Below are 142,878 nucleotides of genomic sequence, written 5' to 3'. Positions count from 1 at the left end.
TGGGGATGGAGGTGGAGATGGAGGTAAAGGTGGAGATGGGGAAGGAGGCGGGGATGGGGGTGGGGAAGGAGGTGGAGATGGAGGTGGGGATGGAGGTGGGGATGGGGGTGGGGAAGGAGGTGGGGATGGGGGTGGGGAAGGAGGTGAGGATGGAGATGGGGGGATGGAGGTAAAGGTGGAGGTGGGGAAGGAGGTTGGGATGGAGGTGGAGAATGAGGAAGGAATGCCGCTGTCGGCAAATGACACACTTTTAAATGGAAGTCTGTGCCCTCACCGTACCTTGTGGCCAGTCCACTCACCTGAATTTCCCACCCAGTGCAAATAAAGACAAAAGACAGTAACAAGGTCCTGGGTCCACCTGACACGACGCAACTCTCCCAAGTGCAACTGAAAGCACCCGAATCCCTCCCCAGACGCAGCTTTCAGGATTTCAGCCTTTGGGATTCTACTCTTTTGAGATTTAGGATTGTGGGCTTGGGATATGAGTCCCTGGGGCAAAACCACATCACAGGGGGCAGCTAGAACACCCTTTAAACTTAGCAGTGTTTCTCTGAGGACTCTCCTTTGTGCCATCCATGGTGGGGATTCTCTCTATGTTCCCTGGAGGGACCCTGGGACTGACCTGTCCTCAGAGAAGACACACCTGTGTTCCCAAGCCTACTCCCTGGGGTCCTCTATCATCACTGGAGCGGCATCCCTGTGAGCCCCTCCCTCATGACATGCACCCCCCAAAGCCACACAGAGTGTCCCTGTCTCCTGAGATGTGGGAGTAGGCAAGACATTGGAGATGGTCAGATGCTTCCCTCATGTTTCCTTAGAAGCCTCCCATGACTTTTGTCCTTGGTGGAATGGCAGATCAGATGCCCTGAATAAGAAGAACACTGCTGTCTGGGGGGAATATTGGGCAAACTGCATATGTGATTCTGAAGTTTTTAGTAGCCACATAAAAAGTAAAAAAAATTTGGTGGATTAATTTTAATAATATATTTCATTTAATGCAATGTATCCAAAACATGATTACTTCAACATGTAATCAATAGAGAATTATTGTGATGCTTGAATGCTGTTTTCATAGTGAGTTGAAATTGGGTGTGTATTTTAGTCTTCTGGCATCTCAATCAGATCGACCTCGTTTGAAGTGCTCAGTCATCACACGTGGCCCATGGCTGCTGTGTTGACAGTGTCAATGTTACAGAACCAGAATATTACAGAAAGAAGATATTATTGAACTGGGTCCAAAGGAAGGGGTCACTTCTACTCATTTTATGACAACTGCAACCAAAAATAAGATTCTAAGCCCTCAACAATCTGAACGGACCCCCTCCTCTCAGTCAAGGGCATTCCAAAGTTAACCTGAAAACCCAGTTCAGGCCGTGATGGGAAGACGGGGGCATCGGACATGCCTCATTCTACCGTCCTCTCTTTTGGAATTCGGAAAAAGCTGACAAGCATTAACATCAGCACAGATCTTAAGTCTGATAAAAAATGTTTCCCATCTATTCTCTCTGAAGCCTGCTACCTGGAGGCTTCATCTACATGATAAATCTATGGTCTTCACCACCCATTATCTTAACCCATTTCTATCGATTCTAGGTCTCTAGATAATAACTTTATTCTTTAAACCAATTGCTCATCAGAAAACCTTTGAATCGGCTGGGTGTGGTGGCTCATGCCTATAATCCCAGCACTTTGGGAGTGTGAGGTGGGTGGGTCACTTGAGGTCAGGAGTTTGAGACCAGCCTGGCCAAAGATGTTAAAGCCCTGTCTCTACTAAAAATACAAAAATTAGCTGGGCGTGGTGGCACATGCCTGTAATCCCAGCTATTCTGAGGCTGAGGCAGGAGAATCACTTGAACCCAGGAGGCGCAGTTTGCAGTAAGCCAAGACCATGCCACTGCACTCCAGCCTGGGTGACAGAGTGAGACTCCATCACACACACACACCACACACACACACACACACACACACACACGAAAACCTTTGAATCACCCTAGAACCTGGAAGCCCCCTCCCTGCTTTGAGTTGTCCCGCCTTTCCCAATAAACCAATGTTCATCTTACATATATTGATTGATGTCTCATGTCTCCCCAAAATGTACAAAAGCAAGCTACACCGTGACCACCTTGGGCACAGTGCCATCAGGACCTCCTGAGGCTGTGTCGTGGAACACCCTTAACTTTGGCAAAATAAACTTTCTAAATGGAGACCTCTCTGAGATACTTTTGGGTTTACACCACTCAGTCTTCTCCAGCATCCTAAATGCAAGTAATTTTAATAGTTTGTTCCATATCCTGCTTATGTAAATTTAAGAAAATGCAGAAGTTCTTTTTGCATTTTCTGTATTTTGTATTATCTGAAATTAAGAGCATTCAATGTAGTTTTCTTTTGGATTTCTGTTATTACAATGGAATAAATGCTTATTTGTTTATTTAACAGCTGTTTTCTTCCTGAGTGTTTCTGCTTGTATTCTTCCCCCATTTTTCTATTGAGTCATCTTTTCTCTCTTGCTTTCTAGGAGAACTTTCTATGTTAGAGAAAGCAGCCCATTGTGTCTGACATGAGTGGCCAATGCTTTTCTCTTTAGTTGGTTTATTATTTGACTTTCCTGATTGTATGTATTTTAAAATAATACTAAAGTTTTAAATTTTTTATGTAGTCTAATTTATCAACTCCTTTTTCTTGCACTTGGATTTTAGGCCATAATTAGAAAAGTCTTCCTTACTCCAAGGTTATAGGGGAATTGACCCATTTTTTTTTTTAACATAAAATCTGTGGTGTTTTGAAACTAACCTGGTGTGAGCCGAGCTGTGGGCGGAGTTGTATCTTTAGATGGCTACAGTAGCTTCATTTATTCAATAAGATCTTTATGAAAACATCCATCATTCCCTCCTGATTTAAGAGGCTTCCTTTACTGTATAGAAAATTCCCACATGCGTTCTTGACCACCCTTGGGGTGGTCTCTGTTCTCACAAAAGTACCACTCACTGAAGCAAGAGTGCTGAATTATCAGTCACGGGCAGTTTCCCTCCTGGCTTTTCTGGAATTTTTTGAGGACTTCTTGCTTGTTTGTTTCTTAAATATGAACTTTAGATTCTCTCGTTCTTGCTCAGCATTATACTGGAGTTGTGTTAAAATGATACATTAACCTGAAGAGAGCTGATGTCTTTATGACCTTGAGACCTTCTGTCTATGGATGTGTGTGGCCTTTCCACATTTTGCCCGAGGCCCCAGGAGGAGGACAGGGAGGACCTCTGATCCGGAACACGCCGCCCACATCCCTGCCCCACACGTGCTCCCGTGGTTGAGATGTGCTCCACATGTAGGAGACCCGCCAGAGTCCAAGGGCCTTGGTGTGAAAAATAGCACAGAATTCCCACCTTCTGATGTTGCTTCCAGTGTGAAGCGATTGCCCTTGGGATATACTGGGCGACGTTCCATTTACTGTCGTAGGTGATGGCACCTGGGATTTTTCTGTGACGACAAGTGGTCATGATGTGTGTCTACCTGGATGGGGTGCCCACAAGTCCCTGGAGGCCTTCAGCAGGTTCATGGTTCCAGCCAGAGGGGAGTGCAGAGCAGTCAGCGGGAGGGGAGCTGCTCCAGCCTGAGGCCAGCTTTGGAGGAAAGTCCTCCAGAAGGTTCTATTTTAATGGCAGCCACGGTGGCTCTTATGGTAGCCTTGCCACTCCCCCTAAACCAAGCGACTTTCTCCTCCCGGATGTGCAGACTCTAAATCTGGCCAAACTTTCTAGGGATTGTGACCATTCATTTCATCTTCCAGGGTAAGAACTATTGTTTCGTTCCTCTGAAAAATCTCCCTTTGTTCACTGGATTTTTCTTAGCTGTTATTGGGATGTTGTGGCTTCAGTTTCCTTGACCTGAAAACTGTTGGTTAGGGTAAAGTTTACAACAACCTGGTGCCTACCTGGTTGTATCCAGCACTGGCTGTGCCCCACGTGGAAACGTCCCTGACCTGCCATCTGCCCACTGTCTGCTCACACCCGCGAGGGCTCTTGGTGGCAGGACACAGCACGGCCCCCACTCCTGCACTGGTTCCTCTGTGTGGCAGGTGGCTGGGTGTGTGTTGACTCTGATGAACCAGCCTCCCCAGGTGGACTCACCCCTGGCTCCCTGAGGGAGCATGCCCACGACCAGGATCAGGCTTGATCAGAGCTGGGAGAAGTAGCTCAGCACCGACTTTTCCTGGAGCAGGGGTACCGCTGAGGCTCTGTTAGCATGTCCCAGGAGGCCTCCTCGGACTGCTGTTGAGGGGCACTGGGCCCTGCGGATGGATGGTTGGGTGTGGAGATGTGGCCCCAGCTGCCACGTGTCACATCCTGGGTGGACAAATGGTCGTGTCCCTGAGCAACTGGGCCACTGCTTGCCACGTCTGGTCCCTTCTAACCCTCCCTGCCAGCATTCTGTGGCTTCTCTGAGTCCCTCCTACTTAATGGACTCTCACCCCCATCATATCTGCACTGCGCTGCCTCATGGCCATGTCCCAGGGGTCAGGAGACAGATGTGTCCTGAGGCACCAGACACACTCATGCCTCCTTGGCTCAGCCCTTCCCATGGCCTCTGGCCGCCATGCGCCCTTGTGATGATGCCCACATATTTCTGTGCCAACCAAGTCTACATACACTAGGATACCCACCTAGAGGTTTTACAAGCCAGATGGAGCAGTAGGCTTCTGTGGAGCTGGGAGCCCAGACCCACGTGCCAAGGGTCTGGCCTCTCTCCCCACAGCCTGACGATGGCCTCCTGGAGGTGGAGAAGGGAGGATGGGGACTGGGTCCTGCTTGTCTCACCCATGTGCTCCTGGGGAGGGCACCTTCGCCACCCTAGCAGCTTGTGCCTCACCACAGGGGACTCTGCCTGCAAACTACATTCCCTAGCACTTACTTGCTCTGATTGGGGAAAAGTAAATTCATGTGAATTTGCTTGATTAACTAATAAAAATTATCTACGTTGAATATAAATTTTCTCCTGATTAGGGGAGGGCAATCCTGGGAATAGAAAGGGCTGAGAAACACAGCTTGGCTCTCCCTGCAGCCACCCAGGGCTCCCCCAGGCTGGAGGGCAGGCAGAGGCAATGGGCCCATGAGGACGCCTTTCCAGGACAGTTGGTCACTTTCAGCCTCTCCCTTGCCCGCCCCTTTCAGATCGAGGATGGCGCCCACCTGCCTTCTCTGAGCCAGAGGAGCCAATTTCATAGAGAGAGGTAGATGATGATGTTGGAGAACAAACCTTTCTTCAGGGCCTTGGAGCCCCCATAGTCCCCAGGAGGGCAGCCCATCCACATGGCCCAAGCCCACCCAACTCCTGCGAGGGCCCCACGGCGAACCCACGAGTGACTGGCCCAGCCCGCACCTGCCTCCTGGGCATCACAAGGGCTCACACTCTGGGGGCACTGACACAGGATAAGGTGAGGGCTGCCTGGTCTGGCACTGACACCAAGTCCACCCCAGCCCACCCGGCACCTCCACCTGCCCCTTCCCACCCCACACTGCTCCTGAGACCCCACCGCCCTGTAGGGCATGGCTTCCAGAGCCGGGACCCTCGTGGGTGTCTGTGGTTTGCTTGTCTCTGTATCTTCCAAGGGAAGGAGACAGAGTCTTGTGCTTAGATGTGTTTTGCAGGAGTGAAGGGAAATTCTGTTTTTTCTTTAATCAGTTCATCAGAGAAACATTCCAGACTCTTCCCTTGATGCTGTGGAGAAAAGACGGCCCCACTTATATCTCATTTCTCCACCATTGCTCAGTTGCTGGGTCTCTCATTTCTCTACCACTTGCTCAGATGTGGTGTGGACGTGTCCTGAGCCACACATGGGCGTGTTCTGACCCCCTGATCCACGCAGAGCTTGGCAGAGCATTTGAGTCATGCTGGGGCTGTCACTGTCCGGGTGTCTGGGCCTGGTGCGGACTGAGGGATGCACCAGTGCCCCCCCTCCCCGGGCATTTGGGGAAGGCCGTTTATCATTCCCCAATCAAATGTCCAATCTTTTTTTTTTTTTTTTTTTGAGATGGAGTCTTTCTCTGTAGCCGAGGCTGGAGTGCCATGGCATGATCTTGGCTCACTGCTACTTCCACCTCCCAGGTTCAAGCAATTCTCCTGCCTCAGCCTCCTGAGTAGCTGGGATTACAGGCACATGCCACCATGTCCAGTTAATTTTTGTATTTTTAGTAGAGATGAGGTTTCACCATGTTGGCCAGACTGGTCTCAAACTCCTGACCTCAGGTAATCCGCCCGCTTTGGCTTCCCAAATGCTGGGATTATAGGCGTGAGCCACTGTGCCCGGCCTGTCAAGTCTAGTTAATGACCCTGGATGTGCAGGACACCACTGTTCTGTCCCTGGAAATGAGGAGGTGGCATGAGGCCTGGTGGGTCAGTAGGGGAGGCTCTGTCCATGTGGGAGCCTGGTGAGGGAGGGTGGGGATCTAGTCCTGGGAGGTCATCGTCTGGTTGTTCCGGGGACATGGACCTGGTAAGGTCAACACTGGTCTCAGGTGCCCACTGACCCAGAAGTAGGCCCGGGGCACCTGAGGGGCCACCAAGGCTGGCCAGGTCATGATGCCCTCGGGAAGGGATGGGAAGAGTCACCAGGGACTCTGGGAGTTGCTCTGAGGTGCTGGGTGGGGCCTGCGACTGAGTGGTTCTCTGTGGCCTGTGGGGTCCTGGTTGGCCCCCACAGCCAAGTTCCTCCAGCTCCATCTCCATCATACTTCGGAGGAGACCATTTGATCCTAGTTTCTTTCTGTCACTGAAGAAGCATGGGCTGTGACGTTTTCTTGGTCAATATGCTTGGATTGAAAATGTCTGGGATGAATAGATGGGAATTTGGTGTATAATCAATAAGAAATTTTGAATGAGGAGACAGACTGGACTGTTTGATAAATAGTTTGGGTCCACTGTTAAAAATTAAAGTTATGGTTAAAAATTAAAGTGAAGTTACGGCTCTTAGACCACAGCATTCTGAAAAAAATGTATGAAAGAGCAGCCATGACACAAATCTCTAACACTATTAGAAGAAAGGAGATTTGTATAACGTCTACCTGAGCCTGGAAGCCTGTAAGGAAAAAAACAGATATTCAGTGTTAAGATAAGGAAATAAAAAAGTCTGTAGAATAGTAGTATCGTAACAAAAAAGAAAAGAAACAGTGGGGGAGAGTATTTACAAAATACATAAGAAGAGTTTAAACTCCGGGGCGTAGGGAGCTTTCATTCCAGTTTAACGCAGACAGACTTCAGGGGCTGGTTACGCTGCAGGCTGGGAGGACACGCAGAGTGGATGTGGCTCCCAGCGGCGGGGTGGAGGTCGGGTGGCTGCACACACTCACTCCAGCGGGGTCCAAGGTGGGCTGCATTGCTTCCTGTCTGCTTCCCAGCCCAGCTCCCTGCCCTCAGGCCCATTCTCTGAATTCAGGGGTGACTCAGTTTGTGGAGCTGCTTGGCAACGGGAGGTGAAGATGCAGAGCTTAGTTTTTCTTCGTTTTTTTATTTGGTAAAATTCCTCGAAGCTCCCTCGATCCAGTCCTCTGCTGTGTTTGGAAGGTGATCCGAGTTCTCAGTTCCACGCTGGATGAGAGCGTACACCTGGCTGGCAGGCGCTGCTGGACTCACCCCCTACAGCCACATGGCTGCAGTGTGAGGGTGTGGGGCCGGTCCCATCTGTGCATATGGGACGGAGACACCGCCAGGAGGGGACAGAGCAGCTAGAAATGGGCCTCACAAACACAGCGTGGGCACCATGCCCAGGCACGGGACCTGGGGCCTGCGGGGCTGGGGAAGGGCAGGGGGTTCAGAGTCCATGGACTTGGATTCAACCCTCATCCGGGATGGGAGCCTCTGGGCGTGGCTTTGACTTGGGACCTGGGACAACAGCAAGGGCGTCCCCAGGCCCATGGGAGGCACTTATGGGTTCTGTACGGTGCTGGGGTGGCGTGGGGCTCCTGCACTTCTCATCAAGCTTTGCCAGCTCCAATGAGCTCAATGGACCTGGCCATCAGCCCCACGTTGCTAACTCTTCTCCTGCCACTGGGGTCCTGGGGGCCAGGCTCTCATGCTGCCTCCACCCGTGGTTGAAACAGACCGAATGGATTGCCCCAGAAATGCTGTTATTCCAAACACGTATTTATTTCACGCATTAGGTTTGGTCTGTGCTTGCTTCATCCATCTGACAATAAATATTGGTAATGTATTCCTCCCCGACACTTGAGCAGGTGCGGAGCGGGCTGCTCGGGGTTCATTACCACCATGTCCCTTCCAGCGTCCCTCACTGTGAATCTCAGCGCCGCTGGTTTATTTCCTGTGCACCCATTACCAGGGCCTGATTCACGGCGCTGCAGATGGGGGCCATCTGCTCTTTCCACGGGGCCCTGGTGGGGCTGTCTACAGAGGGTGGCGCTGCAGGTTTGAACAATAACCAGGAGGATATTGGGCTGCCCTCTCTCTCTCTAGCACATTTTTAAAGCACTCTCATGCTCTCCTTTTCTTTAGGGAGAAGAGATTTTAGGCACCAAGGCTAAGTGTTTCTCTGCTCTAGAAATTCCTTGATCTTCTAGGTTAATGGAGAGGGTCTGACAGCAATATCAGAGGCTGGCTGCCCTCGGGTAGCTCCTCTGCCACACACTGCTCTCTGTGTTTATAAGCAGTATGTCACTTCATCTTCTATCAGCCCTGATAGCATCACATCCCCCAAATGCCCTCCATCCCTCACTGCCCTATCCACTCTTCACTATCCACCTGTCATTCTATCTACCCATCCACCATCCACCCATCATTCCATCTACCTATTCATTCATCCACCCATCATTCCATCCACCCACCCACAATCCACCATCCACCCATCATTCCATCCACCCATCTACCATCCACCCATTATTCCATCTACCCATCCCCTGATCCACCCATCATTCCCTCCACCCACCCACTCATCCACCCAACATTCCATCCACCTATCCACCTGTCCACCATCCACCCATCCACCCATCATTCCATCCACGCATCTACTCATCCACCTGTCATTCAATCTACCCTTTCACCACTCACCATCCATCCACCCATCCATCACTACCCATCCACCATTTACCCATCATTCCAACTACCCACCCATCCACAATTGACCATCCACTTAACCACCTGTCACTCAATTTTTACACCCGCCTATCCATCCTTCCATCTATCTATCCACCCACTTACTCATTCATCCACCCATCCATTATCCATCGACCCACCCACTCATCTAGCCACTCATTCATCCATTTATCCATCCATCCATCCCCCTCACTGAGCCACCCCCCACTCATCCATTCACTCATCCCTCTGTCTACTCCCCAACTCCACAACAGTTATTTGGTGAGCTCCTCTGTTCTGGGTACCAGGCTCCGTTCCAGGCACTGGGACAGACTGAGTCTCAGTCCTCTCTCAAGTAGCTTTTAGTCTATTGAGGGCAAGGAATATGAGACTATCAGACAAGGCAAAGAAATAGAACCATTTCCAGCTGCTAGCACCTGTTTCACTGATGATACATGGGGCAAAGTGGTGCCAGGCAGCTCTGCAGGGCCATGCACTGAGGGTGCTGGAGCCGGTGCTTGCAGCCAGCCATCCATCTCCAAAACTGCCCCTTGTCCCTTTTGTTAGTAACGCCGGCTGCTTCTTAGGACCTTGTTCTATGCGGGCCTTTCAGCTGGGCGAATCCTCCTCCCTCCACTGTGAATCCTCCTCCTCCCTCCTCTGTGAATCCTCTTCCCTCCATTGTGAATCCTCCTCCTCCCTCCACTGTGATTCCTCCTCCTCCCTCCACTGTGAATCCTCCTCCCTCCATTGTGAATCCTTCTCCTCACTCCACTGTGAATCCTCCTCCTCCCTCCACTGTGAATCCTCCTCCTCCCTCCACTACGAATCCTCCTCCTCCCTCCACTGTGAATCCTCCTCCTCCCTCCACTGCGAATCCTCTCCCTCTTCCACTGTGAATCCTCCTCCTCCCTCCACTGAGAATCCTCCTCCTCCCTCCACTGCGAATCCTCCTCCTCCCTCCACTGCAAATCCTCCTCCCTCTTCCACTGTGAATCCTCCTCCTCCCTCCACTGAGAATCCTCCTCCTCCCTCCACTGTGAATCCTCCTCCTCCCTCCACTGTGAATCTCCCTCCTCCCTCCACTGTGAATCCTCCTCCTCCCTCCACTGTGAATCTTCCTCCCTCCACTGTGGATCCTCCTCCCTCCACTGCAAATCCTCCTCCCTCCATTAGGTGCAACTGACAGCTGGTGACCTACTCATGCCGTGCACCCTGTCCTGTCCCTGTGCTCTGTAGACTTGTCTGATGACCCTCCATGACCCCGTGAGGTGGGGTCAGGGGTGAACAGAGAGAGAAAGAGGCTTTTCCAAGGTCTCTGGTGAGGCAGAGTGGAGTGGGGAAGGTGGGCTCCTGCGCAGCCTGCCACCTGCCACCTGTGTGCATTTTCATCTCAGAACTGGCGGAATCTGTGGGCGGATTTGGAGCCTGGAGCCATTTGACCCTCAGCAGTGGCTTGTGGCCCCGTTGATGGCTGCTCATCTGCTTCCATCCAGCAAGGACCTCCCGTGCCAGGGCAGCCAGTGCTAGGAGACCTTTAGAAGTTCAGAAGGCTGGCTTCTGTCAGGGTCTGGCAGGAAGGAGTGGGGGTCAGCCAGGGAGGCATCTGCTGGGTTTCGGGGACCATGTTCTGAGACAGGTGCTCCTTGGCTGGTGCTCCTGCCCCTGGAGAGCTGGACAAACTCCACCTTCTGTGGACTCAGACTTCTGTTCCCATCATGGCCTGGCCCAGGTGGGAACGTGGAATTACTTTATAAAGTCAGAGCCACCTTTCATTCCTGGGTAGCAAATCTATTGTGTCACCAGCAGCTCATGTTGAGTGCCTATAGCACCCGTCTGAAGCCACCCTAGAAAAACGAGGGCCTCCGTTGCAAATGCAGTGACAATGGGAAGCCGCTGTGGAGAGCAGGAGCTGTGAAGCACCAGCGTCTACCAATTGCGATGAGTGGGGACGCATTCTTGAAAGACAGATGTGTACTTGTGACAGACGGAGTGCTTGCTTCTGAGGGTTCCAAGCACGGCTGCTTTCCCTCACTCTATCACAGAACAGTTTGTTTTTATGGTGAGTTCCTCCTAGAGAAAACTCAGCATTTCTGGCAGATGGGAACAGCAAGAGGGGGCAGCGTGTGGGGGGCTTGTCTCCATCCTGAGGCACCCGCTTGCTCTTCTCCTGGTCCATGGCCCCTGCTCCTCTGGCGGCCACCCTGTCTGCAGCCCCCACAGGCTCCTCTGTCCAGTTGCTGGTCTCCACTCTGCTTGGTGGTTCAGATTCAGGGGCCTGGCACTGCAGGGGGAGGCGTGTGTGGCAAGTTCTCAGCTGGGGGCTGGCGCTGCCCCGAGTGGGACCCTGGTGCCCCCAACCAGCTGTGTGTAAAGGGAGCCTTCATGCTTCTGGAGAGGGTGGGTCCCCACTGTCCCCGAAGCAGAGCTCAGATGCCCCCCAGGCCCTGAGCTGCTCTGGTTCCAGGTTGAATTAAACACATTGGAGGATGGCTGTGGCCCACGGTCCCACCCCTCCATGAAAAGTGAGGTTGGGGAACAAAGCCGGACTCCGGCTCGTCACAGAGGACGGGGCTGTTGGGACAGGAGGACTCTGGTCTGCAGGCCTCAGCCGCATCGTCCAGCGTTCGCTTCACCCCCGGGCTGGTTTCTCCAAGGGGGCTTCCAGGTTCTCTGCACACGTCCAGCCTGGCCCTGGAGTGTTCCTGGGCCGAGCCCCAGTCCCTGCTGGGGCAGAGCAGCCTGGCTGTCCTCGTGAGCACCAGGCCCTGCCCAAGTGCTCAGGCAGCCAAAGGCAGGGGTGGGCCCATGGCAGAGCCGGGCAGGGAGAGACGTGCCAGCCTTGCTGCTTACGACGTGCCGCTTACCTGCTGGGCCCTCCCTGTCTAGGGGGCTTTTGCCTCCCCACCTCTTAACCGAGGGGCCTGGCCAGGGCATCTGCACTGCCCCTTCCTGTTCTGAGGGGCTCTGAGCCGACGATGCCCTGCTGATTGGATGGGATCCTGCTTTACCATCAGTCAGGGCAGTGACACGATTGCCTGAGATGGGCAATGAGGGCAGAGTGGGCTTACAGGCTTTGGTCAGCCAGACTTCAGCCCCACCCTGCCCCGTCCAGCTGTCCTGACAGTGGCCATCTGCCCTCCCATGAGGCCCAACTGTGGACTCACACCTGAGTCAGACTGTGTGTCCAGGGGTGACGTCTTCTTCCTGCAGAGCTCCAGAACCTGGGAACTGAGGTGGGACCACTGTGGGCCACCCCTCTGCTGTTCAGGTGGGGAAAACGAGGCCCTGGGAGATGGTGGCCTGCTCCTAGCTGGTGTCCACTCAGGCTCTCTGGTACCCTGGAAGGCTGCCTGGAGCCATTTGACCCTCAGCAGTGGCTTATGTCCCCTGCCCTTCATGGCCTGAGCTTTTAGGAGGTTTGGGGGCCTCTCAGGGAGGCCTGGATCTGAAGGCAGGAGGGCCCACTGCCCGTGGGAGGCAGGACCCAGGGCTCTCTGTCCAGGCTCAGCCACGGGGTTTGCTGACCTCTCCGGAGGACACCGTCCCTGTGGGAGCGGCACGGCCAGCCTGGGTCAGAACCACAGCTGGGGGTGGGGGCAGCTGCTTCAACCTTCCGCAGGGTAAGCGTTGGTGATACTTGGATGAGGACTGGAGGCCCAGCAGCTCTGGCCCTTGGGCCAGGTACTCAAGCTCTTTGTGCCTCAGTTTCAGCTCCTGATGGCCTGGGACCTGGAGTCCCTGGTCATGGGTGCAGAGGGACTGATGGAGACAGGGAGCTGAGGAGCCAGTGCTGGGGGTGATGGAGGAGTTTGCAGACAGGACCCTCCGTTCAGCCCCGGCACTGGGTGCAAATGCGGAGCCCGGGCTCTGGGGGGCCGCCGCCTGCCAGCACTTCTGTAAATGCTCTGAGTCGGTCTCTCACACTTGGCTCAGGGCAGGCAGCACATCCCACATACTGTCAGCCCTGCACGGGAACTCAAGCACTGCGCCCTGGAAGCAAGTTCCGCATTCCACTAGGTGCTCCTTCCCGGAGCTCAGGTTCCAGACGCCAGCTGAGGGGCTGCTGAGATCCATCTGGGCTGGCCCTACAGGAGGCTGGAGGGCAGCAAGTCTCACACTCCACACCCGGTGTTCCCACCACTGGGCAAATCTACCGAAACCACCAACTGCCTGTTAAGAACCAAGTCCTGTTTGCTCCCCTGGCCCTTCTCTCCTGCCCCTGCCTCTCATGCAGGTGACGCTCCCACCTCCACACAGGGCCACCCGTGCTGTCGAGGGGCCTCCCTGAGGGGAACGTGCTGGGCGGCTCTCGAGGCCGGACCTCAGGCCTGAGTCCAGTCGGCCATCCTGGGATGAAGGCTGAGAGCTGGCCCTGGAGCCCCTCTGGATTCCCGGACAGCGTGGTGGGCTGCCCAACCCCTCCTGGAGCCCCTGAGCCTATATGCCTGGGCTGAGTGTCAGCCGGGCCCAGGAAAGCTGGATCCTACTTGCCTAGGGGAGGTTTCCAGGCGGCCAGTGGACACCCTGCCAGGTAACATAGTCACACCAATGGAGTGGGAGTGCAAGGTGCTGGCCTTGAGTGTGTATGAGCTTAAAACGCCACCATCCTCACGTATGAGCCAAAAATGCTGCTATCCCCATACATGTGTTTCAAATGCGATCTTCTCATGCTTGTCACGTCTGATTGTGTCCCTTCCCCAGCACGCGAGGTCATGTCAAGAAACTGCATTTGAGGCCCACATTCCGGGCATGCGCCATTGCCCGGGGTGAGGGTGAGCCCGGGAGGGAAGAGCGAGTTCTCCCTGAGACATCTGCACTGATTATTTTACCTGACTGGATTCCCGGGCCTGTGACTGGGCTTCTCGTGGTAGTGTAGTCGCCTGGGGACCCTGTGTGGATGGATCAGACATGGAGCAGAATACATTTTCACAATTAGGGTAATAAGGCCTTCCAGGCTCACTCAGCAGAGAGAGGAGAGGAGGGGAAGAGAGGCCCCGTCTGGCTTTGACTGTCGCCACCCAGTGCTGCATGTAGGGGAGTCACAGAGGGAGAGTGGGGGTGCGCCTTTTCTGATCACTGACTGCAGGGCCAGGCCCCTCTGGGGGCCCGGGGAGGTCCCTACTGGAACCCCTGGCCACGATGGGGTCTGGTTGCTCCTCTCGGGGCAGATGGGCTCTCTTCTGAAGGGGGTTGTTTGCATTTCAGGTAGGTTTCCTGTGGACCCTGGAGTAGACCAATGACAGTGCCCTCGTCCCTGGGGCGTCTGTGGGCAGGCCCCGGCTGCAGCACCCACACACATCTGCACCGACTGTTCCTGAGCACAGGGCCAAGGAACAGGAGCGGGGTCTGTCCTGGATCAGTAGGTGCTGACGGGGGCTTCTGGGCAGGCGCCTTGCAGGCTCCTTGCAGGTGCAGTCGCCGATGCCCTTCAATTGACCAGTCCAATGCATCTTCCTCTGGCCAAGATACAGGCTGGGCAGGGAGGTGCTGGCCGTGGAGGCTGGGGGTGGGCGTGGTGCGTTTGGCTCCTGCAACTTGCATCCTGGCCTTGGCTCTCTCCTCCAGCCCGGAGTGGTCCTCAGCTGGGGCGGGGTGAGGCGGGGCAGGGCAGGAGGGACTTGTGCTGCTGCTTGGGCACCACGTGCATGTTGGGACAGCTCTGGGTCGTGCCAGGTCGAGAGCGGGTGCCTTTCTGCTCCCAGCTCTGCATGGCAGGGGCTCCACACCTACTGGCTGGAGTTGGCAGAACTGGAGGCCTTGGCTGGCCCATCCCCTGCCAGGCTCCTGACGCTGCTATTGGACCCTGGCGGCCTGAAGCTGTGGAGAACTCTCTTCCTAAACACGGTGTGACCGAGCGTCCGTTCGTGGCCTGTGGTATCAGCCGGTGAGCAGCTCCAGTGTGCTCAGCACTGGGGAGATGTGGGCTCTGGAGGGGGCCCTGACCCCTGTGCTGTGGCCATGGGGCTCTTGTGTTGGCTCGGTGGCAGTCTCCATGCCGTGTCCTAGAGGATGTGGCCGGAGGGGTGGCATCCCAGTGGTGACACACAGGCCTGAGGGAGCCCCCTGCTGAGACCTGCACCCTCCGAGGGCCTCGGTGGCATGGGGGCTTCCTGTGCCTCTTCCACGGCGTCCCAGCCACAGCCAGGCTCATATACATCGGCTCCGGTTCTTATTACACGACACCGACACCCGCCAAGGTGCCTCTGCAGAATCTGAGGATCTGAGGACAGAGGGACCCGCCCGGGAAAGGCTGGGAGGCGGGCGGGGTTCCAGGGATCCTGAGGTCGGTATCCTAGGGGGTGGGTGGAGTCGGAAGTGACAAGGGTGGAGGGGAGCATGAGGGCAGGGGGATGGACACATCTGTATTGGGGTCCCTGCCCCTCCCTCCCTTGCTCCCTCCCTCCATCTCTCCCTCCCTCCTTAGGAGTCCTGGCCAGTCCTTGATGGCAGAGGCTTAGCTTGATTTAATAAGCTCTTCTCTTTGTCTTTAAACCCTATCAAAAGAATTGATTGCTTATTCTGCGATCTGTGGAGAGAGCGGGTTTGAATCATCTCAGTGTGACTGCCCGGGTCAGGGGCGTTCCAGGCAAGGCCGGACTGCAGATGAAGCGGGCGCTGCCAGCCCGTGGCCTGAGCTGGTGCTGAGTGATTCATTCTTTGCCAGGACCAAAGGGCTTGATCTGCCTTTCCAAGCCTGTCGTTGAAGAATTCGAATCAATGGCTGGGATTACCGGCTGATGGAAACGGGGGCTCTCCACGCTCGGAGCATGACAATTGCGGGGCTGCTGGGGCCCATCCTCCTGAAGAGTCGTGCTTGGGAGACACAGAGGGGAGGAAGCCAGGCATCCTCACGTCATCGGGCTCTGTTACGCTCATGGACATTTTGAAATAGAATGCATTATTTCAGAATAACATTCTTATTTTAATTAACTTTTGATGTTTCTGAGCTTTGAATTAACCTCAGAATGGAGGGAACCACTCCCCCGACTGGAGCAGGCCCTGTTGTCTGTGTGGACCTGTGTCCACTGTGGACGGGCAGGTGGGAGAGACAGCGGTCACTGAGGGCAGGATTCTGGAAGCTTCTGGGCAGCGTCGGAGGTGCCTGTGACCACCACCTGCTTGGTTTCCATCACGGCCGCTGCCAGGACACACTCAGCAGTAGGCCTGGGAGTTCATATGGGCGGGGACCTGGGCTGGTTCTGGTGGGCGCACCCCTCCCCTGGCACACAAGCTCTCCTCAACGCCTTAACTTTCGCCTGAGGACCTTCTCAGGCCTTTAGGTCATGAATGTGAGTCTGACTCCAAGTAGGGAGAAGCACCGTCTGGATTTTCTGACTACCCTTCCCAAGGATGGGACCTCATGGTGCTCGGCTGCTGCGAACGTGGGGGAGGCAGGGCCCCTCTCATGGAAAGGGGCCATTAGAGGAAGTGGTCCCAGGGCAGAAGTGGGGCTGGAGTGACTCACTGGTCCACTGTAGAAGTGGGTGGACTGACCCACTGGTCCAGTGTAGAAGGGGCTGGTGTGACCCACTGGTCCAGTGTAGAAGGGGCTGGTGTGACTCACTGGTCCTGTGAAGAAGGGGCTGGAGTGACCCACTGGTCCAGTGTAGAAAGGGGCTGGTGTGACTCACTGGTCCAGTGTAGAAGGGGCTGGAGTGACCCACTGGTCCAGTGTAGAAGGGGCTGGTGTGACCCACTGGTCCAGTGTAGAAGGGGCTGGTGTGACTCACTGGTCCAGTGTAGAAGGGGCTGGTGTGATTCACTGGTCCAGTGTGGAAGGGGCCGGTGTGACCCACTGGTCCAGTGTGGAAGGGGCCGGTGTGACCCACTGGTCCAGTGTAGAAGGGGCCGGTGTGACTCACTGGTCCAGTGTGGAAGGGGCCGGTGTGACCCACTGGTCCAGTGTGGAAGGGGCCGGTGTGACTCACTGGTCCAGTGTAGAAGGGGCCGGTGTGACCCACTGGTCCAGTGTAGAAGGGGCCGGTGTGACTCACTGGTCCAGTGTAGAAGGGGCTGGTGTGACCCACTGGTCCAGTGTAGAAGGGGCTGGTGTGACCCACTGGTCCAGTGTAGAAGGGGCTGGTGTGACCCACTGGTCCAGTGTAGAAGGGGCTGGTGTGACTCACTGGTCCAGTGTAGAAGGGGCTGGAGTGACCCACTGGTCCAGTGTAGAAGGGGCTGGAGTGACCCACTGGTCCAGTGTAGAAGGGGCTGGAGTGATCCACTGGTCCAGTGTAGAAGGGGCTGGAGTGATCCACTGGTCCAGTGTAGAAGGGGCTGGTGTGACCCACTGGTCCAGTGTAGAAGGGGCTGGAGTGACCCACTGGTCCAGTGTAGAAGGGGCTGGTGTGACTCACTGGTCCAGTGTAGAAGGGGCTGGTGTGACTCACTGGTCCAGTGTAGAAGGGGCTGGTGTGACTCACTGGTCCAGTGTAGAAGGGGCTGGAGTGACTCACTGGTTCCTCTCTTCCTGCCTGTGGACAGCACCTTGCTGGCCTGCCTTGGGCTTCTGGGCAGGTGCGTGTGGACCCTCACCCCATTACTGTAAGCCCCCAGCAGCTACTGGACCTCTCCTTCCCTCATCCTGGACCTGCCCCTTTAGGCTCCCTCCCGAAGGACCAGTCCCACCCTGCACCCCTCACCCCTGCGGCACCCCTGCCTCCCTCACCCTTGCGGCACCCCAGCCCCGAGGTGAGGCGGACAGAAGTGGAGATGAGCCGGCAGCGGTGCCCGAATCTCATTCCACCGAGAAAGCAGCACAGTTTGAGTAAAGCCACCAGCCAGGAATCCATCCTTTTCCCATAAAGCTCCTGGCTGACAGGTGTCAATACCGGCGCAATGGAGGTGCCTTTCAGACCCTGCTCCGATGAAAGTGTCTAATCAGAAAAACATTGGGGGCTTAGAAGAGATGGACCAAACAATTTATCTCAGAAATTAATTCCAAGGAAAACTTTACCCAGGGGAGCTGGAGCTTAGAATTTTATTTCCAATTTATTAAAACCCTGAGGCCTCCTGTTCTGCCCGAGACTGGGCTGTCACTGGGTGGCTCAAAGTCAGTGCGTCCCATCCCGGGTGGGATCCTCTCTCTCTCTCTCTGTCCCTGGGTGGGATTCTCTCTCTCTCTGTCCCCGGGTGGGATTCTCTCTCTCTCTCTCTGTCCCCAGGTGGGATTCTCTCTCTCTCTCTCTGTCCCCAGGTGGGATTCTCTCTCTCTCCCCGTCCCCGGGTGGGATTCTCTCTCTCTCCTTTCCCGGTTGGGATTCTCTCTCTCTCTCTCTGTCCCCAGGTGGGATTCTCTCTCTCTCTCTTTCTCCGGGTGGGATTCTCTCTCTCTCTCTCTGTCCCCGGGTGGGATTCTCTCTCTCTCCCCGTCCCCGGATGGGATTCTCTCTCTCTCTCTCTGTCCCCGGGTGGGATTCTCTCTCTCTCTCTCCTTCCCCGGTTGGGATTCTCTCTCTCTCTCTCTCTGTCCCCAGGTTGGATTCTCTCTCTCTCTCTCTCTCTCTCTGTCCCCGGGTGGGATTCTCTCTCTCTCTCTCCTTCCCCGGGTGGGATTCTCTGTCTCTCTCTCCTTCCCCGGGTGGGATTCTCTCTCTCTCTCTTTCTGTCCCCCCCTCTCTCTCTCCTTCCCCGGTTGGGATTCTCTCTCTCTCTCTCTCTGTCCCCAGGTTGGATTCTCTCTCTCTCTCTCTCTCTCTCTGTCCCCGGGTGGGATTCTCTCTCTCTCTCTCCTTCCCCGGGTGGGATTCTCTGTCTCTCTCTCCTTCCCCGGGTGGGATTCTCTCTCTCTCTCTTTCTGTCCCCCTCTCTCTCTCTCCGTCCCCGGGTGGGATTCTCTCTCTCTCTCTCTCTCCCCCCCCCACCAAGGTGGGATTCTCTCCCTCTCTCTCTCTGTCCCCAGGTGGGATTCTCTCTCTCTCTCTTTCTCTGTCCCCGGGTGCGATTCTTTATCTCTCTCTCTGTCCCCAGGTGGGATTCTCTCTCTCTCTCTTTCCCCAGGTGGGATTCTCTCTCTCTCTCTCTCTTTCTCTGTCCCTGGGTAGGATTCTCTCTCTCTCTCTCTCTCTCTCTCTCTCTCTCTGTCCCCAGGTGGGATTCTCTCTGTGTCTCTGTCCCCAGGTGGGATTCTCTCTCTGTCTCTGTCCCCAGGTGGGATTCTCTCTCTCTTTCTCTGTCCCTGGGTGGGATTCTCTGTCTCTGTCCCTGCGTGGGATTCTTGGTCCCCAGGCAGGACTCTGTTTCTCCAGCCACCCAGGAAGCTGCACCGTCTACGGGGCACATCCCAGTCACTGGTGCCACCTTTGCCCCTGGAGACTTGCTCTTCAGCCCCATCACGACTTCCAGTGGTCGGCAGAGCCCCGCTGGCTCCTCCTGGCTCCTCCTGGGTCTCCATGTTGGCTCCAGGTGCTGTCCTGACTCCCACACCCTGAGCCAGATCCTGGGATTGGTTCTCAGCAGAGGCCGCCATCCCTCGGTCACCCCTCCGTCTGAACCAGCCCCTCAGCCACACACCCAGAGAGTGGCGCAGGGGCCAGAATGTTGCCAAAGAGCTGTGTGGCCTTTGGCAAGACCCCAAACCTCACTTGGCTCCACTGGTGTGAGCCGTAAGCTGTGGGGTTGGTGGTGATGGTGCCCGGCCGGCAGAACCGTGATGAGGATTAGAGGTGCGGAGGCTCAGCTCACGGAAGAGACTCGGGCTGATGGGTGGAGACACATCCATGGACCCTGCAGACCCCACCAGGAGCTTGCACAGACCCCACCTGCAGCCTGGGGGAGGGGCACAGTGGCCCAGCTGTTTGGACCGCTCTGTGCTGGTGGCTCACTTGGAGGTGGAGGTGCTGGGGGAAGGGAGGCCCCAGATGTCCCCCAACCTCACCCCAGGTCCTGTCCCCAACGCTGAGGAGAGTGAAGGGCCGCTGACCCTCCCTGGGTAGGCCCCTCCCACTCCTGTGGTCCTGGTGGTGAATTGTAGAGAAAATGTACTCTCGGCCTGACTGCTGGCTTTGCGCTGCTCTGGTCGGGAATTGGATTTCTTAATAAACAGGAAAATCAAAAAAGTTTCGAAAGCCCGTAATCCCAGCACTTTGGGAGGCCGAGGCGGGTGAATCACGAGGTCAAGAGATCGAGACCATCCTGGTCAACATGGTGAAACCCCGTCTCTACTAAAATACAAAAAATTAGCTGGGCATGGTGGCGCGTGCCTGTAATCCCAGCTACTTGGGAGGCTGAGGCAGGAGAATTCCTGAACCCAGGAGGCGGAGGTTGCTGTGAGCCGAGATCGCGCCATTGCACTCCAGCCTGGGTAACAAGAGCGAAACTCCGTCTCAAAAAAAAAAAAAAAAAAAAAAAAAAAAGTTTCGAGCCACTAGAAATTCAAATAAATTCTCAGTAGGTAATAAATTGAGCTGTTTGGAAAAAGGAAAGAGAATTTGCTCCCTAAGACCAGGGAGCTCCTGTCTTAAACCTGAGTATGGGCTTTCCCTGTTTCCTGGAGTCCCAGAACAGCGAGGCCTCAGCCCCTCCACCACTCAGTGCCCCACCTGCAGGGAGGGCCCCGGACGGGGTGTCAGGGCCCATTGAGTGGGGGGACCACTCCCCTCTAAGGCTCAGGGTCGGGGGTCCCAGCAAAGTCAGGGTCCCCAGAGAGGAAGAGAGGGCGGAGCCTGTCATGCAGCATGGCCTCCTGAGGACAGAAGGTAGTCCCGGCACCTGGACCCCACATCCTGCAGGGGACATGGTGCTGTCTAGAGTCTCATGGTGCCTGAGATATGTGAGGAGCGTCCTGGGGGCTTCCCTGGTCCGGGCGACCATGGCTCTGAGGGTCCCAGGCCGGCTCCCGAAGCTCTACCTGCATGGTTGTCCCCGACAGAGCCCGGCTGCCAAACCCTGAGGGCGGCTCCCAGGCACTGACAGGCCGAGCACACACTCACGGCTCATGGGGCAGAGAGCACCTCACGGACGCTTCCTTCCAGGGACAGTGGGCACGAGGGCAGGTCACTCTGATGACCTGGGCCCTAGAGTAAGGCTGTCTGTGAGAAAAGCACCTGAGGTGAGTCTCCCTCAATCACCAGCAGCTGGGGTGAGTCCTCCCCAGTGATCTGCACCTCGGGTGAGTTGTCCCCAGTCAACTGCACCTGCGTGAGTCCTCCCCAGTCACCTGCACCTGAGGTGAGTGCTCCCTGTCACCTGCAGCATTGGGGCATCTACACTGTTCTCTTCTGTCCCCATTGATCTGGCTACTTGAAATCCTCCATGTAAATGAGACCCTGTGTTATGGAGCTCAGTGTTCTAGCCATGACTTTTTGGGGACAGAAACATTGAATTCTAACAAATTGCCTTGCCTCACTTTTGATTTGGGTGTTTTTATGGCATTGTTTACATATGAACTTTTGATTTGGGGTGTTTTTATGGCATTGTTTACATATGAACTTTTGGGGCTTTTTATGGCATTTACATATGAACTTTTGATCTGGGGTGTTTTTATGGAGTCCTTTACATATGAGAATGTTAAACCATCTCAGAGATGCGATTTGTGAATAATTTCTCCAATTTTTTTAGGTTGCCTTTCACTCTGTTGATAATGTCGTTTGAGGCACAAATGTTTTTGTTTTTGATGAAGCCTAAGTTATTTTTCTTTTGTTCCCTGGCCTTTGGTGTTATATCCAGGAAATTACTGACACATCTAATGGCACGGAGCTTTGCTCCTATGTTTTCTTCTAGGCATTTTAAAACTTTAGTGAGTATGTTTATATCTAATCTGTTTTGAGTTAATTTTTGTATATGGTGTCAAATAAGGATGACTCTGGGGAAGACAATCGCAGAGGGAAAACCTGGACCCTTCCATGGTGGCTCCTTATCACAGAAGGTCCAGCTGGGACACAGACGCAAACGCCATCCTCCGAGATCCTTGGGCAGGTCTGGCTGTGGGAGGATGCAGGGTGCAGGGCACTTACAGTTCTGGGAGCGTGGAGCTGCTCCCTCAAAACCCAGGTGTCCTCCAGGGCCTGCATGCCTGCCGGAGAAGGCACCCTGGAGAGCTCTAATCAGAGCCCAGCACAGAGCACAGCTGAGCCAGTGCCCATCCCACTGGGGCAAGTGCCTGGAGTCCTCCCACAAAGGAGGAACCCCCGCTGGGACACAATTGCTGCGGCTTGCACTTCCCCCAAAGCCAATGTCTGGGCCACCTGAGACCCAGGATGTGGCCTTGTCCTTGAAGGCCCTGCCTCCAGGGGCTCTTGGTCAAGGATGTGGGAAGCACAGAGCCAGTTCTCCAAGCAAGGCCTTGCAGGAGCAAAGCCCAGCGGTGGGGGAGAGGGTGGAGCCCATGGTGGTGTCTCTCCTGACCCCACTCTGCCTCCCCCTCCCTGAGCCACCCCCACAAAGCCAGATAATTCAGGCCACCAGAAAGCTCACTGTTGCCTTAAGCAGAGGGTGCATTTGGGGTGGGGCAGGGTTAGGCTCCCCCCACCCCACCTGGTGCCCACTCAGGCACGGTGAGACCTGGCTGTGAATGCAAATGGCCCTTGGTCCCCATCTCTAACTGGAGATGTGGGTAATCCCAGCACTTTGAGAGGCTGAGGCGAGTGGATCACCTGAGGTCAGGAGTTCGAGACCAGTCTGGCCAATATGGTGAAACCCTGTCTCTACTAAAAATACAAAAATTAGCCGAGCATGGTGGTGCATGCCTGTAATCCCAGTTACTCAGGAGGCTGAGGCAGGAGAATCGCTTGAACCTGGGAGACGGAGGTTGCAGTGAGCCGAGATCACATCACTGCACTCCAGCCTGGGCAAGATAGAGTGAGACTCCATCTCAAAACAAAACAAAACAAAACAAAACAAAACAAAACAAAACAAAACAAAACAAACTTGAAAAATGAAGGAAGGAAGGAACCGTGTTGTCATCCTTTTCTGAGATCTCAAGCAGTCCTCAGTGCATTCCCAGGAATGGTCAGATTTTGAGGCTGAGTGCTGCCTCCACCTCAGTCTCTGGGCTGGCTTGGTGTCCTGTGGGCAGCGGGAGCAGGTGGGGGGATCAGAAAGAGCAGTGGAGGCAGAGAGGCCAGGACTGGGAGGGGTGCAGCTGCCCTCGGGCAGGACCCTGGACAAGCTCTGCCTTCTGCTGGGTCCACAAGGGCCCAGGGCATCCTCCAGCAAAGGGAGGCCTCTTGCAAGGCCTGGCCTGGCCCAGTGGCTTCGCAGGGATGGGGATTTTACTGCCACAGACACCAGAGCCAAGGACTGTGTTTCTCCTGCTGAGTGGAGGCTCCCAGCCCAGCAGGCTTGACGGCAGCTCAAGTGGGGAATCCGGGCCCTGGAGGACGCCTCTCCCTGGGGGCTCCTGTGTGCAGCTGGGTGGGTTCCCTCCGGCTCTAAAAACAGCCCCACAGACCCCAGGCCTGGCTCAATGGCAACGAAACCCACTCCTGCTAAATGCAGGAGCACCTGTTTGGAGGAAGATTTTCTCCTTGAAATGATTCCAATTAATTTCATGCATTTAATGTAGGAATTCTTGGAACTGCCATGGCCCTGGTTTCCTCCTTTGTTCCAGCAAACAGCTGTTTCCTTCTGAGGACCCGCGGCCTCAGGCTCTCCTAGCACCGGCTCCCTTGGCCGCCGTGTCCCGGCAGGTGGCGCTGAATCACCGCCTTTTGTGGGTGCAGCGCTTCCCGCAGCCACGATCTGGCAGGCTTAGATTTTCCTCTTATGCAACAATTTACAGAATCCACTGTTGATTTAGGGATTTGGGGAGTCTAACTTAAAATTAAGTAAATACATAAGCCAGGGAGCCAGTGTCTTCTGAACATGAGGGTTTATCAGCACCTCGCTCCTCGGGTGAGGCCCGGCCTCGGCTGCACTGGCCACTGGTCCCTGCAGGGCACCCTTGCCCTGGGAGAGCAGGAGCCCGGCCTTGCAAGGAGCAGAGGGACGAGGGCCCGCAACCCAGGCCTCTCCCAGGGTGGTCTTGAGGCACTGCCCAGACTAGACTCAGAGCCGGAGGACGAGACGCATGCGACCCCACGCTGCACCGCCTGCCTGTGCTGTGAATGGAGGGAAGGGCCTGCTCCTCTGGAAGCTGAGTGCACTGGGGTAGGGGCCATACCCTGCCTGGCCCGAGGAGAGGCTGCTGTGATCTGGGGGCCCTTCCCTGGTGGCTCGGGGAAGGAGCTGGGAGCTTTGCACCAAGTGAAGAGATCTGCGTCCTGGTGTGCCCTGAAACACACGTGTGCCCCAAAACACCTGCCCCCCACATGCCCCGAAACACACACATGTGCCCCAAAACACCTGTACCCTGGGTGCCCTGAAACACACACACACACTGGGGTTCAGTACTAAGGCCGGCTGGACGGACCCTGAAAAATCATGTATTTCAATTCATTTATGTCCTAGAACTGCTAATTACAAGGACATTTTGGCACAAGGGTAATTATTTTTGCTTCCCCAGCTAGCCCAGATCTTCAGGAGAAGGTGGCCCCGTGTGGGTTGGGCCCAGGGCCTCTGTTCTCGGACCCAGGTGCTGTCCGGAGCATCAGACCCACAGGCAGAGCAACCGGCCACTGTTCAAATCTTTAGGGAAACAGAGAAAGGAACATAGCACCGTCTCCCCAGAAGGATGTACCCCGAACCCTTGCCTTGTCAGGGAGGGTGCTCAGGGTGGGCCCCTCAGAGGTGCTGGTCCCAGCTCAGATCCACCGTGGGGCTCCTGGGGATGTGGCTGTTGGATCTCCGCCCTTTGAGGCCCGAGTCCTTCCCCACGGGGGTCTCTATAGGGCCCAGGGGCATGGAGGGGCACACACGCTCCTGCCTTCCCTAGGGCTCCGGAGGAAGAGGGGAGATTAGCTGCTGACTCCAGGCTTCTCTCTGGGAAGGAGCCTGTAGCCCCTCGTGGGAGCTGAGCCCCTGTGGAGGCTGCTCAGGGCTGCGTGGTGCCCGCCTGCTCCTTGCTGGAGGGAGGCAGCTCTGCCTGGGCCACTGCTTCAGAGGCCTGGGATGTGCGGCTTCAGGAGCCCAGACCCTGTCCAGGGAAGAGCAAGGCACTCAGGACCCCCACTGCCACCCCCCTCAGTGACCTTGCCTCCCGAGGCGGGGCTGCTCCTGACTGTCCTGGCACCCGTTCACTCTGGGGCCTTCTCCCGGGGCTCAGATCTTGCATCTGTCCAGCGTCCCCACACCCTGGCTCCAATTCCAAATCTTCCCGCCACTTCCACACAGAGCTTGGTTCCCCGAACTCCTCCCCTGACACCCAGGCCTCTTTCTTGTCTTTCTGGGGGTGGCGGCGGGGGGGGGCTTCTCCCCAAGGGCCAAGGGCGCAGCCATCCCAGACAGCCCTGACTCCCCTCCCACCCCTCCAGGTTGTCGGGCCCGTGGGAGCTGCGCTGAGCTTCCTGGAACAGGCCCCAGGCCCCGGCCACTTTCCCGGGTGCTCAGAGCCTCTGGTCTCCATCATGCATCAGGCGTGGTTACTGAGGCTTGCGGCAGACATTTCTGTGCGTTGGGGTGTGGGTGGGGGATTGCGGCACTAACCCCAGCCTGAAGCGGGGACGAGGCCTAACCAGCACCTGCCCTGTGGACGCACGGGGGCCGAGGGCATCACAGCCCTCTGTGGCTCCAGGGCCGTGTGCGTCCAGCAGAATCTAAGGAGTAGAGAGGCTGCCTGGAGCTGGGCCAGGGAGAAGGGTCTGGACACAGCACGCAGGGGACCAAGCCGGAAGGGACGAGCTCACGAGAAAACAGCAGGTCCACCTGAGTGGCCCAGCGGGGAACCCATGCCTCCGCCTCCTAGGGCTGAGGCCCACACATATTCTGAGGCCGGCCAGCCCTGCACCCCAGGCCCCCTGCTCTAGTGCAGCCCTGCACCCCAGCCCCCCTGCTCCAGCCAGCCCTGTACCTTAGCCCCCTGCTCCAGCCCCTCCCCTGTTCCAGCCCCTCCCCTGCACCCCAGCCCCCTGCTTCAGCCCAATCCTGTTTGTTTTGTGATGGAATCTGAGAGGAGCACGGCCTCTCCCCATTCCCTGCCGCCGGCAGGCTCAGTGAGCAGGGACCACACACAGCAGTCTTCGGCCTGGCCTAGGAGGCATTGCTGGCTCTGGGTGCAGGTCTGGGACCTCCAGCCACTGCCCACCATTTCGCTCTGCGCTCTTCCGACTCTCACACGGCGGAGACCCCACATGGAGCTCCTGACTCTCCCAGAGAGCCTCGCACACTGGAGCCAGGGCTGCTGTCATTAAGTCCTAGGATTAAAACTTGGCAGCAATTAGAGCCGCACTCTCCGCTGTCCACCCACAGCTGTCAGGTCCGCCAGAGGCCGCGCGCCTCCTGGATGCATCCACAGAGCTGCCCCTGGGAATCCGTCATTAACTCGAATTACCGAGTAAGTCTCAGCGCTTGACCCCTGACCCCCGCCCGCGTGCAGAGAACACAGAGCCTTCCATCCTAATTAGGAGGCAGGGAGGGAGAGCGAGCTGGCCTCCACCACCCAGACTCCTAAGTATGTCAGTTCAATTAGGAGGCGTCCCCAAAACACACCCAGTTGTTTCTGGCAGCGATCTGTCTGTCTGGCAACGATGCTTCCTGTCTGCACAGTAGGGGCGTCGCTGGGTGGATGCCCTAAACTAGGACATTGTCTGAGCTGATTGCCATTTACTGAGTGAGGATGAGTGCGGGAGCCTTGAGCACAGACCACAGCGGCTGCCCTGGCAGGCGGTGATGGGGTGTGATATTCCCACAGAGGGTGGAGGACCCGGGAGGACCCAGCACTACCTGGCAGTGCTTGAGGGAATGCTCTGGTTTCAGGGGGTGTCTGGTGCAGTCAAGGGGCAGGGAAATAGGAACAAGATATTCAGGAGCAAAGAGCTTGGCTCAAGTTAAAATAAATGCTACACTTAGGGTCCTCAAAAATGAGAAGCCGATTTATCACCCAGCCGCCTCCCATCCTGGAGACTTAAGCGGGCGGATTCTCTGTCGGGTAGCAGGCATGGGCCTGTGGGTGCACGGAGCATGGGCCACAGGTGGGTCCCGCCTTGTCCTCGCTGTGGATGGCCTAGCTGGGGTCTTTGGGCCCTCCCCTCCACGCCTCATCCTTGCTGTGGATGGCCTGGCCGGGGTCCTTGGGCCTCCCAGCACCACACCTTCCTGGTGGGAGGAACTCCCTCTGGTCTCCTTGGCGTGGCCGGGTGCTGAGGTGTGGCTTGTCATTTGCCTTCCGTCCACAGGACATGTTTGAGAAGTAGCCCGTGTCAAAGCCCAGGCATCAGATGAAAATTTACCTTCTTGCTGCCTATGCAAACACGCTGGGCTCGCAAAGTCCTTGGCTAAGAACAGCGCCACTGACTCACTGACTTCCCATCACTCTGAGAGGCTCACGGGCTCGGTGGACCTGGGAGGCTTTGATTAAGTTGGTGAAGCTCTCTAGCGAGCTGGAGGCGACCTTACCACACCCACCTCTCCCACCCTGCTGTGGACGGGTCACAGGTGACTCTGCTCCGCTTGGGAGGAGCCAGCCCTAGTGGGTCCTGACAGGACCACACCCTGGCCTCCCCACCCTGCGCCTTGGTGGGGCCCGGCTCCAGTGCTTGGGTGAAGCACACCCCAGCCCCTCCCCTCCTTAGAGGCTGGATCTGGAGCCTCACTGCGCTGTGGGATCGGCTCCCACCAGGCTGCAAAGGCAGAAGCAGACCCCTCCAGACGGTCCTCTCAGGCCCACGCCTCGGCAGCAGGAAGCCCAGTGTCCTGGGGCTCATGGACGGCCTGCTACTCCCTGGGTTGGGCCTGGGCCACCACTGTGACCTGTTTAACAAAATGTCCCCTGGGTAGCAAGGGGGGCACCGGGGGTGGGCCCAGACGTCTCAGGACAGGGGCAGGAGACAGCAGGGGTTGGGGAGAACTCCCAGGGCTGGGGCTGGGGGTTGGGGGCCCTGCTGTCAGGCACACACTCTCTCAAGACCGTTAGGACTCCCTCTCGGGGACTGACCCCTGATCACCACGTGGTGCCTTCTTATCCCTGACGTGGGTCCTCGCTGGGACGCTGTTCTGTCCGAGATCAATCATGACTCCTGCGTTCTCCATTGGTGCTGGTGTGATATATCATTCTCCAACCCTTTTCAAAAATCTATGTGCGTCTTTACATTTAGAGGGAGTTTCTTGTGGATGGCATAGAGTTGGGTCTTGCATTTTCATCCACTCTGACAATCTCTCTCTTTTTTTTTTCTTTTTTTTTTTTTTTGAGATAGAGTCTTACTCTGTTGCACAGGCTGAAGTGCAATGGCGCAATCTCTGCTTACTTCAACCTCCACCTCCCAGGCTCAAGCGATTCTCCTGCCTCAGCCTCCTGAGTAACTGGGGCTACAGGCGCCTGCCACCACACCTGGCTAATTTTTTGTATTTTTAGTAGAGACGGGATTTCACTGTGTTGGCCAGGATGGTCTCGAACTCCTGACCTCATTATCCGCCCACGTTGGCCTCCCAAAGTGCTGGATTCCAGGTGTGAATCCCTGCGCCTGACCCAGTCTCTCTCTTTGAATGGGTGTCTGACGACCCCTGCCTTCCAGTGAGCGTCGATGCAGCTGGATTCCCATCGGCCACTTTGTTCCTGATGCTGTTCCTCCGTCTCTGTCTCTGTTGATTTTTGCCTTCCACTCTTGTCTGCCTTCTCTGGTTTTGATTGTGAATTTTGTATGATTTCATTTTCTCTCCTCTCTTAGCAAATCAGTTGCACTTCTTGTTTCTTTCTACGTTTCTTATTGGTTATTGTAGACTTTGCAATATGCATTTACAGTGAATACAGGTTCGTGTTCAGTAACGTGGTCTCACGTCACAGGCAGTGCACTTCCGGCAGAGCGTTCCCATCCTTACAACTTTGCTGTCGTTCATTTTGCTTATCCGTGAGCAATAATCGCCGAATACGTGGTTGCTATTATCCACTTCTCCATTTATCCACTATTTCTCCTCTACTGTAGGAAGGTAATTTAATTGGGTACAGAATTATAGGTTGTTGGTTTTATCCTTTCAACACTTTAAATGGATGCAGACAGTTTACGGCTTGGGTTAGTTGTAAGTGTGTAGCATCGGTGGCTCAGAAATGTCGCCCCAGAAGGCACTGCCTCTGGTGGGAGCAGGACGGGAAGTGGGGTGACAGGGAGAGGGGTCCAAAGACCCCACAGCAGAAGGCTCCTGGAGTGTGACCTGGCGCCCAGGCAGAGACTGTCCCAGGACGGTGCTGTCAGCCCAGGGTCAGAGTGGCCGTTTGGGGGTTGGTGGCAGCTCTGTGCTCCCATCTGCAGACACTGTCAGAGATGGATGGGGACAATCCTGCAGGGAGGTGCTGAGGGGGAGCTGTGACAGCTGGCCCCACACCCGGTGGGTGTCATCAGAGGCTGCCGTGATAAATGGAGAGGTAAAGTGTACTCAGAACCGGGCAGTGTCCGAGACCATGAGATTTATGTTCCTGTGGTCTTGGTGGCCTCCCACATCCCTGAGGGATCTGGAGGGAGCCTGGCCAGATTCATCAGCTTTCTGTGCTACGTCTTCCAGGAAAAGCCGGGGCCGCTGAGTCCAGGCCACCAACGGGAGCTGCGGACCCAGCCCGACCTCTTGACCGAGGTGCTCTCGGGGCACAGGGGGACACAGGAGCTGTGGTGGCTGCTGTGGCTTCTGCTCTCAGTTCGCAAACGCACGCAGTGCACGTCCCCTGTGCATGGCAAGGGGGCCTGGGTGGAAGGGGCCAGCGAGGAGATGCCTCCAGGCACTATGCTCCCCTCCCAAAGGCCAGCGGCCCTGAGCAGGGCCCTGGGGAGAGGCCAGGGGAGCCGAGGATGGGAAGAAGAGCTGGAAGCAAGGGGCCCCGACTTGAGTAGGGTCTGGGCGGCGCCTGGGGGTCTCTGTGAGGTGGACTCATTGGGCGGGAAAGCAGCATCCCCAGGCCCTGGGAAGCTCGAGGTGCCCTGAATGCTCGGAAGGTGTGCCTGTGTCTGCAGGGGCCTGGCTCTCAGTTACGGCCCCCAGGCATGGGATCAGTTTCCTCTCAGGCTGAGGCGAGAGGGGGCAAAGCGCCCACAAGGCCAGTGTCTGTGACCCTGTGTCCCTCACCCAATGTGGGACCTCCCACCAGAACCTTCCTCCAGTGGCACTGGTGACCGGGGCGGCTTTGATGTGGCTGGGGTGGTTTGGAGCAATGTCAGTCATTTGCCCTCTGCCACCTGGTTTGAGACACTTGACCGGGTCCCCACAGATGTCCTGAGCTCCACCCAATACAGACGTGGCAGGGGCTCCAAGATCTTTGTCTGTCGGGAGTGGCCTGGGGGGCAGCTGTGGGGAGAAGGCCAGAACTGGGCACAGAAGAGGCCTCACCTGCCCGGCAGGGGCTCTGGAGCTGGGGCAGCTCCTCAGAGATCATCCAAGGCCAGAGCTCGTGGCCTACACAGCTGTGACTGGGTGCAGGGCCCCTGGGTTACGGGCAGGTCCTCCAGCCGCGGCCCCATCCATGGCCTGTAGGATTTGCAGAGGCTGGACTTGGGAACTGACTAGGGCAGGACCAGGACCCTCTGCACCCCTCGGACTTGAAGTGGGGGCCGGCCCCTGCCATCCACCCAGGACGTGACAGTGCTTTTGATTCTGTCTCTCTGTGTCACTGTCTCTGTCTTTATCTGACTGTCTCTTTAGGTTTCTGTCTCTCCCACTGTCTCCCTCGCTCAGCTGGGTGGGAAAGGGGCATTCTGGAAGCTTCCATGTGGTCTTCCCTACAGGTCAGGATGAGTGGGCTATTCCAGTGACATATGGGGAGCTGGGAATAGGCCCCTGGGAGTCCTATGAGCACAGTCTGGAGGGTCCCCATTCATTTCCAGTCCCCGCTCTGCTCTACGGGGATGTGGGGAGGGGGTGGCATCTGCTCTGTTCCCGGCCCACAGTCCTGACCGTTTGGACAGACCCTCCCTCCCCAGCGCCCCTCTAGAGGGCCTGGGGGACCCTCTGTGTGTTTCGGGTTCTTTCTTCCCTTCTCCTGTCTGGGTTCTGTGTCTGAAACCCGGCCCCGGGAGGAGGCGGGCACCGGAAGCTGGTGTTGCTGGTGGTGCTGGGCAGCTGCCTGTGGCCCCGGCCTCCATCTTGACTGCCTTAGTGGCGTGGATGGAGCTGCTGCCCTCTCCTGTCCCCAGGGCTTGGGCACTACCAGTCTTCACTCCCGCCTCTGTGGGGCAGGCCCCTGTATGCCACTCAATCTGCTGCTCAGCCCCACAAGGGCCCTGCTTTCCTCCTGACAGTCAGGGCCCCCTTCTGCCATCGGAGGCCCGGCTCTGTGACGGTGCCTGGCCGCCAGCCCTGCCCACACCACCCGCCCACCCCAGCTTCCAGGGAGGCTGCTGCCCAACCTTCACAGTGGCTAGTGCAGGGTCTCCTGGGCCCTAGGAACAGGGTCAGCCGGCAGTGTCCAGGCTTACACCACACCCCCAGCACAGCCACTTCTCAGCGCCTTTGGTCCCGGCATGGGCTGAGCTGGGCTCTGGCTCTCCTGGGCAGCCTTCTGAGCAGCTCCTGCATCGTCGGCACGGCTTCTGCACTGCACCTGCTCCCCTGATGGCTCTCAGCCCTGTGGTACCCATGGGTGTCCCTTCCCTCCCTGCAGGTGCCTTCTAGAAGATTCCATGTGGCACACTTCCAGGGATAGGCATATTCACGAGGCAGGTGGGGGCAGGCTCCAGGGCAGGGAGGCATTACTGAAAGGTGGGGCCGTGTGTGGCTTCCAAGCAGGTGCATCCAGCTCAGAAGGCTGAGCCGGGCCTCCACCACCTTCCCTACCCTGAAGAAGGCTCAGAGCCGGGCCTCCACTGCCTTCCCTTCCCTGAAGAAGGCTCAGAGCTGGGCCTCCACTGCCTTCCCTTCCCTGAAGAAGGCTCAGAGCCAGGCCCCCACCTCCTTCCCTTCCCTGAGGTCTGGGTCCCCATCCTTCCTTGCCTGGGCCTGGTTGTGCCTGGTGGTGTCTGCCCTGTAGCTCTGCCTTGCCGGCCGCGGCCTGAGGCTGGGGCTCAGCTGCACTGCTGTCTGTGCAGGAGATGATGGGTAGGGTGCCCCAGCGAGCATGCCCATTCTTCCAGCATCTCAGGGTGGACCTGAGCCTGGTGGAGGTGGCTGTCTTCAGCTGAGGGCATTTCCTGAGGATTTGGCTGCCAATGAGCCCCACCACTCCTGGCAGTCCTGCGTCTGGGGAACCTGGTGTCCACCGTGGCTGACCGATGTGGTTGGCTGGCCATGGTGGGGCTCTCAGTGACCCAGTGAATGACAACTTCAGCCAGAGGCTTATTGCCTCAGAGAAATGCCTGGAGTTCGCCTTCCTTCTCCTTTTTGATTAATATTTATAATTTGAATCATGGATCAAAAATACAGATCATTTGCACAGACTAGAACCACGCCGGTGAGGAGAGCTCTGTGGCCAGCTCCAGCAAATACACACAGATGGCAGCTCCCCCCGAATCCCCCGAATCCCCCTAATGGCCTGGATCCCCGATCTGGCTCTTTGCTTCCTGATTCTCCCCAAAAGGCTGCCACAATTCCTGTTTTCCCAGCTCCGAAGTCCTTCCCATCTATCAAATGGGAGTTAAGATGCAATTATTTATTTATGAATGAAATTAGAAGAGGCATATTAATAAATTATGTGAATCCATTTTTTCTAAAAATATGATGGAGGAATTAGTTGACATATTAGAAATGCTGTGATTTTTATATTGTGATTACTTGTTCTTTTAAAGCAAAATGCATTTTAAATAGCTTAACAAATTGTCTAATTAACCACTTTGTTTACATAAAAACATGCCTTGGAAGGGAGCGGGGACTTGCCTCTGGGGTGAATGGGAACTGTGGAAAGTTCTTGACAGGATATCCACCAAGGAGGTAGTTTCAGCTGAGTAGGGAGCAGGTGCTGGCTGTGAGTTTGAGCCGTGTTTGGTGTGAGCTCTGCCAGGGCTCTGTTCTGCGGCCCCAGGGGCCTGAACCAACTTGTTTTCAAGGGTGTTTCTCTCGTTGTTTGGGAGAAGTCCCAGGCAAACCTCTTTTGTGCCCCTCCGGTCACAGCTCCCTATGTGAGCGACGGCCCACTGCGAGCTTCTTTCTTCCAGCTCCTTCGGTCTCAGGGCCTCACGCGTCTGTGACCTGCCTCCTCCGCCTGGAATCCCGTGGGCTTCCTGGAGACATTCTCAGCTCCCAGGCATGGCCCAGAGGCAGTGAGAAGCCACACTTCCATGCATTCAAACTGAGTGAAGCTCCATCGTGTTCTGGGCACCAAGAAAATCTCCATGATGCCAGCAGGCGTGTCCAGAGGACACGGAGGGCGGAGAAATTGTGGAATGTACACACGACGGGGATACGTCCAGCTCTGAAGAGGAGGAGGACGACCCGGGATCCCATCCAGCTCAGGAGAGGGGGACGTCCTGCAATTTGCAACGACCCTGGAGGAGATTATGCTCAGTGACAAAAGCCAGACACAGAATTCAAATACCATGTGTTCCCACTTGTACGTGGGAGCTAAAATAGTTAAGCTCATAGGGGCGGAGGGTGGGGAAGGGGCTGGGCAGGGGAGCTGGAGAGAGGTCGGTGGAACGGCACCAGGGCTCCCTTAGGAGGTGGGCAGCTCTGGACAGCAGGGCGGCTGTGATGAACGAGAGCGTGTTGGGTACATGGGTTTGCTGTGACCCAACCTCAAGTGCTCTTGCCACGGAGCCTAGGTGCTCCTGCTGGAAAGCCGCACACGACTGAGGAGAGCTGGCGGGGAGGAAAAGCGGGTTTGAGTCAGTGGCCTCTGGAGACGGCAGACTCGGGGACAGGCAGCCTCCCGGGAGCTGCTCCAGGAACTGGCTTCTCGGCTTCCTGCAGTGGTGGGGGCTGCTGTGGGTATGGCCTGTGTGTCCCAGACACCTGGGCTGTGCGGTGGGCCCTGGTATGAGGCCCGGTGTGGCCCGGAGTGAAGCCCCCCACCTACAGCTGAGCCTGGAAGAAAGACCCCCCGCTCTACCCCAGCCATCAAGGGTCCCGCCGTGTAAGCCCAGCAGAATGAGAAACTGGGAAGGAAGAGCGCACAAAGACGAGAGGCTTGATTCTAATTCCTTTGGACTTCAGTGTTTTTGAACTTTAACTTGCAAGGAAACTCGGTATTTAAACCTTAATTTCTCCTTAAAATTTTTATAAGGGGAGAGAATGCTTGCATTCATGCGGGGATGTCTCTTGTCATCCCGTCACAGGAGTGCTTCCTGCATCTTTATGGGATGGTTTCACTGCAGAACCTCATAAAGCCACGCTGGGCAGAGCATGGGATGCAGTTTAGGGTGGAGGAAGAACTAGAGTGAGTTTTCCCTGTGTGCTGTGGCCTGGAGGGGACCACGGCATCCCCAGAGGCCCAGAAGGACCCAGAGCCACCGGGGCACTGCCTCTGGATGGGGAGTACTAGCTCCTTGCTCAGAACCAGCTGCAGCTGCTCACCCCTTACTGAGGGGACCTGAGGCTCGTGGGTGGGGAAGGAGGCTGGCCAGGGTCAGTCCTCCCCACTGTGACATTCTTTTGGGGGCACGCATGCCCCTGGGGTGTAGCTGGACTTCTCAGACTGTCAATAGGAGGACACTAAGTGGACGCAAGGGCCTGGCTGGCGCCTGGAGCAGCCTGGTCAGTGTCCTCAGCCATGCTTCCTCATCTGTCTGCTCCTCCTCCCTGTGGACCACAGCCCACACCAGCCAGCGAGGTGTTAGAACTGGGGTCTCAGAGACAGCTTCGGGGCCTGGAGGGTGCCCTGATGTCCATTATCGGTGGGGCTCAGGATGGCATCTGGGTGGTGGAGGAGGTCCCTGGAGCTGAGTGGTCCAGGCCAACGCAGTGGCTGGAAGGTCGTGGGGATGTCCCTTCCTCTGGGATGGCAGAGGGGTGAGAGCCACAGAGCTGGGTAGCAGGACTCCTGAGCGAGGGGCAGTCAGGGGCTGGAGACCACTGGGACAGGGTCGGTCTGAGGGGCTTCCTCTGCCACCTGACGCTGCTGGAGACCACCAGGGCAGAGACGGTCTGAGAGGCCCCCTGCCACCTCATGTTGTGCAGACCACCGGGGCAGGGTTGGTCTGAGGGGCCCCCTGCCACCTGATGCTTCCTGTGCCTGGTGGCCCCCTAGCCCCGGGGCTTCCTGGGTAGCTTCAGCCCCAGCCCCACGGCACCACTGTCTGCAGGAGAAGCCCTTGATTCTGGCCTCCTGTTGCTCTTGTTTCTTTATCTTTTCCTGAAAAAATTCTAAGATGTCCCAACCTGTGAGTACCTGGATCTCCTGCAGGCCTGGCCCCACTTTAACTGTGTCCATGATGACGAGAATTCTGCTGCTGGGAGCTTCTGCTCCTGGGACTGTTTCCCGTCCTGCTCTGCACTGGCGCAGGCTGTGAGGAGCTGTGAACCCAGCAGGCGCCATGCCCTGCCTCCCCGCTCCCCGCCTCTCAGAACACGCAGTGCCATGGACCACCCCTCCATCCCCTGGGTAGCATCCAGACCCTGGGATTAGAGGAGATCACCTGCCACTCTCCAGAGTCTTTGGACCACTTGACACCAAGTGTATGGGCAGACCCCTGAACTGTTGGGAGGCATCTTCCTCCATTATGTTTTTAAAAAGTGGTGTCTGTTTGGGAAGTGGAATCGGGCTGTCCTGTTGGATTGGGGGAATTCTAGGAGATTCACTTTGTCTTGCCTGTATTCCCCCTCTGCCCCTGCAGCATCTTCTCAGTCCTCTAGAATGATCCTGGGCACCATGCAGGAATGGCTGAAGGCCCTTAAACAAAAACAAAGTCAGGTCCCTGAATTCCTTGGCTGTTTCATTTTGCTTTCTCGGTGCACACTCGCAAAAGGTAACTGGCGGGGGTGAGGGCTGCTCTAAGTAGCTTGATCATGGTGACCCTATGGAATGGGCAGTCCTAAGTCCTGGTGCCAGTGAAAGTGCCGCTGGACATGCTTTGGATCATAATGGCCAGGTTCATACCTGCATGGCTTGGACCTGGAGCCTGCCCTCCTCCTGACCCCTCAACATCCACACCGTGCCACCTGCACCCTACTCTCCCACCCCAGCCTTTGCTCACCCCATCAGCTGCAAACACACCCACCTCCACCTGCTCCACCTCTATCCACTCAGTGAGCACCAAGTCAGCTCTCAAGGCTCCAAGCCCCATCTCCTACAGCCAGTAACTCTGGTGGACAGTGATGTCCCCGGTTCAGACTTGACCTGCTGGATCACGGTGTTTTCAGTGGATGCATGGACTTTCTTCTTTGCCTGTCATGGTGTTTGGTGAATAATGAGGGGAAGTGTCTTGGGTGCAGCCTGGTGGGAGCTCTCAGCTTCTGCCATGTTCTGACTGTGACTCATTCTGCACAGGAGATGATCCTCCTGGCTGGCGGGATTCACACCCCTCCTGCAGTTGCCTGGTCCAGGTCCATGTGCAGGACTGCTCTCACATGGCGCACGTGGCCAGCACCTTTTGGACGAAAGTGGAGGGGCTGACGTGCTGTGGGCAGAGCTCCCAGCCAGGCAGCCCAGAGCGTGTGTTGTGTCTGTGTCAACCAAGATGGTGTCTTCACGTACGGCTCACTGCAGGGAGGAGAGGAAAGAGCTCCATGGACCTCGCAGGACGCAGCTTGTGGGGAAGGGGCTCCTGTTCTCATCGGCATCACACAGCCCTGGGCCTGTGGTCCCATCTGAAACCACCTCCAGCAGCCTGGAGTATGTCCGAATTGTGGAGCGCGGGCACCGGAGGGGGCCTGCATCCCCCACTGTCCCTTCGTGTCCAGCTGCGGTGTCTCCGTCCCAGAGAAACCGAGTGGAGTCTCTCCACGGAGCTCCTCATTCCTGCTGGAGCCAGACCTCAGATTCAGAGCTCCTCAGTCTCCCCTGGGTCAGAGACAGCATCTTCATCTTAGGAGCAGAGATGACACACGGCCCCAGGTGGAGCTGTTCCTTCTGCCTCTGAAGGTTCTGTTGAGAAACTGCAGGTGATGACGTTAGCCGTCTTAACGAGGCATAGGATGTTTTAACGAATACGCTTCCACTTTTACTCATCTCTTATTTTAATCTATTATAGAACAAAAAAATGCTCATTATGGAGGGAAATATTGGAATACAATGAAATAAACAAAGAAGAAAATTAAAAATAAATCATCCATAACTTGGTTATCCAGAGACAACTCTTGTTAATTTTTTTTGATGTATTTCCTTCCTGAAGTTCTGTCTTTTTAAGATTGTCATGTAGAGAATACAGGAATCAAATCCCATGCCCCCTTCCTTTCTTAAAATAGCGTAGTTGATTTCTAACTAAAATCTTTTTTTCTTATCATAAGTAATAAATTTCAGCCAGATTTGCATGTGTGGATTGCATATTCTCATTTTCTCTTTCCATGTTAAATTATTGATGTTGTGAATACAAACAAATCCCTCCCACCCTTGCCTTACTTTCCAATTAAAGCGAAATACAAAGCCGGTCCAGTGTGCCGAGTGCCGCAGGTCACTGGGTCTAACTTCTGAAGAACAGGAGGGAGGAGCCCTTTGGGAGATGAGCTGGCTCCAGGGAGGGGCTTGGTAAGGAGCTGCCGGGTCTGAGTGGCTCTGTGGGGATCAGGTATGCTGGCTGGGAAGCCTCTAGAAAAGATGGGTGAATTGTTTCAGGCAGGGCCCAGCTTGCTGTGTGGCAGCGGTTGGGAATGAGAGAGGTCTGGCTAACATAGTTCCAAGACCCCTCTCGGGTCCCTCCCTCACTCGGGGCCACCCACCAGGAGGGCAGGGCACACAGTGCAGGAGCTGTGAGTCTAATTTCAGGGTCAGCTACTGGACTCAGGGGTGTTTCCCTGTGCATGGGGTGAGAATGTTCCCACCTGGGCTGGGGGACTCAGACATTCCAGCCACCTTTACAGAGGCGGCCCCAACCCATGTTCTCCTTGGCTTTTTTTTTGTTACCTCCCATCCATCATCCAAAAAAACATGCCCAGCGGAGAATCACTGCTTCTGCTGCCTGCTCCTGGCTGATTTTCAGGCGACCCATGCCTGTGTGGCCATGCTTCTTGTTAAGATATTGAAAAACTCCAGTGCCAGTTGGCAAATAGCACAATAGTAGCTGGAATGAGTAGCAGCATTAATTAATAATGAAAATCCGAATGTAACTGCACTAATCTGAGCCAGTTGTTGTAAGTGCCACAATTACCCTTGGCAAATGGGCCTCTAATAGTGTGGTTTTAGTTAACATAATTATTAAATATAGGGAATTTTTTTGTGGTGTTATAAGGTCCAGAAAAATTGGGGATATAACTGTTGTTAGTTCAGGGGAAGCTGAACAAGGATTTGCACTGTGAACAATATTTTTGATGCAAACATACATTCTCCCCCTATAAGTTACCTGGTCCACCAGAGTTACTTGCTGTAGGAGATGGGCTTGGAGTCTTGATGGCTGATGTGGTGCTCACTGAGTGAATAGAGGTGGAGTAGGTGGAGGTGGGTGTGTTTGCAGTTGAGGAGGGGCGAACAAAGGCTGGGTGAGAGAGTAGGAAGTAGGTGGTACCAAGTGTGTGTTGAGGGGTCAGGAGGAGTGCAGGCTCCCAGGGCCAAGCCGTGTGGGTATGAACCTGGCCATTATGACCCAAAGCAGGTCCAGCAGCGCTCTCACTGGCACCAGGACATGCGACTGCCCATTCCATGAGAAAGTCACTGGAAAAGTCTGATGCAGTTCCCTGTGAAAGATTCTATGAACAATTTTAAACACCGCCACTAACAAAATCATTTATAACAGCATCCAAAACAGGAAGTACTTAAGAGTAAACAAATGTGCAACACACATACACTGACAAATGTGCACTCATGAGAGAAATTTTAGAAAGAACTAAATAGGTGGAGAGATATACAATGTTCATGGATCACAAGACTCAACACTGTTAAGATTTCGGTTCTATCCAACTGGTCTACAGATTCAATGTAATCCTGAAAGATGTTTTGTGGAAACAACAAGCTAATTTTAAGATTTATGTATTCATGCAAAGGATTGAAAATTAAAAAATAATTTTGGAAATAAAAAATAAAGTTGGAGCACTTATACTACCTGATTTTAAGATTTACTATAAAACTACAGTAAACAAGACAGCATGATACTGGCATAAAGAGAGATGGTTCAGTGGAACAAAGCCAAGAATCTAAAAGTAGGGCTAAAAATTGATATTTCTATGGAAACAAAGTGAATTTCAACCCTTACTTCATACCATATAAATGTTGACTAAAGAGAGATCCTAGATTTAAATGGAAAAACTAAAACCATAAAAATTGTGAAAGGAAGCATATGGAAAAAAAACCTGTGTTACCTTGGAAGGTGTAAATTTCTTATGTAAGACACAAAAAACAAAAACCATAAAAGAAAAAAATCAATAAATGGCATTTGATCAAAATTCCATTTATATACAATAGGAAACCACTTGGCCATAACAAGGAATGATACATGCAAGAACATACATGGCACCCACAATGCGCCAAGTGGAGGGAGCAAGAACATACATGGCATGCACAACGCGCCAAGTGGAGGGGGCTGAACACAGAGGACATGCTGTATGATTCAACTTAAACAAGTTGAGAAAGCTACAAACTGACTGGTAGTGATGGAAAGCCGGTGGAGGCTTGCCTAGAGCTGGGTCTGGGAGCTGTGTGGGTGGGAGCGCAGGTAATCCCTCAGGATGAAGGAAATATTCTATATTTTCATTGTGGTGCTGGGTACATAATGCACCCACTTGGCAAAATTCATGAGTGTATTTTATATAAATTATATCTTAAAGTAGATTTAAAATGATTTGGAAATCATTAGGTGAGCTGAGAGTTGGTGCCACAGCATACGGCATTTGTTAGGATACACATACATGCATACATACCAGGAACGTGACATGCATACACGCACGTACAGACACACCTGTAATATGCATACATGGGCACACACACATGCATGTACAGATGCACCCATAATATACACACAGGGTACACAAATGCATGTACACACATACCTATAACAACACATTGGTACACACATGCATATACAGACATGCCCATAATATATACACACATGGGCACATAGAGGCATGTACAGACACACCCATAATATACACATCTGGTTTGTGGATGAAGTGACAAGGCTCTGGGAAGCTCACTCCCAAGCCTGTGTACCTCACCACGGGCTGAGCTTCTTTCTTCCTTGAAAACTTGTCAAATCTCCCAAACATAAAGACCTCCTTGGAGATCTGCACAAAGATCCATGAATGAGGATGTCCCTAACATATTTTAATAGGGAATTTGGGAATAGCTAAGTGTCCACGACAGAAGCGGGACTTGGGTGAGGGCAGCTTATCTGCAGGACAGGGCTCTCTGCAGCCTTGGGAGTACTGGCTGAGGGATTCTCATGTTCACCAGGTGTATGTTAGTCTATTTTGTGTTGCTATAATAGAATTCCACAGACAGAGTAATTGATAATAAATGAAATTTACTGGCCCACAGTTCTGGAGGCTGGAAAGTTCAAGGTTGAGGGGGAACATTGGGTAGGAGCCTCTTGCTGTATCATCCCATGGCCCAGGGTGCAGGGCAGCAGGCAGGGGGAGGAAAGGGAGTGCCCAAGAGAGGGATGAGCTTGTTCTTTAATGAGGATCCCCCTCCTGCCATAATGCCATTGATCCATTCCAGAGAGAGGAGGCCTCGTGGGTCGTCACCTCCAAGAGCTCCCACCTCCCCACACTGTTACTTTGGGGATTCCGTTTCCAGCACACGCTTTTGGAGGAACACGTTCAGACTGTAATGTGTGGAAGACGAGGACATGGCAGCAGTGAAGAAACACAACGCCAGGCGTTTTTACAGTGCGATTCGCATTTAACTTAAAAACACGTAAAGAAAAGAGATTGGAAGGAAACACACCAAAATATTTACATTGGTGACAGCAGGCTTGGAGAACACAGCTGATTTCCATGTTATCCTGTATACTTTGCTCAGTGCAGTACATTTTCTACAAATATTATCTGCTACTTCCTTAAAAAGGAAAATGTAATTTCAAAACTTTGAATTCCAGATTGGGTCTCCCTGGGAAGCAGTGTTCCATCCAGTGATTCTCCACCCCTCACGTTTTCACACGTGCAGGTGCCCAGCACCAAGAGGCTCTATCTGTGGGGTCAGGGTTTGGGGGTTTCCAACCTGAGGCTGGTGGCTGCTGGGGTGGAGGGCAGGGCTCCGTGTTTCAGGTGGGGAAGCCCTGTGCTCCCCACAACACAGCAGGGTGCTGGGAATCTGCCCACTTGGGACCCAACCTTCCAGACCTTGCCTCACCTCTGCTTTCTTGGGGGCTTCTCTGAAAGCCAGTTGTAAGGGCAATGAGAGGTCAGGGGCTCAGTTCCCAGACCTGCTATCTGGGGACATAGAAGGGTTGCAAACAGAAGGCAGCATTACAGCATCCAAGCAGTGCCTGGGGGTGCCTTAGCCCTAACTCGTCTCAGACTGAGGCATGGACAGGCACCTTGCTAACTTGCACCGTGGAACTAAGTGTATGGCAGACACAAAACCAACTGTGTCCACTGGTTTAGTGCCTGGATACCACAAACGGTGTGCTCACTTTTTTGTTGTTTAATTTTTTTTTCTTTGAGTTGGAATCTTGCTCTGTCTCAGGCTGGAGTGCAGTGGTGCGATCTTGGCTCACTGCAACTTCTGCCTCCCGGGTTCAAGAGAGTCTCCTGCCTCAGCCTCCCCAGTAGCTGGGACTACAGGTTCGTGTCGCCATGCCTGGCTAATTTTTTGTATTTTTAGTAGAGGCAGGGTTTCACCATGTTAACCAGGATGGTCTCTATCTCCTGACCTTGTGATCTGCCCGCCTCAGTTTCCCAAAGTGCTGAGATTACAGGCATGAGCCACTGAGCCCGGCCGCTCACTTATTTTTACTGTGATCATAAAGCTATTGCTTGTCTATAAAAGAAAATTTAAAAAATTATATACATATGTATGAATACATGAACATGCACAAGTGTGTGCATGCACATAACAGAATTTGCTTCTAATCCACTGGTATAGCTAATGGCTAAACTCTTGGTACTTCTAGTCATTTTCTCATTGTGTCCAAAGATAAGTACTTTATTTTTACAAAATGAGAATTACCGGAAATATACTATTTCATACAATTTTTTTTGTTAATAATATATTTGATCATTTTATGTTTATTAAATGTTTTCCTCTTACACACATAAAATAATTGGGTCTTACTCTATCATGTGGATGTATAAAGAATTTGTTTAACAAGTTTCTGTTGCTGTGCATTTGACTTGTAAGTCTGAGGGGCCAGCATCTTGCCAGAGCCATATTGTTGTGTCAGCCCATGGTGGAAGGTGAGAGGGGAGAGGGTGGGGAGAGAAAGTATAAGCTAGGGGGAAGGAGAGAGAGAGAGAGAGAGAGAGAAAGAGAGAGAGAGTGAGAGACAAGAAGAAAAGGGAAGAGAAGAGAGATTGGAGATGAGGAAGAGAGAGAAGGGGGAGAGAGAGAGAGGAAGAGAAAGAGAAAGGGAGGGAAACAGAGAGACAGAGAGAAAAGAGAGAGATAGAAGAGAGATATGCAAGAGAGGCAAAACTTGTCCTTTTATAAGGAACCCAGTGTTTAATAACAGATGCAAAACCAATTGTATTCACTGGTTGAATTCTTACTCCTGTGTGGTTTCAGTTTTTTCACTTTCTTCATGATGTTGATACCCACATCTTTATATGGCAATCACTGCATTTCATTATTTGCTTAAAATAAGTTTTCAGAAATTAAGTAATATGCCAAATAGATCAACATTTTTTAAGGCTTGAATACATCCAATCGAATTTGCACCATGTGATCTCGAATCTGTTTGTTTTCTTATCTCATGATGGTGCTGATTTGCCATGCTCTGGACAACTGTGGTTTTAAATTATTCTTCAATTTAATATTTATACTGTAAGTGTCATAAAGCCTAATGGTTTTAGTTGCTATTCCTCTGATAAACAGTGATGCTTATTTTCCTATTGATCTTGGGCCCTCATAGTTCTTTTTTTTTAACTACCTGTTCATGCAATTTGCCCATTTCTATTGATGAAGAGTATTGAGAATTTTGCTATCAAATAGGTTGTAAATATTTCATCCAGGTTTTATTTCCATTTCCTTTTGTTTTGGAGAAATGAGTAGTATTTTTTTTTTCTAAAATGTCCATCATCTTCTTTGCTTTACTCTGTGTCTCTACCTGATAGGGGAGAATCAATGCCTGCAGGATATGAGGCAGCGAAGTGCGTCTTTTCATTTAACTTTTTCATCCTTAACATTTGCCCATCCATTAGGATTTTATTTTGGTGCAGGTGTGAGGTGAGCATCTAAGTGCATTATTTCTTGCCTCAGTTGTTAAGCAGGGAGGACCTGGCAGGGTGGGGGCTGTTCTACCTCCCATGATGAGAAGAATCCCCACATTTTCACACAATGAATGGTCTGACATATGTCCCCCAGCACCAGACTTTTTATTCTATTTATTCCTTCCTATAACCAACATTTCAAAATTATCCTGGTTTTATCATTTGTAAATGTGATAGTAAAATTGTCTTTATTCACTATTCTTATTTTTTACCTCTTTTTCCTTTTTATTCTCACCAATGAAAAGGGAAATCATTTTGTAAGCATCCCCTCAAACTTCCATTGCCAATTTCATAGAAGTTGCCTGTAATTTATAGATAAACCAGCAAAGAATCATAATATTAAATCTTTTTGGGTAGGAACTGGGCTGGTTTCTCCATCAATCTACAGGATAATTCATATAGGTTGCTATGCCCTTTGGTGAAATTGTGCCTTTTCCCACCGGGTAGGTTTTGTGTATTTCCCCTGAAGTTTACTTCTTGGTATTTGATATTTTGTTGAAATCACAAGTGGGGCTTTTTGATGCCTTTTTCTAACGAGTGACTGTGTTCTGTTGCTGGGTGTAAATGGTCTGCAGGTGGGGATCAATTCTCTTGTCATCAGCATTTGGGGAGTACCAGCTCTGTTCTGACAGGAGTGCAGCTGATTCTTTTGGGCGACAATGGCATAAAAAATAACAATATTAGTTTTTGTTTTTTTTTCTGAGAAAAGGTCTTGTTCTGTCGCCCAGGCTGGTGTGGAGTGGCGCCATCATATCTCACTGAAGCCTTGAACTGGTCTCAAGGAACCTTTTCACCTTGGCCTCCCCAAATCCTGGGGCTACAGGCATGAGCCACTGTGCTGGGCATTTTGTCCTCCCTTTCATAGGTTCATACCTTGTTTGCAAACCCACACTTGTGTCATCACATGGGCTGGCTCATGGAAGAGGCAGTAAGACTTCAGTGACGTAGGTAAGAACAGGCTACTGACCAGCACTGCCTTCCCGCCATGCCCTCCTCCTCCCTGCAAGGCCTGAGCTAACAGAGCAAAGTGGAATGAAGACGCAGCCTCTGGGACGTGGGGGCTCGAGGTTCCTGGCCCCAGACACTACAGATTCTGGAACACTTGTGGCAGCAGCAACAGTGTGAGAAAGGAGACAGCTGCACCTCTGGTGGCTGAGCTGCCCATGCCACTGGGGCGGCTGCTGAAGACCTGGATGAGGCCTGCCTGGCTCTCCGCATGGCGTCTCCCCAAGTGCTGATGATGTCAGAAGTGATCGCCACCCGCAGACCTTTTGAAGCCCGCGACAGAGTGGACTCGCCAGGGGATGGGCTGCTTCCTGCAGGGACTCTCCAGGCAAACGCCGTGCAGCAGGTGTGGCGCTTTTTCCTTCTGTGGGAACAGAAAGCTGCTCTCGGGGAAGGGCTGGCCGCGGCAGGAATCCTCAGAGCAGCCCTGAGCTCTTCCCACAGGCACTTTCTGTTTTGCGACATGAATTTTCTCTGAAGCCTTTGAAATGCTTTCTTGTAAAAAGAGAGGGACTGATGTGGTACAGCTACGGAACGGAAGTGGGGTTTGGCTTTTCGCACCAGAACTTTCTGAGAAATCTGCTAACCACCAACAAATGAGGTACGGGTCCAGTCCGCCATCTCCAGGGGCGAAGGTGGGGGGCTGCTTTCCGAGAGCGCGCAGGCTGTGAGGCCCCCAGGCTCCTTCCCTGCCCCGTGCGTGACTGCCCACCTGTGGCAGAGAAGGGGCCGGGGCTGCCATGCCACTCGGGCATCCACTGGGCCACACTTCCCAGCCTCCTGCGGCTCAGTGTGGCTGTGTGGCCGTGCTATGGCCAGTGGAGCGAGGAGGCGGAGCCCCCGTGTGCTCCTCCCCCTCCCCACTGGATGTTGAAGCTTCAGGGAGCCCTGGGGACCAGGCAGGCTGAAGGCAGCAGAACCCCAGTTGGTGCTCCCCGCCTTGCCCCATAGAGGGTGGAGTTGATGTCTGCGTGCTGGGCTCCTGTCCATCAAGCTGCAGGGACTCCTCCTGGGACGGGGCCTGGGAGTGGAGTCAGGGAGTTGCTGTGACCAGCCTTAGAAGGCATAACCAGTTCCAGATTCTAAACTCGCCAATGGGGTCATTTTATGTAGAATGCTTTACATTGAAATGAAAACCCCTGGAGTTTTCTGCCTGTCTTCACTGAACTTGGCCCCTGGGAGCTGAGACATGCGGTCACCAGGACGGTCTGGTCTGAACTCCTCCTCCCCTCTTTTCCCTGTGATTTTTGATAAAAAAAAGTTGTGATGGTGGTTGTCAGTTTTATTCTTAGTTTAGATTTCATCGCAGTTTGTGGGGCTCAAGCATGGCTCCTGCATCTGTGCACAGATGTCCAGTGCGATGTGAGGTGTCTGTGGTCAGCCGCCACCTGCCTTGCAGACCACCAGGGAGTTGCCCTGCAGCCTCCCCCTGCCTCCCTACCCCCTACCCCCCCGCCCCACACCTCCCCCCTTGCCCCCACCCCGCAGCCTCCCCAGCCGGACTGCATCGGTCTGTTTGCAACAGACTAGTCTCTCATCAGAGCCCTCCATGCAAGGGCCCACCCGGTCCCATTTTGCGAAGGTTCTGGTGGAGGTCAGCGTCAGGGTTTTCCATCAGAACAAAAGCAAAGCGTTGGGAGTGCGTTGGATCCGAGGTGGTCAGGTGATGCCACCTTCTCTGGGTTGTTTTGAGGGAGCCTAAGAACCATGTTTTCAGACAACATAACATGGACCACTGCCCCAGGAGGGATGTGAGGCGGGGAAGGAATGCCCGCTGTGCAGACCCTGTGTGTGTTGGCCTCCACCTGCCACAGGGCACTGGGTGGAGCGGGGAGTGTTCAGTGTCTCATCTCAAGGGCCCCGGCCTCCTGCACGAAGATTCGGGCACTGGCCACGCTGGAGGACAGAGGGGAGGAAGTAAAGAGGCAAAGAGGCCCTGCTGGCCCCTGGCCCCACGTGGCCACCCTGCCTCACACAGGTGTCTCCAGGGCACACATCTGCCTCAGCACAGCGGCCTCTCCCACAGCCAGTCCCATTGGGAGCGCAAGGTGGCTGCAGCAGCCCACGGGCCCTATATCCCATTAAAATATCCGAAGGCGGGAAGAACAGCCAGGGCTTGTTCTTCTTGGGTTTCTCTTTAGATCCGTGAGAAACTGCACTAGGCGGCCCCAGCCTGCCCCGTCTCATTGCCAGAGTCACCACCCAGGTCTGTACCGGTTCTGGTGAGGGACGGGGCTCCAGGGCCACGGAGACTCTGCACTTCCACGGGGCAGGCCGTGTGCGGGCTGGCCAGGCACTCTTGGAGGAGGAGGGAGGGAGCTGTGTGTTGTGTGTGGGCAATGAGAGCTGTCTGCGGCAGAAACCGGGGCTCTGTCACTGAACCCCGACAGCCCCGATGTGGGCTAGCTCACAGAGGGACACCCTCTGATTTTGATTCACTCAAATAGGTAAAATTCCTTCACCTAAGTAAGTTGAGCAATAGGAAACGTTCCCCAATAAAATCCCCAGTCTTTCTGTGACGTTGAACTACAGCCTTTCCTGGCCTGGCTCATCTGCATAATTGTCCCTGTGCATCTCTTGCACACGGGCCACTTGTGGTCAGTTTTTCCCATCCCTCTCTCCTCTTGGTGTGGGAGTGATAAACACACAGCCCCACAGCCCCGACTCAGTTTCCCCACCCATAGGGGGCAGACAGTGGCATTTCCCCAGGCTCTGCGGGGCGGGTGTGTGGACCCGGAGAGGGACTTGGTCTTGCAGGGGCTCCGGACATGGGTCTCGGTGGCTGCCTGTGTGTGTTGCTTGGACTGAAACTGGGACGTGAAGGAAGTGGACACTGGGTCCGGGGGCTGGCAGAGTGTGCCCCGCCACTCTCCATGTCCTGCGGCACACGATCTTCTGCAGAACCAGAAGAACTAATTTATGTAAACACTGCCATGTAATAAAGGATTTAAATGACTGTAGCATTCTCCATATTTTATTTGTTCCTCTTGGAGGTTATGACAGATAGCTCAGATTTCATGAAATATATATTTTAAATGTCTTTACCCACCAAAAGAGCAATTCCCTGGCATGTTAATTAGGTGGGAGAGAGAGAACGTGATCACAAGAGCATATTTATAATGCACCTTATTAATCACTGACAGTTTCCAAGAAAATAATTATGCTGGACAAATGATAATGTTTTGCTCTTCTAACTGTCTCTGCATTTATTCAGAACTCTGGTGCCTCCTATTTGGCATTCGATTAATTATTCTTCTTAGAAAGACAGATTGTTTGTAACTTAGCTCATAGACATTTTCTTGCTAATATGTCTCCCAGGAAGCTAAACAAGGGGAGTGCGTTGCATCTCTAAAGACCTCCTGACGTGCAATCCTTGTCCTCTGGGCAAGGAAGGCCAGGGTGACGGTCTGGGTAGAGGGTCCGGGTGGGGCTGGGGTGCGGTCTTTGCTGGGAAGGACCCCAACCTATCGGGAACGTGGGTTCCCAGGGGTCTTTCCAGCTGCTTCTGTTGTTACCAGAGGAGCTGCAAGCCAGGCTGGGCAGTGTCAGGCTCCCCGGGACTCCTAAGTCTAGGCACCCAGAAGCCCAGAGGCCTGGCTGGGCAGCGTCTTTCTGTGTCTGCCTCCCCTGCCTCATTCGCTCCCCACGAGGCTCCAGCTCCCACAGGTCGGGCCAGAGGCATTCGGGTGCCTTGCTTTCCTTCCTCGGCTTTAGGGTGAGGCCAGGCAGCCTCGGGACAGTCTGGATCATGCCGCAGATGTAAGCAAAAAAGAGACAAAACACTTTATTTTGTGTTTCTCAACTGAGGCCACTTTAAAATCTATCCTATGGGAGTTCTCTTACAAATGCTTGGTTCTTTTAAAAATGCAATAAAAAAGAAACAAACCCAACCAATTAGGCCCAGTTTGTGAAATGTTCATCCCTGGGAGTCGCAGCGCGAAGGGCGCTTTTGCTGATGGCTGGCCGGAGTGTGTGGATCGCAGGCACCTCAGCCCAGAACGTGCAATTCCAAACTGTAGAATGCGCAGCCTTTGCTTGGTGATCTGGCTTGGATGTCTGTCCCCTCCAAATCTCATGTTGGAATTTGATTGCTGATGTTGGGGGTGGGGACCCAGTACCTCAAGAGAGGCTCCTTCTCCCATTTGGTTCCCGAGAGAACTGGTTACTGGGAAGGCACCTGCTTCCCCTCCCCTTCCTCCCTCTCTCACCATGGGGCACACCTGTTCCTCGTCCTCTCCCTCTCTCACCGTGGGGCGCACCTACCCCCGCTTCCCTCGCTCATTCTCTCACCATGGGGCGCACCTGCTCCTCCTCCCCTCCCTCCTTTCACCATGGGGCACACCTGCTCCTCCTCCCCTCCCTCCTTCTCTCACCATGGGGCGCACCTGCTCCTCCCCTGCTTGCTCCCTTTCTCACAGTGGGGCACACCTGCCCCCTCCCTTTCACCAGGAGTGGAAGTTCCCTGAGACCTCACCAGGAGCAGGTGCAGGCGCCATGCTTCCTGTACAGCTTACAGAACCATGAACCAAATAACCTGCTTCTCTTTATAAATCACCCAGCCTTGGGTATTACAATGATCTATTAGAGCAACTTGAGTGAGTTGAGGCGTTTAGATCACTGTTGTTCTTGTTGCTGATGAAGCTGCTGATGAGGTCCGAGGTCTGCCTTTAACAACCGAAGCAGGTGTGGTCCATGGAGAAAAGGGAGCCACATGAGTGTGGAGCCACAGTGCCATGGTTCAGCCCTGGGCAGGTGATTCCCACGTGCACAGGGCACAGCCCTCCTCCTACCTGACCTGCTCCTCTGCCCCAGTGAGTCTGCTCAGCCCCGGGTCCAGGACCATGCACCGAGTCCCACCGCCCTTCATCTTCCCTGCTGGGAGAAGAATGGCTTAAATTAGATGCAGCAGAAATACAAACCCAACTTCAGCTCTCCAAGTTTCTGCCAGGTGTCTGTGACATGTGAGTTGGAGCGGGAATGGAAGGAAACGGGTTGATGGGACAGCTGTTATACCTTTCTTATTAGATGAGGAACCGTTAACATGGTTTTCTTCACAGCCAAACAGATTAAAAATGGATGAGAGGAACTTGGTTACAAATTTAAGTGGAAACAAACTAAAAAAAAAAAATTCTTCCAGCAGCAGTGGCCTGGACCACACTACTATCAGTGAGCGCTTAATTCATTTCCAGAAAGCAGGTGCTGCCCCAGATGTCCAGGACACATTGACTGTGTGATTCAGGAATCACAGATTCAGAGGGAGACTGCCTTCCTTCCGGGGTCATGATTTACTGACAGTGAACGAGTATTTATTGAGAGCAAGCGGCGGCCGCACTGGAGCAGACGGGCCATCTCATTTCACGTGCACAATTCTGTGAGGGAGGCACTATTGCCACCCCAGTTTCAGACGAGGGACTGGCTAGCTGGTCCCCCAACTCCTTAGGGTATGACCACGGCCTCTCCCTCACCCTGGGGATGGCAGGGCTCTCCAGGGTGCTTGGCAAACACTACTAGCAGCTTTGCATTTTGAGAAGCTCCAGAGAGAAGCTCCGAGGTGGTGCGGTTTTGTGTATGGCTAAATCCTGCTCGGAGAAAGCAGACATGGTTTATGTTTGGAGTTGTTTGTTCATTGACATTTCCTCGTTTCATGGGTAGGATGCACGGTTTCGTGTGTCCTACGGGTATCCGGAATCGATGCTCACGCGGGCTTCTGCGCTGGGAGATTCCGGCGTGTCGACTCCACACCGCAGGTGAGTGGTTCCTCGAGTTTCGATTTTCTCCTTGTTCACTTTTGGCTTGTTCCATCTGCCGGCTGAGGGGACTCCCTACGTCCCTCCCTCCCCCAGGCTGACTCCTCCCGAGCCGCTCACACTTTCTGAATGTTCCGTTGTGGATTCTCCACGGCGTTCCTCAGCCTGCAGAGATCGGCAGTGGTTGTGTGTTGGCTTGGAATCGTTCCTTGTGTCACGGTAACACAGTTTCTTTCCCCATCGTGCGCACTGTGCTGTGGACGCTATTCATCATCACGCCCCGCAGCTCTGGCTTTTCTGTGGGTTGTTTCTGCTGCCCTGAGCTGCCGCCGCCTTCTCTCTGCCCCTCGGCCTCCCTCTGTGGTTTGGGCTCTGGCTGCCTCTGCAGCAGCTTAGGATAACACCGTGATTAACACCAGCAGGAACCCGACAGCACAGGTGCCTCCAGAGCCAGCCCCAGGCCCCAGGCTGGGAACCTCACCCATATTAATGCGTGGCACCCACAGCGCCTCTGAGTCACGATATGATGTGGACAAACGCGATGGTCATTACTGTGACTCCTGTTCTCCTTATGTGGAAACCAAGGCACAGAGAACAGGTGACTTCCCCAGGGCAAAGCAGCGGTATGGGGCCCCAACGCAGCCACCCAGAGCCTGCGCCCTGCACATTCCCTCACCCATGGCATCTGGTGCCTTTTTCTGTCTGATTTCACTCAGTGAGTTCATCTCTTCTCTCTAAATGGGGGAGTCCCTGCCTTTTAGTTGTATTTTGAAAATAGAAGTGCGTGGTTTGGGCCTCACCCTATTTTATGTTTTCTATTTACTGTCTCCCATTTCTTCTTTTTCTTTTGGGACAGTCCTCGGGGGTCTTGGCCTGTGTGTGCTGTGCTGCTTGTCACCTTTAAATGGTCTGGATGCTTCATTGCTTATGTTCAACTAAAAACTAACTTGTGTTCAAGACAGTGCTGTGAGCCGTGCTGGCTTCGAGAGTTTTCTCTGCTCCAGATATTTGTGATGTGAGATGACGTGAAGAAAGTGAGAACCAAAAACACACGTGACCTGCAGACATTAGCGGCCAACAGCAAACACGCAGCCCTCTGAGGGCTGCAGTGGACAGACACGCAGCGCGGAGCGAGGGCCAAGGTGGGGCCCAGGGTCTGCACGAGGTCAGGAACAGCCCAGGAGGGGAGGGCCCATGTCCACTGCCACGGGGGCCATGCCAGGTTCTGCCTCAAACTAGAGCCCTGCTGAGCAATTCCACTTTGTAAAAGCACCTGAAACCTAGTGAAACTTCCCCGAGCTTGGGTTATTTGCTTTTTAAGGCTGTGCTGCTGGGGGCAGATGGGGATGCCTTGTACAGCCGGGCACGGGGCAGATCGGAGATGCCTTGTACAGCCAGGCACGGGGCAGATGGGGATGCCTTGTACAGCCAGGCATGGGGCAGATCGGAGATGCCTTGTACAGCCAGGCACGGGGCAGATGGGGATGCCTTGTACAGCTGGGCATGGGGCAGATGGGGATGCCTTGTACAGCCGGGCATGGGGCAGATTGGAGATGCCTTGTACAGCCGGGCACGGGGCAGATGGGGATGCCTTGTACAGCTGGGCATGGGGCAGATTGGAGATGCCTTGCACACCTGGGCATGGGGCACATCGGAGATGCCTTGCACAGCCGGGCACGGGCAGGTGCCTGCCATTTGCATGGCTGCAGACAGAAGGCCCGGGTATGGTCCCAGGGTTCTTCAGCCCTGGAGCTTCGAGAACCTCAGGTCGAGGGGCCACCGTGAGCCCCACCAAGCCAACCCCACTCACCTGTCCTCCTTGTTCTTCACTTCCATCACCCGGGACCAGGGCGACGGTCACTTGCATTGCTGCCTCCCGCCCTCCAACATCATCTTCTCTACCAGCTCCCTGGAGAGACCTCTCTCCTTAGGTGCTGCCTTGAGGGAAGAAACTTGCAGACCAAGAACTTGTGCGTGCTGAGGTTGGGCTCTGTCGGGGAGGGCGCTGTCCCTGCCCAGTGGTCCCGGAGGAGAGGGTGGCTGGCTCCCTAAAGGGTGAACCACACTGGGGGGATTCAGCCGCAGCGTGTGGAGATGTGTTTGTGGGCCGGTGAGGGCGTGGTAGGTGATTATCTTGCCAGCCATGTGGAGCTCGGAGCATGTCAAGGTAGGCAACATGGGTGCATCACTTATTTTCATATTGAAGAGAGGAGGGTGCACGGCTTTTTCCAGTCTGAAAGAGGTCTTTTCAGACTGCGCCCAGGAAAGATGGTGCTCACCGGGTACTTTACTTTATCTTGGTGTTGCACTAAATCTACAAGGCCATGGCCTCGGCAAAGAACACGCCTCTCAATATAGTTAGTTATGAATTCCCATGTGCCAGTCATTTTAGGTTCTTAGTGGCTTTCTTCATGTAAAAGGAATGTTGCAAAGATGTTGTTTAAATGCATGTGGTCATTTCTGCTTTGGAGACTCCAGAAGCATGCCAACCTCTGAAAAAAGATAATGGTGATTTTTATTTTTATTATTTTTTTCTATTTTTTTATTGCACTTTAGGTTCTGGGGTACATGCGCAGATCATGCAGGATTGTTGCATAGGGACATACCTGCAAGGTGGTTTGCTGCCTCCATCCCCCCATCACCTATATCGTATTTCTCCCCTCGTCATCCCTCCCCACCCGATAATGGTGATTTTTAAAATGAACTCTCTGTTGGCTGTAGAATGATGCTTCTGTTTGTGCTTTCTGTTGCCATGGATACTGCCGGAAAAAGCTCCCACTATCCCTGGGCTATGTGTCCATCTCCATCAACAAAACAGCTGCTGAAACTCCCCAATGGGGGTTTGCTGCCAGGACACGGCTTTCTGGGGGCAGCAGCATCTTCCTCTTCTCTTCTAGACAAAGGAGGCCCAGGGGGTGTGTCTGCCCAGGGGGTCAAACCAGACGAGAATCTGGACTGTCATTTGGCTTACACCAAATCTACCCAGGAATGAGGCCTAGAAGGTGGCTCCATGAACAATACCAACCTTCTCCCTTCTGCCATGCTTTGTCTGCATATAAATTCTGCACGTTTGTTGGTTGGATGACTAGATGAATGGGTAAATGGATGGAGGGATGGGTTTATGGATGTATGAAAGAACGGATAAATGAATGGGTGGATGGGTGGGTGGATGGGTGGATGAATGGGTGAATGGATGCGTGGATGGGTGGATAAATGGGTGGATATGGACGGATGAATAGTGGATTGATGGATAGATGGAGTGATGAGTGAAGGAGGGATGGATGGGTGGATGGGGGATGGATGGGTAGATGAGTAGATGGAGGAAAGGATGGAAGGCTGAATGAATGGGTAGATGGGTGTATGGGGAGATTTAAGGGATGGAGGGATGAGTAGGTGAATGAATGAATGCATAGATGGGTGGGTGAATGAGTGAGTGGATGGGTGCATGGAGGAGTGGATGACTGGATAGATGGTTGGATAAATGGATGCATGGATGGGTAGATGGGTGCATGGCTGGATGGATAGGTGGATGGACGAATGGGTGAATGAATGGATAGATGAATGGATGAGTGGATGAATGGATGGATAAATGGATTTGTGGGTGCATGGTTAGATCAATGGATAAATGGATGAGTGGATGATTGGATGGATGGATGCGTGGCTGGCTAAATGGATGATGGATAGGTAGATGGGTGCATGGTTGTATGGGTAGGTGGATGGATGGGTGGGTGATTGAGTGGATGGATGGGTGGATGAATGGGTGGGTGATTGAATGTGGATGGTTGGGTGGATGGATGGGTGGATGGACAGATGAATAGTGAACTGACGGATGGGTGGATTAATAGGTGGATGACCCACATCGTCTTGGGCTGGAAAGCCAAATTATATATTGAGATCTCCCCCTCTGCCTGCAGTGAGTTTTCTCTCTTGATTCCATCCTGACCCCCATGCCAATCCTAAGGCTTGTTTCTGTATTGCACGTTGCTTGCTGTGCAGACACTATCCCCTAGAAAGGAAGAGGAGGGTCGAGCCAGCCTTCATCCCAGAAGTCAGCCTTGACTTTCAAAAGTAAGAGTTTTTAGTCAAAGCACATACAGCAGCCGAAAATCCATAGTGCTTTTGATTTGCCAAGGCCAATCGTTGGAAGGAGGGAACTTCTTTTTGAGCTATCAGAAAGTTTGCTTACAATGGAAGAACAGCTTCTTCGCGCTCCTCATCCTCCCAAGCCAGCTTGTGGAATTTCGGAAAAGGGAGGGTCATTGGAGGGAGATAACTGCGTTCTGGTGAGCATCGTGGAAAGGGTCCAGCATGACTCACACCCAGCTGAGAGCCCGTGTGAGTGTGTGTGTGTGTTATGTGTGTGGTGTTTGAGTGTATGGTGTGGGGGGTGTGTGTGATGTGTGTGGTGTTTGAGTGTATGGTGTGGGGGGTGTGTGTGTGGTGTTTGAGTGTATGGTGTGCGGTGTGTGTGTGTGTGATGTGTGTGGTGTTTGTATGGTGTGGGGTGTGTGTGTGTGTGATGTGTGTGGTGTTTGTATGGTGTGGGGTGTGTGTGGGGGAGTGGTGTGTGTGTGATGTGTGTGGTGTTTGAGTGTATGGTGTGGTGTGTGTGTGTGGGGGAGTGTGGTGTGTGTGTGTGTGATGTGTGTGGTGTTTGAGTGTAAGGCGTGGTGTGTGTGTGGGGCAGTGTGGGGTGTGTGTGTGTGTGTGATGTGTGTGGTGTTTGAGTGTATGGTGTGGTGTGTGTGTGTGTGGGGGAGTGTGGTGTGTGTGTGATGTGTGTGGTGTTTGAGTGTATGGTGTGGTGTGTGTGTGTGGGGGGAGTGTGGTGTGTGTGTGTGATGTGTGTGGTGTTTGAGTGTATGGTGTGGCGTGTGTGTGTGGGGGGAGTGTGGTGTGTGTGTGTGATGTGTGTGGTGTTTGAGTTTATGGTGTGGTGTGTGTGTGTGTGGGGGGAGTGTGGTGTGTGTACGGTGTGTGTGGTATCAGTACAGTTATATTTTACCGAAACAACCCCAGCATGACTCTAGCTGTGCGCCGGGGCCCATGGGACTGCGCGGGGTGGGATGGAGGGAGGCTGTGGCCGGAGGTTTTGGGGACCTCACTAAGCTCAGGATGTCCCGGGGGTGAGTACCCAGCAGGCCCGGTGCCGGGGGAGGAGCTCAGCCTCAGCGCAGTCTTTGCTGCCTGGACAGGAGCTTCCCCGACAGGAGGGAGAAAGGACGAGCAGCAAACCTGGAGGCTGCGTCTCAGCCCAGACGTGGATCATTGGAACCTGGACCCGGAAACAACTAAGCTGACATTCCAGGGAGTTTTCTCTTCCTCGGGCTGCCAAGTGCCCAGCCTGAGAGCCAGTGTGAAGCTCCTCCCAGGGTGACCTTCCGGGCCTCTGGGATGAGCGTATCCCCAGGAGCTGCTCCTCTGTTCAGCTTCATCCAGGCCTGTGCCTCTGAAGGTGTGTCCACATCCCCCTTCACACCAAAGCCTGCCTGAGCTGAGTCTCCGTGCCCCTAGGAGCTGTTTGTCCCCAGCGCTGGCCGGTTCCCTTCCAGGGCACTCCCGTCTGCCTGGATCCCGTGACAGTCCTTGGCGTGACTCTGAGGCACTGCCTGAGGCTCCATTTCACAGTAGTCTTGGGCCCAGCCACCCGGACTGCAGCTGTGGTCAGCTGGGTGTCCCGGACTCTTGGCACAGGTCATTGCCATCCTGGCTGCGGTGAGATGAGCCCACAGAAGGAATTTTGGGAGAGTTTCACTTGCGCTGGCCGCCCTGCATGTGCAGCCGGCCACTTCCCATGGTCTGGAGAGACACTTCCCCACACGCTCCCTGGCCGACGATCTCACAGCCCGACCCCGGGGCTGTGCCCACAGCTGTGTCCTCTTGGTCACATCCACCGATCACCTTGCCCGATTCTGCGTTCCGGTGAAAGCCTTCTAAATCTGGATGCCCTGGTACCAATTATAGCACAGATTGCGTGGGGAACTCAGCGGCCTGCACTGTAGCAATCCAGATTAAGCAATTAACCTTGATGTCACTGTAATTATTAAGATGCGTTAGCAAAATGAGCTAATTTCCCCACAGGATGTTGAACCGAAATCAACTTCCACTCTCTTTAAGGCACCACAATAGGAACTGTTAATGGAAAATTAGGTGTGGGTGTTTAATAAAGTTCCCTGCCCGTGGCTCCTTGTGAATCTGGGCTGCGGCACGGTTCTCAGGTGCTCACAGGTGAGGACTGAGGGGCTGGGGCAGGCAGCCATGTGGGGAGGGTTGCCACACACGTGGACTCCAGGGGCCAGGAAGAGGATCCTTCAGCAACCTGCCCGGGAGCCTGGCGGCTTCCACGGGGCAGGAGGGTGCATTCTGCAAACTGCACAGCGTGACCATGAGGGCAGCTGCTGCCCGGCCACCCTCGGGCCCCGGGGCTCCTGTGCTCTGTCCGCACCTTTCTGGCTTCCCTCCCACAGGCTTGAGGGCAAGGGTGTGCACCATGTAGACTCTGTGTCTACCTGGCTGTGGAGGCTCCGGCATCTGGAGAGGGTCTCGGGCACCCCAGGAGCCGTCACTCACCAGTTTTCTCTGCAAAGGTTCGTGACGATACCGTGACTGAGCTTAGAAAGGGACTTTTATCTGCATAAGATGCTTTGGATGTTTCGTGTGCCTCCTTCACTTCGCTTCTGGAAGAGATGGCTCAGGACAATCTACAGGCATCTTTCTTCTTCTGAAGCCAGCAATCCCTCCCTCCCTCCCATCCTCCCATCCTTCCTCCCTCCCTCCCTCTCTCCCATCCTCCCTCCCTCTCTCCCTCCCTCCCAATCTCCCTTCCTCCCTTCCTCCCTCCCTCCCATCCTCCCATCCTCCCTCCCTTCCTCCCATCCACCCTCCCTCCCTCCCTCCCATCCTCCCTTCCTCCCTTCCTCCCTCCCTCCCTCCCATCCTCCTTCCCTCCCTCCCATCCTCCCTCCCTCCCTCCCTCCCATTCTCCCTTCCTCCCTCCCTCCCTCCCTCCCATTCTCTCTTCCTCCCTCCCTTCCTCCCTCCCTCCCTCCCTCCCTCCCTCCCATTCTCCCTTCCTCCCTCCCTCCCTCCCATCCTCCCTTCCTCCCTCCCTCCCTCCCTTCCTGTTTTGCTCTGTTGCCCAGGCTGGACTGAAGTGGTGCAATCTTAGCTCACTACAACCACCGTGTTCAAGCAATTCTCCTCCCTCAGCCACCTGACTAGCTGGGATTGCAGGTACCTGCCACCACACCCAGCTAATTTTTGCATTTTTAGTAGAGATGAGGTTTAGCCACGTCAGCCAGGCTGGTCTTGAACTCCTGACCTCAGGTAATCCACCTGTGTTGACCTCCCAAAGTGCTAGGATTACAGGCGTGAGCCACTGTGCCTGGCCAAGAGCCACTTTCTAAAGTAACCTTTGGGCAGCTGCCCCCACCCGGGCCCTGGTCCCCTTCCAGCTCCTCGGACTCCTCCACCTTGCAGGGCTCTCCCAAGGAGGCCTGGCCTGCCCACCCCACTCTCTGCTTGGACAGAGGCTCTCTCCCTGCCCATTCTGGCCTTGGTGACACCAAGTACTTGTCTCCATGTCCCAGGTGAACCTGTCCTCTTTCTCTGCCCTTCAGAGCCCACACATGAGCAGACCCCAGGCCAGTGGCAGAGTTCTTCCTTCTGTCTCAACACCACTGCCCCCTTCTCAGCAAAGACCCAGCACATCCTGCCCCTGCTCCTCCCTCAGGCTCCAGAGAGAGCTGCCCCATGATCCACGCACATACCAGTGTCCAGGGGCCCACACCACCCCTCTGTATCCATGGGTTCCATATCAGTGGGTTCAACCGAGGATAGAAAATATTAGGAAAAACAATTCCACAAAGTTCCCCAAAGCACAACTTGAATTTGCCTCAGCAAGTTCTGCCTCAAATGCGTGCAAATACGTGAGTGAGGGCATAACGTATACAACACATTGTAGAGATGGCATAAGTATTCGGACATGTGTGTGGGTTACCACAAATGCCAGCCACTTCCTATCAGGCCCTTTGGTATCGGGGGGGGGTGTCCCGAAACCGATTCCCCAAGGATTCCCAGGGACAGATGTAATCATCTCTGCAGCCCCAATGATCCTGGCCCTGGAGACTTCCCACTGGGCCTCAGTGCGGCCAGGGCTGGGGACTGCTCTGTGGCCACCTAGTGGGTGGACGTCAGGGCTGGGGGCCAGTGTGTGGGTCTCCCTCACAGTGACGGGACCTGAACCCCTGCCTCCTTCAGAGCCTGGGCTCTGTGGGGATGACAAAGGTGTTTCTGCTGCTAGCTGGGCCCTGCTGCTCCCAGGAGCCTTGACTAAAGGCTGCAATGAGCCCTGAGGGGACCCCATGGCTTCAGAATGGGAGACAGTGCCAGGGGAGACGGGGATCCCCTGTGCGTCCCCAGCGGCTGGGGGATTCAGCCTCTGGGGTCAGAACATGCCCCATGAAGAACGTGGGCCCTGCAGGTGGACAAGCTGGATGCAGCCACATGAGGCAGTGCTTCTGCAGCGCTGGGCTCCCGGTGCCCTGTGTTCTGCCCTGGGGTATGTGTGGTGAGCAGCTTCCTGGTGCCCTGTGCTCTGCCCTGGGGGGCATGTGGGTGGTGAGCAGCTTCTCAGTGCCCTGTGTTCTGCCCTGGGGAGTGTGTGTGTATGTGTGGTGAGCAGCTTCCTGTCTTTATGTCCACCACGAATCTACCTTTGAAATTCTGAAGTGAAAAATCATGAAATGAAAAAAAATTTCCGCTAATTTTAATGGGAAAAATGACTCCTTGTATTTCAACCCAAGGTCTTGAAACAATTTTGAAAGATAAAAAAAAAATTGATCCAACATGCAAATCCAGCTTACATCTAACATGTCTAATAAACAGCAAGGTGAAGGTGGATAAACGCCGTTGGCGGCCACGGAGGCCGGAGGGGTGCAGAGGTGAGGGGTCTGGCGGCCATGGATGCCAGAGGAGTGGAGAGGTGAGGGGCCTGGCGGCCATGGAGGCTGGAGGAATGTTGGGGGAGGGACCTGGTGGTCACGGAGGCTGGACGGGTGGGGAGGGGAGGGTCTTGTGCCTCAGAGTTCTCTTCTGGGCCATTTTCCTCAGAGTTTATTAACCTTCTGGGGGCACTTGATCACGTTGTGCTCAGACTGCCTCAGAGATAAAGTTACAGCTCAGAAATACAGACATCTCCCAAAACATGGGGCGCCACTGCCCACAGGCAGGCTCGTCTCAGAAAAGGCTTTGGCTTGGGCTCCCTTGCAGGGTCAGGTTCATGATGGATGCTGAAGGCATGGCCAGGTCAGGCTGCAGCCACTCATCCAGCTCCTGCAGTTGGAGGATGGGTGCTGGGAGGCCAGAGCTGGGACACGGGGTGGACACGGCTGGTGGGTGGTCCCTGGCCTCAGGTGGACTCATGCCCTCGAGCCTCCTTCCTTCCAGGCAGACTTCATGCAAATCACTCTGTCTGTCTGCCCCCGTCTCCCACTCTACACAGTGCAGAAGATGGAGCCTCCCTGCCTCAGTGTTAAAGATTCGTGGTCCATGCCCACTTCCACCAATGTGGACCCTTCTTCATGTACCACAGTGGCTCAGCTTTCTGGAAAAAATGCTATTTTAACTACATTTAATCCTTCATTGAGGCACATGCTCTAGAGGTCCTGAGGCCCCTGATACTTAAGAATTAGGGAGCACGCATCTCTGGACCTCCATGAAGAGCACAGGGCCTTTAAGCTGCTGTCGTGCTGCCCTGTGAACACAGCTGGGCTCGGGACTTCCAGCTGGAGCAGAGCCTCTGTGGCCTCCTTGGTGCCCATTCACTGTGGTCCAAGGAGCCCACCTCCAGCTCCTGCTTTTTTTTTTTTTTTTTTTGAGACAGAGTTTCGCTCTTGTTACCCAGGCTGGAGTGCAATGGCGCGATCTCGGCTCACCTCAACCTCCGCCTCCTGGGTTCAGGCAATTCTGCTGCCTCAGCCTCCTGAGTAGCTGGGATTACAGGTGTGCACCACCATTCCCAGCTAATTTTTTTAATTTTTAGTAGAGACAGGGTTTCACCATGTTGACCAGGATGGTCTCGATCTCTTGACCTCGTGATCCACCCGCCTCGGCCTCCCAAAGTGCTGGGATTACAGGCGTGAGCCACCACGCCCGGCCCCAGCTCCTGCTTTTAAAAACCCTGCTTTCACATCAAGGAGGTGCTCTGGGAACTGGCGGCTCCGTGGCGGGTCTTGGCCCAGAGCCCGGGTGTGTGAAGTTCTGAGTCACTTTTCCTTTTTGCCACCAGCAGCTGAAGAAAGAGCAATCCTGGCGGTTCAGCTTTGAGAACCCACGTCCGTTTTCGCTGCTCAGCTCCTTGTTCTGTTGGAAAGGGTTGACAAGCTCAAGTAGCGGGTTTTGAAATCCTGGTTGTCACAGTAGCTGTGAATGAATGCAGGTGGCACTGCACTCAGCACGGGTGCCTGCAGGATGTGGCAGGAAGGGACTCACTGCGGCTTCCATAGACGCCTGGGTGAGGCGGGCAGGTAGGTGCGTGGCCCGTGAGGTGTGAGGGGACGAGGACCTGTGCTGCGGGAAGCCCTCCTGGTCGCAGGGCTCACGTGCTTGCAGGAAGCCAGAGGCTGGCGGTGGGGGAGGTGGCCGTTGGGGGTGGGGCAGTCAGGTCAAGCAGAACGCGGAATTCCTGCGTTTAATGCCCTTACTCCCCACTTTCAAGATGTCATTCCCATGCCTGCAACTCCGCCATGCTGGGGCTTCCCAAAGGCGGCCAGGAGGGGAAACTGGGGCCTCACTGGCACATTTAAAGGAAGCTCTTGGGTGCCAGGAGGGCCCACGTCCCCTTGCAGAGAGAGGCTCGGCCGCCCTGCCTCTGCTCTGGGCCTCACGGTTGCCCTGAGTCAAGCCCAGTTTTCCGCAGGCATCAGGAGAGAGGGTCACCCCATGCTTCTCCCCAGAGTCAGGGGTGGCTCAGAGGGGCCCCTTGTGGGAGCCTAGGAAACGCAGGGGATGTGAGCTCTTGGTGTGCTCAGTGAGTGCCCACCATCCCCAACTCCCTTTGGAAAATTGCATGGTGGACATTGCGGCGTAGCCATAGAGGAGGTTTTCAAACGGCGTCTCCTGGAAAGGTAGTGGTGTGGGGAGCCCCGAGAGGCTGCACGGGGACCTGGGGGCTGCGGGGCAGGGCTGGGTGCCTCGTCCCCTGCAGAGCAGCCCTGGAGTGATGCCTCAGTGTGGCTGTGACACCGCTTCCTCTGCCACACGTTTCTGCAGCTCCCTGTGGACAGAATCTGAGGCCCTTCTGCTGCCTCTCCGGGGAGCACTCGGGCTGGCCTCCAAGGCTGATTCCTAGCCCCTGTCTGCTCTGAGCAGGCTGCTGGGCCAGGTGCACAGCACACGTTTGCATTCACGCTGTTCCTGCGCATCCAAAGCCCCAGCTGCAGTCCGGGCAGGTAATCCTGGGTGAGCCTGCCCCAATCAGTTGAAAGCACTTACAGGCAGCTTGGGTCCTGGAGGCGCTTCCTTCCCTGGCCAGCCTGGAAGAGGCTGCAGCCATGCTGAGGGGAGGGAGGGCAGACCTCTAGAAGCCAGGGCCTTGGTCCCGTCGACACAAGGAACCAAATTCCGCCAACCACCGAGTGAGCTTCAGAGGAGACCCCAAGCTTTAGATGCGCCCCCAGCCCCGGCCCACACCTGGATTTCAGCCTGGTGAGACCTGTATGCCCTGCTCCCCAGCTCTGACAATCTGTGCAGGTGAGCACCGGCTGTGTCAGGACTGGAGCCCTAAATTTTGGGGGGTCACGGAAAACTCCATAGAGAAAAACCTGGAAGCAAAACTAACTTTCAGTCCAAGGGAGGATGGGAGTGTTCAGGCTGGAGAGATTCAGGACCCACGGGCATGTTCCGAGGGCAGTGGGTGGAGGAGCTCATACAGCTGGCACAGCAGGGAAACAGGCCCCATAAGCTCTAAGAGTCAACGTCTCCCAGGAGTTGGGACTTTGGCTGAGAAGTGATTGGTTTTGTGCACAGAAGGCTGTGTTCATGGGCACTGAAAGCACAACTCTCTTGGTCCAGCGGGGCCTGAGTTAGAGCTGAGGAGCGGGGCCTCAGGATGCTGCTCTCTAGGGGGAGGCAGCCTGAAGGTGAGGGCCCAAAGCTGTGGCTCCTGGACGTTGCTTCTTCTAAGCCCAGAAGAGTCTGAAGCACCCTCGGCATGAGGCGAATGTCCTCTGCACAGAGAAGAAACTCCGTGGCCCGTGTAGTGACCTCTCTGCGAGGCTGTGCAGAGGGAGGCGGCTGCGGGGGCTTGCTGTGTCTTGCAGAGAGCGCTGATATGGATGACTGGACCCCGGCAGGCTGGCACGGGAGCAGATGGCATCGACAGCCGGGCCCTGGGAAGGACTCCGATGCCTATGGCACAAAACCCTCAAGGGCAGAGGTGCAGGGTTGAGGGGATGCGGGCCCCAGAGCTCTCCTGCATGCTGGGAGTCTGCCCTGGGCCTGGGACACGGTTGAGGGGACGTGGGCCCCGGAGCTCTCCTATCCACTGAGAGTCTGCCCTGGGCCTGGGACAGGGTTGAGGGTACACAGGCCCCAGAGCACTCCTGTGTGCTGGGAGTCCGCCCTGGGCCCGGGACACGCTTCTGTGTGCTTTGTGGCTGAGGCTGTTGGGATCTGAACACAGATGAGAGCTGGGCATCGTCGTCTGGCCTGCTGTGGCAGGGAGTGCTGGGCTCGCTCTGGGATTACAGATGCCCACCACCACACCCAGCTAATTTTTGTATTTTTAGTAGAGATGGGGTTTCACCATGTTGGTCAGGCTGGTCTCAAACTCCTGGCCTCAAGTGATCTACCTGCCTCGGCCTCCCAAAGTGCTGGGATTACAGGCATAAGCCGCCATGCCTGGCCCAGCCTCAGGCTTTTACGTTTGCTGTTCCTTCTTTCCCAACTTGCTTCATTGTTGTCTCAGCCTTCCCTGACCGGACCCCCGTAGCTCAAAAGCCATCCCCAGTGACGCTGTGTCCCATTCATCTGCTTGACTTTGCTTATAACACTCATAATTACAGTATATTATCTTTTTGTCTCTTGTTTATTTTCTGTCTTCCTTACTAGAATATTAGCTCTATGATACAGAGCACCAGGCCTATTCACTTTTGTATTGTCAACACCAAGCACTGTACCTGGGAGAGAGTAGGCATTGGTGAATAGTCCTCAGACTCCCAAGAGATTCTTGAGATGCCAACTTCTAAGTTTATTTTGTTCCTCCATCCCAGTATAAGGCTGTTTGGAATGGTTCTTTTTCTTGGTATGTCCAACAAGTGCCTGGCCCAGAATCATACTAGATGAGGGAATAAATCATGACCATCCTAATATCTTTAATATAAAATAACAAAGGTGAATCAAGGGGCCTGGAAGGAATGAGACAAATGTGAATTTTAAGATTATGGACATTCAGGCTGGGCATGATGGCTCACGCCTGTAATCCCAGCACTTTGGGAGGCCAAAGTGGGCCATCGAAGTGTATCGTCAAGGGGACAGAGTGGTCAGGTTGGTGTGATCATAGCAGGCTCTGCCTCTGTGCCAGCTACAGGGGACTCTGATTGCTGGAAGGTTGCTTAGGGAATGTGACATGTAAGCACTTGGTGCTGAGTCTGATGTGAGAAACTCAGGTCCTGCTGCTGTCCTGTGTCCATCTCACAGGGGAGTTGTGGATGCATCTACTGCTCACTCAGTAGGGAGTCATCAGGTACCACTGTATAGCCTGCCAGCTTACGTGGGCCTGCTGGGCTCCTGGCCCGTGGATGGTGCCAGGCTGTGCCCTGCATGTCTACCCCTGTGGTCATCTTTCTATGCTTCTGTCAATAAGCCATGTGCTTTTTATTTGACATTATTTTGGGGGAGATGTTGTGGTCACTGTCAGGTTTTATGGTACAGAGACCCATTCAGTCTTTCTCTTTAAAAAATTGATTTTTAATTCATTGAACACAAAGCACCTACTATAAGCCAAGCACCATGTTAGGTGCTAGGGGTAGAGTGATACAACAGGACAGACAAGGGCCCTTTGGGGACAGATAGATATTAGATTAGATAAATGATTATCTGCATCATAATTACACTTGTGCTAAGTCCTGGGAAGGAAAGGTGCAGGCAGTAGGGGGCTCTCAAGGGTGACGCATGTCTGGGATCTGGGGGCTGTGAGTTCGTTTCAGTTTAACTCCCAGAGGGCAGTGTGAGTTCTAGGACTTGGTCTTAATCACTGTCCCCATGGACCACCTGCCCATGGTACTTAGTTCCCCTCCCACAGTTATGAGTACAGGCAGTTCCTTTGCCTGGTGTAATGAGGACAAGCTGGACAAAGTCTCATCATTCTGAAAGTGGCCCGGAGACCATGTGTCTCACTCCTCAGCCACACTCCTCTCTGGGATTGAGCTGTTATATATGGTGTCATGAAGCCTTTAGTAATGCAAGGTGGCATTCCTCTGTCCTGGGTACCTGATGACAGTTGTGGCTGTGCTATAGATCCTTAGTCGGTGATGATTTCCCTTCACTGTTAAAGGGCAGGGTACTGGCCAGACATGGACCCTGAGTGAGCAGGTTGTAGGACGGTAGTGGGGAAAAAAGGAGAGAAGGAAGCCAGGTGCTGTGGCTCATGCCTGTAATCCGAACACTTTGGGAGGCCGAGGCAGGCTGATCACCTGAGGTCGGGAGTTCGAGACCAGTCTGGCCAACATGGTGAGGTGAAACCCTGTGTCTACTAAAAATATAAAAATTAGCCGAGTGTGGTGGTGGGTGCCTGTAAACCTAGCTACTCAGGAGGCTGAGGCAGGAGAATTGGTTGAAACTGGGAGGTAAAGGTTGCAGTGAGCCGAGATCACGCAACTGCAATCCAGTCTAGGTGACAGAACAAGACTCATCTCAAAAAAAAAAAAAGAAAGAAGAAAGGAGAGAAGAGAGAAACAATGGTGTTCATGTGTGTACTCTCTCTCATACCCTCTCTCCCCTCCCCACCCACCTGGGGCACACAGCCTCAGAGTTCTGTCCAGGCCCATATGCAGAAGCTCCGAGGAACCTGCATTCTCACTGTTTTTCCCTGTTGCTTAAGAAAGCAAAAGGCTACAATCAGGAGAAGGGCAAAAAAAAAAAAAAAAGAAAAGAAAAGAAAGAAAGAAAAAGGTGTTTTTCTCATGAATCCAGGCTTCCTAGGAGAATCTTCTTGCCTGGGCTCAGGTATGTGGCTGTGTTTAGCTGGCAGGTTGGCTGGGAACTGTTTCTTGAGGATGAAAGACCCATGGAGAGGGAGGGTCTCAGCCAGCAGAACCTTCTCCACAGATCTTCCATTCTCAAAGACGCTAGGTACGACTTCATTATGGAAGCATCTAAGACACAGGAGTAGAGAGGCATTTTCAGGCCCAGACTCAGAACCACACAGTGGTACTCCCACCACATTCTAGGAGTCAAAGCAAGTTGCCGGCTGAGATTTGAGGGTGGGGAGAAGACCCCAATTCTTAATGGGAGGAGCAGCAAAGAATATAGGACCGTATTTAATTTACCACGGAAAGTCAACATCTCAAAAGACAAGAAGTTCAGAGGTAAGGTGGATTTCTGGTGGCTGATCAAGTAGCTAAAGGATGGGAACCCAGGTTCAGGTCCTCTCCTCTGCATCTTCCATGTGGGTTTCATCCTCAGACTGAGAGAAAGATTGCTGTAACAGTTCGAGGCATCACATCCAGATGCAAAACACTCAGAGATTGAGGAAGGACTGTCTCTTCCTGTAAGTCTCTCCTAGGAGAGAGGAAACTTCCTTGAATCCCTAGAGTAGAGCTCCCACCATATCTCACTGGTCAGAGCTGGGTCACGTGCCCGTTTCTCCCCAACAGCAAGGGAACTAGGGTCACTTGGATCATTGTGCCCCATTGCTGCACTGAGGTGAGAGGTTAGCTTCCCCAGAGGCATTGGCTGTGTGGATAGCTGAAAAAAGTCAGGATCCGTTGGGAAGAGGGGTGTGGGAATGGAAATTCAGCAGGAGGGTAGCCAGCAGTGTCCCCCGTCTTAACCTTTTTTGGGAACTTTTGTTTTGCTCCCATGTGAGCAAAGTCACACAAGTGGCTTAGTCAATCGGCTTTACAGGCAGAAGATAAGATCTGTAGGGATGCTTCAAACCAGATGGACGTTGTAATCTCCCAAATAAACACCACACGTATCTGAGAGTGAAAAGTTCTGATTTTCCTGCTCAGATCCCCATTTAGCTTCAAGAGTTGTAAAACGTAATTTAATCTGACAGCCCCTACCATCTCCGGCTCTGAGGATGCCCCAGGGCACTGGCCTGCCTTCCAGTATTATCTGTGATTGATGCTGAGATAATTGTCTCCCCAGTCACATTTCTGCAAGAGTGAAATGATTTGCAGTGTGGAGGCCAAGGTTCTTTTGGCTCAAATGGCTGCATGTTGGAGACTCACCATCAAAATGGCTGTACCTATGAGTGTGAATGTGGAGCTTGGTCACCACAGTTACCTTCACGTGAACAAGAAAGCAGGTTTAAATCGGGGAGCCAACAAGAGGTATTTTCAAGTTTTGTGGTTCATAAACCTCAGGGTTGAGCACACGGATGCAGAGCAACAAAGATGCGATGCCCAAAGAACTGGAAACACGCCCACGCGAAACCAGCCCATGAATGTTCGTGGCAGCACCCTCCAGAACAGACAGCTAAGAGATGGAGACAACTCAGGTCCACATGCAAGGAGGAATGGACAGCAAATGTCCCGTATTCAGACGATAGCATATTATTCAGCAACAAAAAGGAATGAATTGGTGATGCACACTGCAACACAGATGAACCTTCAAAAACTTATGCTAAATAAAAGCCAGTCACCAAAGGTCACATACTGTGTGACTTCATTGATATGAAATGTCCAGAAGAGGGAAATTTGTGGAGACAGAAAGTAGATTACTGTTTTCTTGGAGCTGGGACTGGGAACCTGGGGTGAGTAGTGTAGGGAGAGTGATTGCTAAAAAGTGCTTGAGGTTTCTTTCCAGGCTGATGAAAAGATCCTCAAATTTACCTGTGGTGAGAGTCATGAATATCTGTGAATAAACTGAAAACTATGGAGTTGTAAACTTTACATGGTTGAGTTATGTGGTGTGTGAACTACGTCTCAGTAAAGCTTATAAAATAGCAAGGAGAGGTCACATCTCACTCCCGGTTACCACTGGATGTCATGTGTCTACCATGTCAATTGTGGAACTGGGGAAACTTTGGCCCCTGGAAACTCAAGGAGGAATGATAGGGTCACACTTGGACACCCCAGTCAGCCTGTCTGCATGGGTGGGGACCCTAGGTCTCTGCACCCCCATAGTGTCAGCGGCGGGCAAGTGGGGGCTGGCCCGATGCAGAGTCAGGGTGGCTGCCAGCAGACTGGGCTTCTTTGACCCACTCCCCTTCTCCCTTTCCCAAAATCTCAGAACTCCAGAGCGGGGCTCTCCTCTGAAAAGAGGGCTGGTCCCCTTAAGGCACTTGCTCTGACTTTGCAGTCCTCCAGCGGACCCGAGTGAGCTCAGCAGCCGGAGTTTGTGTGGCTCTGAAATCACTGCACAGACGCTGCTGAGAGCACGTGGACCGCATTCTGAGCCAAAGACAGCGTTCTGAGTTTCCAAAATGCTGGATTCCAGCCAGTTCTCCTGCTTAATATGCAGCACTTTGTAATTAAAGCCATAGGCTGCCAGACTGGGTGCCAGCCGGGAGGGGAGAGAGATGCAGTGGGCTTCAGCATTTCCCCGTACATGTCAGCATGGAGGAAGTAGGGGATGCCTTGGGACCCACTCTGGTGGAACTCTAGGATGGGACTGAGAGGCTCACAGAGCAGTGGAGGCCACGACAGCCTACCCAGAAAGCACAAGGCAGGGGTCTGGGCGACAAGAGAGGGCCCACAAGGAGAGGCCATCGTGGGCCCAGGTCCTGGCTGCTTCTGACCCTGGGCCAGGAAGGGCTTCTGCGGAGAAGCAGAACTACAGCCAGACCCTGCAGGGTAAGTAGGAGTGGCCCAGATCAAGGGCAGAGGACAGGGTGCGTGCAGAGCACCAGGCATGGAGCCCGTGGCCATGGCCACCTGTGCCCTCGGACGGTCTGGTCTTCCTCTGGTCCTCCTCATCAGTTCTGGGCCCTGCCTGCTCCTCCTGTGCCCGGCCAAGCCTCGACTTCTTCTTATCCCCATCTGTACCATCCGACTTCTTCTTATCCCCATCTGTACCATCCTAGACAGTTCCTTCATTTGTGCTTCAAAGTCTCCCTCTTGAGCTTCAGATGCTCACAACTTCCTGACCCACACATGCACTTGAATATTTAAAGGACAGATCCAATTTGATGATGAAGCCACAAACAAAGCACCCCACCCGCTGCCTGGGCGTGTTGTCTCCCTCAGCAGCCCATCCTCTCCCGGTGCTCAGCCACAGCTGCATCGCTCAGGCCTCTCCTCACCCTCCACCTCCAGGCTCAGCCTTTCTGGGTCCTTCCACACTTGCGTTTCTGTCTGGTTGGAATTTTCTGTATCATCGCATGAGTTTGTCCTTCCCATCCTGCAGATCTAGACCTGCATCACCTTCTCAGTGGTGCCCTCACTGACACCCTTGCCAGAGCAGCCCCTCCCGCATGTTGTCCCGGGATGTCATCATCCTTAGCAGCTGCTGCACAGCTCACCACCTGAAAACTAAGACACTTCACGCAACAGCTTACAGTTATGTGGGCCAACACTGAGGCTGAGTTCAGCCAGGTGGTTCTTCCGGCCTTGGCTGCGGTTCACACAGCCTTGCACCCTCAGCAGGCTATCCCCATACACAAGGCAGAGAGGAGCAGAAGGACGAGGCCTCCAATGTGCACCCTGCCCTTCCTCTGTGCTGTTGGCCAAAGTAGCCACAGGCCCCCAGGCCCAAGGGGTGGGGAGAGTGACCCCCCAATGGCAGAGGCTGCAGTGTCACCTCACAGGGGTACAGGTTCTGGGAAGGGGTGACCATTATCACTTTGCAAGCAATTGACTACTGAATTCCTAACATTATCTGGTTTGGCTCTTTATGAGTCTCCTCTCTGTCTCTTCCCAGCAGATCATAAGCTCCTGGAGGGCAGAAACTGCATCTCAGTCATCACCCTTGCCTCAGAAGATGCTAAAATAATAATGGTTGTCGTTAGCTGACTGTCCCCTACGGGCACTGCAGTTCTGCTCTTACAGGCTGTCCCAGTTGGACTGGTGCACAGAAGGGGCTCCCATGGTGCAGGGACCACCTGTGTGGATCCAGCTCGCAGGGCGAGGGACCAGGGACCCTCCCTCCTTGCCAGTGCCCAGACCCCAGGGAGCCTCCCTAACAACGCAGCAGCAGCACAGGCCCTCGGGGATGACTCCTGAGCCTCACAGGGTGCCTGCTGCACGGCCATGAAGCTGCAGCCATGGCCTTCCTCTGCTCACATCAGTGTTTCAGGAGCATAAGACAGAGCTGGTGGGCTTGGGTGTTCGCAGCCATGACAGAGGCCAAGGATGGGCTGTGGCCACCAGCGCCTCTGAGCAGAGTCACTGCTTCCCTTGTCCTGCATCTGAATCTGTGATAGGATGGAATGCTGGGCACTGAGCCTTTCCTCTGCCTCAGAGGGTCCTAGGACACCATGGGGGGCTGTGGCATATCCAGTAATGGCACTCACTCCTCTGGAACCTGTGAACAGACCTACATCCAGGACGCACAGTGTCGGGGAGCACAGGGTTCCCCCAGGCCACAGTCCCCCTCATTAGCCCTGCTTGTCTGGGTGGGACCCAGAGGCCCTGCTGTGCCAGCCCCTCTGCCCGAGCTCACCCCCCCGCCACGGAACGTGGCCAGACTCACCGGCTGCTACAACTGCCTGCACCACGCAGGCCCCGCCCCTCCCCCATGCTTGTCACAAAGCACTTAGCTTGTGAAGCTATTTCCCTATGACGCTACAGAGCTAAAGAAAGTGACAGGTAACCAGATGTGCTGACGGGGAGGCCCCGGCCCCAGGGACTCCCTGCCTGTCCGCTCCCAGGAGAGGGTAACAGGATCCCAGCAGGAGGCTCTGCAGGCAGGATGGTGCCCCACAGGGAGATTTTAATTGTGTGTGGCTTGCTGGGTGCCAAGTAAACACAGCACACATGCCTTCTTCCATTTGTTTTTCTGCTCAAGAACCAGTCAACACAGAGTTACTCCTTACTGAGCTGAGTAAAAGAATCTGACTAAGAGGATACATTGGTCTCAGTTTCAACAAATGCATTTGGCACCAAGTTCAGCGAGGGCTCCTCAAAGCAGCTTGTGGGGGCCGCCTTCCAGGAGCTCACACCCCACCCGACACGTCCTGGGAAGCCCCGTTTGGGGTACAAACAATAGGATAGCATTGATGCATCTTTCAAAATCCAGCAGAAGGGAGCGGTGGGCTGCAGATGCCAGCTGCAGACGCCCCTCAGGCACAGCCCTATGGGCAGGGAGGGGCAGAAGGGCTCAGCCCCACACAGGCTGCCAGGCACCAGGAGTTGCAGGCCTCAGCCTTGGGATGTCCTGAGAGTCCCATACCCCCGCTCTTGCAGAAACAGCCCAGCAGGGTCAGGGTGGGGCTGCGTGGGGCTCAGCTGCAGGAAGGGCGCCAGAGCCTGCCCTTCTCCCTCGCAGTGACCTTGGGCAGGGCACCCCTTCTCTTTGGAGAAATTTCCTCGTTGGTGAAATGAAACCACGGCATGGCTTCAGCCACAGAATGTTAGGCAGCTAACTGCAGCCCAAGCAACCTCAGACCCTGAGGAAAAGAAAAGAGGGGGGCTGGCTCCCTGCGCAGGTCCTGGCCTGACTCAGGACACCCCTCAGGGCCCCTCACCCTCCCATCCTGAGGCTCTGCCCTCGGAGGCCCCAGACGTGCTCTTGTCTCTTCCCTTTCGGTCCCTCAGCCAGCAGGCAGCACACGGCCACCCAAACCCAAGGAGGCAGGGGACCATGAACGCTTGCTAGTGAAACGTCTCCCACCGTTGATTCTGACGGGCACCCCGGGCAATTCACGGCCCAGGTGGAGGCCGACAGATGCAGAGCCACAGGGCCAGCACTGCAGGGTCCAGCCTTCGCTGCAAACCTGGGTGCACCCACAGTTACCAGGGACCCGGTGCTGCCTCCCCGCACCCACATGGCTCTCCACAGCAGCAAATGGGGCTCATTATGGTGGACGGGGTGTGGAGCTAGAGCCCTGCCAGGCCTGGGGCAGGCTGTGGAGGGAGGCACTGAGCAGTTCCAGCTGTGGAGGGTGGCATGTTAGCTGTCAGATGCACGGGGAGGCACCTCTGACGGCTGCAGGTTTGTGTCCCCACAAAGATTCATATGCCCATGTCCTAACCCCCAGTACTGCAGAATATGACCTTATTTGGAAATAGAGTCATCAAAGGTATCCTTGGCTACATTAAGATAAGGTCATACTGGAGTAGGGGGACCCCTAGCTTAACATGACTGGTGTCCTTAGAAGGAACCAGGACACACAGGGAGAACGTCATAGGGGAGTGGAGGCAGAGACCGGGGTGAAGCTTCTCTAAGCCACAAAGAGCTGCCTGGAACAGACCCTTCCCTCACAGCCCTCAGAAGGCACCCACCCTGCCCATGCCTTGATCTCGGACAACCTAGGCTATGAATTCCCGCTGTCTGAGCTTCCCAGCCTGTGGTCTCTTGGTGTGGAAGCCAAGCAAACTCCCACAGGCACCGTCATAGTCGTCGGGATGGGCACCGACGCTGACCAGGGCCCCCGTCACCTCCGCACCTTCCCACCACTCCCCAGCCCAGGTGCCAAGCTGCAAAAACAGCCTTATAAAGAACACGAGGTCCACAGCTCCTCCAGCAGACCGGGCCAGCCCCAAGCACATCCAGAGAGGTGGCTCCTCTGCCTGGAGGCTCTTGCCAAAGCCGCACAGCTACAGCACCATCCTGGCTCGCTCACGCCTCCCCGGAGCCTAAACCTGACCAGACGACTCTAGACAGTGAAGTCTTTCCGGCCTCACACACTGTCTAGCATGTCCAGGAGAATGCTGAGTAGTAGTGGTCAAAGCAGAAAGCCCAGCTTTATGCCCAGTCTTGGCAGGTACAAGGTTGGCGTTTCACATTAAGATACTGGCTGGTGGTCTTTCACAGATGCCCCTCATCAGATCTGGAAAGTTTCCTGCTATTCCCAACTTCTGATATTTTTTTAAATCATGAATCGGTGTCAACATGTGTCAAATTCTTTTTCTGCATCTATTGAGGTAATCATAAGGGGGCTGTTTTCTCCTTTATTTTGTTACTGTGGAGAATGACACTGATTGATTTTGAAGGTTAAACCAAGCTTACTTTCCTGAGAGAAACCCCACTTGGCCATAATGTAATATTGTGTAGATATTACCAGAATTGGATCTCATTGGTTAATATTTTACTAAGCATTTCTGCATCTGTGTTCATAAGGGATATTGGTCTGAAGCTTGCTTTTCTTGTAATGTGCTTCTCAGTTTTCGTACTGATGTTGTACTGGCCTCGTAGAGTTGGGAAGTGGTCCCTCCTTTTTCTGAAAGAGGTTGTGTACCCTGGACAATATTTCTTCCTTCAGTATTTGATAGAATTTACAGCAAAGTCATCTGAGACTGCGCTTTTCCTTATGGGTAGTTTCGTGTTTGTTTTTTTATAAGTCCAATATTTTTCATTGATATAGGGCTATTTGTTTTATATTTTTTCTTGTGACAGTTTTGATAATACATACTTTCAAAGAGTCTGTCCTTTGCATCTAAGTTGTAGGATTTATCAGGATAGAGTTGTTTGTGATGTTTCTTTTAATGCAGAGGTGCCGTTTATTCTTGTTATTGGAATTTTTGTTTTCTCTTTTATTTCCTTCATCAGTCTTACCAGAAATTTATTTACCAGGTCAGTCTTTCTTAAAAAAGCTCTCAACATTGTCAATTTTCTTTTTATTTAATTTTTATTTTATTAATCTCTGTTCTCTATCATCTTTTTTTTTTCTACTTTGGTTTAATTCCTCTTCTTTAGCTCTTTAAGGTGAAAGCTTGGATCACTTATTTTATGCTCTTCTTCTCTTCTAAAACACGCATTTTAGAGCTATAAATTTTCCTCTAGCCACTATTTTAGTTGCACACCACAAATATTGATATTTTGTGTTTTTATGATAGTTCAAAATATTTTCTGATTCTACCATGATCCACAGGTTTAGAAATATGTTCATTAATTTACAAATATTTGATAATTTTCTTATGATAGTTTATTATTAACAATAATTAATTGGATGTTATTGTACTTTTTGATATGCTCTTAGTAAATATTCTGTATGCACTTGAAAGAAAAGTGTCCCCCATAGTACCTGGCTGTAATGTTCTACGAACATTGATTATACTGCTGTTCAAATCCTGGATAAACTTACTAAGTTTTATATCAGTATGTTCTATTAATCAGTAAGACAAGGTGCTGAAATCAACTATAATTGTAGATTTCTCTATTTCTAACCTTAGTTCTGCCAATTTTTGCCTCCTGTATTTTAAAGTTGTTATTAGGTACATACACATGTAGAGCTATTTGGTCTTGCTGAATTGACCATTTATCATTATGAAATATTATCCTTTATCCCTGGTAATACTCCTTGTCGTAAAGGTTGCTTTGGTATTAATATAGTGGTTCCAGCTTTCTCATCCTTAATAGTTTCATGCTGTGTCTTTGGCTATCCCTTTACTTCCAACTGTTGGTATCTTCAGAGTTAAAATGCAGATCTTGAGAAAATCAGACAGTTGGGTCTTGTTTTATTTTACAGTCTTGATAATCTTTGCCTTTTGTGTGTAATATTTAGTCCATTTATATTTACTGTAATTACTTGTGGGGTTCGTTTTAAAACTGTCATCTTGGTATTTGTCTTCTATTTGTCCTATTTGGTTTTTTTGATCTTTGTTTTCCTTTTCTTGCCTTTTTGGGATTTAGCACATTTAATATCCCATATTATTTCCTCTATTGACTTTACAGCCATGCCTCTTTGTGTTATTATTTTAGTTCTTCATTTAGAGTAGCTATTCCTAATAAACTTTCTCTGATAACTGTGCTATTCAATACAGCCATTTAATAGTGAAATGTGATTACTGCAGCTGAAGAATTTAGTTTTGAATAATTTTCACTTAGCTATTGGCTAGTCACTACCCTACAAAGTTTCAGAGATTATAGCATGTACCTTTAGCTGATCAAAATCTACCTTCAAATGATTTTATACTACTTTATAATGTAAAATCCTTGTAACAGTAAAATTCCGTTTTATCCCTCCCAAGATTTTATGCTCATAGAGTCATATATTTTAATTCTACACATGGCATAAATCTTTCAATGCATTATTACTTTTTCTATAAAGAGTCAAATATTGTTAAAAGTGAGGCAGGATGGAGAGAGAGAACTATAACGAAGTCTTTGTATTTAGACATAACTTATTCTGTATTTTGCTCTTCATTCATCTATGAACATTCAAACTTCCATGTGGTATTGTTCTTCTTCAGTTTAAAAAAATCCAGATCTGTGGAAATCAGTAAGAGACCCAGGCAGAAAATGTATGACTTTTGGAATTACAAAGATGTCACATTAAGAAAAGGAGCATTACCTATGATCAAAAAGATGCTTTAAAAATTTCCTGACACTACAAATTGAAAATATTTACTCCCTTTCAGGCAAAATTAATAAATAAGACCAATATTTATTTTATCCAAGACTATAAAGAATATTTTAATCTCCCAAACAAAATAAACATGTTATTTCCAGAGAAAGAAAAATCTCATAGGTATGAATTTCTTATGGCAATTGACAAGGCAGCTACAGCTATCAAGTTTGGAGGATTATATCTGCAGCCTCTGAATTCTTAACCTCACAAAGGTAAGTCACCCATGAATGAAATACAGATGCATGAGCATGCAGAAGCCATTCTTCTCACATACTCTCTTAGAAAAATATACTCAAAGACATTTCTATCGATTTGAGACCTCAAGATAGGACAAGGAGTGGAATAAAACAAATATCTTTGTAAACACTGATGTTAAGAGTGGAACTGGCTTACAGATTATTCAAGTTATAATTATGTAAATATCAAATACTCTAATCATAAAAGATAACAATAAAACCGTAAGTACACAGTAAAACAATATAACCCTGAAATAAGTCCAGGATGTTCAGAATGGACAAAGCATGGTTTGTATTCTCTAGTGTAGTATCAGAAGTGCCAACTGAGTAGCTTGTGTGCCCGGTTCAATGAACACAGGGTAGTGTGGTTAACAGGGAAGATCTCAGGGTGCGTGGGTCCAGAGAGTTAGAGAGATAGACAGAAAACGTAAACCAGGAGGGTCATTGCAAAGATCCATTCAATGAATAAATAGGTATGAATTAACCATGTGTCAGGGGCATTGCTAGCCCTGGGATGCTGGGGTGGTTCTATGGTTTGAATGCTTGCTTTCCACATTTCAAAAGTTTAAGTGTCATAGCCAATGTGATGGTGTTAGGAAGTGAGGCCTTTAAGAGTTGATTAGACCATGAGGACTTTTCCCTCATAAATGATATTGAGGCTTCATGCAGCATTCATCCCTTTGTTCTTCCACCTGCTGCCATGTGAGCACACAGCATTAGTCCTCTCTGGGGGACACAGCAACAAGCTGTCACCTTGGAGGCAGAGGAAGCCGCCCTCACCAGACAAGTGCACCTGCTGGCTCTTCGATCGTGGACTTCCCAGCCTCCAGAACTGCGAGAAATATATTTCTGTTCATTGTAAATTACCCAGCCTCAGGTATTTCATTATAGCATAACAAAACCGACTAAGACAGGCTGACATTCTTATACGGAAGACAGATTTCTAAATCAAGTAAACAAAATAAAGGTAACCAGGTAGATCTTGCTACGGAGATAACTGAGAGAGACAGACAATACAGATGGGAGGGCTGCTGTGTGTCTGGTGCCTTCAAGAAAAGGCTTCTTGGAGGTGATGATGTGATGCTGAGACCCAACGTACTGAAAAGCCCAGGAGATTAGTGCAGGAGAAGTCAGGAGGGGCTGAAAGAAGGCAGTGTGGCTGGAGCACGGCAAGCCAGAGGGAAGACTGCACCCAGTTACATCAGAGGTCACAGTGGGAGACAGAGTGTGCCCAGACCATGAAGTGAGAGAGACAGGAACAGGGGATGAGGTCTGCAAAGGAAGCATCTCCATAAAGATGAAAGTGGCATTTGACATACTTTGGAATTTCTCAAATAACACCACATTTGGGGACAGAAAAATTTGCAGTTGTTGAAAATGCCTACCTTGATATAAATTCTCCATTTGCAACTTAAACCTAGAGATGTGAGTTGAAAGACTATAACATTATTAGCTCCTGGGCTGACATCTTGATCCGTGATATTTTAGCCTAGAGCAGAAATTTTACTGCTGCATTATAAAGTCCTTAAAAATTGTGTTTCTCATAGACGTACTTGACAGTAGCTGCAAAATTTGTACAAGCATAATTATACTGCCAAAGACTCCTGGTGAGGGCGTTTTAAAGTCAGGAAGCAGTTATTTTCTGTTGCTATTTTCATTTCTCTTTAAATAAATGTTTACATGTCTCATAAAACCAGCTTCCATGCAAATGTTCGTGCTTTTAGCTGCAGAGGAGACACCATCAGAGACAAGGATTCGGGCAGTTCGTGCCAGTCTCCTCTAGGTGAAGCCAAGGTGACCTGGTCCACTGTTGACTCTACCCCGTCCACTGTCAGTGTCAGCTGTGGTCTTGGTAGTGCTTCTGTGCTCGGGAAGTTCAGATAGCTGGGGTGGCATGTCCATAATGAGGAAGTGAGTTGCTCAAATGTGTGTCTGGACCAATGAAGGGAACAAAAATGCTCCCTCAACATCCTTTAAGAGTCAAAAATGTCTTTGATCTTAAATGGAATTGAAATTTTTTAATTTTTTAAAAATTTATTTTGAAATTTTATTGGGTCTCACTCATGTGGAATTGGGAGCCCATTATTTTGAAGTTTGGAGAAGTATTTATGTCTCTCCTCTGTAGCCCCTACAGATCTCCAGTTTCCTCAAGGAGATCTGTTTCCTCCTGTCTATAATATGATTTCTGGCATCATCATCATCATCCCCATCACTCTAATTATCACCACAGTTGCCACCATCACCATCATCATCATCATAATTTCTATCATAATCATCATCATCCTAGTCACCACCATCACTATCACCATCGCCACCACCATCACCATCATCTCCACCATTATTCCATCATCTCCATCATCATGATTATCACCATAGTAGCCACCATCACCATCATCATCATCATGTCTATTATAATCATCATCATCATAGTTATCACCATCACCGCTATCTCCACCATCACCACCATCTCCACCATTATTCCATCATCTCCATCATCACCATGAGTATCACCACAGTTGCCACCATCATCATCTCCACCATCGCCACCACCATCATCGCCATAATTATTTGCATTACAACCATCTCTATCACTATTACCATTATCACCAGTTCTATCATGCATACCATAATCATCAAAGTCACTATCATCATCACCGCATCAAAATGATCACCACCATCATCAACCTATCAAGATGATCACCACCATCATGGCCCCATCAAGATGATCACCACCACCATTGCCCCATCAAGATGATCACCACCATCATCGCCCCATCAAGATCATTACCACCATCACGGCCCCATCAAGATCATCACCACCATCACTGCCCCATCAAGATCATCACCACCATCACTGCCCCATCAAGATCATCACCACAATCATTGCCCCATCAAGATCATCATCACCATCATTGCCTCATCAAGATCATCACCACCATCACGGCCCCATCAAGATCATCACCACCATCATCGCCCCATCAAGATCATCACCACCACCATCGCCCCATCAAGATCCTCACCACCACCATCACCCCATCAAGATCATCACCACAATCATCGCCCCATCAAGATCACCACCATCATCGCCCCATCAAGATCATCACCACCACCATCGCCCCATCAAGATCATCACCACAATCATCGCCCCATCAAGATCATCACTACCATCATCGCCCCATCAAGATCATCACCAACCCATCAAGATCATCGCCACCACCATCGCCCCATCAAGATCATCACCACCATCATCGCCCCATCAAGATCATCACCACCACCATCACCCCATCAAGATCATCACCACAATCATCGCCCCATCAAGATCATCACCACCATCATCGCCCCATCAAGATCATCACCAACCCATCAAGATCATCACCACCACCATCGCCCCATCAAGATGATCACCACCATCATCACCCCATCAAGATCATCACCACCACCATTGCCCCATCAAGATCATCACCACCATCACTGCCCCATCAAGATCATCACCACCATCATCGCCCCATCAAGATCATCACCACCATCATCGCCCCATCAAGATCATCACCACCATCATTGCCCCATCAAGATCATCACCACCCCATCAAGATCATCACCACCACCATCACCCCATCACGATCATCACCACCATCATCGCCCCATCAAGATCATCACCACCATCGCCCCATCAAGATCATCACCACCATCATCACCCCATCAAGATCATCACCACCATCATCACCCCATCAAGATCATCACCACCATCATCACCCCATCAAGATCATCACCACCATCATCGCCCCATCAAGATTATCACCATCATTGCCCCATCAAGATCATCACCACCATCATTGTCCCATCAAGATCATCACCACTATCATCACCCTCGTTTCCACCATCATCATCGCCATCATCATCACCGTCAATGTCCTCACTGCCTTCCTCTTCATCACCATTGTAGGATAATAATAGTAATAATGGTTCCTCTTATTGGAGACCTTGCTGGGAGTTTTCTCACATGATATCATTTAACCTCATACAGGGAGCAGTTGGGATGCTGGAGAATTAGGACTAGTAGGTGCGTTAGTTCATTCTTGCATTGCTATAAATACCTGAGACTGGGTAATTTATAAGAAGAGAGGTTTAATTGGCTCACAGTGTCTGTGGGCTGTACAGGAAGCATAGCAGCATCTGCTTCTGGGGAGGCTTCAGGGACTTTGACTCATGGAAGAAGGTGAAGTGGGAACAGGTGTCTCACATGGTGAAAGCAGGAGCAAGGAAGCGGGGGAGGCAGGAGGTGTCACACACTTTTAAACGACCGCACCTCATAAGAACACAGAGCAAGGACTTGCTCGTCACCAAGGGGATGGTGCTGAGCCGTTCGTGAGGTATCCGCCCCCATGATTCAAACATCTCCCACCAGGCCCCACCTCCAACATCGGGGATCTCAATTCAACATGAGATTTGGGCAGGGGCGGATTTCCAAACTCTATCAGTCGGATAACACGTATGAGGTGCCTGGAACACAGTAGGCTCAGCTATAAAAGCTTTTGTTATAAGTCCCTCAGCCTGGGGAGACTTGAAAGCTAAAATTATGAAGGAAATCAAGCATGCTTCTGCCAGTTTCTCCCTCATTTAAAGCACACACCCTCTCCTTGCCTGTCCACTAATTTCTCCAGTAGTCATTGGCTAAGAGTCACTAAGCACTAGACACAGTTCTGCCAGATGCTCCTGCCCACCCAAGTCAGAAGCTATCCCCGAAAGAAGCTTCCAGCTGGAGGGCATCTTTATGTTCAACTCTCCCAAGTCAGTTTTGCCAAAGCTGAAAAAAGTGGGACACAGGGACGTGAGCCACCTCTGGCAGAGACAGTCCAGCACACAAGAGTACTCACCAACCCCCACCTGTGTGTGGTCTCCCCCGGCGCCAAAGTCCCGCCTCTATGGAAGTCCCTTGGGGTCTCAGTCACCTTGCAAGGACTTCTCCATGTGGCTTCTCCTCAGTTCAGTCCCACGGGTTTATCGAGCACCCTGAGAGCGACATGCATGCCGCTCCGTCCAAGACAGAGGGGAAGCAATGGAGGAACAGGCCTGCCCTGAGGACTTTTATAATTTGGTTGGTAAAACAAGACATTCTTCATGAAAATTTAACTGCCACAACAGAACAGAAGCCACAGGGCAGGCTGTGAATTCATGCCAGGTGGTGGCAGCCTCCACAGCCACCATGTGACAGCCACCCTGGGTAAGCGGGCGTTTATCCCGGCCTGAGTCAGGAGCCTACCCATTCACTTCTGGGTGGGCTCCCCTCGCCCTGTCCCTGCCCCTGCATGTGGGCCACACACCACTGTCCTTTCACATCTCACTCAGGGACTTGAGATTCATAACACCAGGCTCTGTATTCACTGTGGAAGTGAACACGGCAAGGAAGTGAGAGAAGACAGCGGCACTCAGAGGGGCCGGGCAGGCGTGATCCTCCCAGGGATCCTCTCCAGCCCTCAGTAACCTCCGTGGGACCACCACCCCCGTTTCTCCTGACGCTTGCCCAGAGCGGTGAAGACCTCATGTGAACATGGAGCAAGTGTGATGAGGACACGCTGGTGGGGGGTAGGGACAGCAGCCCCAGGGAGTCCCCACCCTGCAGCGGCCTATGTGAGAGCACAGCACCGCCTCCCAGCAGCATCCAGGCCCCTGTCCAATGTGAGGCCCAACTGGTGGAAGCCTATGGTGAGGTCGGAGGGGCACGGCCACCTCTGCACCAGAGCTCCACTTGTCCCAGCCACCGTCAATGCTGGAATCCCCAGGAGAGCCCGGGACCCAGCCCTGCAGCCTGTGGCACGTCCCCTCCAGAGGGAAAGCAGGAGCCACATGGGCAAGGACCCCAGATGCAGCACCGGAGAGTGGCTCCTGGGCCCTAGGTGGTCTGCGGCTGAGGGTCCCTGGGCTGAGAAGCATCTCTGAGCTGATGCACATGCTGGCGGGGGTCCAGCAGGGAATAGGCCCGCTCTTCACTGCTTCTCTGAGTGTGATCCATCAGACACTTATTAGGCACCAACTGTGTATCCAGTGCTACTCTAGGCACTGAGGACTCAGAGCTGCTGGGACAGGATCCCTGCCTTTACATGGGGACAGGCAGGTGACACTGGTCTCCCTGGGACAGAGGTAAGGCCCAGGACCCTCCCTTCATCCTCTACAGAAGGGTCCTGGGAAGGAGAGGTTGAGGCCACACAAAGGCGATAACTGCAGATCTGCCCCAGGACAGGAAAGCACAGATGCTGGGCAGGAAGATTGTTACTGGAGGCAGTGCGTGCACCAGCCGCCTAGCTGCCGTGGAGACAGCAGCCCCCTCACCAGCCTTCGAGGCCACCAGGATCATCAAAACAGAGCGCTGAGGTCACCATGACCAACGTGAGCTGATAAATGTGCTTCTTCCTTAAATTTTATGGACTACATTCTCCTTTAAGCTCTGAGAAATTATTTAAAGTTTCAATAAAAAAATAAGCTCCTGAGGTCAAAAGTGAAGCATGGCAAGCTAATAAATTGGAATTGTAAAACTGCCCTGGATTCCCCATGCTGCAGAGAGACATGGCGGGCAGGTGGCGCAGCCTGGATTCCCCGTGCTGCAGAGACATGGCGGGCAGGTGGCACAGCCTGGATTCCCCGTGCTGCAGAGAGACATGGCGGGCAGGTGGCGCAGCCTGGATTCCCCGTGCTGCAGAGAGACATGGCGGGCAGGTGGCGCAGCCAACTCACGACAAGCGAAACCCTCCGTGGAGGAGCCAGGAGTGTGCTGCCAGCCAGTACTTCACCCCAATGCCCCCCAGCTTCTGCTGAGGCACCTGCTATGTGCTGGGCACCAGCGCGAGTGAGGCCACTTAGCTGAGGCAGACGACCATGTTCAGAGGAACCCCCAGCACCCCCCAACCGCAGCACACATGGAAGCCACTCGCCGGAGCCCTGGGTGCACAGCCGCACCGGCACGCAGGCATGTGGGCGCACTACAGGCAGAATCCGCCCTGTGTCTTTTTTCCTATGGTGCAAACCCAGCCCTGTAAGGAGCTCCCAGGACCCCACCTCCCACTGCTGGACGGAGACCCCCAAGTCACTGAGTTCCCAGGACTCCATGTCCAACTGCTGGACAGTGACCCCCAAATCACCAAGCTTCCAGGATCCCACATCCCACTGCTGGACGGAGACCCCCCAAGTCACTGAGCTCCCAGGACCCCATGTCCAACTGCTGGACAGTGACCCCCAAATCACCAAGCTTCTAGGACCCCAGATCCCACTGCTGGACGGAGAACCCCCAAGTCACTGAGCTCCCAGGACCCCATGTCCAACTGCTGGACAGTGACCCCCAAATCACCAAGCTTCCAGGATCCCACATCCCACTGCTGGATGGTCACCCCCAAGTTGCCAAATTCCCAGGACCCCAAGTCCCACTGCCTGATGGTAACCCCCAAGTCAGCATGTGCATCATCAGACGCACCCCACGCAGGTGGCTGCCACCCATCCCTGAGCACTCCAGCCAGTTGTCTGGGGGTATATGGAGCAATAAAGCAGGTTTTGCAGAAATAAAAATGCAAAGCAGCATCTGTGTGTTTTCAAACTCTGACAACGTAGATGTGGAGGCCTGGGGGAGAGGCTGGCACCACCCACATCCCATGAGCAGTATGACCCAGGGCCAGTCATGAGGGATAACAAGTGTGGGGAGAAGCCCTGAGCATGGGGGGCACTGGTGCACATGCCCCAGGCTGGCCATAGCCCCGCCCCTCCACAGCGGTTGTGGTCATAGCCCCGCCCCTCCATAGTGGCAAGGCCTGGGCAGGTAGTTCTGTGGTCATAGCCCCACCCCTCCACAGTGACAAGTCCCGGGCAGGTGGTTCTGTGGCCGTAGCCCCGCCCCTCCGGAGGGGCAAGGCCTGGGCAGGTGGTTCTGTTGCTCCAGGTCCTGATCTTCTTATGGGTAAGCAGCAGGCAATAATGTAAACCCTGCTTCATGGGGCTGCAGCCACACAAGGCATACAGAGCCTGAGCCCGCACCCATCAGGGGTTGAATGCATGCCAGTTCGGGGGCTCTATTGCCAGGAATAAACAGCCCAAGAGCCAGCACCACCTCCCGCAGCTCATAGTGGGGCAGGAGCAAGGAAGCACATGTGTGTGATGTGCTCATCTCATTCTATTTTGCTCTGTCCTTGTTCTTCCCAGAGAAAAGTAACTATGCAGCCACAGGTGCGCCTCACCAGTGAGCTTGCAGGCTCGGCCTCAGTCCTTCCGGTTACACTGCCTCTGAGCCTCGCTTGCCTGGAACCATGTTCTCTGCAGCCACAGGCGCGCCTCACCAGTGAGCTCGCAAGCTCGGCCTCAGTCCTTCCAGCCACACCGCCGCTGAGCCTCGTGTGCCCGGCACCTGGTCCCCAGGGCTGCGTTGGACCTTCCTCACCTCCAAGCCCCCATGCCTTTGAAGCAGCAGATGTCAATGTCCAGCACTCACACCCATTTCCAGGCATGCGGAGCCATTGAGGCCACCCATTTAGGGTTGGCTAAAAAAGATTCATGACAATTTTTTTTAAGACAGAATCTTGCTCTGTCACCAGGCTGGAGTGCAGTGGTGCAATCTCGGCTCACAGCAACCTCCACCTCCTGGGTTCAAGCCATTCTCCTGCCTCAGCCTCCCAAGTAGCTGGGACTACCAGCATGCACCACCATGCCTGGCTAATTTTTTTGTATTTTCAGTAGAGATGGGGTTTCACCATGATGGTCAAGCTGGTGTAGAACTCCTGACCTCAAATGATCCACCTGTCTTGGCCTCCCAAAATGCTGGGATTACCAGCGTGAGCCACCAAGGCCGGCCGACAATTTTTAATGGTAAATTTTAAAATGCATTTCAATGTGTCATAAGGGTAACAGCCTGCAGCGCCCCTGGTTGGTTTCACCTTTCCCCAAGCATGCCTGCAGCTAGTTGGACACTGAGCAATTTGAACAGTAGGTAGGATTTTATGGGATTTTTTTCTCTATTTCTACTAAACTGGACCAGCCCACCGCAGGGTTTCGGTCCCCGGGCCAGGGATGCCGTGTGCTAGAGAGCCCCGCCACATCACTCTGGCTGCTTGGACTTAGCACAGACCTGAAGCTACAGGGAGGTTTCCCACTGAAGACCACTGTCAAGTTCCACTTCACCTGCAATGTAGACGCCCTGGAAAGGTGGTCACTCCCACCTACCGGCAAGAGAACAAGATCAACCACATTTATAAGGTTTCCTGGCCTTCCGGTATGCTGAGCTCTGAGGACAACCAACCTGCCTAAAATCCACCTGGGGCAGGCCCCTCTCCCCGACAGAGCAACAGCCCGAGAGCAGCCAGGGAGGAGCGGCCACCGTGGCGGTGGCATGAGGAACACAGCGCAGAGGGCCACAGACGCTAGGCTGACTGTGGCCGCGGGAGCCTGGGTGCCAGGAGTGTTCATGGTTCACACCCACACCTGGGATCTTCCAGGGACTTGCCCGGTGAGTTAGACAAGACAAACCCAGACAGGGCAGGAGACCCCAGGACACTGGCCAGGGTTATGCAGGTGGACGGAGCCCCCACCACGCTGGGACCCTCCTCTATCTGGGCAGGAGACTTCAGCCACAGAGTGGGTTGAGCACAGTCTAACGCCCAAACTCTTTGACCACAGGCACCAGAAGGTTCTGTGTCTTCACTCTGCAGCCGTGTCCCCCACTTCCCAGCCGTGTCCCCCACTTCCCAGCTGTGTCCCCCTCTTCCCAGCCGTGTCCCCCACTTCCCAGCCTCCTCCCTCAGCACCCGCCTGTGCACCCACACATCGCTCTGAAGATGCTCTGAAGATCCAGCACGTGTATCTGCAGGGTGGGGGGACTACCTCAGCTCTTGCTCCCTCCACCCGCCTGGCCTGCTCCACTGCACCCAGACATGCCCACCAGCCACCTGTGCCTCTGTGATGGAGCCCAGCCTTCCAAATCGAACCCTGAATGGACTGAGGGGCAGGAATCATTCCTTACAATTTACTTCTTAGAACCCCTTCTGTGTCCTGCAGAAACCCCCTCCGCCTTGGTCCTCAGTGACCAGCAGACCCTGCACATTCATCTCCACCAGCCCCACGCCCAGTGTCCTCCCACGAGCACATTTGGCATCTCGTGGGAACAACGGGCACAGTGTACTGACAGCCAGCATCACTCCATGCCTGATCCGTGCCCAGTGCCCAAGGATGGACAAAGCCTGTGGCCATGGAGAGCTGAAGGGCTGGCACAGAGCTGCCCATTTCTGCCATGGGACTGGATGCTCATGAGCCATCTTCCCACACCCCTGGCTCTGTCAGTCACATCTCATCAGCCACCAGGCCGGATGCACCTGCCTCTCCAGTGCTCAAGCCACTGCCTCCCATCCAGGCAGCAGCCTAGCTGATGTCCCCACTGCAGCCTCCTGACCGTCGGGATGGTGATGGGATGCTTCCCTGGCCCACCTGTGGTCCTCACGCCAGCCAGGCTGTACACACCCACACCTGGGTCTGCAGCCTCCTGTTTTCCTCAAAAATTTAATAATAACGAGTACTAAGGAGGAAATGAAGGTTCAGAGAGCTGAAGTGGCTTGCCCGAGGCCTTATGCTGGTGAGTGGTAGTGGTTAAAGAGCTGAGACTGTGGTCAGATGAGAATGGTCTTCACAGAGTGACATGAAAATGACAAGAGATACAAACGGGAAGTGATCAGCCCAGTGCCTGGCTTACATCTACAGCTCACAAGCCAAGAAACATGAGCCCCACCATCACGATGCTATTAACACTATCACCACACAGGGAGAGGAAGGCTAACAGGGAGAAGGCAGAGACCACTCAGTGTCACTAGCTGGAGAAACCCTGCGTCAGCTGACATTTCCCAAGACCGCCCCCGGAATGGCTTGCACCACTCACCAGACTGGTGGGTGAGGAAACTACCAGCTTTGGTCCAGCTCCATCATGTGCCGGGGCCTTCTGTGGGCCATTCCCTGGGCCCACTGCTCTGGTTGTCTCGCTGACACTACTAGAAGGCTGCTGGCTTGAGGCACTCTCTGCAGGGGCAGCTTGGGCAGTGCCAAGCTGCTGTAAGTCCAGGGTGCTGGGCGACTGGGGATGCGCTCCTGCGGGTGGACATCATCTTGAGTTCCAGAGGCCGCCTGGGCAGGAAGGGGCTCTACAGGTGCCTCACAGTGCGCATGTGTGCTGGTGTCGAGACCACGGAGGGAGAGAGTGGCCTGTGGTGTGGGGATCTCCGTTTCTTGGCTCAGTCCGTTGGTTGGCACAGAGTTTACCTGGGCTTTGCTGAATTCCAACAATACCCTAGAAGTTTTTAAACAAAGAAACCTGTGTGACAGGTTGTCTGTGACAATGCCCAAGGCTATCGGGGTAGAGGGAAGAAGGTAAAACTGCTGTTTTATGATTTAAAACAACCCACACCCTCTTAATTATACACTGCACTGCCCTCACACAGTCCTCCTCTGACACTCCCACCACTTTCTTCCTGGCCAGGATTTAGGCAGACTGGGTGGACAGGTGATTTGTGGAGCCCAGGATATCAGGTGAAGAAGCAGCTTTATCCCACAGCAGACAAAGAGGACTTGGTGTGAATGGGGACTTGCATTCTGAGTAGGCTAGCTGTGGGCCTGGAGACCTTGCTCAGCCAAACACACCGTTGTGTGGGCCATCCTTTCCCCAAACACAGTCTGCAGCAGAGTCTCTGGGGACAGAGTCTCAGAACAGGCCTCCTCCGCAGCACAGGGAGCTGAGGCACCAGGACTCTGTGCCCTGGAGCAGGGACTAGGAGAAGCGAGGGCTAAAAGGTTTCCTAAGTGACGTCATCCTTTGTTCCTGGGCAGGCACTAGGACAGCAGAGCTGGGGGAGGCGCAAGGGCTGGTCACCTCAGAGCTGGTCCCCTCAGAGCTGGACTGGGTGTGGAGACAGCAAAGCCTCACATCCCCAGAAACTGCTGCTGGAGCTCAGCGTACAACCGGTGTGTGAGGGTGGATATGAGTACACACGAGATGTGCTCCTGCTCACTCTCCATGGTGGGACTGCCACTCCCTGTCTCCTCCGTGGTGCTTCCTGGGGCCACAGGGAGCAAATGTTACTGCCTTGGTACCTGTGCGTGCACACACACACTCACACATAAACACTGCACAGAAACATGCTCTGGGCCTTCTGGAATGTGCACTGACTAGCAACTGCTCCTCCCTCTCCTGAGGCTTCTGAGGAGCCAAGCTCCATTTTGAAAATAAACCTGTTTGCTATCTCTTCTGTTTATAAAACCACTGGAGCACGTCATGGGCAAATGCAGGTTCAGATGGCCACAGGCTGTCTGAGCAAATGAAAATCAGTCTGAGCAAATGCAGGTTCAGACGGCCACAGGCTGTCTGAGGCCCAAAAGCCTGCATGCATCTGCCCTGATGGCTTGGACTGGGTCCAGAAGACACATGAAGCTCCCCTTAATTTGGGCTTATGGAAATGAGGATTTTAGAATCCAAGTTGTTTACCTGATTTTCTTCCCAGTGAGCTCGGCTCTTACCTATACCACCTTAACCCCAAACAACATGTCAAGACATTATAGTCAAGAATAGGTGGCCAATCCATACATGTATAAGTAACTGATTTTGGCCAGGCTCAGTGGCTCACACTTGTAATCCCAGCACTTTGGGAGGTCGAGGTGGGTGGATCACAAGGTCAGGAGTTCAAGACTAGCCTGGCCAAGATGGTGAAACCCTATCTCTACTAAAAATACAAAAAGTAGCCAGGCATGGTGGTGGGCACCTGTAATCCCAGCTACTCAGGAGGCTGAGGCAGAGAACTGCTTGACTCTGGGAGATGGAAGTTGCAGTGACCCAAGATCACACCACTGCACTCCAGCCTGGGCGACAGAGGGAGACTCTGTTCTCCCAGGTTCAGGCAATTCTCCTGCCTCAGCCTCCCGAGTAGCTGGGATTACAGGCACGCGCCACCACGCCCAGCTAATTTTGTATTTTTAATAGAGAAGAGGTTTCTCCATGTTAGTCAGGCTGGTCTCAAACTCCTGACCTCAGGTGGTCTGCCCGCCTTGGCCTCCCAAAGTGCTGGGATTACAGGTGCGAGCCACGGCACCTGGCCACTCAAACCAGTCAAGTCACTTTTCTAAATAAAAATCTATAGCCCCAGGCTCCCAGATACTAGCCTAGAGTCTGATTCACTAGGTTTGGGCTCCAGAATTTGTATCCTGCTCAAGTTCCCCAGGGATTCTGGTGGATTGCCTGGGTGTGGGACCATTCCCCTGTGTTGCCTTATTGGTTTGATATTCAAGACCCTCTCTTTCCTGGCCTTGCAACCAAATCACCCACTCTTCCTCCACGTGCTGTCATTGGAGCTCTCCCTAAGCCTCTTACAGGGTTGTTGATATCCTACCCTTTATGCCTTTTTTCATCAGTCTTTTGTGCCTGAGGGTAGGGACCATGTCTTTACCCTGCATCTTCACCGCTCCAAGGACGTTGCACTTAGGGAGCTCTGACAGCATGCCTTGGATGAGCAGATGATGTCCAAGGCCCAGAGGTAGTTGGAATGAACGTGGAAATTATCTTTCACAATTCCAGTCTCAAAAGGTTGGGGGTTATAGCTTAATATTTATATATTTCCTTTAAAACTATATATATATATATATATATATATATATATATATATATATATATATACATTTCTTTTTTTTTGAGATGGAGTCTCACTCTGTCACCCAGGCTGGAATGCAATAACGCAATATCAGCTCACTGCAACTTCCACCTCCCGGGTTCAAGTGATTCTTCTGCCTCAGCCTTCTGAGTAGCTGGGATTACAGGTGTGTGCCACCGCCACGCCTGGCAATTTTTTTTTTGTATTTTTAGTAGAGATGGGGTTTCACCATGTTGTTCAGGCTGGTCTTGAACTCCGGACCTCGTGATCCGCCCGCCTTGACCTCCCAAAGTGCTGGGATTACAGGCATGAGCCACTGCACCTGGCTTTTTTTTTTTTTTCTGAGACAAATTCTCACTCCATTGCCTAGACTGGAGTGTAGTGGTACAATCTCAGCTCACTGCAACCTCTGCTTCCCAGGCTCAAGCTATCCTCCCACCTCACCCTCCTGAGTAGCTGGGACTACATGTGCAAGCCACCACATCTGGCTATTTTATTGTTGTTGTTGAGATGGAGTTTTGTCCTGTTGCCCAGGCTGGTCTCGAACTCCTCAGCTCAAGTGATTCGCCTGTCTTGACCTCCCAAAGTGCTGGGATTACAGGTGTGAGCCACCACATTTGGCCTAAAACACTATGATCCAAGAATTCTTCATGCCTGTATCTATTTGCAGTGGTTATTCCTCGTTCCTGCTAACCAGGGGATAAGCACATCTCCATGATTTGGGGTGGTTTCTTGAAACACATCTGTTCTCCTTTTGCAGACACATCATCTCAGAGTTGGAGCACGTGACGTGTGTCAACACGGACGTGGGCCGCTGCCGGGCATGGCTACGACTGGCCCTGAACGATTGCCTGATGGAATGCTACCTGAAGTTGCTGCTGCAGGAACAGGCCCGCTTGCGCGAGTACTACCAGCCCAACGCCCTGCTCCAGGACGACGAGGAAGGCGAGTTCCTCCTGAGCTTCCTTCAGGGCCTTAGGTCCTTGTCCTTCGAACTCTCCTACAAGTCTGCCATCTTAAATGAGTGGACGCTTGCCCACTGGCCGTGTCTGGGCTTTGCCCGCTCTCTGAGCTGGACCCTCTCTCTACCTCTGGTGCAGAACTACAGCGGAAGGAGTCTCTGGATTCCATTTCCTATTCCTCAGGCTCTGAGGACATTGAAGTCCAGCACTCAGGTCATAAGATCACTGCCTCCTCCCTCAGCCTGGACACGGCCAGTTCATCCCAGCTGTCCTGCAGCCTAAACTCTGATAGCTGCTTACTCCAAGAGAATGGCTCCAAGAGACCAGACCACTGCGAGGAGCCCATGTCCTATGACTCAGACCTGGGCACAGCAAACGGTAAGGACTCAGACCAGTCTCTGCAAGAGTACCCTCTCCCGAATCCTTCCTACCCTCTCTCCTCCCTCCCTTCTTTCTTTCCTCTCTTCCTCCCTTTCTTCCTGTAGCATGATTGTCTGTCACTGAACTCTAGTAGTAATTCAAGAAAGCCAAGGGAGACATCACCTTCTCCAGGAATTGGAGTCGCTGGGAGCTATAGCAAGCAACACAGGCGTAGTGGAGAGAGTGGACTTAGAACAGCTCAGAGCTGGTTTGGGATCCAGCTCTGCCTCGGTGACTTTTAGCAAGTTACTTGGCCGAGTGCAGTGGCTCACACCTGAAATCCAAACACTTGGGAGGGTAATGCAGGAGGATTGCTTGAGCCCAGGAGTTCGAGGCCAGCCTGGGCAATGTAGCAAGATCCCATCTCTAAATATAGAAATAATAATAAAATAAAACAAAAACAACAAAAAAGCAAGTTACTTAGTCACTACAAGGCACAGTGTAAAATATTGTTGTCTTCTCCTAGAAGGAAAGGAAGGAAACTAGCAGGTCAGAGCATATTTAAAACTTCCAACAAATAGATGAAACATAATGCATGAGTGTGACTTCACAGAAGACCTTGGGGACACAGGACCTGAGTGCTGTGTGCAGGAGGTGGTGGACAGGTGGGGACAGACAGGTGTGTGGAAGAGTACGTGGGGCAGATGAACTTGGCTGGAGAGGGAACTGGGGCAGAGCCTTTGTCACACAGCCTTCTAAAATTTTTTTGCATAGATAATCCATTTTTATATAGTTAAACCAAATCTAAAATATGTATAGTAAAAGCCCTTCCTATCCTGTTCCTCTACCCTGTTCTTTCCTCCCACTCCTACAACCATAATGATTAATTTCCTGTATATTCTTCCAAATTTCTAAATGCATCTACAACAAATACCTGTATAAAGATTTTTAAAATTTCTTCCTTATTTGTTACTTTCTCCCCTACAAAGGCAGTATCAACACACCAAAAAATAATGGCACAAAGAAGTTAACAAAACCAAGGCTCTCTTTACTTATATTGCCTAATTGATATCCCTCCTAAACACCCTAGAGGTGCTGTTTTATTTTCTCCACCTGACAGATACGGAAAGGCAGCTGACCCAGGTCAAGGAAGTTCCTGAGGTCCCAGGGCTGATAAGCGGCCTGACTCCACCACTGACCCCCAGGAGGAAGCCAACCCAGCCCTAGAAAAACCCCAATTCCTGAGTGAGAGCTGTAAACCAAAAATAAAATTCTACACCCCCCAACTGCCTGAATGGATTCCCTCTTGGCCAAAAGGATTTTGAAAAACTTAAAAACTTAGTTCAGGCCATGACAGGAAGTGGGGCATGGGCCATGCCTCATGATAGCTTCTCCCTTCTGAAGCTTAGACACAACTGACCAGCATTAACATTAAAACAGAATCCTAAGACTCACAGGACAGACTCTTAGCAATGAAGATACCAACTCCAACCTGACTCTGGTCTAACATCACATGAGAGATAACTGGCCTTAAAGGAAATCGAAGTATTTTACCCCCAAATATGTTTATTTGACATATTTTGGAATGGCCCTGCAAAGCCATCTCTTGTGGGGAAAATTTATATCCTGTAGAGATTCTCTTCCCTTTCTAGGCTTTTTACTGATCTAAGAGAGATTTAACTAAAAGTCCCACACCTTTTAGGGTCTGATAAAATACAGGTACTATCTATTCTCTCTGGAGCCTGTCACCTGAAGGCTTCATCTACACCTTGGCTTCCACAACCCACCTTATCTTAACCACAAGCATTTCTCTCCGCTGACTTCAACTCTTTAGGCGAAGTTTAACTCTTTCAACCAACTGCCAATCAGGAAATCTTTTAACTCACCTTACCCTGCCCCTACCAATGTATACCTTACATGTACTAATTTATGTCTTTGCCTGTAACTTCTGCCAGTACCTTGGATAAAAGCAAGCTGTAACCCAATCACCCTGGGCACCTGTTCTCGGGACCTCCCAGGACTATGTCATCGGTCATGGGCAAAACTGAGGTTCAGTAGCAATGGGCCTCAGGTAAGGGACAGAACTCTCTGATTCCCAGACTCAGGGCTAGTGGATGAGGGCAGAACTGGAGTCAGTGAACACTGGGAATCTTTCTTTCCTCCCTCCTTCCTTCCATCCAATAACACCTATCTTCCCTATATTCTTGTCCCATATCCCAGAGGATTCTAACAAGGACCAAACTCTGAATGAATGAAAATGGGAAAGTTGCCTGACCCAGTCACCATTGTACCTAGAACAGTGCTTGGCACACACTGGTGCTCAAAAAATAAGCTGTTGAATGAACCGATTAATAAAATAAAAACAAGGCACAGGGCAAGTATCTCCATTTCACACACTGGGAAGTTGGGGTATGTAACTCTTAAGTGCTGGGGTCACTGTCGCTGCGGACAGGTACAGGAGACCAGACGCCAGGAAAACCCTCCGGCCCAACCCACAATCTGGGGAGAGCCCACTGCTCCTCCAACCTTATTTACCACCTGAGGCCCTAGGCCCACCAATCACGCTGCTCAGTCTAACTGCCGGTCTGAGTGAGCAGTTGGGGGGCAGTTGAGGGGCAGTTGGTGGAGTTGGCACGAGACTCTGCACCAAGTTCTCAGATTGAACGGGAGTTGGGTCGAGGAAAGGAATGGACGCAGAGTTGGGGTGAAGAGCTGCGGTGGGGTCAGGGAGGGTGAAAGGACATGGAGATGTCATTTTTAACAAGATTGGGTGAGGGTGGTAGGAGAGGAGGCAGCGAGAGTTCAGGACAGTTTAGCAAAGACTTAGGGATGGGTGTCTTCAGGACCGCAGGAGTCGGAAAGGAAGTATATACAGTGGGCTAGGAGACTAAGACGAGAAGACACAGTTAAGACTTGGAATAAGGCTGAGATCGGAGTTATCCAGAAGAAAGCGGTGAGCTCAACAGGGCACCTACTTTGGGGGAGGGCCTTAGATGAGAGGGGGCAGAGGTAGAGTGTTTGGGATCAGCAGACCTTGGGGAGCTGGACAGGTGATGGGGGTGACTGGGATAAGAAAGCTGAGCCAGAAAAGGGGAAACCCGAATACTGGGTCTCGGGGAGGTGAGCGCGGAGCATCGGGGTTACCAGAGGGGTCGGGAGAGAGGACAAGGTGTGTCAGGGCGAGGCGAAAGGACATGGCTGAGATCGGGGTTGGAACTGGGGTAAAGTAGGGTCACGAGAGAAGCTGCATTTACGCAAGACCGCTGGTGAGGGGATGCGGGCGCGGGCGCGGGGCGGTTGAGACGGGGCGGACGGGAGCGCAGCGGCGGTGCGCGGGGAAGGCTGGGTGGGAGCCGGGAGGGCGCGGGCTGGGCAGGGCTGAGGGCTCTGAAGCCGGGCAGTCTCAGGGCAACCAGGACTGCGGATCGCGCGGGGAGCGGGAGGCCCACCCGCCCGTTCGCGCCTCGGCCCCGCCGCCCCTCCGCCGCCCTTCTCGCCTCTTGACCCCCTAACTCACCAAACGGAAAAGGGAGCGAGGAGGGGGTGCTCCCGGTTGCCGCAGCCCCTCAGCCTCCGAGCAGAGGACGCGGCCTCTCGGCCACTGACAACAGGAAGCGGCGCCCGCAGCTCCTGACGCCATCACGCTCACTCGGCGCTCCGAACCCGCCCAAGCCCCGCCCCCGGCCCGCGGTGCCAATCACGGGGCCCGAAGGAGCCCTGGGGCGGGGCCAGCTGCTCCCGGAAGTCCCTGGGAGCCGAACCCTGGAGCAGATTCTTGGTCTGGGAGGCTCTGGACCCAGGGGCACCGGCCGGACGCAGAGAGGCGAAGGCACCGGTGTCAGGCGGAACGCCTCCGTGCCGCTCGCCTCCAGCAGGTCTGCGTCAGACTAGATCCTGGCTTCTGGGTTCCTGACCTCGCTTGGCCTCAGCACCATCTGTGCAATATTGGGGCTGTCACTTCGCATTGAGTTCCCACTTGTGAGTGGGACTAATAACGCCAGCCCTAGCTTTGTCTGCCCGAGGGCAGCAGTGCAGCCCTTGGGGTGGAGACTCCGCCTTGCGCTTTCAGGAAAAGCATAGCTGTTTTAAGCACACCTTTTCCCAAGGGAACGCCTTGAGGTCCCCTTGGGCACTCTCCTGTGTGTAACTCGCCCTTTAGCCACGCGTGGCGCGAAGCTTAGTGGCCCTGTTATTCTCTTCTAGCCATGTAGAGAATTTCTCTCTTCCTTTCTGTTTTTGTTTTTGAGACAGGGTCTCTGTCGCCCAAACTGGAGTGCAGTGGCACCATCACGGCTCACCACACCCTCGACCTCACAGGCTAAAGGGTTCTCCCACCTCAGCCTCAAGTAGCTGGGACTACAAGCATGCACCACCACGCCCAGCTAATCTGTGTGTGTGGGAGATAGGGGTCTCACAGTGTCTCTCACAGTGTTGCCTAGCCTGGTCTCCAACTCCTGGCCTCAGGCAATGCTCCTGCCTTGGCCTCCCAAAGTGCTGGGATTTTGGCATGAACCACCACGCCTGGCCTGTCTGTCTTCTTTCTATCCTAGACGTGACATTTCTTTCAGATGAACTCGGAACAAAATGTTGTAAGTAGTGACCACAGCTAGTGAAGAGCAGGGCAGGGGGTGTTGTCAGGGACCCATGCTCTGGACACTTACACTTGCAGGCTTTGGTCAGTTGGGAGCCTGGGGCCTGAGTGTGGGTGAGGAGAAGTACGGCTACATGCGAGTCCTAAATAGGCACGGGGTGGCTGGGGAACGGGCCAGTTCTTGGACGTAAGCTTCACTGCCCTCGGCCTGGCTGTCCTGTGCTCTTTTGGCCTCTCTGGATAGAAGGGTGTCCCTCCTATCTCTGCAAAGGTCAGAGTCCCACTGCCTGCTTTCAAATATAAAACCAGCCCTTGGGGATATGACCCCAGACTGTATGAAGACCACCCTTTCAGTAATTCTCTCTCCAGGAGTGAGAACCTCCCCTTCTCAATTTTAGGCTAGATGGTTCTGAGTGTGTTTATTACAGCTCATGGTTGAGCAGGAAGACTAGAAATAAGGACATAGAGACAAACTATTTTCTTGGTGTTAAACTCGTTTTAAACAAAGTGGTAAGTAAGGGATTTAGTAGGGAAGTCCTTTTACCTTGGCAAAAGGATAGTATATCTGGTCACAACTGGCACAGCAGGATCCTTGGCGGCTTGGCACAAGCATTCCCTGTCCCCCATCAAGCGCATAATGTCCCTCAGTAATTCCAGCGCATTGTTGTGCAGCTGCTGTGTGCTAGAGCTGTGGGGACCCCTCCGTAATCTCTTGCCTGCTTTTTAGGAGCCCCTATCTCCTGGTCTTCTCTTACTTCCCAAGCCACCTCACTTCTCTGAAAGGTCTGCAGGCGGCCAGGCACGGTGGCTCACACCTGTAATCCCAGCACTTTGGGAGGCTGAGGCGGGCGGATCACGAGGTTAGGAGTTCAAGATCAGCCTGGCCAAGATGGTGAAACCCCCATCTCTACTAAAAATATGAAAAATTAGCCAGACATGGTGGCACGTGCCTGTAATCCCAGCTTCTCGGGAGGCTGAGGCTGAGAATTGCTTCAACCCGGGAGGCAGAGGTGGCAGTGAGCTGAGATCATACCACTGCACTCTAGCCTGAGCAACAGAGCAAGATTCAGTCTCAAAAAAAAAAAAAAAAAAAAAGAAAGATCTGCAGGCTTGTCTACCTCTTCTTAGCTTGTTCTGCATGCCTTGGAGAGGCTGCATAAAGCATGGATCATGAAGGAGGGGGAGTTGAGGAGAGGGAAATGCATGGTTCCACAAATGGACCGTGAGTCCACCAGGCAGGCTCCAGATAGGGAAAAAAAACCCCTCACATTATCATGTGGCTTACACAAGAAAAAGCATACCTGCAAAGGACCAAGGGACCAGAAAGGAGAACTTGAGAGATATCGCGAAAGAGGCGACTTTTGATGTGAGCTTTCTAGGTGAGTAAAGCTCATTACAGGTGAAGGGACTGGCTGGTAAGTGGCCAGCAGATAAGAATGCAGGTTAAGTTCAGAGGAGGGTGCACCCAGAGATGGGGAGGAAGGTAGGAAGTGAAAAAGGCGGCTGGGTGTGGTGGCTTATGCCTCTAATCCCAGCACTTTGGGAGGCTGAGACGGGCAGATCACTTGATGTCAGAAGTTTGACACCAGCCTGATCAACATGGTGAAACGTCATCTCTACTAAAAATACAAAAATTAGCCAGGCATGGGGGCATGTGCCTGCAGTCCCAGCTACTTGGGAGGCTGAGGTATGAGAATTGCTTGAACCAGGGAGGCAGAGGTTGCAGTGAGCCAAGATCATGCCACTACACTCCAGCCTGGGTAACAGAGTGAGATCCTGTCTCAAAAAAAAAAAAAAAAAAAGACAAAGAAAGAAAAAAAGGGAAGTGAAAAAGGAAAGGGTGGCCAGGCGCCGTGACTCACGCCTGTAATCCCAGCACTTTGGGAGGCCAAGGTGGGTGGATCACTTGAGGTCAGGAGTTCAAGACCAGCCTGGCCAACATAGTGAAACTCTGTTTTTACAAAAAAAATATAAAAATTATTTGGGTGTGGTGGTGGGTGCCTGTAATCCCAGCTAGTCGAGAGGCAGGAGAATCACTTGAACCTGGGAGGCAGAGGTTGCGGTGAGCCAAGATCACGCTACTGCACTCTAGCCTGGGCGACAGAGTGAGACTGTCTCCAAACACACACACACACACACACACACACACACACACACAAAAAAAAAAAAAAAAAAAAAAAAAAAAAAAAAACAGGCTAGGGCGGGTGGATCACCTGAGGTCAGGAGTTCCAGACCATCCTGAGCAACATGGTGAAACCCCATCTCTACTAAAAATACAAAAATTAGCTGGGGTGGTGGCACATGCCTATAATCCCAGACTAGGGAGGCTGAGGCAGGAGAATTGCTTGAACCCAGGAGGCAGAGGATGCAGTGAGCCAAGATCATGCCATTACACTCCAGACTGGGCAATAAGAGTGAAACTCCATCTCAAGGAAAAAAAAAAAAGAAACAAACCCCTAAATTTCCCTGTAGACACCTTTACTCTGGCAGCCTTTTTCAATGATGGCTATGTTTTCTTCAATACTATATGGCCTGCAGACCACTCAGCTTTCTTTCCAGTGAGAACATTCCAGAACAAACTTTGGGTCAATCCCAAGTGCTTCTCCAGTCAACTCAGAGGATGGTTGTGTGTCAACTGCTGCACAGCTAGAATGACACTTCCCCAGACCTCTGACTTAACTAGGTCTTCACCATGTGACTCCGCCGTGGACTCCCACCTTCTTCTTTTGCAAAGCCTCAGACACCCAAACGCCTACCAAAAAGTGAGTAAAGTGCCAGGAGGGGGGTGCACACCAACTCCACAAGGACCCTTCCAGACCTCACCCTGTGTTATTCTTCATCTGACTGTTCATTTGTATCCTTTAACGTATCCTTAGTAATAAATCAGTAATAGTAGATAAACTGTTTTCCTGGATTCTATAACCTGCTCTAGCAAATGGTCAAACCTGAGGAGGGAGTTGTGGGGACCTCCAATTTATAGCCAGTTGGTCAGATGCATAGGTGATGCCTGGCCTTGCAACTGGGATCTGATGGGGTGGTCCTGTGTGACTGAGCCCTTAACCTGTGGAGGTTGATGCTCACTCTGCTTAGGGGTTCTCTGCCTTTGTAGTGTCCTGTCTAGAAGGCCTCTCCTTCCTCTTGTCAGCTCAGAAAACTTGTCTTCCACCTCCCTTCTTCTACGCTAACCCTTACATCTACTCCTTTCCAGCTGACCAAGAGCAGAGCCACGCCTGACTCCACTGCCACTATGCCGTCCCATGCTGTCTCCTCAGGATGTATTCAGATATCTGTTCCTCCCCCCAGTCTGGGAGCCCTTTGAGGAGAGGGATGCTGTCCTAGTCAACTCTTTCCCAGCACCAGGTACAGCATCTGGCACATTCTATCTTTTTCAAGGACTCTTCCCAGGCGGCCTGACCTTCCCTCCTCTGAACCGCTGCGTTTCTTGTCTGCACCGTGTTTACCCCAATCAGACATCACCTTATTTCACTATCTTTTTACAAATGGTTTATTTCTCTGGCAGGTTTCATTGGAATCAGAATTTTCATTCATTTGGTAGCTGTTGGCCTTGTGTCCACCTCTCTCTGGCACTCAGGTCTCATTTAAGAGCTGGCCCTCTGAGCCGTGGTTTGCGTCAGTGAAATGGAGACAGGAGCAGACCTAGGCAGTCATGTTTTGTTCCACCTGACCCTGGGCGCCCCTCCCCCTCCCAGGCGACAGGCAGGGATGGGTACCAGCCTGGGAGAGACAGCTCATCCACAGGCTGGCCCAGCAGAAACTCTGGGCTCAGCCAAAACTGCTCAGTTGAGGACAAACTAAAAACTCTTGGGAGTTTTTAGAAATATGGTGGGATAGCATTTGGGAATAATAAGATTTGTAGCTGGGCATGGTGGTGCATGCCTGTAGCCCCCCAGCTACTCTGGAGGCTGAAGCAGGAGGATCTTTTGAGCCCAAGAGCTTGAGGCTACAGTGAGCTATGAATGCACCACCGCACTCCAGCCTGGGTGACAAATCAAGACCCTGTCTCCAAAAAAAAGTACACATTTGAGATACATAAAATATATTTAAAAATTAAGCATAAAAATCATATAAAAATGCCAAAATAGGAACCTGGAGATGCTGGAATCCAGACTTTGGGAGCCTAGTGGTGCAAGGATCTCTAGTCTTGGCTTCTTTTTTGAGATGGAGCCTTACTCTGTCCCCCATGCTGGTGTGCAGTGGTGCGATCTCGGCTCACTGCAACCTCTGCCTCCCGGGTTCAAGCAATTCTCCCTGCCTGAGCCTCCTGAGTAGCTGGGATTACAGGCACACATCACCACCCCAGCTAATTTTTGTATTTTTTAGTAGAGATGGGCTTTCGCCATGTTGGCCAGGCTGGTCTTGAATTCCGGACCTCAGGTGGTCCACCCACCTCAGCCTCCCAAAGTGCTGGGATTACAGGTGTGAGCCACCATGCCCAGCCTAGTCTTGGCTTCTTGTCAGCTCCCTGCTGATGTCTAACACTCACCCCATTACAGAGCTGGTGTGGGAGTTTCTGTCCTGGTGACTTAACAGTGTAACTAAGTGCTTAGCACTGTACCTGGGCCACAGCTGGGGCCCAATAAACAGCAGCTGTCATCATCCTCACCATCGGTATGTTATTGTTACTGACTCTTTGATGGCACCCATAGCTCATCCCCCTCTATCTCCTATGCCCTACAGCAGGGCAGTGGAATGGTTAAGAGGCTTTGAAGTCTATAACAGTCCTGGTGTAAAACGCCAACTTGTCGTTTTGGATGTGTGGCCTTGGACACTTGGGCAGGTCACCTATGTTCTTTGAGCCCTGTTTCCTTATCTGTCAGATGATGATTTTAAAAACTATGCTTCCATGGATTGCTGGGCTAAATGATATAAGACTGTAAAATGCCTAACCCAGGGTTTGGCATCAAGTAAGCACATTGTAAATGGTAGCTGCTGCTCTGCCTATACTTATGACTATTTAGTCTTGTGCTTTAAACTCAAATATTTGTTTGCTCACTGAAGTCATTACACAGAAAGACACTTTTCAGTCTCAGTAAGGAACCTGGGGAGGTAACTGGGGCAGACAGCAAGAGAACAGGTGTCTTTTCTTTTTTTTGAAACAGAGTCTCACTCTATCGCCCAGGCTGGAGTGCCATGGTGCAATCTCAGCTCACTGCAACCTCCACCTCCTGGGTTCAAGTGATTCTCCTGCCTCAGCCTCCAAGTAGCTGGGACTACAGGTGCATGCCACCACATCCAATTAATTTTTTGTATTTTTATTAGAGATGGGGTTTCACTGTGTTAGCCAGGATGGTCTCAACCTCCTGACCTCATGATCCACCCACTTCAGCCTCCCAAAGTGCTGGGATTACAGGCATGAGCCACTGCACCTGCCCGAGAACAGGTGTCTTTTGTCCGGCTTCAGCAAACTCATTGGAACTGATGGGCGACTCGCTTTGCTTAGAACCCCCACCAGCACACACACGGGGCTGCTTCCCAATCACACTGCTCCTGGGACGGGGGCTGCTGTTCTGCAGTTGGCACCATTCTTTACCTCCTATTACTGAACTGCCAGCGTTCACTTGTGTTCTGTTAGGTAGATTACCAATTCTTGTTCATTCAGATTTTCTTTTGCTCACTAATGTGTTTAATGATCACTAACTTACCAAATGTGACTTATTAGTGACTTTTCTTTGAAGATGGAGTGGAGCGATCCTTGCACCTTCTGCAGTATTCTACTGCTGTTATGGAACAGTGCGGCTATGGGTGTGCATCAGTGAGGGATGGGGAGAGGCTAGGGGAGTACATGTGAATGGAGAGGTAGCCCCACCAGTATGTTTTCTGAAATATAGTCTTGCAGAGGGCAGTTTTGGGAAATTACTGCTCTCACACACTCTTCTTGACCCTACCCCTCCAGCATCTCTCTGCTATCCAAGGGTTGGGATTTTTAAAAAGAAAAACAACAACAACAAAACCGAAAAACAATGTGAGTTTTCCACCATCTTATAAGGATGAAAAGCCCCCTCCCACGTCTGGATGAACATTCATGCATGGGTTTGAGGGCTTGGGAAAAAGACAGGGCTTGCCCCCACAGTGCAGGTAGGCCCAGTGATCCTATGAGAGGGGACGGGAGGTTGGGGACGTCCCCTGTGGGCAGGAGGTCAAGTATGTTGTATTGTATGACTAGTGCTTGATGAACCAGGGGAGAGGGCACCAAGAACAATGGTATTTAATTGTAAAATCTCCACCCCCTGAGGGTACGTTTTCAGGTCTGGGTGACTAATTATACTGGGAAACAACAGAGGGCAAGATGGCCCTGTGCTTCCCCTGCCCGCTGCCTCTGGTGGATGTGTGGGCCACTGGCTTCAGTACTGTTTTTCTTTTTGGTGGCCCTTGTTATTTCTGCATAAATATTTAACTACACATTCAAATGTCTTACTACATTGCAAGAATCAACTACATATTGTAAGAAATATTAGTACTTGGGGAGCGGGGGAGGGAAGAAAAAAAGAGAGAAAACAAAACAAAACAAAAACAAATTATTTTTCAAAAACAAAGTATTTTTCAGAAGGCCTGAGGTGGGCTGGGGTCACTGTGTGTCTTTCTACAGTAGGGCCTCATTCTCCTCCCCCTCATCAGTGGACTCTCCGGTTGGGGTCTTCAATGGAGTTTCTGTTGGGGTTTCGCTGTCCCTGGGATAAGAATAGCAATGGCAAGGTTTTAATTCTTGAAAGGAGCAATTAAGCTTCTCATCCCCTCCTCATTTTAGATGGGAACTGTGAGGGCCCATCATTTACCCAGTGTCCCCGGTGAGGCTCTCATCCTCACTGGAAGGCTGCTTTTCATGCAGCTTCTGTGTCATGTTTTTCACTCGTATGGCACTGAGAGGTCTGTACATATCCCTAAGCCAGAGCGGCCAGTTTGAGAAAATGCCACCCTAGAAGATAGAAAGGGAAATATTAATTTTTCATGTCTTCTGCTTTCTCTGGCCACAGCAATGAATCCTGCTCCAATGTACCTGAGTCACACTTTGCGATGAGGATGTCCTGTGTGGCAGACTTCTGGAAGTGCCCCTGAGGAGACATAGGCACAAGACAGTGAGTGATGCTACCGTTTCCCATGTCTCTCACATTGTACTTCTCTGGTCTTAATTAGTACTAAATGAGTACCTCAGTCCAAAATCACAGTGAGCCGAACCACTGCAAACCACATACCTGGGGTCTTGAAAATAATTCCATGCAGGTGGGACTTTCAGAAGCTCTCCCTGTCTGTCCAGAAGGACCCCACAATATAGCTGGAGGGACTTCGTGTGTGGCTCAGCATGGAGCACAGGGAGGATGTTCAGTCCCACTCACCCCCTTAGCCAAGCACCCTTGTACAGTGAACAAACGGCACAACCATGCTAGGCAGAAGCATTTTACATCAGTCCCCTTCGGACTTAGTCTCATGGGCATCATTTGATGGGGGGATGGAGGATGAGGTGTATTTTTTTTTTCTAGATGCTTTATTTGCTTTATTCTATAAGTTGAATCACCTCAAGCAAATGCCTGAGTGCAACTAGCCAAGCTATCTATCTCATAGATCTTCATACAGCAGGCTGTCGCTGGTGAGTGAGTGAGCTGTGACATCAGCTTAAAGGACAACATATTCTTTTGAATGTGAATAAAATAGAAAAAGCCAGAGTGCATTGTGTGACCATGGGGCAAGACACTCTCCCTTTCTCTTTCTCAGGTTTCTTATCATAAAGGACAAACTACTGTCTAAAGTCTCTCCTATTTCTTTCTTTTCTTTTCTTTCCTTTTTTTTTTTTTTTGAGACCAGTTTCGCTCTTTTTGCCTAGGCTGGAGTGCAAATGGCATGACCTTGGCTCACTGCAACCTCCACCTTCTGGGTTCAAGCGATTCTCCTGCCTCAGCCTCCCAGGTAGCTGGGATTATAGGTGTGTGACACCATGCCTGGCTAATTTTGTAATGTTATCAGATATGGGGTTTCATCGTGTTGGTGAGGTTAGTCTCCAACTCCTGACCTTAATTGATCCACCTGCCTCGGCCTCCCAAAGTGCTGGGATTACAGGTGTGAGCCACCTAGCTTGGCCTTGCAAGTTAAAATTCTGTGAGGTCTGTATAAAAGGAATAGAGTGGGAGCCCAAAAACCAGTAAGATGAAAAAGTAGTGTTTCCTCAGTTCTTGGATCCAGGGAAAAAAGAAAGAAAAAAAAGAGAGAAAGTAGTGTTTCCTGCCACTTTAGAGGAAGGACTCACATATTCTTCCTTCCATCAGCCTTGAAGGAGACTAGTGCCCTCACTCCAACACCAGGTGGCCTTCCCTACCCCTTCCCCAGAGGGGCCTCCAGGAAGGCCCCTAGCCTGCCACCACCAGCTGGAACAGGCACCAAAACCTTTCCCATTCCTGTCCCTTCCCACCTCCCCAGAGGGCTGGGGACATCAGATGCGTCCTTGTTAGTACCATCCAGCTCAGCTTTGGCTGGGGAGCTAATTTCAGGGGAGTCAGGCTAAGCTTGGGGTAAGTAAGTATTCTTCCTGTCTTGGGTAGTTTCCTCCCTGAAAAATGAGGACAGAGTTCTAAGCTTTCCTCTATTTCTTAAATTATAATTTAAAAATTGCTGGACTGGCTGGGTGCAGTGGCTCACACCTGTAATCTGAGCACTTTGAGAGGCCGAGGCAGGTGGATCACGAGGTCAGGAGTTCGAGACCAGCCTGGCCAACATGGTGAAACCCCGTCTCTACTAAAGATACAAAAAATTAGCTGGGCATGGTGGTACATGCCTGTAATCCCAGCTACTCAGGAGACTGAGGTAGGAGAATCGCTTGAACCTGGAAGGTGGAGGTTGCAGTGAGCTGAGATTGTGCCTTTGCACTCCAGCCTGGGCGACAGGGTGAGACTCTGAAATTAAAAAAAAAAAAAAAAATCCCCAGACTAATATTTACCTTGAGAATGCTTCTTCGTCTTCCTTTGGTGCCCTTCTTTGACAATAAATCTGTTTTGGAAGAAAACACAATTAAGATCACCCATCACAACAACCACTATCTCCAAATCTGAATTTATTCCTTTTATTCATTATAAGTCTCATCCACCCGAGGAGAGAACTTTTTGGAGACAGGAATTGTATGCTGTTTAACAGTGCTTTGATTCTTACATAGTACACTCATCCTTGATATCTTGCAGGGGATTGGTTCTAGGATACTGCCCCCACACCATACCAGAATCTGTGGATGCTCGATCCCTTACATATAATGATGCAGTATTTGCATATAACCAACACACATCCCCCATATACTTTATTTATTTAGAGACAGGATCACCCTCTGTTGCTTAGGCTGGAGTGCAGTGGCACGACCACAGCTCACTGCAGCCTCAGCCTCCTGGGCTCCAGCAATCTGCCTAACTCAGTCTCTTCATTAGCTGGGACTACAGGTGCACAGCACCATACCTGGCTATTTTTTATTTTTAGTAAAGACCACATCTCACTATGCTGCCCAGGCTGGTCAAGCTATCCTCCCATCTTGGCTTCCCAAAGTGTTGGGATTACAAGTGTGAACCATCATGCCTGGCCCCATGTACTTTAAGTCATCACTAATAAAATGTATAGATCCCGTACAATGGTGACAGTTGTTATGCTGTACTTTCTATTTGTATTTTTATGGTTTTTTTTTTTTTCAAATATTCAGCCTCATCTAGTTGAATCTGAAGATGTGGACCTGCTGATGCAGAAGACTGACTGTATCTAACTTAGGGTCTTGAATGCAGCTGGCACTTAATATATTTTATTTACTGTTTTAGAATTCAACAGATAATTCCTAACAAAAACTCTTAAAAGTAGAAAAAAAAGGAAACCCAAGTCCCTCCTCTAAAATGGCAGGAAAACCAGCCTGGGCAACATAGCAAGACTTTGTCTCTACAAAAAAATTTTAAAAATTAGCTGCTGGCCTGTAGTCCCAGCCACTCAGGAAGCTGAGGCAGGAGGATCCCTTAAGCCCCAGACTTTGAGGTTACAGTGACTGCTCTCCAGCCTGGGTAAAAACAGGCCCTGAAAAGGAAGGAAGGAAGGAAGGAAGGAAGGAAGGAAAGAAAGGTGGGAGGGAGAGAGGGAGGGAGGGAAGAAAGGAAGGAGGGAAGGAAGGAAGGGGAAGGGGAGGGGGGAGGAAGGGAGGAAAGGAGGAAGGGAGGGAGGAAGGAAGGGAAGGGAAGGGAGGGAGGGAAGAAAGTAGAGTATAACTATTGGAAAGGAAGAGACAAAACTGTCATTATTTGCATATGAAATGATAAATATTAGACAGCCAAAGAAGCCTAAGAGAATCAACTAACATTTTACTGGAAGTAATATAAGAATTCAGTACGGTGGCTATATACAAAATCAAGAGATCAGCATACAAAAAAATTTTTTTAAAAAGATGGCTACCTCAAATACTTTTCCCATGTACCACCAATAACTAATTAGAAAATGGAAGAAAGATCCCATTTACAACGGCAATAAAAACGTATGAAGTATTTAGGAACAAAAATACAAAGATCTTTTATCTAACAAAAGATGTGTAAGATCTATATGATGGAAACAAACTCTTCTGAAAGACATTCAAAAAAATGAATACATGACAAGAGATATCACGTTCCTAGAATGTTGTACAGATGTTAACTCTCAAATTAATCTGCAAATTTAATGTGATCCTATTCAAATCCCAAGACAATTTTTGGTGGTGGCTATTTTTGAGACAGGGTCTTGCTCTGTTGCCCAGGCAAGAATGCAGTAGTATGACCACAGCTCACTGCGACCTCGACCTCCCAGGCTCAAGCAATCCTCCCACTTCAGCCTCTGAAGTCTCTCATATGGTGTCTAAGAAATGGTGACAAACCTCACAAAGGGAGTAGGCTCAGAAGGGCTGGAGTATTCAGGGAAGGTGTCAAGAAGAAAGACGAACTTGAGATGGCTTTTGAGAGATTCATAGGATTCCCTCAGGCAGAGTGAAATAAGGGCATTTTAGATGGACAAAGGCACAGACAAAAGCAGAAATGGGCATGGTGTGACCAGGGTATGGTGAGGGGCTGCTCTGGCTGGCATGGAGGGCTGCCACAATAATGGAAATGGTGAGTGAGGGAAATAAAGTTGGATTGGCAGCATAGCATCAAGGTTGCCAGCTTATTAACTCACTCTTCCAATATGCTAGCACTGGCCTGTTGGGAAAAGTAATACATCATGTAATTGAACAAAAGGCAAACAGAGGCAAGCTCTGGGAATGGGGGCCATAAACAGGACTCACCCCAGAGTAGCCAGATGTAGGCTTTAGATACGTAATGCAGATTGAGCATCCCTAATCCGAGAAGGAATGTCTCATATGGTGTCTGAGAAATGGTGACACATCTCACAGAGGGCCTGGGCTTAGGAGGGCTGGAGTATGGGACATTTCCCCTCCCCTGTGAACTTAGACAAGTGGCCAACTACTTTTTTTAAAAGATGGCTACCCTGTAGTGCTTTAACTGGACCTATTTAGACAATGCCGTACACACTGGAGAAGGAAGACACTGTGTGAGTCTAGTAAGTCTACAAGATGACACTTCTCTCTTTTGCCTTGTCCTTCCTCTCCAGGGTGATGACAGCTCTGTGAGGGTGGAGATTATACATTTCTCTTCATTTCAACAACAAGGAAATAAATTAGTGGCAGAGTACATTCAATTGTTGACATAGTTTTGGATGGGAGAAATTTTGCTATTATATCAACTTAATTTCTTAAAATGGTCTAGTGGGATTAACTTAATTTCAATTGACAGAAATCTCCTGGAAGTGATGATCCTTTAAAAATCCTGGAATATACATTATAGTAAAAGAACTAAGCATACCTCAGCCTTAAACAACTGAAGGAGAATGCCAAGTAGTAGTAGGTGGGAAAGTGGTTTTGATTTTCAGTTTGTGGGTTCTGAATCTACACAAAGACAGAATTGCATTCTGAAAAGCTGAATTAATTATTGTCCTTACCTTGATGGCACAGAAAATTAGTATTAAAATTGCAATTACAGTCACATGTATTGCCACGATGAATTTTTTGTAGCTGTATTCTGGAACAACTTTAGTGAGCTAAAAAAAAAAAAAAAAAAAATGGAAAGAACAATTTTTTTAAAAAAACAAAGAGATAGGATGAAAGCTAACTATTAAAAACCCCAGTATTCCAAATGAGTAGCTTACAGATTCTTTTTTATTTTTTTTTGAGACAGGATCCCACTCTGTTGCTCAGGCTGGAGTACAGTGGTATGATCATGGTTCCCTGTGGACTTGACCTCCCTGGGCTCAGGTGATCCTCCCACCTTAGCTAGCCTCCTGAGTAGCTGGGAGTACAGGCATGTGTCACCACACCTAGCTAATTTTTGTGTTTTTTGTGGAGACAGGGTTTCACTATGTTGCCAAGCTGGTCTCACACTCCTGACCTCAAGCGATCCACCCACCTTAGCCTCCCAAAGTGCTGGGATTACAAGCATGAGCCACCTGGCCAAAGTTACACGGCCAAGACAAGCTATGGCCTGTGAGTCCCAGGTTCTCTTGTGTTGGCACTTTCCTGACATATGCTAAATGATGGGAAAGTCCAGGTCTCATCTTTCTCTGTGGTCCTCACCTCACTTGACTTCCACTCTTTCTGTTCACTCTGGGCTTCTGTGCTCTCCTTGATATAGTTCTCAGTTTCCCACTGGTCCGTATCCCATTCTGCCCTGGACACATTTACTTTTTGCTGTTCACTGAGAAGTTTCATCAGGAGGCCTGTCTCAGAGATGAGCTTAGCACAGGCTAATTGCACTTGGGTCTCAGAGCAGTCCATCTTCAAGGTCTGGATAACTTGAGTTATGAGCCTTCTCACATTGTTGTTAGGGATGAGGGACCGCAGCTTCTGGTTTAGCTTAATTTCAAACCGATCACCTGGGGACGAGAATGATGGGTAATTGAAGTTTTTGGGCTTGGGGAACAGGTCAGTGCCCAGGTCACTGTATTCACTTCCATTGGTTTGTTGTGTCCCAACAGCTGGCTCTAAGTTGAACGCACTCCCAGCGGAATCTGCTTCGGGAGGATTATTGTAGGTTGTGTTTTCAGAGATGGTGACTTCTGGCATAGCAGTTAAGTCTTTCTGTCTGTTTCTTACTTCAGGTTGGGATTTTGCAGAGGTGGAGGCGGAAGGCCCGCCCATGGAGAAGGCTTTCAGCAAAGAGGAGACCACAGTCTTATGCTCTTGGGTGAACAAAGGCTTGGTGTAGATAGTGTTTCCCACCAACTTCTCGCGCCTCTGCACCACGTGAGGCTGTTCCAGCTCTCTTGGGGCTGCACTCCCAGGCCTTTTTCCTTCGGCAGTGTTTTCCACAAATGCCTGGGCACTCTGTTCCCTCCTGATGCTCTGCTTTCCCAGCTCTTTGAAGTGCCCTTTCTGGATCCTCCTTGGGTCCATGAGGACTCTGTTTGCTCTCTGCAGGCTTTTTCCTACACTTGGAATCTTTGCCAGGCTGTTTTCCTGTGGTTGGGCAGTTTCTAATTTTGTATGAAAAACTTGCTGTTTAAATTTGGGACCTAAATCGCTGGACTGTACAAGCATGGCAGTTTTTTCTTCCCTTTTAATCTCATCAATTTTTTCTTGAATTTGTGAATCTAACACATTTTCCAGAAAATACAGCTTTCTCAATTTATTTTCATAAATTGAGTCAGATGCAGGTTGAAGAGAGGGGCTTTTTGCATTGTTTTTCAAAATACCCAGGGGCCTATCACCATCTTGTGCATCTGAAAAAAGCAGTTTAATGAATGGTAACAATGTTGCCTCCATATCTTCTAGATTTCCCATTGAGAAATAAGGCAAGATATAATTTAGTGCACTGATAGCATCACTTTCATCATTGATGTCTAGCTGCTCACTCCCAAAGCCTGACAAGTTGATGCCGTTGCTGTCTGAGGGTGTCTCTGGCTCAATAGTCAGCTCAGTGCTCGTGTGCTTCTTCCGAGCTTGTAACACCTTCATGAACGCTCCTTCGGGATTCCCTATAGATGCTTCTTCAGGACAATGTGTGGTGTTTATCAGACATGCACTGTTGCAATGCAGCTTGACTGTCTTGCAGACAACCTCAATGCTATTTTTAAATTGGCAGAGGCAGCAGGCCATATGGCTGGGTAAGATCCTATAGATAAAATCACAGAACAATAAATTAATGGTGAAGGGGTTTCTTGAGCAGGTAAAGGAGGCAGACCAATGCTACCACAGGGCTGGGCAAAAAGGTGTTATTGAGGCCTATGGACTGGACAGTTGGGTAGGAACCAGAAGGCCACAGGAAGGAGGACAGAGGTGCACAACAGAAGGGTAAGCATGGCAGTGAGTATGGTATGCCTAGAATAAACATGGTTGGGATTAGAACTGGGTGACATTGATCAGCAGTTTAATTCAGAAGTATCTCTTCCCAACTCAAAAGTTTCACTTTGGGCTGAAAGTACACAGGAAGAAGGTAGACTTCTAAGAAGAGTCTGAATAAGTCCCCAACTTCTGTAGTCTCTTTCTCAATTCCTGTTGGGAGTGGGAAATATTAGACATTCTCTGGGCATTAAAAACAGCTTAGTTTAACATGTATTGTGGGGTAAAAAATAACAGAGATTGCATTGGCCAAATCTGGATTTGAGCATTCAAAAGAATAACAACAATAATAAGCTACAACATAATTAATATAAAGAAGAATCCGTGAAGAATGATATTCAAAAAGAAAGAGGGGGTGTTCTTCTTTAATGAAATAATGCCAGCTAGTAAATGCAGAAGGAATGACAAAATTTAAAAAAGTGTCACTTTGCACCACCAATGTAATAAAAATTGATTCAGACAAGGATTATTATTGATACATAGTTGGGTAAGAAGACACTTAAGAACAGGATCTTTACTGATTTCAAAGTACCACCCCACAGATTATTTATTAATTACCAAGGGGAAAATTATTTTTTATTTTTTTATGAGACAAGGTTTCACTCTGTCACTCAGGCTGAAATACAGTGGCAAAATCATAGCTCATTGCAGCCTTGACTGGGCTCAAGTGATCCTCCAAATTCAGCCCCCTGTAGGCTTGCACCACCACGCCCAGCTAATTTTCTTTTGTTTTTTGCATTTTTAGTAGAGACAGGGTTTTACCTTGTTGCTCAGGCTGGTCTAGAACTCCTGGACTCAAGTGATCTGCCCACCTCAGCCTTCCAAAGTGCTGGGATTATAAGCATTAGCCACTGCACCCAGCAAAAATAACAACAATGGAGAGATCTGGAAGATCCCCTTAATCAAGTGATCAAACTTAGCATTATGGGCCACCTGTGGTCACGAGGCAGGAAGGATGTATCACCTATGCAGTATTCTTCCCAAAAATGCTTAACTTGAATCTCATCATGAGGAAACAGACAAATCCAGATTGTGGGACAATTGACAAGACAGCTATCTTTGACTCTTAAAAAATGCCAGTATCATGAAAGATAAAAAAAAAAGTAGAGGAATGTTTTAGATTAAAGGAGATGAAGACATGACATGCAGTGCCTGACCTTTGATTGGATTCTGTACTATTCTTTCATCTTTATGGTATGTTTGAGTTTTTTTCAAAATATAAATTTGGGCAAAAGAGATACCAAGATAATTGATTATTGTTGTGGCTTATTGGGGGCAGTTTTAGAGAGATAAAAACAACCTCTGTTATCTGGAGGTTAATCTTAAGCAGTATAGCATGGTCATTAAGAATACAGATTCCACAGCCAGACCGGGCTTAAATCCCAGCTCCACTAATAATGTGAATTTGGGCAAACTGCTTAATCTCTGTTCCTTGGCCTTGTCTTTATAATAGTACCTACCTCTAATGAGTTTGGAGAACTAAATGAATCAATACCTGAAAAATGCCTGGCACACAGTGAGTGCTCAATAAATGTTAACTACTATAATTATTACATTGCAGAGGCTGTGGGGGCATCTTCTGAGTCCTTCAAAAGGATGATTTTATCAGGACCTCATTAAACTGTGAAAACAGAAGAGTGTCTCATTGATATATGAAGTCTATGAGTTGGGAGTACAACATATAGAGTTTTTTTTTTTTTTCCTATCTCCAGTAATGGGTATAAACAAACATGTAGCATTTTATATTAAAATTGCATCCAGTAAGTTGGCCTGACACAGCTTTCAAACCTATAGAGAAATAACCACTAGCAACTAGTAGTGTTCCTTTGGGTCCAGTGGAAGCTTTTGATCTTCATATAGAAAGAATGGACCCAGAACCATAACCTGGCATTTTACTTATATAGCAACCTTAACTCTGACACAAAGGTGTTTCTTTTGTTTGTTTTGAGGCAGGGTTTTGCTCTGTTACACAGACTGAGTGCAGTGGTGCAATCTCAGTTCACTGCAGCCTCTGCCTCCTGGGCTCAAGTGATCATCCCACCTGAGCCTCCTGAGTAGCTAGAACTACAGGTGTGTGCCACCATGCCCAGCTAATTTTTGTATTTCTTGTAAAGATGGGGTTTCACCATGTTGCCCAGGCTGGTCTTGAACTCCTAAGCTCAAGCAACCCTCTCTCCTTGGCCTCCCAAAGTGCTAGGATTACAGGCATGAACCCAAAGTTTTTGTTACTATTTTTGTGCCTTCAACTTCTTATTTTAAACAATTTCCTTTTTTCCTTTAAGCCTTAGAATGGCTGGGAAATATTTTCAGATGGTATAATGAACACCTGTATAACTTCCATCTGGAATCAACAGTTGCTTTTTTTTTTTTTTTAATTTCCCACCTAACCCCAACAGTTGCTAATACTTTGCCACATTTGCTTTCCATGTATGTATGTCTACACATTTTTCTGGACAAACCACTTGAGAGTTAGTTGCAGATATAATGAGCCTTCACCACTAAATAATTCAGTGTGCAGCCCCTAAGAACCTAGGCATTCTCCTCCATAACCAGAATACTATTATCACCCAATGAAACTTAATATTATCATTGCCTACAAATTTTCACAATTGTCCCAATCATATGGCTTAAAAAAATTCAGAATCCAATCAAACATCAGACATTGCATTTAGTTTTTATGACTCTTTAGTTTCCTTAACTGTTCCCAGAACTGTTTTAAAGTATACTGACAAATCTTTGAGACTGTAAATGACCTGAGGTATAGACTATTCTTACTTGAGAATAATAATTTTCCAATACGCATTAAAGATCATTACACATAAGCCAAGACTCAAATGAGCTGCCCTACTTTCTTTGTATATAAATGTGTAAACTCCTGAAGACTTCCAATAATGAACTACAATAGGGCAGTTAGTTCAATGTCTTTTGAGTCTTGATGACAAATGGTTACAAATGGTTTAAGGATAGGAGCATTTTTCCTATCCACTAATGGTAAAGAAAAAAGCAGACAGAACTTCACTATGTTAGAGAACTAAGTGAGAAAGCTGGTTGATGAAGAGGACTTCATCCAGAGAGGAAGGGATCTAGCTGACATGGAAGATGCTGCAGGAGGCTGAGGAAAATGAGGCTAGAGCAATAAAACAGATTTGACAACGTGGTGAAGATAAGAAAGTGACCTGACAAAAATGAATGCAGCAGAGTGCTAAATGAAGGGCCCATTCCATGCTAATCTTGTATAATGCCCTCAACTAGCCTTAGCATATCTGAGTTTCTATTTAGCTTGCCATATTGTGTGTTGGGGGGTGGGTGGCACAATTTAAGTTGCAGTAAGTTGTGTAAGAAACTCATAATAGGGCCCTGCAGATATATATAGGGTCATGCTCTGTCACTCCGGCCCTGCAGATATATATAGGGTCATGCTCTGTCACCCAGACAGGAGTGCAGTAGTGCCATCTTGGCTTACTGCAACCCCACCTTCTGGGTTCAAATGATCCTTCTGCCTCAGCCTTCCTGGTAGCTGGGACTTACAGGTGTATGCCACCACACCTAGCTGATATGTGTGTGTGTGTGTGTATGTGTGTATATGTATATGTATATGTATATGTATATGTATATGTATATATGTATATATAATTTTAACTGCAAAGAAGGCCAGGCACAGTGCCTCATGCCTGTAATCCAAGCATTCTAGGAGGGTGAGGCAGGAGGATCACTTGAGGCCAGGAGCTTGAGACCAGCTTGGGCAACATAGTGAGACCTCGTTTCTACTAAAAATAAAAAATAAAATTGAAAAAAAAATAGATACCTCACACCATATATGCAAATTAACTCAAAATGGATCATAGACCTAAATGTAACAATACAATTTCTGGGAGAAGACATAGAAGAAAATCTTTTTGACTTTGGATTAGACAACAGGTTCTTAAAGATTTCTAAAATAAGAAACAAGAAAGCACAAGCCATATAAGAAAAAATTGCTAACTTAAAGCTTATAAAAATTAAAAACTTCGCTCTTCAGTGAACACTTTTATTTTTATTGTTTATTTTTTATTTTGAGACAGAGTCTCACTCTTTTGCCCAGGCTGGAGTGCAGTGGTGCAATCTTGGCTCACTGCAACCTCCACCTCCCAGGTTCAAGCATTTCTCATGCCTCAGTCTCCTGAGTAGCTGGGATTACAGGTGCCCGCCACCACTAATTTGTGTATTTTTAGTAGAGATGGGATTTTGCCATGTTGGCCAGGCTGGTCTCGAACTCCTGACCTCAGGTGATCCACCCACCTTGGCCTCCCAAAGTGCTGGGATTACAGGCTTGAGTCACTGTGCCCAGCCAGAAAACACTTTTAACAGAATGAAAAGACAAACCACAATCTGAGAGAAGATATTTACTAAACACATATCTAAAAGGCCTTTTTTTAAAAAATTTATTTACTTATTTAATTGTTGATATAGCATCTCACTCTGTGATCCAGGCTGGTGTGCAGTGGTGATCATGGCTCACTGCAGCCTCGACCTCCCAGGCTCAAGCAATCCCAAAGTGCTGGGGCCACAGGTATGCACCACCATACCTGGATTGTTTTTATATTTTTGGTAGAGACAAGGTTTCACCATATTGTCCAGGTGGTCTCAAACACCTGGCCTCAAGCAGTCCTCCTGCCTCAGCCTTCCAATGTGCTGGGATTATAGGCATGAGCCACTGCACCTGGTCCCTGAAAGGACTTGTATCTAGAGTCTATAAAGCACTCTTAAAACTCAATAATAAATAATCTCTCATGGGATTACAGGGGAAAAACCTCATTAATAAAAAGATTAATATTCAATTAAAATATGGGAATAGATTTGAACAATTTAGTAAAGAAGATATTTGCACATGAACAGACATTCAACATCACTAGCTATTAAAGAAATGCAAATTAAAACCACAATGAGATTCCACTACACATCTAGCAATAGAAAGACAAACATTTCTTTAAAAACTGAAATATAAGAATCTGCTGGGCTGGGCCAGGCGTGGTGGCTCACACATGTAATCCCAGCACTTTGGGAGGACAAGGTGGGTGGATCATGTGAGGCCAGGAGTTTAAGACCAGCCTGGACAACAAGCTGAAACCCTGTCTCCACTAAAAATACAAATATTAGCTGGGCGTGGTGGTGGGTGCCTGTAATCCCAGCTACTCAGGAGGCTGAGGGAGGAGAATCCTTTAAACCTGGGAGGCAGATGTTGCAGTGAGCTGAGATCGTGCAGCTGCACTCCTGCTTTGGCAATTAAAAAATTAAAAAAAAAAAAAGAATCATCTGGGCTGGGCACGGTGGCTCACACCTCCCAGCACTTTGGGAAGCCAAGGTGGGTGTATCACTTGAAGTCAGAAGTTCAAGACCAGCCTGGCCAATATGGTGAAAACTCGTCTCTACTAAAAATACAGAAATTAGCTGGGTGTGGTGGTACCTACAGCCACTTGGGGGGCTGAGGCAGAAGAATTGTTTGAACTCAGGAGGTGGAGGTTGCAGTGAGCCGAGATAGTGCCACTGCACTCTAGTCTGGGGATAGAGAAAGACTGTGTCGAAGAAAAAAAAAAGAATCTGCTAAAGTTATGGAACAACTGCAACACTCACGCAACTCTGGTGGAAATGTAAAATGGCACAGACACTTTAAGAAACAGTTTAGCAATTTCTTAAAAAGTTAAATTGCACTTAGCATGTGAACAATCCAACTCCTAGGTATTTACCCAAAAAAAATGAAAACATAGGTTCACACACAAAGACCTATATATGAGTGTTTTTAGCAGTTTTATTCATAATTGCCAAAAAATTGAAAACAACCCAAATATCCATACATTGATGAATGGATAAACAAATGGACACATCCAAACAACTGGAATACTACTGAGCAATGAAAAGGAGTGAACAGTTGTCCCTCGGTGTCTGCAGGGGATTGGCTCCGGGACCCCCTGCAGATACCAAAGTCCACAGAGGCTGAAGTCTTTTACATGAAATAACATAGTATTTGTATATAGCCTTGGGTATACTTTAAATACCTAATACAGCATAAATGGTATGTAAATAATTATACCGTATTTTAAATTTTCTACTGTTTTTATTATTTCATATATTTTACTTTTTCCAAATACTCTCCATCCATGGTTAGTTGAATCCATGGATGAGGAACCTGCAGATATGGAGGGCCAGCTGTACTGATAGGTGCAACAACATGGACATAGCATAATCTCAAAAAACATTATGCTAAGTGAGGCCAGGCGCGGTGCCTCATGCCTGTAATCCCAGCAGTTTGGAAGGCCAAGGTGGGTGGATCACTTGAGGTCAGGAGTTCGAAACCAGCCTGGCCAACATGGTGAAACCTCGTCTCTACTAAAACTATGAAAAATTAGCCAGGCATGGTGGCAGGTGCCTGTAATCTCAGCCAGCTACTCGGGAAACTGAGGCAGGAGAATTGCTTGAACCTGGGAGGTGGAGGTTGCAGTGAGCTGATGTCATGTGGCTGCACTGCAGCCTGGGTGACAGAATGAAATTCTGTCACAAAAAAAAATTTATGCTAAGTAAAAGAAGCCAGATACAAGAGGCTACATGCTATATGATTTCATTTATAAGACATTCTGGAAAAGGCAAAACTATAGGAACAGAAATCAGATTAGTAGCTAACAGGGCTGATGGTGGGAGGAGGGGACTGGCTACAAAGGGACACGAGGGGCCTTTGTGAGGTGACAGAAATGCTTTATATTGGGAATGTGGTGGTGGTTATGTTAATATACATTTGTCAAAACTCATCAAACTGTACACTTAAAAAGGGTGAATTTTGTTATATGAAAATTGTATCTCAGTAAACCTGACTTAAGAAAATACTAAAACAAACCTAAAGAACCAATTAAGTGAAAATAAATCTAAGAAAAAAATAACTTACAGTTTTTCCAATTCTAGAGTCATCATGAGGATGTTCTTAACTGTTGCAAGTGGGACTTGTGTTCTTCCCATGTCTCTGAAAAAGAAAACCAAAACATTAGTGATATAAATGCCAATACAAAAATTCTGTACTTAAAAAAGATATTTCAAGGACATGTGATTACTTCAATTTTGGCTTTTCTATAAAACAAGCCAACTCAAGAGTTTATTTGCTGCAGAATTCCAGAGAGCTCTTATTAAAGAAATTTAAGTTGATTTGCATCGTCAAATTAATGATATTCAAGAGTAGAACTTGTACTTTTTTGTTTGTTTTTTATTTATTTATTTATTTTTTCTTCTTACTTGACATGGTGATTGTAGTTAGCTGTGTATTTTTTGTTGTTGTTGTTTTTTACCATTATCTTACTTCTCATTTTCATATTGGATTCACTCATCTTGATTATTTACTCTTTTCTTCCTTTTTAGAATAATGAACACCTATTCCTCCTTCCTTTCTTAGTTAAGTAATATTCCTCCATGTGTCTGCATGTTCCAAATCTATATGGGTTCTTCAACACTGTCCTCTTCCCCTGCTGGCTGTCTTGACCATTATGCATCCTTTCTTAATCCTTTTCTTTGCCAATAACTTTTTTTCAATAACCCAGTTAAATTTAAATTATGACTTTTTAGCCTAAATGCAAAATACTTAATCATTGATAAAAAACTTAAAAAGAGCATAAATCATTTCATGACTCATGAGAGTACTGTAATACTTACAGATATTTTAATGCTGGCAATTTAAACAAATACGAATCTTCAACAGTTGTCAGAGGATTGCGATTGAGAATTCTGAAAAGAACAAGGAATTAACATTACCTGCATTTTCAATGTGTGAAACTGCATGAAAATCTTATATTCATTTTTTGGTATGGAACGTGTAGGTAAAAAAAATCATTTTCTGTTTTTACCCAATAAATCACCATTAGACTCCATAAAGCACTATTCCTCTGGGAACTACTTAGGTCTCCAGAAGATAAAGCAGAGGAGAGAAAGAGGGGAAAACATAGAAAAAACAAAAAGTGGAAAACAAAGAAAAAATATGCCACAGAACTTTTCAGGTCAAAAACCCCAGAAGTGACTATGCTAGTAGGAAGCCCTGACTCTGTAGGAAACACTGTTTCTAGTGTCCTCCATAATTCAAGTTGCTTGTCTTTTTTTTTTTTTTTTTTTTTTTGAGATGGAGTCTTGCTCTGTCACCCCAGCTGGAGAGCAATGGCTGGATCTCAGCCCACTGCAACCTCCACCTCCCACGTTCAAGTGATCCTCCTGCCTCCTGCCTCAGCCTCCTGAGTAGCTGGGATTACGGGCGCCCACCACCATGCCCAGCTAATTTTTGTAATTTTAGTAGAGACAGGGTTTCACCATGTGGCCCAGGCTGGTCTTGAACTCCTGACCTCAGGTAATCCACACACCTCGGCCTTTCAAAGTGTTAGGATTACAGGTGTGTGCCACTGTGCCTGGCTGCTTGTCTTATCTTTATAAAGTTAAAATTTATGGTTTAATTTGCACAGTTAAGAAAAAAAAAATTGGACCAATTCTTTTGCTTTATAGCCAAAGAAAAAGGGATAAATCTAAGAGGAGGAACTGGTCAAAACCATACTCCTATCACATACTCCCACTAGTATTCTTGTATCACATCACAGCCTCTGCTACATTGCATGTAATCACCTGTCTACCTGTCAGTCTCCTGGACTATCAGCTCCTTAAGGGAAGACACCACATCTTATTGTCATTGTGATCCCTGTGCTGGGCACAATGTCTGAAATTTACTAGGCATTTAATAAATGTTTATTGAATAAACAAATGACATTTTGTTTATATGTCAATAAAAAGAATAAATTCATTTTGATGCAAATTTTTATTCCAAAATGCTGGAATCTATTTTCTTTTTAATTCTTTAAAGTGAATGAAAAAAAGAAAAGAAACAGGAAGAAATAAAAGAAAATCTGCCTTTAGGTTAACCCAAGAATCATCACCATACTTTTGCAGAAATTATAAAAATAGTAATTATTACAGTGAGTATCTATTGGGCTGCCAGGTATTTGTGATCGGCACTTCACATTTAATCCTCACAATAACCTTATGTGGTAGATATTATTATTGCCCTATTTTATAAATGAGGAAACTGAGGAACAGAGAGGTTACATAATTTGTCCTAGGTCACCAAGCTATTAAGAAGCAAAGCTGTAATTTGAACTCATGTGTTTAATCTGTATGAAGAAAAAGGGTTTACTTTAGCCTTACAGGTTTTTTAATTCTTTCTTTCTTCTTTCTTCATTTCCCACACTAATAAGCTCTTGGTATGCCTTTGAGATGGATTTCAGATTCAAAATAGACTGACCCTACCACACTAACTTGGCCAGTCAGTATTTGTCAATAACATAGATGCTTCATTCAAGAAATTTACTGGGTTCTAACTTTTGGAACCCAGGGGGGATTTCAGAATTTTGTGGGGTCTGAACCTTACCTAGTGAAAACATAAAAAATCATGAATACAAAATTTGCCAGGGGCCCTCCCAGAACCTTGGAAGGGGCCTGTGCAAGTGAGAAGTCCTGAAGCTTAGGCTCTTTCAATTCACCATCAATCCACCACAGCTGGGGCCTCTTTTTTTTCTTCACACTTACATAATGCAGGAAAATATGTTCTTTCAACTCGGAAACACCACAGAATGGTGCCATATTGGTCATAAAATTACTTGGCAATTTGCCTTTGGAACAAAATGCAATGGGACTATATGTCACATATGCCAAATATGACTCTGCAATGTAGCTTTGTTTACTAGAAAAATTTGACTCCAAACAAAGGAGCCCAGCCCCCGACATACACTTGCTGTGTTGAGACTGTTGTGTCAATCTTTGAAAGTAACTGTGACTTAGTTTGAAGGGTACAGCTCTATTCTGTTTACATGAAATGAGTACTAATTTCCAATATCAGCTAGCTCTGATTTTTCTCATCACCATGAAGCAAATGCCTTTTTCTGTTAAGATGAACACAGAAACTCAAGATAAGCAAGGTGGTGTCTCCTCAAGTCTTCCTTAACCCACCACCCATTCCTACTTTGTCCTCCCCTTGTCACCCTGCTGTACAGATGTCCACATAGCTCTCCTATGTTTTCCCATCAGCATCTGCTTCCTCCCTGAGGTATGAAAGTCCCCATCTTGGTGTGTCTTTGAGATGGATTTTGTACCCCCAGCACTCATTACAGTACCTGGCACAAATGGACATGGCACTGAGTGAATGTTTTTGAGTGAATTCATTCATTTTTATCATCTGTGATTCCAGTGTTTTCTCGATGTTGCCTACATAATTGTAGTGAAGCTGGCCAGATTATTATTTTTTTTGAGACCAAGTCAAACTCTGTTGCCCAGGTGGTAGTGCGATGGCATGATCTCGGCTCAGTGCAACCTCTGCCTCCTGGGTTCAAGTGATTCTCCTGCCTCAGCCTCCTGAGTAGCTGGGATTATGGGCACCTGCCACCACACTCAGCTAATTTTTGTGCTTTTAGTAGAGATGAGGTTTCACCATCTTGGTCAGGCTGGTCTTGAACTTCTGACCTCAGGTGATCCGCCCACCTCAGCCTACCAAAGTGCTGGGATTACAGGCATGAGCCACTGTTCCCGGCCACCAGATTCTTATGAGGGACTCCCAGTGTTATAAAGTGCTTAGTAATGGTGGGGAGTTTAAGACATTTTATTAATGCTACCTATACCTCTTGTGGAGGGACCTAATGAGCCTGTTCTCTGATGTGAGGGCAAAAGAAAAACAGACCCTCAGTATCTTTTTCCTAAGTTAGGCATCAGCAAATTAATGAGGACAGACAGGAGCATCTGCAGAAACTGTTGCTCTAGTCCAGACACTTCCTGAATGCCTCCCTGTACCTCAAAATGAACTGTGTGAAACTAGATTTCTGAAATACAAGAGAGGTGGAAAGTCCTTTCTAAAGTCAGATGTAAAGGAGAATCTTCACCTTGAGTCTAAAGCCCCCTTCAGGCCATTGAACATACCCACTCTGATTTGCCGGTTATGTTATACAGAAAAATCACAGAATTTTTGAGCTGCAAGGGAATAAAATTTGTATTTATGGTCGAGTAGTCAGGAAAGCATATGGAATTAAGCTATGGTGAGGTATTTTCTTTACAAATTGTTTTTTGCACCATAACTCAACATAAACACCATCTTGGCAGGGTGTGGTGGCTCACACCTGTAATCCCAACACTTTGGGAGGCTGAGGTGGGCAGATCACTTGAGGTCACAGGAGTTCAAGACCAGTCTGGTGGAGGTTGGAGGACAGTGGCACAATCTTGGCTCACTGCAACTTCTGACTCCTGGGTTCAAGCCATTCTTGGGCCTCAGCCTCTCAAGTAGCTGGGATCACAGGCACGTGCCACTACGTCCTGCTAATTTTTGTCTTTTTAGTAGAGACAGGTTTTGCCATGTTGGTCAGGCTGGTCTCGAACTCCTGTAACCTCAGGTGATCCAGCCACCTCGGCTTCCCAAAGTGCTGGGATTCCAGGTGTCAGCCACCATACCTGGCCCTACACTTTGGATTTAACTTTGATTCCTGCTCATATGCACAGTTTCTAACTGCTTAAATGTCTGCAACATTTAGCTACAAGGAAGGAAGCTTAACACAAAGTCCTCCAGGGAGCAAAAAACTGCACCACCATGCCCAGCTGATTTTTTTGTATTTTTAGTAGGGGTGGGGTTTCACTATGTTGGCCAGGTTGGTCTTAAACTCCTGACCTCAGGTGATCTGCCTGCCTCTGCCTCCCAAAATGCAGGGATTACAGGCCTGAGCCACCACGCCTGTCAACAAGGCTAATTTGAGGGTTATTTGTTTAATGCCTTTTCTTGCCCGTGCCAAAGGTCAGAACTAGGAAAAGTGGAGCAGGTCATATATAAGCTGTGTAAGTCTCTTGGCCTTTGTGCCTTAGTTTCCCCACTTGAGAAAAATGAATGGATGTTAAGACATACTTTTCAGAGTTTGTAATGGGCTTATACCCAGCTAACCAATAATTGTATGAGGTTTTCACATGTAAATAGTTGTTCACACGTATTCATTTTCTATTTTACTTACAAATTGTGTAAAAACTGCATTCCATGCCAGGCCTGAAATGTTCCAGAGTGCAGTTCTGTGAGTAAATTGCAACTAAGATTTCTACAAAAAAAAAGACACAAGCCAAAGGAAAAAAAAATTATTTCAGAACATTTATCATTTGCCGTGATTCTAATTTATATAGGATGGAACATAACCTCAATCCTTTCTCTGTGCACTAAAGAAATCTCACTGTGGATGATACTAGCTTATGATTTATACTTTAATGTTGCACATGTGGTTCATTAGATACAAAACAGTGAATGCTTAGTAAATATTTGTGTTTAGTGATCTTTATTTCTCTAGAACAGGATTTCACAACTTCAGTGCCATCAACATTTTGGTCTATACAACTCTTTGCCACCAGGCTCGGTGGCTCAAGCCTTAATCCCAGCACTTTGGGAGGCCAAGGCGGGCAGATCATGCGGTCAGGAGTTTGAGACCAGCTTGACCAACATGGTGGAACCCCATCTCTACTAAACATACAAAAAATTAGCTGGGCATGGTGGTGGGTACCTGTAATCCCACCTACTTGGTAGGCTGAGGCAGGAGAATTGCTTGAACCTGGGAGGTAGAGGCTGCGGTGAGCTGAGAGCGCGCCACTGCACTCCAGCCTGGGCAACAAAGCGAAACTCTGTCTCAAAAAAAAAAACAAAACTCTTTGCTGTGGGGGTTTGTCTTGTACCCTGGAGGATGTTTAGCAGCACCTCTGGCCTCTGCCCACCAGATGCCAGGAGCACACCCACAGTTTCATCAACCAAAACTGTCTCTGGACATTGCCAAATGTCACCTGAGTACAAAATCACACCAGTTGAGAACCACTGCTCTCTGATGATTCGCTATGATCTGTGTAATAATGTTCACACTAATCTTTGCTAGAGACAAAAAGGATTTGCATATAATTTTAGTTAACTTTCTACTGGTAAAATTCTAATCATATTTCAAAATGAATAGCAAAGAGGTTTATAATTAAGTTTTATAAAAATTCTAAATGTAATCAAGTTTTATTTGTAACTTACATAGACTGTAAAAATGGTAGTGATTCAAATGTATATCTTTCAATAGACTGTATTTTATTGCAGGATAAATCTCTAGGAAAAGGAAAAGAAAAATATTGCCTTGATTAGTTTAGAATAGTGTTGAATACACAGTTTTCATCTAAGCTCTAAACATTTGGACATGTATTTAAACTGTCCAGAGCTCCTAATCCTGCCTGTACCTCTCCTAGAGTCTTACCTTCATGGTTTTAATAAATAAAATATACAATTATAGATCTTGATAGACTTTGGTATTAATTATTCCTGAGAGCAGTAGACTTGATTAGATGCCCTTTTGTAGTCTCATCAAATCCTAGATTATGAGCTCAAAGTTTTTATCTCTACATATAGTTTCCAATATTAAAAGGAATAGTCTCACATTTATATACCTTCCTAGCTTAGGTCTGTTTTCCTAAGCTAGTTCAATATCAGAAGAAATAAGACATCCTTTCACATCATTTGGAAGGAATTTAACCCTTTAACACATTTTGAACTAATTCAAATCATATTAACAGAATTTCTATCATATTAATAGAAATTCATTTTTGGCTTTATATTGCTTTAATATTTCATGAAAGCAATTTCTTCAGTTATATAGTGATGGGGCAACAAAAACAACATGGAACTGGATTTTTATTTTTTGAATAAAAACAGGTATAGTCAACACCCATTCTTGACTACAGTTGGCTCTCTTATTTTCTCTCTCACTTGTCAGCTTGTCCCTCCCTCTTTACCTGGATGGTGTAATGTTGTCTGGCTGATGTCTCCATCTCTGGTCTCTCCCTTCCTAAACTACCCTATACATAGTCATCATATAAACTCTCCAGCAGTGGCTTGCAAAGACCAGCATCTCCTGGGAAATTACTGAAGACGCAAATTCTTGGTCCCACTCTAGATGAACTGAATCAGTAACTATGAGGTTGGAGTCCAGAACTGAGTTCTAATGTGCCCTCCCAGTGATTGTGAGGCAGATCTATCTTACAGCACTGCTGTGATAACACGGTTCCCCATCATGGCTCCTGAGCTTGGCATTCAAAGCCCTAGAAGATCTGGCTCCAATTTCCCACTCTCCCTCCTTGTACTCTACAGGTACTCATGGCATTCCTCAAATACTTTCCTGTGTTTCGGCCTTCTCCCATTTTCCTTTTCCAAGTTTAGAATATTTTCCCCAAGGTGTCTGTTCAATGTCACACAATGGCCCTTCAAAGTCCTATTCAAATGGCACTGTTCTAGTGACACCTTCTTGGGGCCAAATTGAAGTCATTTTCCCCCTCTTCTATGCTCCAGAAACAATTTATCCCTCCTAGTGCCCACATTTATTTCTTCTTTTTTAATGTAGTTATTTTTCATCCCGTTTCTTCTGAGCATAAACTCCCTGAAAGCATGGACTAGGTCTTGCTCATCTGCATCACCCACTATGTTTAAAACTGACACACAGAAATAAAGCAAACTCAAATATTTGCAAAATAAATGGATAGCTGGGGGAGTGAGTAGTGCGTAGAAGGAAAATGACTATTTTAGAGGAAATGTTGTTTTATTACTTCATGGCCTCTGTAGCACTTTGGCATCCACTTGAGGGTCTTTATACCCACTTTCCTTAAACCTTCTGCATTTGAAAGAATCTGTTTGCAAAAGAGCATCACTAATGGGCTTAATAAGGATTAATGACATACACACCTCTGGGCCATGGACAGAGGATAAGAATCAAGCTTTCATAGCAATGAACATAGTATCTTCTTATCTCTAAACAGACAGAAATACTATGCAGGTATCCCTTCCTTGGTAACAGGGTTGAGGAGATAGTTATTTTGTAATTATTGAAGACTTAGGGGCATTTCTGATACACTTACTTAGTGTAAACATTTGTAGCTATACCACTTAACCATCATTTTAAACATCTATTTTAATATAACAATTCCTAAAATGAAACCCTTAATACCAGTCTATTCTCTTGGTAGCTTAATATTCTGGATAATATTATTTATATAATTCAGCTGATTTTTTAGTATTTAAATGTTAATTTAATTCAGATTAAATTACCAAAAAATTCTGGATTGATGATGTTCAAATGAATGTAGGTGGTCTATATTTTCTTCTCTTTCAGGCAACAATGTGAAGTTAACTTTAATTCCTTTCATTCTACTAAACCAACTTTCTCAAATCTTTTTTTGGAAAGGTCAGGTAGCAAATATTTTAGGCTTTGTGGGCCACATATGATCTCTGTTGCATATTTCTCTTTGTTTCTTTTCTGTTTCTTTCACAGTCCTTTAAAAATGCAAAAACTGGCCGGGTTCAGTGGCTTATGCCTGTAATCCCAGCACTTTGGGAGGCTGAGGCGGGAGATCATCATGAGGTCAGGAGATCAAGACCATCTGGGCCAACATGGTGAAACCCAGACTCTACTAAAAATGCAAAAAAACTAGCAGGGCATGGCAGTGCATACCTGAAGTCCCAGCTACTCGGGAGGCTGAGGCAGGAGAATTGCTTGAACCCAGGAGGCAGAGATTGCAGTGAGCTGAGATCGAGCCACTGCACTACAGCCTGGGCAACAGTGCAGGACTCTGTCTCAAAAAAAAAAAAAAAAAAAAATGCAAAAACCATTAACTTAATGGGCTATTTAAAAATAGACCCTAGATTAGATTTGATCTCTTGGTTGTAGACTGAATATAAGAAGATGGTATGTGAACAGTTATATAACAAGGTTCATATGAGTGTCAATCACTGCTCAGATTCACCATGTGAATTTTTGTCTGTCTGTATTTTGTCTATATAATTTAAAAATTGAAAATGCATAGGAAGTAACTAATGCTAGAGATGGGCTAAGACCCTATATAAACTTACAGAATTAAAGAATTTTATTCCTGGAAGAAATCTTAGAGATTATCTAATTTGAACTCCTTATTCATTTTACAGAAAGTATGACTAAAAACTCATAAATAGGATTAACTAACTAACTTACAAATACTGGAGTGATAGCAGGCCTTCAAATGAATCCTTACGTAATTCAGTCAAATCATTTTCACTGAGAATTCTGGAAAATGAAAAAGTTATTTCTAGATTAAAATGCAAACTACAACTATTTGCTACACAGGACTATCTCCTATATGTGGAGGAAAGCTGGGTAATGGTAATTTCAAGACGGTATCTGCTCTACTTTCATTAAAACCTTTTCTTACATTTTCATTTTTGTGTCCATCTCTCTCCACCACCACCACACACATGCATGCACACACACAAGCACACCCTACCCACTCTTCCCACCAAATTGTATATTCAATGCCTCCTCTCTAAATCACAAAGTCCCTGTTAGAATACAGCTCTGGGTGGCACCAAGATCAGCAGAACCTCCATTTCCTCCTCTCTTTTCCCAAACCTTATTATGAAAGCTCCACATGGAACTATGTCAGGGCTGCAAGTGAAGCCATTCAGCATTTTTCCCCATTAAAAAAATCTGAGAACTACAATATGCATAAAGTGCACATAATATAAATGTTGTTTATATTTAATTTAATTTCTGAGACAGGGTCTCACTCTGTTGCCCAGACTAGTCTCAAACTCCTGGCTCAAGTGATCCTCCTGTCTCAGTCTCCCAAAGCGTTGTAATTGCAGATGTGAGCCACCTCACCTGGCCAAATATTCAGTTTAATAATTATAAAGCAGACACCCATGTAACATCGTTAGAAAAGATCACCACTAGCATCCCAGAAGCCCCCAATGTGCCCCTTTCCAATCATAAACTTCTCTCTAATCCTTATAGGTAACCACTATCCTGACTTTTGTAATAATTTTCTTGCTTTTAAAATGTAGTTCTGGCCTAGCATGGTGGCTCACGCCTATCATTCCAGCACTTTGGGAAGTCAAGGTGGGTGAATCACCTGAGATCAGGAGTTCGAGACCAGCCTGGCCAACATGGTGAAACCCTGTCTCTACTAAAAATACAAAAATTAGCTGGGTGTGCTGGCGGACACCTGTAATTCCAGCCACCCAGGAGGCTGAGGCAGGAGAATTGCTTAAACCTCGGAGGTGGAGGTTGGAGTGAGCTGAGATCGCACCATAGCACTCTAGTCTGGGTGACAAGAATGAAATTCCGTCTCAAAAAATAAATAAATAAGAGATAAAATGTAGTTTTGGCTGGGCATGGTGGCTCACACTTGTAATTCCAGCACTTTGGGAGGCCAAGAAGGGAGGATTGCTTGAACTCAGGAGTTCGAGACAAGTCTGAGTAATACAGCAGGACCTCCTCTCTAGCAAAATTTAAAAATTAGTTGGGCATGTTGGCATCACCTGTAGTCCCAGCTACTAGAGAGGTTCAGATGGGAGGATCACTTGAGCATGGGAGGTCCAGGCTGCAGTGAGCCATGTTTGCACCACTGCAGACCCTGTCTCAAAAATAAATAAAATAAAATGAAATGAAATGTAGTTTTACCTACTATGTGTCAGTCATAAACAACATAGTTTTGCCTCTTGAACATTATATAAATGAAATCATATTACACATATTATTTTCTGTATCACTTCTTTCACTAAATAATCTGTTTGTACTTTTAAGATGTATGCTGCTGAGGCTGGTTCAAGACCTGTGTTGTGCTTCCAATAAGGTAATCACTAGCTACATTTGGCTAGTGATAGTGGCTAATGCGACTGAGGAACTGAATCTTTAATTTCAATCATTTTAATTATTTTTAAATTTCAAAGCTGACACTCAATGCAGTTGTTAGAAAATGTATGTTTGCGGGGCTGGGTGCGATGGCTCACACCTATAATCCCAGCACTTTGGGAGGCCGAGGCGGGTGGATCACGAGGTCAAGAGATCGAGACCATCCTGGTCAATATAGTGAAACCCCGTCTCTACTAAAAATACAAAAAATTAGCTGGGCACGGTGGCACGTGCTTGTAATCCCAGCTACTCAGGAGGCTGAGGCAGGAGAATTGCCTGAACCCAGGAGGCAGAGGTTGCAGTGAGCCGAGATCGTGCCATTGCACTCCAGCCTGGGTAACAAGAGCGATACCCCGTCTCAAAAAAAAAAAAAAAAAGAAAGAAAGAAAATATATGTTTGCAACACTTTGGGTATATGATGCTACTTTTTCAACTGCAAATTTTATGAAATCTAAATATAGATTAAGGTTTTTTTTGTTTTTTTAAAGATGGGGTTTCACCATATTGGTCAGGCTGGTCTTGAACTCCTGACCTCAGGTGATCCACCCACCTCAGCCTCCCAAAGTGCTGGGATTACAGGCATGAGTGTTTTTGTTTTTGAGATGAAGTTTCATTCATCAGCCAGGCTGGAGTCCAATGGTGCGATCTTGGCTCACTGCAACCTCCACCTCCTGGGTTCAAGCAATTTTTTTTTGAGACGGAGTTTCGCTCGTTACCCAGGCTGGAGTGCAATGGCGCGATCTCGGCTCACCGCGACCTCCGCCTCCTGGATTCAGACAATTCTCCTGCCTCAGCCTCCTGAGTAGCTGGGATTACAGGCACGCGCCACCATGCCCAGCTAATTTTTTATGTTAGTAGAGATGGGGTTTCACCATGTTGACCAGGATGGTCTCGATCTCTTGACCTCATGATCCACCCACCTCGGCTTCCCAAAGTGCTGGGATTACAGGCTTGAGCCACCGTGCCCGGCCTTCAAGCAATTCTTATACCTCAACCTCCCGAGTAGCTGGGATTACAAGTGCCCGCCATCACTCTCAGTTAATTTTTGTATTTTTAGAGGAGATGAGGTTTTGCCATATTGGTCAGGCTGGCCTCAAACTCCTGACCTCAGGTGATCCACCTGCCTCAGCCTCCCAAAGTGCTGGGATTACAGGCATGAGCTACCTAACATCCAGCCAGATTAAGTATTATTACTATTATTATTATTATTATTATTATTATTAACTTTCTCCCTAGATTTCTGAGCAGAACAGATTAAGTTTTTTTGATAAAAATTTAGCAACCAAATTTGGACTTTGGTTAAAAAAAAGTTAGTATGGAAAAAAGAATGTAAACTCTACAATTAATTTTTATACTAATTACATGTAGAAATGATACCACTTTGGATATTTTGAAGACTTAGTATGGAAATAGACTATCTCATTAATAGCATAATGATAACATGATGAAAGGATAACATTTTGGATACATGGGTGAAATAAAATATATTAACATGTTTCACCTGTTTCCTTTTTAGTTTTATTTTTTAAGTGACTACCAGAAAAGTTAAAATTATGTATGTGGCTTGCATTAGGTTTCTAATGAATAATGCTGCTGTAGGGTATTCCATTGAATGATTATACTGCAATGTACACCGATTCATCTACTGTGGATGGATGCTTTGGGGTATGGAGGGGAAATACCTTTTCTCAGAAGTACAGACTTCAAAATTCTGGACCAAGAAGGATCTTATAATGCAGTTAGTTTTTTTTGTCATATTTGGAGAGAATATACTCACAGTTTCTCGGTCCAACGGTATGCCTTCCATACCTTTCCATCAATGTAAGAAATATTGTTTCTTTGGAAATTTCTGTAAAGAAACACAGTTTATATCCTTGAATAGGTAGGAAAAGAATGAACAGGATAAGTAAAAGAATCATGGCAACCTTGTGGGGGATATTCAGTTACAGAAAATAACACCTGCCTTCTAATTTCCAGAGCTATCAGCTTCCCAGTGTGCACAATTAATCAAAAAATAATGTGGGGCCACTGGCACAAATGATGAGGCATCTCCCAAAGCTTAACTTCCTATCCATCCAATCTCTTGGACAGATGATGCCAGTTAATTACTTTGAATGTAAGTATTTTATCCAAAAGCACTTATGTTTCTAAACAACTCCTTCTACAAATCAATACAAAAATGGTAAATAATTAAACAGAAAATGGGCAAAAGCCTATCATTATCAACAAATAAGAAGAAAGAAACCCTATGCCAGGTAACACCAAAGCTTTGGCCCAGAGCCCTCTGCTGAAACATCCTAGGATTTTTCTTTCCACTTCTATTACAACCGATCTGATTTAGCCCCTTCACACTTTACTCCTAGGTTTTGCTAGACCTTTCTATTTTGTCTCCCTGAATTAAGGTTTCTCCTCTAGGGCACTCTACATATGGATTCTAAAATAATCCTTTGCATGTCTACACTTGAACATAAAGCAAAAAACAAAATAAGACAAAATAATCTTCCTGTTTTAATCATTTAATCTCTCTTGCTTGGAAACTTTTAATGGCTTTCCATATCTCACTGTGTAACTTTCAAACTCCTATAGCTGATAATCAAGGTTTTACATAATCATATCTTCATTGTTCCTTCATGTGATTCTGTGCAGAGAGATTGGTCTACTAAATTCCAACCATACCTGTAGCCATGCCTTTGCCTAGACTATACTCCCATTTTTTTTTCTATTTAACAAATTATAGCTACTCTTTAAAACCCAAGTAAAGTTTTAACTCATCTGTGTAGCTTTCCCTGACCTCCACACCTTAAGGATCACAGATTCTGGTAAATTCTAGCACTGATGTTCTGCATTATCTTTTAGTACTTAATTATATACACCTCCCTTTTTATGCCTATTCTCTATCTTCCTTCCTATCATTTTCATGTTCTGGAGACGGTAGCATACCTGGCCCCGGGTTGGACACAAAATGAGTGCTACATATAGAAACCAGGGACAAAGATGAGTTCCGGACAAAACTAAAGGACTGAGTAATCATGTTAACAGCCAACACTCCTACATATGCTAGGCACCGATGCAAGTATTTCATGTATTCACTCACCTAAATTTTGCAACAATCCTGTGAAATGGTAACTACAATAATCTCCAGTTTAAAGATGAGGAAGGGCCAGGCGTGGTGGCTCACACCTGTAATCGAAGCACTTTGGAGGCCAGGACGGGTGGATCACCTGAGGTCGGGAGTTCAAGACCAGCCTGACCAACATGGTGAAACCCCGTCTTTAAAATAAAATAAAATAAATAAAAATGAGGAAACTGAATCACAGAGCAGAATAACTTGCTCTGGGTCACCAAGCTAATAAATGACAGACCTGGGTTTAAATGAATGGGGTAACCCTCTAAGTACTGGGAAGGAAAGAAATCTAAGGCATATCATGAAGTGAAAGAATCAAGTTACAAGATGTTACCACTTATGTAAAGAAAAAAGATTTTAAAACCACACAACAAATCTATTTTGCTTTATGTAAATATGTATGTAGGCAATGGGAAAAAGTCTCGAATATATACCAAATGCAGGGTAGCGTTACCTCAGGGTTTAAACCCAGGCAGCCTGGCTCCAGAATCAACTCTTAATCACTTAGAGCATCATCACTGAGATGGGGAGAGGGACAGGCTGCTGTAAAGAGGGTGAAGTGAAAATGGGAGGAGTGCAGCGGTTAAGCAATGATGTGATAAGGTTAAATAAAAATGGATAAGAAAACGAGTAAAGGTAAAAGACTAGAGTAAAAGTAAAAGACTGGAGAAGGGGCCTAACAGTAAAGGAGAATGAGGAGAAGGAAGAGTGGACAAGCAAAGGTGAAAGCAGAAAGTCAGCTGTCAGTGCGGTCTGGGGGAGATAAAGAAGGCCCAGGAAGGCCTCCAGGAAAAGCCTGCCATGTCAGGCAGGACACAGAGGACAATGGAGGAAAGGTGATACTTACAAGATGGTGAAGGTGCCATTGTAGGTGTTCGGCTCTGGCAAAGGCACGTGGCGGAGCCTGTGCTTTGGGCTGAGATCATTACATGACAGCGTCTCATCTCTGCAGGTACAGAGCTCACATATGTTGGTGCTTGCGGAGGCCTGTTCCCCTGGAACAGTTACAGCCTTGTTTTGGGCGTAAGTTTCAGGCTGCACCAATGAATCCTGAGTAGGTTCTAGTTCAGTAGGTGGACCTGTGACTTCAGCCAGGTTTTGATGCTGAGTCTGAACCTCATCTGGACGAGAAGCTGTAGTCTTCTCCAGGGCTGTAGAATGTCCAGTCTCTGTAGTGGGTTCTGGAGTTATGGCAAGCCGCAGATCTGGAGGCTGAGTTGAGGTCTCCTCTGTGGTTGGAGACAGTTTAACCTCTGTAGTGGATTCAGGAGTGATGGTAAGCCCCAGATCCAAAGGTCGAACTGTGGTTTGAGTCAGGTTTGAATGCTGAGTCTGAGCACGGTCTGGATGTGGAAGTGTCACCTTAGGGTGCTTTGAAGGAACTATAGTCTTCTTCAGGGGTGTAGAATGTTCAACCTCTGTTGTGGATTCTGGAGTGATGGTAAGCCCCAGGTCCAAAGGTTGAACTGTGACACTAGGCGATGTTGAATGCTGACCTTGATCCTGACCTGGTGTTGGCAATGTCACCTTGTAATGAGCTGGAGGATGAGCTGCAACCTCCTTAAATGGCTCTGGAACCTGAGCTGGGACCATCTGCTGGCTTGAAGCTTCTACCTCCTTAGGGGGCTCTAGAACCTGAACTGTGGCTTCCTGCTGGGCTGGAAAAGATTCAAGCTCCCCAGAAGACTCAGAAGGCTGAGTCTTCTGCTCACTCAGGGAAAGTTCAGGCTCCATTGGAAGACCTGGAGGCTCAGTTGGGTTCTCCTCTTGGATTGCAGAAGGTTCCATCTCTTCTAGAGGCTGAGCTAGGGTCTCCTCCTGGGTCTCATAAGGTTCAAACTCCCAAGAAGGTTCAGAAGGCTGAGCTGGCTGCTCCTGCTCACTGAGGGAAAGTTCAGGCTCCATAGGAGGACCTGGAGGCTCAGCTGGGGCCTCCTGTTGGGTTGAAGAAGGTTCTACCTCCTCAGGGAGCTGTGGAAGCCACTCTAGGGCTTCTTGCTGGCGTGAAGAGGACTGGATCTCTTCAAGGGTCTCTGGATTTTGAGTTTCACGCTCTAGTTGTAATTGAGATAGTCCAACTTGCTCACGGGGCCCTGGAGGCTCATCTGAGTTCACCTGGCGCTCCGGAGGCAGGCCGTGAGGATACAGTATATCCATACTTGAATCGAGATACTCATCCCGCAAAGTTTGTTTCTCATGCCGAGGTTTTGATAGAAATTCATGTGGAATTCCCAGAACCTTAGGAAGGCTCCAATGCTGAGCTAAATCTTCCTGCGGGGCTGACCTCTGGGAGGAAACAAAGGACTCCAGGTAATCAGAGCCCCCCGAGTCTGCCGAGGGAGCACGCGCTTGAAGAGATCCCCATTGGAGATCGGAGGAGCGGGAAGACCGGGGCTCAGTCAGCCCCAAGGGGTTAGAGGTCAGCTGGAGCGGGTCCTTAACCCACTCCAGAGGCTGAGCCTCTGGGACTAGTGGCCACAATAGTTGCCACATGAGGACGGGCCATAGGGCCCAGAAACGTAGCCAGGACATGAAAAGCACTGGCAGCGCTCGATGAGCAGGAACTGTTCTGGCAGCCCCTTGAGGCTGGCGTCCCTGATAAGCAGGCGCCCCGCCCAGTCCTTTATGACATCTTTATTTACACTACCTTTATTAGCATTGGGTCCAGATCTGCTCCATGGGCTATCTTATGTCACAATCCTGCCCAAGCCCCCCTTCTCACCCCGCCCTGACAGAACACCCCTCCCCTCCCCTTAGCTAGGAAGGATTTGGGCCGCAGACCCAGCAGCCTGGGGGGGTAGGGTGGGGTGGGATGGGGGCACAGCAGAGCTTCCCGGGGAAGTCACAGGATCTTGCCTCAGGACATTCAGAAGCACTAGCCCAGTTCTGGCAGCCTGAACTCTTCCTCCTCCAAGGTGAAATCTGAGAATACTCCTTCCAGGGACAGCAAGTGACCCGCAAAACGTGTGCCAGTTAGGGTGGCAGGCAGAACGCACATTACAGTCATTTATTCTAAAATGTTGCCATTTTCGCTAAACTTTCTATATCTTTTGTTGCATGTTAGATAATTGATTACGACCCTATTGGGTAGGGGCCGCCAAGGAATAAGCGAGGACTCCAAATTTTCTGTAGGAGGGCTGTTGGGGGTGGGGAATTCAGTCTGGGAGAGAAGGCTTCAATCCGAGTGAAGAGCCCTTTGCACTAGCCTGGGAGGAGGCTGAACTGTCATCCTGCCTTGACTTAACACATTATCCTAGAAGTTACAGTGCCACCCTTCAGAGGTCTACCCTGTATGCAAACATGGAGAAGAGGCTTAGGTTGTTAAGTCAGCAGGTTAAAAATTTCCTGAAATGTGACTATAAACTAGAACCCAGCTGACTTCCCCCACAGCCATTCTTACCTATCTTATTACTGACTGATTGGCATAATTACCAGTGTGTAAACTCCAGGAAGGTGCTTCATCTTATTCCAGTGCCTAGCATAGGCATATGGTGCATAGTGATGGTTTTAAAAATTGAAGTGGGGCCAGGCACCATGGCTCACATCTGTAATCCCAGAACTTTGGGAGGCCAAGGTGGGCAGATCACTGAGGTCAGAAGTTTGAGACCAGCCTGACCAACATGGTGAAACTCCATCTCTACTAAATATACAAAATTAGCACTGTGCTGCTCTGCGCCTGCACAAGGCACACCCGCGGTTTGCTGTTGTTGTTGTTGTTGTTTTGAGACAGAGTTTCGCTCTTGTTACCCAGGCTGGAGTGCAGTAGCGCGATCTTGGCTCACCGCAACCTCCGCCTCCTGGGTTCAAGCAGTTCTCCTGCCTCAGCCTCCCGAGTAGCTGGGATTACAGGCACCGCCACCATGCCAGCTAATTTTTGTATTTTTAGTAGAGACGGGGTTTCACCTTTTTGACCAGGATGGTCTCGATCTCTCGACCTCGTGATCCACCCATCTCGGCCTCCCAAAGTGCTGGGATTATAGGCGTGAGCCACCGCGCCTGGCCATGCCCGCGGTTTTTAAAAGAGGCGCATGCGAGGGGCAGGGCCGGCGCTTGGGTCGCTCTGTAGCTCCTCCTGCCTGGGACCAGCCTCTGAGTCTATTCCCCTCTTCCAGCCCCACCGCCAAGATCCTTGAGTTTAGGGCTTCCATTCAAGTGCATGTTTAGGGTAGAGTCCCAAAATGGGCTGACAGGATGGAAGGGTAGGGACATTTTTATAGCAGCCAGCTTCATCTTCACTCCTGAAGGAGGCTAGGGTTGTAGGGTACTAAGTATTAGCACTACCTAATGAGCTTGTGGCAAATAACCACAAAACATGCGATCTTTTGACTTAAGAGGTTTTTCTAGGAGTTTAAAATAGGCAAACGAAAGTGTAACTTACTAAGCCATTAACAGTCTAGTATGAAATCCTTAGGAGGAATTCCCTGGTTGCCCTACGTGATTCTGTGGAATCATGTATGTGTACTTGTGAGGATCAGATGATGTGGGAGGTTGGAGGTCCGAGTGAGAAGCAGAGATCAATTTTGAAAAAAAAAAAAAAAAATCAAAGAATAGGCCCAAATTGGAGCTGATAGTGTCTGATAGGGGTAGGTATCATAATTAGCTACGTGGTGGAGCAGTGTAATCACCTGGTGGGTTCATTGTACCCACTGTCCAGAAAAGCCAATTTACTGAGACAGCATTATTGAAACAGAGAAAGCATTTAATAAGCACAGAACCACGGAAATAGAAGACTGGAGTTTTATTATTACTCAAATCAGTCTGCCTGAAAATTTGGAAGCCAGGGTTTTTTAAGCATAGTTTGGCAGGCAGGAGGCTAGGGAACAGGAAATGCTGATTGGTTGGGTCAAGGATGAAATCACAGGGAGTCAGAGCTTGCATTCTTGATTCTGAGCCACTGTGCCTGGCCTAGAATCAAGATTTAAATAGCTAAGAAAATAAAGTAAGCCTGGTATCCTCTCTCACCTCTCCCACCCTGGGGCCCTGGCCAGACCTTGACAGTCCACGTGGCAAAGGGTTTCCAAGTGCCTCTTAGAGTCATTGCATGAGTGATGCAGTTGATCTGGAAGAGGCCATAGTCATAGCTGCCATCTGCATTTTCATCTTTGACATGTTGAACTTGCTTTCCACAAAAGCCAGACACAGCCCTTAGAGTGGGGAGAAGAAGGTCAGAATTTAGAGGGGCCAAGCTGAGTGAGAAGGGAAATGGAGGAGAAAGGGAGGCAAGGAATCAGACAAAAGGAACAAGGCCCGGGAGGCAGGTTGGGACTAGAGGGCTGGAAACTTCCATTGACTTCCCCTCTCATCCCTTAATCCATCCACCCACTCATCAGTACACCTACTCATCTGTCCATCTAGTCATGCTGATCTACTTACTGAGCACCTACTGTGTGCTGGGAACTGTGCAAAGCCAGGTGAGGGACATTTCAGTTGGGTCAAATACAGATGCTGCCTTCAAGGGGCCTATATTACAAGCATAAAAATATGTACATAAAAAAACCCACAAAGCAAGATAAAAGGACACAAGTGTTGCAAGATAGGTGCACACAAATTCTGGGCAAAAGGGAGATATCCCTTCCTTGCAGGGGGATAAAGCCTTTGCACTGGCTGTCCCCTCTGCCTGGAATGTTCTTCCTCCAGACATCTGGGTGACCAGGTCCTTCATTTCATTCGGTGCTGCCCAATGTCACCTCCTTGGAGAGGCCTTCCCCGACTTCCCATCCAAACAGTGTTGTCATCACACCCCTGCTTTATTCTTCTTCACAGCATTGATCACCACCAGGCAGTATTTTCTCTGAGACGGAGTTTTACTCTTTTGCCTAGGCTGGAGTGATGTGGTGTGATCTCGGCTCACTGCAACCTCTGCCTCTCAGGTTCAAGCAATTCTCCTGCCTCAACATTCTGAGTAGCTGGGATTACAGGCACCTGCCACCACACCCGGCTAATTTTTGTATTTTTAGTAGAGACAGGGTTTTACCATGTTGGCCAGGCTGGTCTCAAACTCTTGATCTCAGGTGATCCACCCACCTCAGCCTCCCAAAGTGATGGGATTACAGGTGTGGGCCACTGTACCTGGCCGCAGTATTTTCTTTATGTGTGTGCTTGTTTATTGCCGCTCTCTTCTGCTAAGATGTGAGCACTGTGAGGGAAGGGACACATCCCCAATGTCTAAAACAGTTCTTGGTACGTAATAAGTGCTCACTTAATTGTTGAATGGGCCAGGCGCAGTAGCTCACACCTATAATCCCAGCGCTTTGGGAGGCCGAGGCAAGTGGATCACCTTAGGTCAGGAGTTTGAGACCAGCCTGGCTAACATGGTGAAACCCTGTCTCTACTAAAAAATACAAAAATTAGCCAGGCTTGGTGGCAGGCATCTGTAATCCCAGCTACTCAGGAGGCTGAGGCAGGAGAATTGCTTGAACCCAGGAGGTGGAGGTTGCAGTGAGCTGAGATCACACCACTGCACTCCAGCCTGGGCGACAGACCGAGACTCTGTTTCCAAAAAAAAAAAGGAAGGAAGGAAGGAAGAAAGAAAGAAAGAAAACGAATATCAGTCAATTTGCTTCAGCCTCAAAGAGCATGTTTCTGTAAAATTTAATGAGCACTGGCAGGGAGCTGCTCTTTTTCCCTAAACGGGAAAAGGGTTAATATTGCAAACTTTTCCTCAGCTTGTACGCAACTGAGATGAACTGTGCTAACTCATGAGAACCTCTGGAACTATGAATAGGAGCACAAAAACAAGAAGAAATTGTACCCTCAGCACTATTAGGAAATGGTACTTCATCATGTTTGAATTGACTGTATTCACACTATCTGAGAGGAAATGTCTGGCAGAGATGTTAACTTGTCTTTTCTCTTATCTAAGTCCTTTTCTGCCCACGCTTCTCTGTACGACAAAATAGTGCCTAGCAGAGGCCCCATTCAGCCCTTAGATGTAGTTATAATGTTTCCCATGGACAGTGGAGAAGATACGGAGAAGCATCTTTCTGGGGCCTGAACACTGTCAGTCAGGAGAGGATGCATAGGGTTAGGTGGTGTTGCACCAGTGCCAGGCACCAGATCCAGACTAGCAGAGGCATCCTGTGGCCTTTTATTTATTTATTTTATTTATTTATTGAGACAGAGTCTTGCTCTGTCACCCAGGCTGGAGTGCAGTGGTGCAATCTTGGCTCACTGCAACCTCTGCCTTCCAGATTCAAGCAATTCTCATGCCTCAGCCTCCCAATTACAGGGATTACAGGTGCATGCCACAGTTCCTGGCTAATTTTTGTATTTTTAGTAGAAACAGGGTTTCATCATGTTGGCCAGGCTGGTCTTGAACTCCTGGCCTTGGGCGATCTGCCCACCTTGGCCTCCCAAACTGCTGGGATTACAGATATGAGCCACCACACCTGACCCCATAGTCCTTACTTACTTTAATTTTTTTGTATATAGAGTTTGCTAAATTGCAGGGCCCGGTCAGGGGCTCCTCTTGTCAGCTCTAAGGACAGGACTGGGAAAATATGCTTCTGGAAATAAATTGCTGTAGAAAACAGAGGAATTTTTTTCCCCAAGACGGAGTCTTGCTCTGTTGCCCAGGCTGGAGTGGAATGGCATGATCTCAGCTCACTGCAATCTCCACCTCCCAGGTTCAAGCAATTCTCCTGCCTCAGCCTCCTGAGTAGCTGAGATTACAGGTGTGCCACCTGAATTGACAGATATTCTGGACAAAGACCCCAGAGATGACAAAAGGTAGTTCTGCCAAGATGACAGGTGTACTCTATTCAAAAAAACAAAAGACAAAACAAAACAAAAAAAACCACACACACAAAAAGACTGAACCACTTAGACATACTTCAAATCATATGATTAATAAGACTGAGTTTTCGGCTTTATTATCAGGCTTGTCTTTATCCCACAGAATGTATGCCTTCTCAAATATTTCAGGAATAATTACACAAATTGGTGTAAACTGGGTTACAAATAATAACCTCAAGCTTTCCAGGGAGAAATTATAGAGGTTCCAGTCTGTGGAGAAGCCTGGGACAGAAAGAAGCAGCTGGACCCCAGAACCCCCCGTTTTCATATGTATTCTATGCTGTGTCTGCATCTTATTGCTGGCAACTCATCTCTCGGCTCATGCATTGTGACATTACAGCAAGAAGTACTAATATAAACGGCACAAAGGCAAAAGGAATCCATGGGATTTTATTTTACTAACTAGGTGGGCATTGTGAACGTGGAGGGTGGGAAACTATCGGGAGATGTACGTATCCGATGAGCATCTGCTGTGTATCAGGCGCTGTGCCACGTTCCTTACATGCAGGACCCCATGGAATCCTCATAAAACACTGCAGAGGACTATCACTGCCTTCCTTTTGCATACAAAAAAACTCAGACTTGGCTGGGCATGGTGGCTCACGCCTGCAATCCCAGCACTTTAGGAGGCTGAGGCAGGTGGATCACAAGGTCAGGAAAATCGAGACCATCCTGCCCAACATGGTGAAACCCCATCTCTACTAAAATACAAAAACTTAGCAGGGCGTGGTGGCATGCACCTGTAGTCCCAGCTACTCCAGAGGCTGAGGCAGGGGAATCGCTTGAACCCAGGAGGCGGAGATTGCAGTGAGCAGAGATCACGCCACTGCACTCCAGCCTGGGTGACAGAGCAAGACTCGTCTCAAAAACAAAAAAAGTGAGACTTAACAGTTGCTCATGGGAAGCTGAACCAAGAGTCAAAACAAAAGCCTTTCGAGCCCCAAAGACTGCTCTGTTTCCACTGCACAAAGTTGTCCGCACTGTGAGCGACGGAGGAGAGGAAAGGGGACTAAAAGCCCAAAAAACCAATAAATAACACAAAATAAATGAACCAAGCATTCAACTCAAAGTTATAAGGACTAGAAGGAAAACATTTCCAAGGAAAACAAGAAGAAGCAAAGCTTAAGAGTAAAAGAGTAACATACACATTTAATTGGATTCAAGGGAAATTGTGGGGTGAGACGTTGGAAACAGTTAGGAAATGACTGGAGACCTTGTGTATTACATTCCACTTGCTATGGACCTTGGGTCCTTCTCTGTAACACTCATGTTGGACTAAATTCTTCAAAGTTTCCTTGCAAGGACAGGCCACTCTGAAGCCAATGGGTTACCACCAACTGACAGACTATTACTGTTTAATAATAACACGGTAGGTAAATTACCCCAGAAGGTAAACATAACTGATTATCTCATAGTAGCAGGTTTTAACACCTGCAACCCTCTCCCACGGTAGGTAAATTACCCCAGAAGGTAAACATAACTGATTATCTCATAGTAGCAGGTTTTAACACCTGCAACCCTCTCCCTGTGACCGCCCCCAGGAGGTCGAGGTCGAGGTCAGGGTCAGGGTCAAGGCCCAGGGGGTGTCAGACGGCGATGCAATGACATCATGACCACGTGCCCACCTGGCAGCCTGGGGGTCAGGAAGGGTGGGGACACAGGGCAGCAGGCAGTGGGCTGGGAACAAGGAGGATGGCAGGGTCAGCAATCCCTCTGGACTACAGACCTCAGCTTGGGCGGACACAGCGAGTGGCTCACACCGGCGGCGTGAAGAGCAGGCCCGTGCGGCTGAGGCCTCGGGATAGACGGCCCAGCGGGAGCAGAAAGGATGATGGGAAGGGGTCAAAGGATGATGGGAAGGGGTCAAAGGATGATGGGAATGGGGCAAAGGATGATGGGAAGGGGGCAAAGAATGATGGGAAGGGGGCAAAAGGATGATGGAAGGGGTCGGGGTTAGAGGAGTGATGTGCACCCGTGGTGGACAATGGGAAGGAGAAGGGGCCCAGGAGATGCCCTCTGCTCGCTGGGCAGTAAGGCTTCTGGCGCGGCCTTAGGGGCTACGGTGATTGTGCCGTGAGGGCTCCGCAGGGTGCGCACTCATTGCCCGGGCCCCTCTGGAGGCTGCTCTCCCCTCTGCACCTCCGACGCTGCCATGGATCCAGTTGTCCTTCTGCGCAGGCGCTGCAGGTGAGGCTGACCTGCGCTGTGGGCTGTGGTGGGGGCTGCACTCATCCCAGCTGGGCAGACACGTGCCTCGCAGGCCGGCCGGTGCCCGCACCCTGGGTACACCCCGTCACCATCTCCGCTTTCTCCTCTGCCCCAGTCACCTCATTCTAGCCCCTAAAAGTCTGGCGTCAGCCTGTGGCCTGGGCGGACTGGAGCAGCCCAGGGACGGTGTGTTCGCTCCCCGAGTCCGCAGCTAAGGAGCCGGGAGGAAGCGCCTCGGCTCCCGACCCTACATGGAGGTTATCGCGGAGTAGTGGGATGATGGGGGGCGTGATGGACTGTTCTGACTTTGCTAAATCTGCTGTAAAAGGAATGCATGACTTTCCTAAAGAGGGAAGACACTGAGTGGTGAGGCAGCTGGCCCGGAGGGGTCGGCCTAGGCCATTCCCGACCCAGGCAGAGCATTTGCACACGTGCGAGGGCCGATGTGAGACCCAGGGCCGCCCAAGTGTGCACCCCAAGAACCTGCAGCGGCAGGTGCTGCTGATCCTCCACAGGAGCGGGGAGCAAACAGGAGACTCTGACCCTCCTCTGATGGCTCCATGACTCCAGTGTCTGACTCCTCACCCAGCAGACCACCTATCCTGGATCTTCATGAATTTCCCTCGGTCCCTGTTTCTAGCCTGGCTTTGTCTGTGAAGCTGAAGGCAGCCTGGGGAAAACGTGCACTTTCTACAGGACGTGAGCTGGTGACTTACATAATGGCTTATATAAGCTCCAAACTCAAATAAGCTAGAATTCCCTTGGCCCATCAGAGGCCCATCATGAAGCTCCTTATTCCGTCAAATGAAGTGTGAGATGCCCATAAACATTTAGCATGGAGCTCCTCTCTGATGCAGGAGGGAAAGCAGCAGGAAGGAAGGCACCCAGGAGACCCAGAGGCGCGTCTTCGTTTATCCAGCCTGGCTCTGTGCTCCTCCTGCCCTTTCTCACTGCTGGGCTGGGGTAGGCAGCGGCCCGTCACCAACATCCTAAATGCAGATGATAGTTCTGCTCTGCTTGAGGTGGCTGGAGGTCAGGGTGCCAGGCTGAGAGCCGCCCACAGATGGGGGCTGACTCTTTTTTTCAGAGGAAGAGTAGAGAAACAGTCACTTCATTGCATCAATGAGTCCCAGTTTGCATTTTACTGTATTGCAAAACCCAAAGGCCTTACTTTAGTATCCGATTTAGGCAGTCACAATTTTGGTAGGCTTTATTTTAGCAATATCAGAGTATTTTCCCGACAGAATGGCATAAAACTGACAAGCAAATTAAAAATGGAAAATTAACTCTAACTGGTCATCTTCCAACTGCCATCAGTAAACAAGAAGATGAAGGTCAGAGAGATAATGTGCGTTCGGGAGGGGGCGTGATTGAAAGGCCGTCAGCAGTGCCGTTGCCATTGGAATCAGCATCGTCTGCTTATCTCACCAGGCGTTTTATCTGTGTTTGTTTTACATTAGATTGGGAGTGGGATCCATTCCAAATGATGGTTTTAATCTTAGGAAACATAGTTGAAAATTGCTAGCCAGAGTGCTATTAGGAGATATACACACTGCTGAATTTTATACAATCCAGTTCCGTTTTCTTTTCCATGTTTAAGTTTCTCTCTCGGTGGGTCTCTTCTTCATTCTGCGTGCGTGCCAGGATCGGAGGCTGGGGCTACCTGGTGAAAGGATTCGAGATTGCCTCTGCAGAGACTGCAGGAACAGTGGGTGTGGGAAGTTGTTGGGGACTGAACTGTGCTCCTTCCCAGATTAATACACTGAAGCCCTCATCCCAACGTGACTGTACTTGAAGATGGGGCTTTTGGGAGATAATTAAGGTGAAATAAGGTCACTAGGGTTGGGCTCTGATCTGATGGGACTGACGTCTTTACATGAAGAAGAAGAGACAGCAGGGGGGCTCTTGTCCCAGAAAAAGGCAGAGTGAGGACAAAGTGAGAAGCCAAAGAGAGAGGCCTCAGGAGAAACCAGCCCTGCCAGCGCCTCATCTTGGATTTCTGGCCTCCGGAACTGTAAGAAAGTGAACGACTGCCATAAGGCATCCAGCCTGTGTGCTTTGTAACTGGTGTCCCGGCAGGCACATACCGAAGCTAATGATGGAGAGGAAGAGAAGATGAACTGGGACGTGTCTCCATCAACCCTCAGTTGTCCAGAGACTTAAACACAGAACTGAGCAGGACGGGGATAGTGGCCTCGTTTTGCTGCCCTGGCAGAAGGCTGGCTTTGACAGTCGTGAGAGGGCGGCACCTCATCCAGGGTGACTCCTCTGCTCCTCACCTCGGGGCTGCGTGGTGTTGGGGCTCCCTTTGGTAGGGCCGGTTGTGTCACGTCATGATGGTGGGTAGGGGGTGGGAATAATGGCAAGTCCTTTGCATTTTCTGTTGCTTGTTCAGACTCTGTGCTGCCTGATTGCAGGGTCTCAACACCCCAGCCACCTGCAGAAAGGCCCCAACTCCTCTCATTAGCCCCTTGCGGGTGGGACTCTCAGAAGCCCCAGAGGAAGGCCCTGCCCACCTTTGTCTTCCATAACCTCTAAGCCTGGCTTTCTGGATCTCCTCCTGCTGGGATTAAGCCAGATCACTCAGAGCCAAATCACTAACTATCAAATCACCTAAAACTAATTGGCTTAATTATCAATTTGCCTAATGGTATATTTAACTAAAATCTGTATTTATCAAATTTGCATTGCTCATGTGACAGAGCAATTCCACCTCCATTTGAGGTTCCGCATGGATTCTCTTGTCTTTTTCTGTGTTTGCTTGTTCTTGACAATGTCAACAATTTTTAGCTGGTCTAAGGATATTTCTGTTTCATTGTAATATTTCAGATAAGAACTGATCAAATTTATATTCACCCACTAAGTGAATATAAATAAGAATTGATCAACTTTGTATTCATCTGATGAGTTTTTGAGAAGCTTTTTGTCTTCTTTG

At 50.0% G+C, this 142,878-nt stretch overlaps 2 protein-coding genes across 6 annotated transcripts; both read right to left on the bottom strand.

The window, feature by feature from the left end:
* Positions 1–47,363: 47,363 nt before the first annotated feature.
* On the bottom strand, positions 47,364–93,742 carry LOC135271280 (uncharacterized). Of its 5 annotated transcripts, XM_064368246.1 has the most exons (3): positions 93,623–93,742; positions 86,032–86,436; positions 47,365–56,899 (listed from the first exon to the last, which is right to left on the bottom strand). In XM_064368246.1, the coding sequence occupies exon 3, from the start codon at positions 52,087–52,089 to the stop codon at positions 51,154–51,156; it is 936 nt and encodes a 311-aa protein (XP_064224316.1). In that variant the 5' UTR covers positions 52,090–56,899; positions 86,032–86,436; positions 93,623–93,742; the 3' UTR covers positions 47,365–51,153. The 5 variants fall into 5 exon arrangements, 4 of the variants coding, with proteins under 4 accessions (XP_064224316.1, XP_064224318.1, XP_064224315.1 ...); XR_010339408.1 differs by lacking the exons at positions 86,032–86,436; positions 93,623–93,742 and having other exon boundaries at positions 47,364–48,216; positions 49,266–56,994; XM_064368248.1 differs by lacking the exon at positions 93,623–93,742 and having other exon boundaries at positions 47,365–52,714; positions 86,032–87,731.
* A 7,460-nt stretch (positions 93,743–101,202) lies between these two features.
* Positions 101,203–132,113, bottom strand: LOC110568043 (leucine-rich repeat-containing protein 37A-like). The gene is made up of 14 exons (XM_064368244.1): positions 130,789–132,113; positions 128,595–128,666; positions 125,120–125,191; positions 122,143–122,214; positions 121,106–121,186; positions 116,745–116,816; positions 115,990–116,064; positions 108,590–108,849; positions 107,313–107,611; positions 106,682–106,780; positions 103,641–103,690; positions 101,712–101,766; positions 101,491–101,630; positions 101,203–101,385 (listed from the first exon to the last, which is right to left on the bottom strand). Exons 1-14 carry the CDS (start codon positions 132,096–132,098, stop codon positions 101,298–101,300), a joined length of 2,745 nt encoding a protein of 914 aa, XP_064224314.1. The 5' UTR covers positions 132,099–132,113; the 3' UTR covers positions 101,203–101,297.
* Positions 132,114–142,878: the final 10,765 nt, after the last annotated feature.

The sequence above is a fragment of the Aotus nancymaae genome, unplaced genomic scaffold, assembly GCF_030222135.1.
Source record: "Aotus nancymaae isolate 86718 unplaced genomic scaffold, 86718_ANA_hifiasm-v0.15.2.pri h1tg000076l, whole genome shotgun sequence".
NCBI lineage: Eukaryota > Metazoa > Chordata > Mammalia > Primates > Aotidae > Aotus > Aotus nancymaae.
The sequence above is the reverse complement of the archived record's forward strand: the minus strand, read 5'-3'. Positions and strand labels throughout refer to the sequence as shown.

Excerpts from the sequence above, each read along its gene's own strand:
- LOC135271280 (XM_064368246.1), bottom strand. The coding sequence starts at position 52,089 with ATGCAAGTGACCGTCGCCCTGGTCCCGGGTGATGGAAGTGAAGAACAA.
- LOC110568043 (XM_064368244.1), bottom strand. The coding sequence starts at position 132,098 with ATGGATATACTGTATCCTCACGGCCTGCCTCCGGAGCGCCAGGTGAAC. Across the intron at positions 103,691-106,681 it reads TAATTTTCTGTGCCATCAAG|ATTTATTGTCAAAGAAGGGC; the intron begins GTAAGGACAATA and ends CTTCCAAAACAG. Across the intron at positions 101,631-101,711 it reads CATCGCAAAGTGTGACTCAG|GGTGGCATTTTCTCAAACTG; the intron begins GTACATTGGAGC and ends TCTATCTTCTAG.